At 36.6% G+C, this 123151-nt stretch overlaps 8 protein-coding genes and 1 long non-coding RNA gene across 10 annotated transcripts; 6 read left to right on the top strand and 3 right to left on the bottom strand.

Annotated features, from left to right (window-relative positions):
• The first annotated feature begins 8694 nt into the window (after positions 1 to 8694).
• On the top strand, positions 8695 to 27838 carry LOC133324476 (muskelin-like). Its single transcript, XM_061533312.1, has 11 exons — positions 8695 to 8984; positions 18000 to 18212; positions 18293 to 18497; positions 18558 to 18834; positions 24108 to 24709; positions 24784 to 24887; positions 24999 to 25098; positions 25160 to 25467; positions 27103 to 27259; positions 27327 to 27495; positions 27576 to 27838. Exons 1-11 carry the CDS (start codon positions 8695 to 8697, stop codon positions 27836 to 27838), a joined length of 2688 nt encoding a protein of 895 aa, XP_061389296.1.
• Positions 27839 to 32925: 5087 nt separating this feature from the next.
• LOC133324464 (uncharacterized) lies at positions 32926 to 34215 on the top strand. The gene has a single exon (XM_061533301.1). The coding sequence runs from the start codon at positions 32926 to 32928 to the stop codon at positions 34213 to 34215; it is 1290 nt and encodes a 429-aa protein (XP_061389285.1).
• Positions 34216 to 34290: 75 nt separating this feature from the next.
• On the top strand, positions 34291 to 37177 carry LOC133324455 (centrosome-associated protein 350-like). The gene is made up of 2 exons (XM_061533292.1): positions 34291 to 36876; positions 36947 to 37177. Exons 1-2 carry the CDS (start codon positions 34291 to 34293, stop codon positions 37175 to 37177), a joined length of 2817 nt encoding a protein of 938 aa, XP_061389276.1.
• Positions 37178 to 52249: 15072 nt separating this feature from the next.
• Positions 52250 to 76118, top strand: LOC133324525 (uncharacterized). 2 transcript variants are annotated; one of them, XR_009754125.1, is made up of 3 exons: positions 52250 to 52624; positions 66869 to 67144; positions 75963 to 76118. It is a non-coding gene; the product is annotated as an uncharacterized LOC133324525 (long non-coding RNA). The 2 variants fall into 2 exon arrangements; XR_009754124.1 differs by lacking the exon at positions 66869 to 67144 and having other exon boundaries at positions 52250 to 52917.
• A 27597-nt stretch (positions 76119 to 103715) lies between these two features.
• LOC133324442 (large ribosomal subunit protein eL38) lies at positions 103716 to 104153 on the bottom strand. Its single transcript, XM_061533287.1, has 2 exons — positions 104015 to 104153; positions 103716 to 103935 (listed from the first exon to the last, which is right to left on the bottom strand). The coding sequence occupies exon 2, from the start codon at positions 103933 to 103935 to the stop codon at positions 103723 to 103725; it is 213 nt and encodes a 70-aa protein (XP_061389271.1). The 5' UTR covers positions 104015 to 104153; the 3' UTR covers positions 103716 to 103722.
• A 3694-nt stretch (positions 104154 to 107847) lies between these two features.
• Positions 107848 to 108395, bottom strand: LOC133324515 (nuclear receptor 2C2-associated protein). Its single transcript, XM_061533353.1, has 3 exons — positions 108357 to 108395; positions 108204 to 108294; positions 107848 to 108135 (listed from the first exon to the last, which is right to left on the bottom strand). The coding sequence occupies exons 1-3, from the start codon at positions 108392 to 108394 to the stop codon at positions 107848 to 107850; spliced, it is 417 nt and encodes a 138-aa protein (XP_061389337.1). The 5' UTR covers position 108395.
• A 1725-nt stretch (positions 108396 to 110120) lies between these two features.
• Positions 110121 to 110888, top strand: LOC133324486 (AP-3 complex subunit sigma-1). Its single transcript, XM_061533323.1, has 3 exons — positions 110121 to 110223; positions 110306 to 110397; positions 110465 to 110888. The coding sequence occupies exons 1-3, from the start codon at positions 110155 to 110157 to the stop codon at positions 110877 to 110879; spliced, it is 576 nt and encodes a 191-aa protein (XP_061389307.1). The 5' UTR covers positions 110121 to 110154; the 3' UTR covers positions 110880 to 110888.
• Positions 110889 to 115504: 4616 nt separating this feature from the next.
• Positions 115505 to 118200, bottom strand: LOC133324531 (homeotic protein spalt-major-like). The gene is made up of 2 exons (XM_061533374.1): positions 118188 to 118200; positions 115505 to 117239 (listed from the first exon to the last, which is right to left on the bottom strand). The coding sequence occupies exons 1-2, from the start codon at positions 118198 to 118200 to the stop codon at positions 115513 to 115515; spliced, it is 1740 nt and encodes a 579-aa protein (XP_061389358.1). The 3' UTR covers positions 115505 to 115512.
• Positions 118201 to 118711: 511 nt separating this feature from the next.
• On the top strand, positions 118712 to 119301 carry LOC133324497 (vacuolar protein-sorting-associated protein 25). Its single transcript, XM_061533334.1, has 2 exons — positions 118712 to 118765; positions 118827 to 119301. The coding sequence occupies exons 1-2, from the start codon at positions 118716 to 118718 to the stop codon at positions 119299 to 119301; spliced, it is 525 nt and encodes a 174-aa protein (XP_061389318.1). The 5' UTR covers positions 118712 to 118715.
• The last annotated feature ends 3850 nt before the right edge of the window (positions 119302 to 123151 follow it).

Genomic DNA, 123151 nt, shown 5'->3' with positions numbered 1-123151 from the left:
GTAGTACGATCATTTCTAATCAATTTATAGCCGGGCAAAGTCCGAGAGCTTGACAAAATTTCAGGTTTGAACCATGATTCCAATATCCCAATTTTCGGTATTTTGGGGTTCTTTAGCAAGTTTTTCAACCAAATTTGGTACATTGGGTGCCAAATTTCTCAACAACAACAAAATATAAATATACGTCCACTTTTTCTCGTAACCCCCCTATAACGCTACCCCTATTTTCAGTATTTTGAGGGTTTTGATCAAATTTTTCACCGAATTGGATATAATTTAGTATTTTGAGTCTCTTAATGGGTACCAAAACTCTCTACAAAAAATTATGAGTATAGGTCCATTTTTTCGGATAGCCCCCATATAAGGGTACCCGCATTCTTAAATAATGGCCTCATATCGACAAAATCGGTCGACATTTTGGGGTTTTGCGATTTTAGGACAAATATCCATTAAAAATTGCTGAAATTTGTATTTGGTATACATTATGGTTTAAAACAACAATTGTTGGTATAGGTATGTTCCCCATATTTTCATTTCATGTAACTATCAGTATACCAATGGTGGAGGGTATCCAAAGTTTGGCCCGGCCGAACATAACGCCTTTTTCACTTGTTTTAACTCCTACTGTTGGGGCTTTATTCTTTGGACTAGGTACCAGATGATTCTTTAGAATTTCCAAGGCTCTAGAAAAATTGAAAATGCATCAGTGACTAAATATTTAGCTCCGTCTTTCGTTAGTTCATATAAAGCTTTAGGTAAGCATAATAAAACTTGTGAACACTCCAAACTATTTCAATTTTCATCTATCTCCACATAAAACATTGTTACTTAGTGTTATATATACATATATTCATATATTGTTTTAATATAAAAATACAAATTAAGATATATATATATATATATTTCCAACAAATAATACTCACAGTTGGAGCACATCTCCATAGGCAGAGAGGTTTCATTTCCCTGAAAAACACACACAAAAAAGAAAATTCAATGTAAACAATTAATAATGTACTTAAATATAAAATAATGTTATTGAAAATACCTAGTTTTATAATATATAAAATACCTGGTTAAATAAATTGGAACCAGTGACCGGATGTAGTATAGTCGGACGGGGCCGACACAACTTCCATCAAAATCTAACTTTCTGTGGTTCATGGACAATATTTCGCGATATTTGCACCCTCCTGCGATATCAACGTTTCCACGACACTCTCTCTCTCTCAGCCCATTGTGTAAAAGCAATAGGGCTGACTACAACAAAAACTAGAGGTCAACAAATATTATAAATATTCATTACAGCCCTTCTAATTACTTGTCCAGATTCCATTCACCGTGGGTTTTGTTGTGATATTCGGCTTTCATTTGTGGCCTATAAACACACAAAAAATATGTTTTCGGTCCTCTTAATCCAAATATTATTATCATCACCGAAAAGTATTGGCGTTTTCCTTGACCATACCTGAATCCACATGGAAAATTTCAAAGCGATTAGCGATATATTTTCGGCCTCAAGTGTGGTAATGTGTTACTAAATGATATATTAATGCGTAAGCACCTGTAGATATTTAAGTGTAACTCCCACATCCGAGTAGATACGACAATATTATTGGTATCAATTTAAATGGCAACCACTCCTCTTGCATATAATATCAACTTCTCGGGTCTATGTCCTTCATGGGTAAATCTATACGCTATAGAAAACAAATTTTGTACTTTTTCACACAAAAGTCGGGGTCCCTTTAAATATTGGCCGATCTTTATTAAAACAGGTATGTTTATTCCTAGGCCCGATCCCCTTCTCCATGTAAAAAATCGTAATGTTTGGGCCATAATTGCGGTCTCTTGAGCGACCAGAAAATTAGACAAAAATAAAGTTTTTGGTCCATTTCATCCCCTAAATATTAACCGATCTTTTTGTTTTTGTCTGTTAGGGCGATGATCATTGATTTCTGTAAGAGTGAGACCTAGGAAATGTCACCAGTGTAAAAATTGATTAAAAAAATATTTTTTCTTCATTTTTGTGTATAATTTAGAAAATAACTGAACACAGTAAAAAGTAATGAAAGGTGAATGAGAGAGAGACAATGATAGAAAACATTTCAATGATAGAAAACAAACAAATATAAATTAAATGCATTTTTTTTTTGCGTACTGTCTACCCGAAAAAGTAGACATTCTTAGAATAAAATTTAGCATTACATATTGGCAAAAGAAGACATAAACATACAAAGCTGAGGGGAGTCTTTATATACAAGCTGAAGGGAATCTTTGTAGACGAGCTGAAGGGAGTCTCTATAGACGAGCTGAAGAGAGTCTTTATAGATGAGCTGAAGGGAGTCTTTATAGATGAGCTGAAGGGAGTCTTTACAGACGAACTGAAAGGAGCCTTTATAGGCGAGCTGAGTATTTAAAGACATTCTGAAAGGAGTCTTTACCTAACAGACCTCGCGTAAAATTTTACGACTATTTATCAACGTCCGTCTGTTTGTTGTAATCACTTTAGCCTCTAAACGAATTGATATAGATCACCAAAATTTTGCATAGAGTTGTTTTTTGTCTGCAGGCAGGTCATGTTCGAAGATGAGCTATATCGGTCCTAGTTTAGGCAAATCTCAAATGAAAGGATACCCCCAAATTTTCATGATTTTGGGTTTCTTGAGCGCGAATTCGCTGAAATTCGGTACAATGGGTTCTTATTGGGTACCAAATGTCTCCACATTATAAATGTCATATAACATCCTCCAATGGGTGGTAGCAAAGATCTCTCAATTGGAAGATTAGACTTTGCTATGTCCTGGAACCCAACATAAATTAACTATCCGTCGTATATAATTAAGACCGGACTTGCGATCAAGAACTGCCTTTGAGTTTATATTAGTGCACGACTTCAAAGCCTTGAGGGCCGCCTGAATATCGACATATATAGTCACCGGCCACATATTATCGGCAGTAAGTGTTTTGACTATCTCGGCCGCTTTCGTAACTGCAAGGATTTCTGCTTGAAAAACGATGCAAAGATCGTTAAGTTTATATGAGTTGTAGGTTTTTAATTCCCTGCAGTAAACGCTTGCACCAGTTCCTTCATCCATTTTTGACCTGTCTTTGAAAAATGACAGACCTGGCAGAGGTAAGAAGTCACTAGTGGCAGAGGTAAGGAGTCACTAGCCCCACTAGGAAACTCTACTTTGATGTCATTGAAGTCTCCATGAGAGGGAACATAGTCACTAATGTGAGTATTTCTCCTCAAGAAATCACTACCTGGCGTTATGTTGAGGATACTAGCGTAACCATAGTTCAGCGATTTCTAGGCATCCGTTTCTCGGCCACATCTGGCAGCCTGGAATTTAATCAGAATGTCCAGTGGTTGAAGATTCCGGATCGCATTCAAGGCTCCCTGCGTTGTACCTTTCGCGCTCCGGTAGTCAGGATCGAAGCCAATCGCCGTACCGAATTAAATTTTGTCAGCAGTATCTTTTTGTTGACCCCTGCCAACATACAAGGTAACCATATGTAAGAATGGGGAGAACGGTCGTCACATACCACCAGTGTATGATTTCTCGTCTTAGTCCCCAGCTCTTTCCTATGGAGTTCTTGCAAGAGTAGAGTGCTATCAGTCATTTCTTGAACGTTCTTCAACATTCGTTTGTTCTTCAGGAAAGGATAGGGTCACTCCTCCCAAAGATGGCAAGCGGAAATTTGGAATCTTACGTTTCCTAGTAAGGCATGTGCCCAGCCCAGTTAGACACAGTTGAAAGGACAGTGTGGTAAAGGGTCTACAAAAAACTGAAGATTGGTAATCTGTAATAAATACATTGGCGAACAGAAGGGATCCGCATTACATGAAATATGGGAGCCTTGTTGAGGAGCTCAAGGGAAGGCGAGCGGAAGACAAAGAATCTTCATAGGCGAGCTAATGACAGGCAGTCTTTATAGATGTCGTTAAATCTAAAGAAGACTCTATACATATACAGCTGCGGTCAAAATAATAGCAGCGTAATGCATTGAGATATTCGTACTGAAGCGTTATGTCTTCTCTTCATATTATAGTTAAAACATTACCAATTGCTATCTATTTGGTAATTATAACAGTTTTGTATTTTTAAAATATTGCGTTAAAAGGGGTATATTCATGAAATCAGGTCGGTCAAAAAAAGTAGCAGTTGCAATGAAAACATAACATAAATTTATATTAAGTTTTTATATGAAACTTTTTATATGAATTTTATTTACCTCAAGCCGAAAAAAAGAATATAAAAAGTCATTAATCATTATGGCGGGCCAATTTGTATGGAGCCGAAAAATTGATTAAAACCAGTCCCTATGATCATTCTCTGGACTATTCTAATCAACTTTGGTGAAGAAACCATAGGTCGATGTCGATTTTCGAGTCTCCACGCTCATTGAATTGAAATATTAACAAGGATTTTTTTTTAAATTAATAGCTACAGGTATTTGATCACACAATCAGCTGCATTTTGTCATGGTTTAATGTTTCAAAAAGGACTTGAGAAAATCATTTGTTCCCAAAAAAATATGAAGTTTCGAAGATTATATACAAAAATTCTACGCAACCTTAAATATTTACAAAAAAATGAAACGACTACTTGTTTAGTTAAACAATAATAAAAAAATAAATAAAAGTAATTTCAGAAAGGGGTGTGTATGTGATTGTGACACAATTGAATACGCGATGGGCGGCTATAGGTTTTCTGTGTGCTGTTGTTGTTGTTTTTTTTTCGTTTCGTTTAGCTAGTCTGTCTCTCATTCACTACTGACTGACTGCAACGTAGAATCAAGGTGGCAGGTGGTGATGGTGGTTGCTTGTAGTTGGCTGGCTCACTGGCTGTCTGGCATTTGTTTTATTTCTATTCCTATATTTATTGGCCTTTTTCGTGTGCGTTTCACCCCCGCACCCCCTTGTGTTAAATATGTGTGGATGGCCTCATTGGGGGCAATGGGACAGAGAAGGTCTTTTATTTTGTGGTACATCATATGGTCGGTCGGTCGGTTGGTCTGGTCTCATTTCGCTATTGTCTCGTAGTTCAACACATGAATTAAATAGAAAAAAAAAAATAAAAATCGACAAAAACTGAAAATTGTATTTACCATTTTGTTTGTTGCTTAAGTATCTGCCGAATATATATTGAAAGGAATTTACGATGTGTTTTTTCTTATTCTATTTCTGCAATGAATTTCACTTTGAATTTGTGGTGTTCACACTTTCTTCCTAAAAGTAGCTCTTCTTTTTTTGTATTTTTTGCTCAGCAAAAATTTGAACAGCAGCAGCAACACCAAAAATATACTTTTTTTCTGTCGTTTCTTCTTCTTCGTTGGACTAGTGCTTCTCTTTTTTCACATATATTTCTTCTTTTATTCGCACTTGCAATTTTATTGATGATTCTCTGGTATTTTTAAATTTCAATAATTTTTCTACAATATTTCTTTGTTTTCTTTTTTTTGTGGTTTCCGTTAACTAATGAATGTTTGTATCACACTGAATTTTCTGTTGAATTGTTGTTTTATTTTTGCAAATTCCAATCAGAATAAATTTTCTCCTTATTTTGGGGATCTTTGGTGTCTTTTTACGTTCATATACACAAAATTAGGGGTATGTAGATCGACTTTAACAAATCGATAAATGTAGCGTAATCGAAAAAATCCTCTTCTCTGATGTCCCTTTTGAACATTGTTCGCACTATTGTTGTTGCTTTTGCTCACGAAGTCCTTTCATAACCAAAGCAGGAAATTTGAAATTTTTAAACGAATTGTTATCCATTTCGTGATTTCAAAGTTATGGGACTGAAATTCGACATCTGTCAGACTGAGTTATTAAACAATTTTTTCTATTCTTCGGAAAGTCGGACGTTGACGTAACTATCTAAAATTATCAACTGTCATGTACATTAGAACTTTTTGCAGGGTTAAAACGGCATATAAATTAGAACTTTTTACCGGGTTATCCTATGGTCTGTTCCCGTACTGCAAGAATGTACCCGATTTTATGATTTTCTTCGATATCATAAAAAATAGTACATTCTTGCAGTACGGGAACAGACCACAACTTTATGAGGATTTATTTGGCATATATGCAAAGGAATTGAAAATTGAAACCCTCTGGGTTAACGAAATCCGGTTAAATGTAAACGTACTATAACCCACTTTCTGAGGATTTATTTGTCATATATGCAAAGGAGTTGACAATTGAAACCTACTGGGTTAACATAATCCGCTACAATGAGCAATGAAATGGAGAGGATCTCTCTCCCGAATCTAACTGCTCGATCAAAAATCTCCAAGGAGACCTCTGAATCGAGTGGAAAGTAGTGGAATCGGCGAAGCCCACTGTCTCTGACAAGGGTGTGAAGACGACTTCTTATCCAAAGCCTAACCTAAGTCAAAAGGCTACTGAGAACATCCCGACACGAAGACCTTCAAGTGGCAATCATTGACAAATCTGATAATTATGGTAGGATTAGCTGCCTGCGCCACATGTCGACATCCAGCAAACTAGATAACGTACAAAGAGCCGTCTCGATTCTAATAATAGGAGCCATTAGGAGCACACCACAAGCAGCTCTGAACGCAATGCTGAACTTAAGGACTTTGGACCTCAGCATTAAGTGTCAGACCGCGCGTATTGCTCTAAGTCTGCATGAACAAAATCGTTGGCGAAGTTGTACCTTTGGGCATGATTATATCTTGAACTAACCAGTTATGATATATATTCGCGTTAAAATAAGCGACTATATATCACCAGTCCTTAGATTTGACGATGAAAATGTCGGTATTCCTAGTAGAGACGACTGGAACCGGAGTAACCCTCCTCTGGACGATCTGACTTTTTATACAGACGGATCCAAGATCGAAGAAGGTACTTGGGCTGGCGTCTACAGTGAAAGGCTAGATCTTGGGTTAACCTTCAAGCTGGATAGCAACTGCAGTGTTTTCCAAGCGGAAATCTTAGCGATTTGGAAGGCAGTGGAATTGATAAAAAATCTAGATGCAGAAATCGTTGAACCGGTATCTATCTTTGTGGATAGTAAAGCGCCTCTTAAAGCCATTAAATCTTGTTACATCAAATCTGATGTCGTCCTTAAGTGTAAAAGAGTTTTGCAAGAACTTACTTACATCTACCAGCTGTGTTGGGTACCAGGACACCGTGATATCATGGGTAATGAAAAAGCAGTTAGCTAGACGAGTATCTCAATCTACAGACCTAGCAATTGATGGCTCAATCAAAACACCCATATGTCATCTTTAACGGAATTTTGAGGCGTTCTTCCGACTCTGTCTACCAAAAGGACACATTCACTGTTGAACCTGAGCAAAGTTGAAATAAGAGTAATGACGGGAAACATTACTGGTCATTGCAATATCAGGGCCTTTACCAGTAGATGGGACCATGATGTTACTGATTATGTACTGTAGACTCTGCGTTTACGAGGAGGAAACGGAGACAACTGAGCATCTTCTGTATTGCTGTCCAGTCCTGGCCTGCAGACGGCACAGACTAGTGGGTGTTCACTTTCCACCGAGTCTTAGTTTCTTCTCAACAACGGAACCTGGCCTAATATACATCATCATTAGAAACCTAAAGTGTTTGGGAAAATGCAACCTTGGCAATTTTTTTCTATATCTTTTTCTTTTCGTGGATGATCACAATGGACCTGACGGTCTCAGAGTGCTGGAGCCACATTAGTGACTGCAAATCCCCAAACCTAACCTACATGTTTACTCCTAGTAAGTTTTTACACATATTTGGTCTGTTCCCGTATTACAAGAATAACATATGATATAATAATAGAAGGTAACACCAAGTGTTGTTGTACAACAAACGATACAACAACCACATGGAAATTTGTTGTTGTAAGTTATACTAGTTTCAACGTCATTTGACAGAAAAATGTAAATAAAAACATGAATGAAAATCTATCAAATGTATATTTCTATCGCTTCCAAATCTTTCCTATAATTGAGTCATAGCCACTTATATGTGTAACACATATGAAAATGAAGGGAATGACGAGTTATTTCATGAAGAAAGATTGCTTCCTCAAACTTTCCCAGCAGGCAGATTGTGTAAATTGAATAAGGGAGCACATTTATTATTGAACAATTTCAAATTTTATGTGTTCCTAATTTTCCTGTTGGGTGATTTTTAAAAAAATAATTTGTCAAATTCATGTTTTACGTATTACGTTGGAATCAAATCAGCTGGGATATGCTGTTACCTTTTATAATTGTACCATGGATATCATAAAGGAAAATTCGTTATCGTAGTAAAAAGTAGTAGATTCTTTCAGTACGGGTTATGGGGTCCCCGACAAAGATTTCAAGATGTTCCAAACGGAATGTGAAGACATTTGAACATCTACACCAAATCCAAATCTCAATGTAGGAACCTCATTAAATTTACTTTCATTTCCAAAGCTCTTTTCAGTGAATATCAACGTTGAACCGCAACGACACAGCACCACTGCTCTTTGTCACTGACATTATATTCTCTCTTGTTGGATTATTTTTTTGATATTGTGTTTTTTATATTAATTTAAACAAAAAATAAAGTGTAGAAAAGAAGAAAAGAAAATATTAAAGAGTAAATTAACTTAGCATAACATCCATCAGTAGCAAACAAAGGGCCAAACACAACGATTAGAAAAATAAATCAAAAATTCGGAAACAAACAAGATGAACGACAATAACGACAATTCTACCACTCCAACATCCTTGCGTGCTGCTGCTGCAACCGATGCCACAGATAATGCAGCAATTGGTGGTGGTGGTGTAGGCACAAGTAGTGGAGCGGCCGCCAATATGATGATCAACAGTTATGGCAAAGAACAAATGAAGATGACTGCCGCCGCAGCCAGCAGTAATGCCTTAAAGCAATCGCTGAAATTGGAAAACTTGGAAGAATTTGATAAGTTGCCATACGAAATACATCGTTACTCTTCATTTTCCACCAATTATGTGCCAGAGTAAGTCGAAAAATAAATAACTAATCAGGCAGCTTTTGAAATTTCTTGAAGCCCCGAGTGTTTTTGGGGGGTCTTGAAATATGCCAGCCAGCTAGTGTGTGCTGCTGGTATTATCAGTTTCTTTTTTGTACTCTTGTCCAATTTTGTTTTTTTTTCTTTTTGCATAATATTAGCGTTGTTGTTGTTTTTCAATTTCTTTGATGCATTCCTTTTTGATAGCTAGCTGACTGGCTGGCTACCTTGCTCCATCGATTATAAGCAAAGACCGAATTTGTTTTTGTTATGCAGCGGCATCGGCAGCATTAGCATTGATTTGTTTGTTGTTATTTTTTATTGTTGTTGCTATTATTCCCCGTTTTATTTTTCATTTTTTCTTTATTTTGCAAAGCATTTTTATACGCGTTTGTCATATCTTGGGGATTTGTAGGTTGTTAACTTTTTGTTCTTTGCTGTTGCTGATGATATTTTGCGATAAAATAACAATAATAATAAAAAAGGAAAAATACCAAAAACAAGCTAGCGCAAGATAATTTAAGAAACCAAGAAAAGACAAAAACAAAAAAGAAGAAACAACGGCACCTTTTACATTTTATATATTAATTTTTGTTTTGTCGTTGTATTTGTTAAAAAATGATTTGTTTATGAAACAAGCAACAACAAAAAAATACTATCCGTAAACTGCGCAGTTGGCGGCATTTTTATTACGGTAATCGTAACGCCGCCGCCTCCATTTGCAGCTACGCCGCTTTTAATACAATGAGATTTGTTTGTGTGTCAGTGCGCGTAAATATAGGAGGGACATTGTTTTGAATTTATTTTTTGGAATCTGTGGAATCCGTAGGTGGTTTACAAGGAAATCGAAATGTCAATTCATTAGTATAGAACAAATTGTTTATTATTTTTCTGTATTTTAAAATATAAATATTTTCTTTTTACACCCTCCACCATAGGGTGTAGCGTATATTAAATTGGTCATACCGTTTGCAACACCTCGAAATATTCAAATATTATTGTTATTATTATTTATTTATTATTCAATAAAAATTGGCAATTTTATCTACTTAAGTTTGTAAAACAACTGACTACAAACTGGATAAATCGGACCAATATTTTGTATACCTCCCATTTAATGGATCTTGAACATTTCACTCATTTGGCCTATAACATCTTTAATTTTCAACTATTCAATAAAACATTTCTCAATTTATATCTACCTAAGTAGAAGCAACTGGCAAAAAATCTGAATAGATTGGACCAAGATTTGGTATACCTCTATTCTTTTTTCTTCGAACGTTCCCACGCCTCACTTTCCCACCCTGCCGACCGAGGGGGCGACCTCCCCTTTCGTAGGGATCGCGTACACACCATAATCCGCATCATGGTGGAATGTGAGAAGGGGATAGAAAACCAGTTACAGAATCTTCTCCAACAGCCAGTTTATTATTAAGTTGCACTACTCATTTAAAAATACAATTATATTAGATTTTATAAGTTCAACATTCTTGCTAAAATCTACATTAGAGTACACAGAATTAAAATCAATACAAATTTTACTGAGTGGATCTCCCATAGAATAATTTGTGCGATGAAAATCTACATATAATAGTTGATAATATCTACTAGATCGAAAGGGAACATTTATTCTAATAGATGAAATTAGGAAATCAGAGGGTATATTACCATTTAATATTTTTAGTACCATCATAGTGTTCAACATAATACGTCTACTTTTTAATGTAGGTAACCGAATTAATTTTAACCTGCTAGTGTAAGAAGGCAACACAAAATCACTATTCCAATGTTAACCTCACAGTGCAAAAAGTAAGAATTGTTTCTGCACTGATTCGATTTTATCGGAATATATTGCATATTGAGGATCCCATACAACAGAACCATATTCTAATTAGACCTATATTAGAATATGGTTGTATTTGTATGTGTATAGTTGTTTTGTTATATAAGGATCCGAGAATTCTTTGGCCCACCGTTTTATAAAACTTAATACACCATATGCTTTATTTACCATAGAAATAACATGATTGTTAAAGTTTAACTTTGGATCCATTAAAATACCAAGACCCACGAATGTTTCAACTGTTGATAAAACCGAACCGTTAATATTGTATTGCCTCATCAATGAAAATTTTCTAGAAAAACACATATGGGAAATTACAAAATTCTTTTAAAATTCCATTAAAAATTTTTGAAAATTTTTTTTGCGAGCACATTTATGATTTTTGGTACATAGGTTAAGAAAAATATGCTGATTCAAAATCTGTTAGCGTTCACAAATTCGGATGCTGCGCACAAAAGTTATAGCGGTTTTAAATCTTGTATTTCAAATATAAATTAAATGGATTCCTATTCGTTGTAATTCGCGAATTTCTTCACAAATGCTTAAACACCATTGTTTTATTTGCATACTAGTCAAATCACACTGAAATACGGGTTAATAGTCGCGAAAAACAAATAGAAATAGAAAATAGAAAACAATAGAAACATAAAATAAATTAATTTTTAAATTAAAACAAATTTTTTTTTTTTTTGAATTTTCGATTTTTTTAGTATGGTTAAGAGGATACGGCTTTGCTTTAATCTTCTAAAATATACGACGCTTTCTTCTGCAAATTCTTTTAGATGATTGTTAAATATCGGTAGATTCATCTGATAAGAGTTTCGACGTCATTAATGGCTAAATATATTGCACTTACAATACATAAAAATGATCAATATTGAAAAGCTTGCAATTCGCGAATTAGTTGAAATCAGTTGATGCGCATGCGATTTTCGTATAAACCGAATCAATGTCTTTCAATAATTATTAATTTTTCGATGCTTAATTTAGCGGTCAAAGTGTGCCACTCGATGCACTTTACTATGCAAAAACCCTAAAAATGGCTAAAAATCACGCAACGTACATACGATTTTTATGCGCATCCGATTTCAGTAATCTTCTATGAAAATACGCAAAAGGACACCTATTTTAAAAGAATCGGTTAAGGACCGCGGATGTGCCTCCACGATCAATTTTTGATAAAATACGCAAATGGTATCCCAAATAACCCGCCAACACTACTGCTTTAACTAGCAATACCAACAACAACGTTATGTGCATTCGTCACAAAGTGACGACACATAGCAGTGTGAAATGTATTGTAATTGTCTGTAAATGCCTTGTTGACCACGAAGTCAGGCGCCAACGAAACGAACTTCTCATTGGGGTCGTATCGCTGGTAACGTAAGAACTTCGATTTGTCACAAGAGACATTTGGGTTTGAAAGGTTTTTTGTAAAGAAGCTATTAATAGCTTCTGGGGAGAATATCCCAACAAAAAACTAAGGGAACTGATGAGGATCAGTGGCGAGATCCGAAACTATAGTCTTCCCTGCCTTACCCCTCGGCGGACAATGCCATACATTCCCCACTAATAAATAGTTGTTTTTTATAAAAACAACAAACTGGGATTAAGCCTGACTATTTTGCAAAAACAAAATACAAATGGTATCCCAAATAACCCGCCAACACTACTAAAATACGCATATTATTCGCGTATCGATGTATTTTTGACCTATTTCCACACAGATTCGCGAATTTGACAATACAAGCATAAATGCATGTAAAATTAATTCGAAGAAAACCGCGATTATTTACGCGAATTTGTCAAAATACGTTTTTGCAGTTTTTCCCACATTCAAGGTATCTATATCCGCCGTTTTATTGGACGGAAGTGAACATGGATGGGCTCATTAGATCCGTCACGTAAAAAAACTAAAATCACGCGGGCTTCCACGGAATTTGAATGGAATTTCTTAATTTTAGACTCAAAAAATATGTTTTTTATAAAAATTTACGCACCAAATTTTCATCTTTGGAACCCAATTGCAAAGAAGCTACAGTGAGCACATTCATGAGATATACACTAAACGAAGCAGAATCACGAGTTCTACAACCCTATAATTAGTTTAATCTATTATCTGGATGCGCATCCTAATTATAAGAAAATTCAAAAAACCCCGAAAATCCGGCTTCAAAATGTCAGCATCCTTTTTGGGTGGATGCAGTGATTATATCGAAAAATCATACATTAGAACCATATTGACCATGGGGTATTCTGCAACTTAGTCACGGATCACATGTGCGTGCGTTGTGTAGTTTAGCCACAAATCAGGAAAGAACACAAAAAAAAACTCGTCGGCTTCAACCCATTTTCACCCATTTTTTTACATTACCACCATCACAGCTTCCACGCAACTTATTATTTATTACCAATATTTTAAGATTTTGACAAGAACACTTCATTTTATAGAAATAATTTAAATTATATGAAATATGTTCATATTTCGCGAGTTATAACCTTGCAAACCTCAGTTTCAAGGAATTTAAAAGATTTTTGTAATTTCCCATATATTTGATATATTTTGGATAGCTCATAAGGATATGAGCTTATATTTGGACAAACTGCAGATGAATAAGTAGAGGCGAAAAAATTTGCAAAACATTCTGCTATTTCAGAGTTTTTTACAAACTCCTTATTGTTGCATTTCAAAATTGTGGGTTTTGAGGAGACTTTTCTTTTTAAGTTAACAAACTCATAAAATGACTTCGGATTAGTTTTAAAATTATTTTTGATCTTGTTGAGGTAATTATTATACAATATACGGGACTCTATGGTATATTTGGACCTAGCAACAGAATAATTAGCGTAGTCTATAGATGAGCCTGACTTCTTATATTTTCGAAAAAGTTTATTTTTTAAATTTTTTATACTTGATAACTCACGCGAAATCCATGGATATCTGTCAGAATTTTTAATTCTAACAGTTGGAACACATTCAGAAATAAATTTATTTAGAGTATTATAAAATTTATCTATTATAAATTCAAAATCGGAGTGATTCTTACATTGACATGCAGTTGTCCCGTTTACAGATGAAATAAGAGAATTAAGCTTTTGAAAATTTGCTTTTTTATAGTTAAGAATATTTTAAATGAGTCACATGAACTTTCGTTAATTGTAGAATTATAGCTCATGGTTATATATAATGTTGGATGATGATTATCTTCTGGAGTACATATAGCAGGAATTCGAATTGATTCAAAAAATTGTGTAAAATTTACAAATACTAGATCAAGGATTCTATCATTACAATTTAAAATATTTTTTATTTGAAGGAGATTTCACAAAATCGATTAACAATATCAAATATATATTGGTTTACATTTGCTTCAGATGTCAACGGCGTTAAACTTTCTGAGTCTGGCAATGAGAGCCACTTTACAGATGGCATATTAAAATCACCAAGAACTAAAATTCTATCGGAATCATTCATAATATTAATAATTGAGTTTAGTGCTGTTAACTGCTGATTATAAATATCAAGATGTGATGAAGGAGGTATATATGAGCACGTAACGAATAGTTTAAATTTACCCAATTCAAGTGATATGCAGATAAATTCTATGTAAAAAAAAAACAATTTAATTTAATTAAATTAGTAGAAAATTTGGCATCAACTGCAATAAGGACGCCGCCACCTTTTTTACCAGTACGATCTTTTCTAAATATTTGATATTTTGAACACATAATTTCACTATTTAACACAGACGTTTTGAGCCAAGTCTCAGTAAACACAATAATGCTAAATTCAAAACCAATGTTATCAGTAAATAAACGAGTTAATTTAATGTTTAACCCCCTTACATTCTGATAGCAAATGGTAAATAGGTTATCTAGTTTTTTGATACTGGTTCAGATCTCTGAGGTAAATGAGCTAAATTATCTGATCTTTCTAGAAATTCTTTAACAAACGCTCTAGCAGGCCAAAAATCTTTCGATATCAAACTTGGAAATATGTCATCATGAACTAATATTTTAAATGATGATCTATTTTCAGAGTAAGCCGATCGAAGCTTGTAGCATCTTAGAAAATAATTACCATTTATTTTTGATTTGATATAGTAATTTATATCCTCAGCCGAGGTATCAGGCGCAAACCTAGACACAAAAACAATTTTCATGACAGGGGCCATTGATAACCTACAACCTCGGAAGACGCACCAGATGAAGGAACTGACAACACCTGTGTACTATGAGTAGATTTGGCGGTCTTCTCAAGACTACTGTTATCAAAAGTCATAGCGTTATGAGGTATTGTCACTTCCAATACATCCTTGCTAGCTTCCATGTTTGCATGAAATAGTTAACATTCAGCGAGATTCGATGAAAAATTAGAGTTTACTTAAAATTTGGACGATGGCAGTAATATGTGTTGCAATTTAGTTATTGGTTAAGGTTTCAGAACTAGCCCTGAATAAGTAACTATATTCCTAAATAAATAACTATTCTATATTATAAAATCGTTATATTCACTATTCACCACTATGTTTTTATTGTTATTTGTATTAATAACAAAATATTTCATATACTTTAGACACTAAATACATTACTAAAGTGGGTCACACACGTCAAACATATGCGTTCGATCGGTGTGAAGCTCCTAGCCCACACACGTCTAACGGATCCATAGAACAGCAATAGTGTTGACGGAAAAAATAACAAATATTTTTATTTAAAATAAATGTATTAAATACTTTTATTTTATTCCGGGAAAAAACATTTTTATTTCCAACACTGTAGGATATTTGTAAAAAACAAAAAAAAAAAAAAAAATTATTCCAAAACATTTTTTGCATATGTTTGACATTGTCCGCTGATCTGCACTCCACGAAATTTCACAACAAATAAGAAAATATCTACACACCAGGCCACAGACGTCAAACAAATCGGTGTGAACACCGTACGACACACGTCAAACATTGCTTGGATTCACACCGATCATTCATCAGATTTTCAGAACACATATCAGGAATAAATAAAATATTTGGTCTGTTCCCGTACTGCAAGAATCTACTAGATTTTACTAGTTTCTTCGATATCATAAAGGAAAATTCGTTATCGTAGTAAAAAGCAGTAGATTCGTGCAGTACGGGAACAGACCAATTGCCTTCCTAAATGTACGATATCGTATTACATTCATATTATAATTTCGGGCCTTTATTTTATGACTGTCCAAGGATATAACAGGGTCGGATTGTTATATAAAATACTGAATAAAATCCTTATTTGACTCGGCTCTTCCAAATATTCGGGTTGCTCCTAATTATATTGTGACACGACTTGGCAACATCTTGTGAAAGACCCCCCAATTTAATGTACTGTACTATACATATCCAATGCCATGAACAAAAACTTTTCTCTACGACCTTTTTTAAAGGTAATGCAAGTCCGTTGCCTAAATTTAGATTCTAATTTTCCTAAAGAAGGACTAAAAAATGCGTTAAATAAGTATAATCTTCAAGTTGACCAAATCTAATTCTAAAGCAACCATTTAAAGCAATATTTTATTACTAATTCCACTATATCTCCGCTTCCGATACAATGTTTTTCCAATTAATTGTAAATTTTATGTAAATTATTGTTTGATTACTATGTTCTGAATCATTCATTCTCTTTCCCATGTGGCCCTCAATAATTTCTTTAATGGTGTACATAACATATTCGATCGTTAACTTCTAACTATTTCTTGAATATGTCATATTTTTTAATAAGGTGGTCACTTAAAAACATAAATAACTTTTAGGTCCGCAAGTCCCGCAGCTAATTTTTTTAACGTTGAAGAAAACCCTTTTCACAACTCAATTAAAATAGAATTAGGAAGAAACCTTTTTTCTCTACTCCACTAATTTAATAGCGATTTTGTGTAGCCTTCTTTCACTAGCAGGTTAAAATGAATTCGATTGCCTACATTAAAAAGTAGATGTCGAGCCATATTCGCCAAAAAAAGAAAAACATAAAAAAAACGTAACCCTCAAATTTGAAATTTTACAGTAGAAGGCTTATTTTAATAAATTCAGATTTAATAAAGCTATTATTTTGAAATTTAGAACTATAGTTTCTTATAAACTATGTTTGCTTTTAACTATAGTTCTAAATTTCAAAATAATAGCTGACCTGAATGTTAAATACAAAGGGGTCGAAATACAAAATCTTTGCGTTTTAGAAATTCTTGGTGTACCTATTGATGATAAACTGTCATTTACATCTCAGTTTTCCCGCTTTTCTAGGAATACGTATTTAATTATACCCCGTTTAGATCTTCACATGGACAAGTCATTCCTTGTCCGAGTTTCTCGTTTATTCAATACACTCCCTAGTCAATATACATTTTTGAATATAACGCCTTGATTGTTTCGGTTTAAGCTGCTTTCTGCATTTTCATCGTCTAATTTTTAGCGATAGACCGATTTTAATTAAATTTCTTTTGAGTAGTCGTTACGGTAATCATATATTTAATAAAACCGACATAAGTTACAATTTATTTTAACTTAGACTTCTAAAGTCTCTTAAAATTGGTGTTTTTTGAGAAGTTCTCTCCGAAGAAGTTCATAAAAATTTCGGTATTTCGGGTATTTTGAGTTCTCATCGGATATTAAATCTCCCTTTAGGAAGTCCCCTTTAAAATACCAAAAATTGCGTGGTTCAGTAATATGGGAGCTATACCAAAACATGGAAACATGTACCTCATTTGTAGCAATGTCAGGGTAAACTTTCAAAATTCTATCTTAAATAATGTGATCTCTATTGCGATATCAGCAGACCGACATGACTAAATCGACATAGAATTTTATTCAGATCAACAAAATATGTATAATTTATGGGGTCTCCGACGTATCTTTAGAGGTTTTGCTAAGGGAATGTCAAATTTAATATACTCTTGAATTCCCAACCCCTGTATATACACTTTTATAGAATGATGATCAAATGCAAATCGTACCATTTACGGTCTCCAAACATATTTTTCGAATTATTTAATACGGAGTATAGATGCATTTTTGTTGCCCCTACAAAAAAATCATTATAGATCGATGAACCCTTGGTTGGGCCCCATTTATTTTTTTAATAGTATTATGAATTATTTTTTTCTAATTGAATATATGACTTTTGTTCTGTTTTAGAAATATACTTGTGGACTGTCCCAGTGATCAGTCGTCGCGGTGGTCGGCCCACAACAATAATCCACCACAATATTTAACATTGAAATTACGCCGACCTGCCATAGTGAAAAAGATAAAATTTGGTAAATTTGAAAAGTCGCATGTCTGCAATATCAAAAAGTTTCGAATTTATGGTGGTTTGGATGAGGAACATATGGTTCTACTATTGGAGGGGTGAGTACACAGCCAAAGCGAATAGCATGATTTAATTATTTAACCACTTCCCTACCTCGCACCATCCATTCCCTTCATAGAGGTTTACGCAACGATCACATACCCGAGACATTCAATTTACGATGTGTTGCCAAGGATGCTACAACAAGTCTGCCAATTTTATATATCAAAATTGTACCACTATTATCGTGGGGACCCACCTTTAACTATAGCATTTGGTATATTGAATTATTGGGCCAAGATGATCCCATGTACACCAGTGGTTGTTTAAAGGATTACAATAAGGTAAACATGATTAAATTTTATTTTATTTTTTTTATTCATTCAAATATTGATTCTTTGTAGTTACGTGAAGTGGAAATTATTCGTTTGTGTTTGAAACATTTTCGCCAACAAGGATATGATACAGCATTCAAGGCCTTACAGGATCAAACCCATGTCCAATTGGAACATCCATTGATAAGCGAATTACATCAATGTTTGGTGGTAAATGGCGATTTTGAAAAGGCCGAAAAGTTCATAAGCGATTGCATTGAAGAGGGCCTCATGGATGACTATTTGAATCGTCAGGATTATAAACATGCGTGGCGTTTGCAGCATGTTCAAGGATCAGCACAACCAGGTATATATTTTTTTGAAGAAGTTATATTTAATAGAATTTTTATATGAGCCAAACTAGCTAACTAAAATCCCCAACGAAACAGATATTCACACAGCGCCAAATCCTGGAAAAGCCCCAATAATATTACATGGATATATACTATCTATTCGTCGACTATAAATCCACATTCGAATTTTAACTTTCACAAGATCTGTGATTAAGGTAAGGATAAGCTATACAAGGTTGGTATGGGCAATAAATAGCTTTCAACCCTACAAATACTCGGTTCCAGTTGGCTTAATACCGGCCATGTTGCAGCACGCAGATGAACTTTGCAGGGGTTCTTTTGGACATGTCTGCTTTTATTGTATATTTCAAGTCTGTAGAAAGAGGATACGGTGACTTTCATCACGAAAGCTGGGAAGCCGAGTCATACGCTACCTAAGGACTATAGACCAATTAGCCTTTCTTCCTATCTACTAAAGATTTTAGAAAGTTTACTAGACTCTGAAATTGGGAACATTATCAACCAAAACAAAATTAATAAATCTCAGCATGCCTATATCAAAGGCAAATCAGTGAACACTGCCTTACATTAGGTGGTCGGTCATATCGAGAAGAATATGGGGACCTCCGGCTGCGTTCCTTGACTTTGAAGTACTTTAGACTTTAGAAAGTTACTAGACTCTGAAATTAGGAACATTATCAACCAAAACAAAATTAGTAAATCTCAGCATGCCTATATCAAAGGCAAATCAGTGAACACTGCCTTACATTAGGTGGTCGGTCATATCGAGAAGAATATGGGGACCACCGTAGGTTGTAGCATATGCCGACGATGTAGTCCTGCTAATCGGTGGGAAATTTCTGCCGACTATTTCTAATATCATTTAGGGTGCCTTATTAACTTTTTCTAACAGGGCACATGGCTGGCGCAAATCCCACGAAGACAGAAATGGTACTGTTCACTAGGAAACGTAAGATCCCAACCTTCCGATTGCCATCATTGGGTAGAGTCACATAAGCCCTTTCCCCTTAGAAACAAAATATCTTGATACTGTCCTTGACCACAAACTAACGTGGAAAAGGAATGTTGGGGAACGCACTAAGAAATGTCTTATAGCGCTCTACTCCTTCAAGAACTCTATAGGTAAAGCACACCACAAGCTGGATTTTCTAGTCAAATTACAAGCTGCAAGATGTGCGCTGTAGATCCAGGAAACGAATGCCAGGAAGTCACTGAACTTTGGCCATGCTACTATCCTAAACACAACGTCAGTTTGTGACCTTCTAGAGAGGCCAACATGAGTATTGTATACCGATCGGCGACGATCCTGATTACTGGAGCGCTAAGAATCACAACACAGGCAGCCTGAATACAATCCTGAATCTCCAACCACTGGTTTTTCTGGTTAAATTTCAGGCTGTGGCTCCGGGAAACGGATGCCTGGAAGTCGCTAAACCTTGGACATGGTACTATCCCAAACACAACGTCATTTTTTGACCATCTAGAGAGAAATGCTCAAAGCTGTGACTATACTCCCTCACATAACTATTTACAGACTGGTCGAAAAGTACTTGTGCAGGTTTTTACTGCAAGGAACTAGCCAACTACAACTCATATAAACTTAACGTTTGCAACGTTTTTCAGGCAGAAATCCTGGCAATCACGAAAACGGCTGAGATAGTCAAAACACTTACTGTCAATAACTTAGGACCGGTGACTATATATGTCGAAAGTCAGGCGGTCCTTAAGGCACTTAAGTCGTGTACTATTAGCACAAAAGCGGTTCGTGACTGCTAGGATGCTATACGACAGATAGTTAAATTATGTGGGGTTCCTTACTGTCAATAACTTAGGACCGGTGACTATATATGTCGAAAGTCAGGCGGCCCTTAAGGCACTTAGGTTAGGTTAGGGATGTACGGCTGTTATAACAGTCGTCCACTCGGAAACTATGTCCATTGTGATCATCCTTTATGTATAGGTATACCTATAAAGAGAAGAGGAAAAAATAGTGGAAGAGTAGAGAGAGAAATAGTGAGAAAGGAGAGGCGGAAGAGACATTATTTTAGCCAAGTCAATTTTTTGACAAAGCCTAGAATTTGGTTAGGGTCTATTTTGGAGAAGAAGACTAGATTATCAATTTCATAGCATCCAAACTGTTTATGTCTTCTGCTGATTAGCGATGGACATTTGCAGAGGATGTGCTCAATTGTTTCCACTTCTTCTTCGTCCTCACATAGACGACAGTAATCCTCTCCACTGGAGTCCCACTTAGAAGTGAGAGATCTAACTTTGCAGTGACCAGTAATGATCCCCACAACGATCTTAATCTCCCTCTTGTTGTGATCCAGCAGCGAAGACGTTCTTTTACGAGAGAATTCTGGCCAGATAGATTTAGAGATTCTGCAAGCAGGTTCCCTCAGCCGGCTCGCAATGGAACGCGCGGATTCTGCCAATGAAATAGCTAATAGGGGGTTTCACAGATCTCTCAATCAGAAGACTGGACGACTGTGACCCCCCTCGAGCAAGCTCGTCGGCTATTTCATTCCCTTCAATATCATTATGTCCTGGAACCCAGCATAGCCCAACTATCTGTCGTATATCATTCAGAGCGGTCTTACAATCATGAACTGCTTTCGAGTTTATAGTATGCGACTTCACCGCTTTCAGGGCCGCCTGACTATCTACGTAGATAGTCACCGGTCCCGTAATGTCGGTATTAAGTGCTTTTACTATCTCGGCCGCTTTCGTGATTGCAAGAATCTCTGCTTGAAAGACGCTACAATCATTGTTGAGTTTATATGAGTTCTGTATACCTAATTCCCTGCAGTAGACGCCTGCGCCAGTGCCTTCCTTCATCTTGGACCCGTCTGTGAAGATTGACAGACCTGGTAGAGGTAGGGAGCCACTAGTCCAGGATTCCCTGCTAGGAAATTCAACTTTTATGTCATTAAAGTCCCTATGAGGGGGAATATAATCACTGATATGACTATCCCCCCTAAAAAGGCCATAACCTGGCGTTATGTTTAGGATGCTGGCATGACCATAGTTCAGCGATTTCAAGGCATCTGTTTCCCGGAGTCTCAGGGCACACCTGGCCGCCTGGAATTTGATCAGAATATCCAAAGGTTGGAGATTCAAGATTGCATTCAAGGCTGCCTGTGGTGTGCTTCTTAGTGCTCCGGTGATCAGAATCGAAGCCGATCGCTGTACTAGGCTCAGTTTTGCCAGCAGCTTCTTTTTATTCACCCCCTGCCACCAGACAAGACATCCATAAGAAAGTATGGGTAAGACGATCGTCGTATACAGCCAGTGTATAATTCCGGGTCTCAATCCCCAACTCTTGCCTATGGAGTTCTTGCATGAATAGAGTGCCAGCAATCCCTTCTTGGAGCGTTCCTCGACATTCCTATTCCACAGTAACTTGCGGTCTAGGACAGTACCTAGATATTTAGCTTCATCAGAAAGGGTTAAAGTCACTCCACCAAGTGATGGCAGGCGGAAACTAGGAATTTTGTATTTCCTAGTGAAGAGCACCAGTTCGGTTTTAGTGGGGTTTACACCAAGACCTTTGGTGCAAGCCCAATTTGACAGGGTTGAAAGCGCACCCTCCAGGATGTCTGATATTGTCGTAATAAACTTACCCCCAACCAACAAGACTACATCATCGGCATAGGCTACAACCTTTATCTTGAGATGATTGAATTTCATAAGTATCTCATTTATCACCAGAAGCCACAAAAGGGGGGAAAGTACTCCTCCCTGAGGTGTATTAAAAGTCGGCTCCATAAAAAGTGCTGTGTGTGAGGATTTGAGGTCGACCATGGCATAGCCCCTTACCATGGCAAGGACTTGGCAACTAAGCCTGAAACACTTGTTGAGGCGCCCAGGTATCAACAAGGCTCCGTTCGAATACAGTCGGTACCCTGACTGCAAACCGTGGAACGCTGATAGGCACGAGGTCGCATGACACCCCAGCGTTAGGGGGGACACTTTAGGAAGGTAGTGTCCCAAACCTTTGAGATGGATATATGAGAGGGGGCGCCATTCTCGCCTCGTCGGCTCCGGGATCACTGGCACTCGGTCATTTCCTCCGAGACTCTCCCCCTGAGCCCGCTGATTGTCCGCGACTGTTTATTGGTTATTAACAGTTACCCAACGAATAGTGTTGGGCTTCCCACTATCCGCAACCTGTGGACGCGTCCGTTAGCATTCAGCTTTGCTTCCCGTAGGCGGGAAGCAAAGCTGAAAAAGCGGTTCGTGACTCAAAAGCGGTTCGTGACTGCAAGGATGCTATACGAAGATAGTTAAATTATGTTGGGTTCCAGGACAAGCAACATAGAAAGGAAATGAAATAGCCCCGATAGCCGGGGGATCACAGTCGTCCATTCTATCGATTGAGGGATCTATACAACCTCCTATTGGCTACATAATAACAGGTCACTGCAGAATGAGATCTCTCAGTTCTCACAACGGGACATTATCGGAGTGGTTTATTGCCGTTTATGTGAGGATGAGGAAGAGCTGGAAACAATTGAACATTTACTCTGTAGGTGTCCATCGCTAATTAGCAGAAGACAAACCGACAGTTTGGTAAATATGAAATTGATAATCTAGCATTCTTCTCCGGAATAGACCACAAGATGATTCTTAGCTCTATTAAAACTATGACTCTGATATATGAGGATGGTCCAGCTCAAATGGCATATAAAAGAGGATCTTCTGATAGTTCACGCTCATGTTTTCATATCTTCTCCAGTCTCAAAATTCCTCTGAAGAAAAAAAAAACAGTTTTTAGAGCTGCTTGAGAGGAGAGATATTTTCTCAATCATCCCACTCCAGAAGCAGATCTCTATGTCAACTCCTAAGAAAACCGCTAGTTTTTTTCTAAAAAAAGTTATTCATTATATAGATTGAATAGAACCTTGTATAGAACCTCTCCATAGATCTTTATTCACATAAATATCTTCCGTTCGACTTTATAGAAAATCTCTAGACCTCACAGCTGACATCCTGATGTTTCTTGCAAAGAAAATCTCTTGGAATTCTTTTCCTGGAAGGTTACTAAAATATTCTTATAAAATGTTTTTTTAGTCCATCGGCTTCCTAATAAAAATAGTTAGCCACATTTAAATTTAGAATAATACCTTTAAGATATCATTAAAAAACTTGTTAAATGGAGTAGTATTGTTTGCAATTTAATTAAAATCGGCCTTAATGGTTTCAAATTGCATTTTTTGAATAAAAAATACCATTTATACATCTTTTTTTATTTATTTCCTTTCAGGTAATCGTGGTGGCCACCAACTGGTTATGGATGTCAAAAAACGTTTAATCTATTTGTTCGGCGGTTGGGATGGCTTTCAAGATCTAAGCGATCTGTGGGTATTCGATATTAAGGATAATTGTTGGACGCAAATATTTGAACATTCCGAACAATTCAATGGACCCACACCACGTTCATGTCATAAAATGGTCTTCGATCCGGTCAGTGAGAACATCTTTATGTTGGGCCGTTATTTGGACAACTCCATTCGTACTACGGAATATATAAAAAGTGATTTCTATTTGTATGATACGCGAGCTCGGACATGGCTGCAAATTTGTGATGATACATGTCAGGTGGGTGGTCCCCAACTGATGTATGATCATCAGATGTGTATCGATGTTGAGAAGAGAACGATATATGTGTTCGGCGGTAAGGTTTTGACACCGCGCAGTGTTAATGCCTCGACAACAAGTGAACCCGAATATTCGGGATTGTTTTCCTATCACATTGCCACCAATACATGGACTCAGATATTGGTGGACTGTCATCATCCAACGGCATCACAGCCAGATGTTTTGTCCATTAAATCGCGTATCACCCATTGTATGGTGTTTCATAATGTAGGTTGGCAGATTATTTTTTTTTGGGAGAGATTTATTTTTTTAACAAGAAAGAATTATTTCTTTTGTTATAGAAAAAGCGTAAATTGTACATTTATGGTGGCCAACGTGGCAAAGAGGATATCCATGATTTTATAACCTATAAAGTTGATACCCAAACATTGGAGATTTTAAATAGGCATCCCAATTCAAATGGTCAAACAAATTCGACTGGTAATCACAATAATAATGCCAATGGCAGCAGTGTTAGCAGCAATAGCTCCAATAATGCTACAGCTGCTGGTGGCAGTAATCCCACAAATTCTTCCGATGGTAAAAATGAACCCTCACCTGGTTATACCCTAAGGGCCACAATTGATTGTGAGCGTAATGAGATTTATGTGTTTTCGGTAAGAAGTCTTATTGTTTTTATTCTCCAATTGTATTCTCTTCAAAGTTTTACTTTTACAGAGTCTTAGCAAAATCAAAGATCGCCGTGATATTCATCATGTTGATGCATCAAATTCATTTTGGGTCTATTCATTGGACACCCATCAATGGTCCCGCATCTACACCAGTCGTTATAATGCCTCATCATCGCCTGATAGTACAAATTTTGATAATAGCCGAAATAATGTTATGGAACCATGCCCACGTTATGCCCATCAATTTGTCTACGATGATATGGCTAAATTGCATTATATGTTTGGCGGTAATCCGGGACGTTCGACAACGCCTCAGCTAAGACTTGATGATTTTTGGATATTGGAATTGGAAAAGTAAGTGAAAACAAAAATGAAGGACTGAAGGTTTTCAATCAACAGACTAGAGGAATTTAACAGGGTCTTTGTATAGGAAAGCAATGGTTATTCTTTCTATTATTTTTCGCATAAAAACAGGGAGTCTTTCTTCTAACTTCCTTACATTGAAATCCGCATTAAAATATCTTCTAGAAAACTCGCTCTACAAGACGCGCTGCTGGTGTATGGATCTGAAGCATGGGTACTTGCGCAAGACAGTTCTTTGGAGTGTTTGAGAGAAAAAATCTTCGAAAAAACGTTTTTCAGGCAGAAATCTTGGCAATCACGAAGACGGCTGAGATAGTCAAAACATAGTTAAATTATGTTGGGTTCCAGGACACAGTAACATTGAAGAGGATGCGATAGTCGATGAGCATGCTCGAGGGTGTTCACAGTCGTCCACTCTACCGATTGAGGGAACTGTATAACCTCCTATTGGCTACTTTATTAGCAAAATCCGTTTGAGAGAAAAAAATCTCAGAAAGATTTAAAAACATTATCCGCGTTATCCAAATGCTCGAAAATTTTTATCTGCATTATCCAGACGATCTAAAATCTTTATCCGCATTATCCAAATTCTGCGAAATCCAGTTTATCTTAATGACCTAAAAAGTGTATCCGCGTTATACGAATACTTTACAGTGCTTATCCGAGTTATGCGTATGGTCTAACATATTTATCCGCATTATGCAAATCCTGCTAAGTCGTTAAGTCGTTATCCGATTTATCCACATGATCTAAAATGATTATCCGCATAATTGAAACACCTAAAAATGATTATCCGTATTATCCATATGATCTAAAAAAATTATCCGCGTTATACAAACACTGTAAAATCGTTATCCACTATATGCAAATGACCCAAACCATTTATCCAGTTTTTTCTGAATGACCTAAAAAAATTATCCGCATAATCCAAACACCTAAAAATGCCAATCCGTATTATTATTTATCCGATACCGTCTCGTTGGCTAGGTCATGTTGTGAGAATGGATAAAACGAGCCAACTGTTTGTTCACGCAGAAGGGGAAGGCGACGAATTCGATGGAAATATCAAGTGTAAGACAACATTTTGAAACACGATCTTTCAAATTGGTACAGCTGTGCGCAAGACCGCGTCTGGAAATCTTTTTTAAGCTCGGCTTATGGAAAAAAATGTTCTGTCACAAGCCAGCTATATAAGTATCCCGACCGTTTTTCTAATGGATGAGTTTGAACATCAACGGTTAGATTTGGCAGGATTATCCTATATTAAGGAGTCAAGGTCAAGTTGGGAATAGGGAGCCTGCTGACTTCCTTATTAAGGCAATGGGTGCCCATGAACTCCGTTGCGAGTGTAATAATCTTGTTGTTGTTATAGCAGCCCTATTGCTTTTAGACGTTGGCCGATAAATATTTGGGTCGTTTCGGATCGTAGACCCCTCTGTTGTGGAAAGGTAGTAATTTTGTAGCCGGCTTCGTTGGTCCGTCCGTATTGTAGACCTATCTGACGAACAGTGACAAACTATCCTTCTTCGGGTGGCGACATCCTCATTCGCCGTGCAACAAATATGACATATTTTAATTTACCTTCGTTTATTTAATTGAATTTCAAATCGTTGAATATTTTTTCAGACCCAAACGTGATGAAATTCTCAAACATTGCCGTTATTTGGTGCGTAAACTACACTATGAAGAAATGGCCAAGGCTGATCCATACAAAGCTATGCATTATTTGCGTAGCGAAATTGCTGAAGTTATAGATCACAGTAATCCGGAACAATTGAGAAATGTAAATATTTTTGTTTAAAGTTTAAATTAAAAACAAAAAAATTTGATTCTCCCTGTGTCTCCAACAGTTCCATAGATTGGCTTCATTACTTTTCAAATGTGACGATGACATCGAAACCGAGGAACGACGTTTAAATACACTGCCTTTGGGAGGAGCTGCTGGCACATCAACGACTGAGGATAAATCCTTAACCGAAGCCGAATGTAGTTCAGATATGGCTTCCACCACAGATGATGGTATGGAATAGAAAAATCGGTTAACAGAATAAAGCGAGGAATGTTTTATTTCATTAATTTCTTTTTCCCCATACCTATAGAAGTTTGTGCTAAATCCGATGACAATACTCATGCGCCCGATGATCTTTCCATGGAATCTTGTTCAAGTTCGACCACCTCAGGTATATCGGATGCCGCTTCCTCTTATACAGCATATCGCAAATCGGGCGGTAAACGTTCACGTCACAGTTACATACAGGAATTGCGAGCACGTCGTTCGTTCCTTTTCAATAAACTTGTTCAATTGATGCCTTCAAATATGGTACAACCAGAACGTAATCTAAGTGATTTTGTAATAATTTAGAAACGAAAAAAATAATAATACGCCACCTGCCTCCACACGCGAGCCCTCGAAAGAAAAGCAGGGATAGTTAAAACTAAAATGATTTATAATCCAATGTGTAAGTTCTCTTTTTGTTTTTGTTAGTTTAGAGAAGTGAAGCCGAAAAAAAAGACTTAAATTTGTTAATGTTTAGAATTAATACATAATTATTTTCGTTTTGTGTTTTTGCATTGAATATTTTTGTTTTGTTTCGTTTTTATTTTTTGTTTTATTCTTCAAGAATTTATATAAGGGATCCTAAAATGATTTAAAACTGTTAAGAATATATTGCCATTTATTTTATTAGATTTTACATACAATTATATATTTTTTCTTCGTCTTTGTAAAAGATTATTTCCTATTATTATATACTCATATAGTTTTTTATTGTCTTCAAGAACCCCTTATTTTTTATATTGGTATTGTGATAAATCTAAAACCATATTTTTCTTGTATTATTTACTGTTGTTTATGTGCGACTTTTATTTACGTTTTATTAAGAATTAAATTTTGTTTTTGTAATATTGTGTGTATTTGGCAGCTATTGTGAGTGAGAAAAGAAATCAAAAACAAAAACAATTATTTCTAACGAATTTTTTGTAAAACTTCTGAAAAAAAAACTTTATAAAAAAACTGATACAGAAAAATACAAACAATTATTTACTCTTAAGTAGAATTCTAACTAAATAAACTACAATAATTTTTCATACTTTAATATTAAAAAAAAGTAGAAAGTGTTTTCATTCTTTCTTCAATGAAAGGTTCGCACATTTATCGACGTATTTAGGAGGCGTAATTCATGTAGAGCTCATCATTTCGTAAAGAATTTATCAACTGGCACTCTTCCAGAAAGAACCAGGAACCTTAACTCCTTTCAGAAAGAAGTCAACAGGCTCCTTGAACCTTTCATCTTTAGAGCAGTGCTGGGCAAAACTATATCGAGATCAAGTGTGTCCGAGCGTAACTCAGAATTCACCATTTAAAATGACTGACGTATTGAGAAACAAGAGAACATATTTTAATATTTACGGTACTGTATATGGGTAAGCATGCCTGCTATTCGATAGGCTGATGTTTTGTAACAGCAGTTGTTTGTAACAGCTATTACCACTGGGGTTTTTTGTGCTCAATGTAATTCTGCTTCCAACTCCAGGTCTAAAAAAAAACGGTAGCTTATATAGGTTAAGTCCATAATGAGCTTATCTGTGCAATTGAAGAGGTGTAGCAGTCATGACCATGTGGACCCTTATCATGTGTCGAACAAATGTTATGCACCGTGTTTTTACACCAATTGAGGCGACTACACCACCCTAATCTCAGTTGTGTGGGTATTCTCCGAGGATGGTATTCAAGCAGTATTCTTGAAATATTGCCTCAACTTCATCTAAGTGAATACAATTCAACCCTGTTTGGTAGGCATTCAAAGACATTTGAGGCATTATGTCCTAGAGGCGACAAAAACGAGTTTTATCTTTCCTGGCATTAGGGTGTCTAACGTTAATGCTTCAGGTACTCCCCCTTATTCTTCCTCAAATATTGCTCGCCAGCAGAGTCGGTAGCGAACTTCGCGACTACACCGCCGTTCCTTTCAAATGAGGCGAGGACTCTCCACCTCCTCATCTGAAGGCCGTCGTTCGCTTTTTCACTAAACTTAGTGTGTTTTCCAGCCCTTTAAAATGTGGTGGGATCCACACAGAGATTACCATACCGCTTGGTATCTCTTGGACCGCTACGGCTGCCAGTCTGCTACCTTCCCAAAGACGGTCGCAGCTGTTAATTGTCTTCTTAAGGAAGTCCGCAGTCTCCTTAGTTCGACAATTAACAACCTTGACCCCTTTGTATAAGGTGGTCTGGTCAAACCGTAGGTTCCGTCGATCAAATTCGTCGGATAAGAAGAGGTCCTTCAAATAGCTGCCGACTAGCAAATGTTTATCTTCGCTGATGTTCCCGTCAAGGTCAGCTCTATCCATGATTGCTACTCGCAGATCATCCAGTACCTTCTATGGAGCAGCAGAGTCGCTAAGCCCGGGGTTACAATCGCCGCAGAGATAAGTCCAGCCGAAGCAGGCACCTGCTTTGCGCTCGCTACCTTTGGCGCATCCACAAACAACTGCCCAATTGTCACAACTTTGGATATCGGTTTCGACAATTCGGCAAGGGTGGATTGACAGAGGGTGGTTGTGTCTTATCAACCTTCTTGGAGGCCTTCTTACGCGCTCTCCGTCGGGTCTGAGATCCCTTTGATCAATCAATAGAGCTGCTGTTTTAGCTTTGAATTTATACCGAGGATGCCTACCAATTCCTAATCCCAGAGTCGTCTATGTTTGTGAGGGTGATGTCGATGACTTCGACTCTCTATTACAAACGTCGCTGTGTTACACATTCTAAGATTATATCATAGTATAAAACCAAATATGAACTCTTGTGTCATTCCTTCCCCATACTTGCCTCATGGTACAGGGATCATGTGACTCGGTCGTTTTCTTCGTCAGACACTTTTTATTTAAAATGTCGAACCTTAAGGTTCGTTGTGTTAAGGTTGTGTTGCATACTTTTTGGCGGTATTATTAAAACTATCAAATCGATATATTTTTCGATTACCCGAAAAATCGACTTGTGTCAAATGTGTCGCTTAATCGAAACTAGATTGTCCTCAGTGTCAGAGTGACCGGTCAGACCTGTGGTGTCCTTGCCAGTAGAGTTGGGCAATCTAGTTCACGTAGCGGATCGATCATTCTCGTTTCTTTTTTAAAAAGGAACTAGTTCCTTAATGTAGTTCCTTTGAACTATGTAATTACTTCATAATTAAGAGTCGAACCACGAATGAGAGAGGGAACAACGCTCGTCTGTACATGGCATTAGACTTTTCAATACAAAAAGTTGATTAATCGAAAGTCGATTTACTTATCCCTAATCATAATTTGCCTAAACCTCATTCGTAAACAACACGGTTTCCATTTAGTCTCTATCCCATATCCCACCTCATTCGTAAACTTTCGGTTATACCATTTTGAGTTCATCTTTATCGGCCATTTTGTCTTCTCCTCCCATTCGTTAGCAGGTGGAACGTTTTTCAATTTTTCAGTCGTCGTTTTTATTTTAGCTCCGTTCCAAAACCTAAAAGAATCTACTAATTTTACAAGTTTTGCAACTTTTTACTCGAAAACCGTTCCTGAACCCATAAAACTGGTAAAGCATTGAATCAAATTTAAGAGAGCACAAAACAAAATGGCTTTCTCTTTGTAAACTTTTTGTTATGTTGATTTTGAAGTATTGCCATCTAATTTTGGCATATTTCCCGAACTTTTCAAATTATTTTGTACTCTGAGACTTGAAATGTTTCCCTTTTACTAGCTTTACTATTAAACAAGTGAAAAAGCGTTAAGTTCGGCCGGGCCGAACTTTGGATACCCTCCACCACAGGTATACTGACAGGTATTTGAAATGAAAAAGTGGACCGATATTTATAATTTTAAATAGAGATATTTGGTACCCAATATGAACCCACTGTACCAAATTTCAGCGAATTCGGTTGAAAATCGCGCTTAAGAACCTCAAAATACCGAAAATTTGGGGTGCCCTTATATGGGGGCTACCAGAAAAAGTGGGCCGATATTTATAATTTTTAGTAGAGATATTTGGTACGCAATATGAACCCAATGTACAAAATTGCAGCGAATTCGGTTGAAAAGCGCGCTCAAGAACCCCAAAATACCGAAATTGGTGGGTACCCTTATATGGGGGATATCCGAAAAAATTGACCTATATTTAAATTTTTTGTGGAGAGATTTGGAGAGATTTGAAAATTATGAGGTACCGTTATATGGTGGCTACAAGAAAAAGTGGACCTATATTTATAATTGTTTGTGGATACATTTACTACAAATTCGCTTGAAAAACGCGCTCAAGAACCCCAAAATACCGAAAATTGGGGGGTACCCTTATATGGGAGCTATGCCTAAACGTGGACCGATATATCCCATCTTCGAACTTGACCTGCCTGCAGACAAAAGACAACCCTATGCAAAATTTCAGCACCCTATCTCAATTCCTTCAGAAGATAGCGCGATTACAACAGACGGACGGACATGGCTAGATCGTCTTAGAATTTTACCCTGATCAAGAATATATATACTTTATAGGGTCGGAAATAAATATTTCGATGAGTTACAAACGGAATGACAAAACTAATATACCCTCCATACTATGGTGGAGGGTATAAAAAGTACTGGAACAGACCATTTGTTGGCGAAGGTTTGCGTACGACGTCGCTTGAGTCTTGGCAGAACGACGATTAACAAGCGAATTTTATGAAGGCTGGAGTCTTGGAGGCTTTCCACTGTTCTTTTGAATCTCTCTCTCTCTTTTATTATTTTTTTTTTTTCGTTTTTCCATATATAGTTCCTTTGCTCCATATAGTTCCTTTGCTCTTTATAGTTCCTATGCTCCAAATAGTTCCTTTGCTCCATATAGTTCCTTTGCTCTTTATAGTTCCTTTGCTCCATACAGTTCCTTTGCTTCAAATAGTTCAAAAAAGGAACGGGATCAGAGAAAGGAATTATATTAATTAAAGAACTGGAACCAATTCCGTTCGTTCCTTTCTCGGAATAGTTCCAATGAACTAGTTCGTTCCGGAACTACTCTAGTCCTCCTCAGTGTCAGAGTGACCGGTCAGACCTGTGGTGTCCTTGCCAGGAAATAAAGTAGTGATGAATTATTAATAAATCATTTAATAATAGCAAAAATAAAGACTGACTATTTAATTATATTCCATACCACAAAAACAACAATTTCAAAAAAAAAAAAAAAAACTAGTTTGAAGTTTTGCCACAACAACAAACCCAAAAAGAAAAATGCTGAAGCGTTGATTTTTACACACACACAAACAAACGGATAAAAGTAGAAACAACAACATAAATCCAGGTAAAAATTTTTGTGATAAGGGTTATTTGGCGATTTAGAATCTAATTGTCTTTGTTTTTCGAATCTATCGAATCTATTCTAATAGTGAAAATTGTTTTTATTTAAACAAATATAATTTACCGAGAAGAGAAAAGAAATAAAATCCCATGAGCCTGCGCAGCATTGACGCAAAGGAATGCCAAGCTCAGCCAACAGCGGCGACGCCAATCAACATGAATGTGCATGTGCAGCATCAGCAAGAAGATTTTGCAAAGAAAAAACAAGAAAGGGAACAAGAAATACAAGCCATACAAGAAATGCTAAATAACATTACAAAATCCAAACCGCCCGAAGAAAAGAAAATGGATTTGATGATGAATGATGAAAAAACTAAGACTGAGAAGAAGGCAGCTAGGGAGGATAACATACCGATTTTGCGCCGAAGCAATACAGATCTACAAATGCAAAGATCAACCGGAACAGCAGCGGCAACAACAACAAAAACTAATTCACAAAAACCTCTTAGTGGCGGTGGTGGTGGTGGTAGGCAATCGCGCATCGATTCTGCAAGATCCCAAAATGGTAGTGGTGTTGGGGGCAACAAACCCCGTTCCAAATCTCTGCAATTGCCAGCTGGAAAAAATGAAAATAAAAATGTCTTGCATTCTCAAATACCGTCCTCTAACAATAGGAAAACCTATAACCCCGAGGAGGCCAGACGTTTTATGGAAATGCAAAAGAAAAAACGTAGATCTGAAGCGGCACTGCAGCCCTATGCCAAGGCCAACAGGGAAAAGGAAGAAATTAAAAAACGTTTAGAGGAATTAAAGAAAAATACCAGAAAATTGGTAAGCAAAAATCTGGATAAAAAGAAGCAGCTAACAAATCGAACGGATAATGGCAAGGAAATGGAAAAAATGGAAAGGACGACACCGGCGAAAATAAAAAATAATGATAAAAGCAGAGACAAGACCAATGTAAAATGTCTCTCATTGGAGTTGCAAAGACCAAAAGAGGTTTCCCAACCCACCGATCGCTCAAAAGAAGTGCCGAATCACAATAAATGTGTGGAATCAACTACCCAAAATCAACTAACTTCTGCTAGTACGTTTAAGTCCGGTTATCCCCTGGCCGAAAATCACAATCGCATTGGCCTCTTGCGGAAAACTGAAGATGAAAAAGATTATTCCTTCAGCGCCTTGCGGAGTATCAACAATGACAAAGAAAATCGAGGTCTGGAAGAGCTCACTGCCAAATTAAGTACACAAATTGAAAGTAAAGTCCAAAGGGACAAAACAATTAACAACAAAAAAGACGATACAAACCGAACACCCCTTGAACAAGATGTCGATAATGTAGCCGATTTGGAAATACCCAAGAAAATGCTGCAAACCACACCAATGAAAACCGGCGGGGATCCAATAGCAGAGGAATCGACAAGGAAAAAAGAAATTTGAAGTGCTGCAAAATCTCAAGATTTACCTTTCTTGCTGAGGCCCACAGCAGCCCAGGTTTATCCCTATAACTTTATAATGGCTGTGCGCCGTAAACTTGAGGCCATATCACAGCCCACACCAGCGGTACCGGTAAAGAGGGAAAAGGTATTAACATCAAGTCAAGCTACCTCAACGATTGATTCGACGAATCAAAACTCTGACACCGATATGAAAAGGAAACTATTCGACAACAATGGCGAAGAAAATGAAAGTAAAAAACGCAAAAGCTTAGATGCCGCCACAGAGGATACGAAAACTCAAAACCCCAACAAATCATTTGAGGGTGTGGGAAAAACCATTCTTACCATGTCATTGGAAAGTTTAAAATCACCACAACACACCTATACCATGGATTTCCCAAAGGAGACAGAGAAAAACTCCTGTCCTCTAAATAAATCATTTCACAGTTCTCAGGAAAAAGCTTTGGATTCCGAGGTGGAGTTATTGGGAAAAGCTAAATCGAAATTTAAATCATTGGAGAGTATTGTTTCCAATTATTCCAGTTCATCTTTGCCCATACCTCTTATATCCAATACTCTAACCGAGGTATCATCATTGCGTACCGAATCTAGACACACTTTTGCCTTGTCTCGTGTTAACTCCAAACAAAGCCAATTGAATACCGAGGATGAAGTAACCTCTATTTCATCGCAAATATTTAGCAGCCCCGAAAAGAAATATTCCAAACAATATCAAAGTGATTTTGAATTTATAAAACCCAGACCTGTGAGTCCTTTATCTTTGGAAAAGGTGGAGAATCTAAAGATAAAAAGTAAAACCCCATCTCACCATGGTATCTGTGAGGGTAGTGAAGAAGATAAGGAGTTACACTTTTCCCAATTACTGGATGATTTCAATCGTAGCCTGTCCCAGGTCATACAAGTCAATGAACAATTGAAGTCTACCTTGGATAAATCATCACGTATTCTAAGTCCTCGCAGCAATGTTGCTAGAAATTCCAACAAGGAATTATTGGATAGACAACAATATTCTTCAGATTTTGAAAATTCCTCAGCCACATCACCGGCTAAAGATAAATTGAAATTATCGCTGGAAAATACAAATGAACGGCTGAAAAGTCGTAAAAGGCAGTTATTTGAAATGGCCAATAAAGTCAAGCCTTTGTTAATGTCACCAGGAAAAGAGGCGGTGGCGGGGGACAGTTCTTTGCTTACAAATGAGCATAGTGGAGATTCCTTGGAAACGCCACTGCCCCAATTGGATTTAAATTTACAAATAAATTCTAGTACAATTCGTACAACATCAACAGATAATCAAATTTCTGCTGAAGAAGAAGAAGAGGTGGATGAAAGCACCCTTGAAGGTAATGATGATGCTGATGAAATAGAAAATCTTACCATGGAAAGTCGAGATTATGAAAAAAGACTTAATATGATCGAACAACTAAAAGAGAATTTAAAACAATCAATAAAAGATTCGCAAAATAATCGAACACCCAAAACTAATAAAGCAGCGGAGGAGGAGGATTCCACAATTTCGATACACAACAAAAAATCAAATATGTCTGTCTATACCTCAGAAGATGGTAGAGAAACATTACAAGAAGTTAAAGCTAAATCTGCTGCTTCAATGGAATCTAGAAAATCGGGAGAAACTAGAAATTCCGCGAAAATTAAAACAACTGAAATCGTCGACTATACCGATTGTAAAGATAAAGAAGATTTAATATTGAAATATACCAAATCTCTGCAGGAAGATAATGGCAATGAAGAAACCATAATTCTATACAAACGTAATAGTAAGGGAACGCCAAGGACACATTCCACATCTATAGAATCCGCAAATATAGTTTCGTCAAATGAAAGCTATGACTCTACGACAAGTCGTCAATCCCATGTTGAAGAGAAAACGTCTAAACAGAGTAAGAGTCAAAGTCAAAAGCGGGATTCAAGGACTGAAATATATACCCTTGGCTCAAAGAGTGACATTATGACTGGACGAAGGAGTAACAAAAGTGTTGAAAATAATTCCAGCACCTCAAAATCAAGAAATCAGCACACAAACTCCTCAATATCAGAGGATATACAAAAAATACAAGAATTATCCAGCAAAGATAATAATGAAAATCCACCACCTACACTTCCTTCTCGAACGACGAAATCAAAATCTAAAACCAAATCGCATTCAGATAATGCCACAAGCTTTATCAACTGCCACATAAATCGATCACGTGGTGACTTCCAAGAACTCAATAGTAAAGAGGCCACATTGAATGAAACGCAATTTCATTTGGCCATCCGGTCCTCGCAGACCACTCACAGTTGCACTGAATTGTCACAAAGTGCCGATGATGAAGTTACCACCACCACCTCTACAACTACGAGCAGTATAAAATCAATTATGAAAAAACAATCCAACAATAATTACTCCTCAAATCCTCCAAGTTATAATGCCGTTACCAACAATAAACAAAAATCATCCAAGGTTCTAAATCCGGGCATAGCTTTACTTTCCCCCTCAAAATCATCACGGCGCATATCGATCGGAACCGAAATTGTAAATTTCTTTCATCAGTATGAGAATGAGCGGTCAGCATTACAAGTGCAGTGCAACAATGATACAATGTCAGAGTCTTCGCTAAATTATTCCAATGTTGGATTGGTAAGTTCCCATGATTATCCATCATTAAATTTTTGCCTAATATTCGTTTGTTTGCTTTTTTCGGGTTTAGTACGATAAACTAATACAAAATGAAATGAACAAAACTCAGCATTTAACGGCCCTATTGAAAATGCGCGAGAAAGCCTTAATGGATCGCACCAAAGGTCAAATTGCATGGCTAGAGGTTCAAAAAGCCCGCTATAAGGCCAAAGGTTTATTGGGCAATATTGCGGCCATTAAAAAGAAACAACGCGGAATTTTGCTGAAAATGGAAAAAGAACGCGAAGAAATTAAAAGGTAGGTGGAAATTCTTTATCTTTTATGTTGTTTGCCAATTGGCTAAGCTAAAACAGGGAGCCTTTATAAACGTCTGCCTAATGGGAGAGGTCTAGATAAGCTAGAGTAAAATGTGATCGACGAGGTAGTCATTAAAGCAGAAGACTGTGTCTTTATAGACGAGCGTCAGGAAGTCTTGCCGATGAAAAAAAAAAAACGTAAAAGCTTAGAGGCTACGGAAGATGCGAAAACTAAAAAAACCCAACAAATCTTTTGAGGGTGTGAGAAAAACCATTCTTACCATGTCATTGAAAAGTTTGAAATCAACACAACATACCTTCCTAAATGTGACAAAGAAAAACTCTAGTTCTCTAAATAAATAGCTTCATAGTTCTCCGAAAAAAATACTTTGTATTCCGAAATGGAGTTATTGGCAGCCAAAGACAAATCAACAAAAAATATAACTCACTGGAAAGTATTGTTTCCAATTACTCCTAATCATCCTTACCCATACCTCTCATAACCAATACCCTATCCGAGGTGTGATCGTTTTTCTTTGTTTCGGGTTAATTCCAAACAAAGCCAATTGAATACTGGCAGAATGGAGTAACCTCTATTTCATCGTAGATTTTAGTAGCACCGAAAAGAAATATTCCAAACATTTGAATTTATAAAACCAAGGACGGTCAGTTTTTTTATCTTTGGTATAGGTGGAAAATCTAAAGATAAAAAGTAAAACAAAAACTAATGAAGGCCTGACCATGGTATCTGTGAAAGTGAAGAAGACAAGGAGTGTTACATTTTCCCAATTACTGGACTGGATTTCAATCGTAGCCTGTCTCAGTTGAACAATGTGGTCAGTCAATCAACAATTGAAATCGACCTTACGTATTTTAAATCCTCACAGCAATGTTTTTAGAAATTTCAAAAAGGAATCTACGGATTGGCATTCAGATTTTGATAGCTTAAGGGAGTCATTATAGGCGAGTTGAAGGGAGTCTTTATAGACGAGCTGAAGCAGGGAGTCTTTATAGACGAGCTGAATCAATAAGTCTTTATAGACGAGCTGACGTCTTGTAGACGAGCTGAGGAAATCTATATATACGAGCTGAAACAGGGAGTCTTTATAGACGAGCTGAAGTAGGGAGTCTTATAGACGAGCTGAGGGAAGTCTTTATAGACGAGCTGAGGGGAGTCTTTATAGGCGAGCTGAAGCAGGGAGTCTTTATAGACGAGCTGAAGCAGGGAGTCTTTATAGACGAGCTGAAGCAGGGAGTCTTTATAGACGAGCTGAAGCAGGGAGTCTTTATAGACGAGCTGAAGCAGGGAGTCTTTATAGACGAGCTGAAGCAGGGTGTCTTTACAGACGAGTTGAAGCAGGGAGTCAGCGGAAGCTGAGTGTCTATAAAGAAACCTTGATTCGACTATTCACTGGTTGTATAACACCGTGGTAAGGCACATCCTTTCCTATGGCTCTCTTTTTTGATTGAACTGCCTGTGACACAAGTCGACATCCACCAAACCAGATAAGGTACAAAGAGCCGCATCGATTCTAATAACAAGAGCCGCGAGGAGCACCCCACAAACAGCTCTGAACGCAATGTTGAACTTAAGGCCTCTGGGTCTCAGCATTAAGTGTCAGGCCGCGCGTAGTGCCCTTAAAGCTGCATGAGCAGCGAAGTTGTACCTATGGGCATGGTTGTATCTTGAACGAACCAGTTATGACATTGGACCAACGCGTAAAAAACTAAGCGACTATATATCACCAGCGCTGAGATTTGATGTCGTATCCTCAGTAGAGACGACTGGAACCGGACTAACCCTCCTCTGGACGGTCTGGCTTTCTAGACGGATAATTGTGGATAGTCAAGCGGCTCTTAAAGCCATCAAATCCTGTTACATCAAATATGAGGCCGTCCTCAAGTGTAGAACAGTTTTGGAAGAACTTACTTACAGATATCGGCTGCGTTGGGTACCAGGACACCGTGATATCATTGACGAATTAGCTAGACGAGGATTGTTGGATCAATCAAACCACCCATATTTCATATTTATCGGAACTTTGAGGTGTTCTTTGACGGAAGAGTCTATGAACTTTGGCACAACGAACCTAGGTGCAATGTGTCAAGATCTATTTGGCCGACTCTGTCTACCAAAAGGACACACTTCCTGTTGAACCTGAGCAAAACTGAAATAAGAGTAATGACAGGAATCATTACTGGTCACTGCCTTTACCAGTAAATGGGACCATAATGCTAATGATTACTGTAGACTCTGCGTTGACGAGGAGGAGACGGAGACAATTGAGTCGTGTCGCTGCCCGGCCATGGCCTACAGACGACACAGACTAGTGGGTGCTCACTTTCCACCGTGTCTTAGTTTCTTCTTAAAGACGGAGCCTGCTCTAATCTACAGCATCATTAGAACCCTAAAGTGATTATGAAAGTGCAACCTTGGCACGTAATATATCTTCTGTCCGATCTCTATAGCCATCGATACTATCTCATACTTACCTTCTCACACTTCATTGTAAGCTTCCCATCTCTCTCTATCCCCCTTCTCTTCTCCCCCATACATTTCTCCATATCTTTTTCGTGAATGATCACAATGGACCTGACAGTAAGACGGGTGCGAACCTTGGCTGCCACAATATTTATAAATCCAATGAACTAAAATATGCATAATATGCATAACGTTTACAAAACATAGATCAAGTTCTCCCCCATAATTTTATTAAATCGAAGAAAATTTAACAACCGATTTGTTAAACATTAAGTCTAAAACCTTAAATAAAGCGAATAATAAAATCTCTGTGTAATTGCAAAGACCTCGCAAACCATAGGCTGAGGTTATATGTGTGTCGGCTACATCGACTGACACTTTTTTACTTGTTTTTGTATATATCTAAATTATGTCAATTTTTATATATCTATCATATACGTGTATATATATGTACATATATGGAAAGTGTTGAAAGACTTGATGTTGTTTTGTTTGTTTTCTGTTTGGTGTGTCATCCATCCAACAACCAAACCAACAGTACCTCAATTTTTTCACTCTTCGTGAACATTTTGTTTTTTTTTTTGTTATTCTCAAAAAAAAAAAACATTTTTTTTATTATCCGAAAAAGTGATTATTTTTATGATTTTAATATCATCATTAAAGAAACATATCAACAATTTATGATGTCTCATGAACGATGCGCCATGGATAGATGTGTGTTGTGTATATTTATCTACTTCTTCATAGTCTTCTGAATGGGTGTGTGCGTAATTTTTCACTTTTCGATCTAGTCCGATATTCTCGGTGTTGTTATTTTTGTTATTTTTTATTAATATTATTTTCCATTATTTATGAGTTGGATTCAGTGCCAATTAAAGCAGAAAAAACACACAAATATGTACATATATAGACAGTCACACGAATGTGTGTGCTGCTTGCTGCCCCTGTGTTCATACATCAAACTGATTTCAAAAGAAAAACCCCCAAAACTAAAGAAAATAAAAAAAATGGATGGCGCCCACAAAATACAAACAGCAAAATTTTAGCATGGCAAACAACGACAAAAAGGCCATGCGACGATGACGACTAATGCTGTTGATTTGGCTATTATTTTGAAAATCTTCGCCTTCCTCGGCAGCATACACACAATTATAGAGACTAGAACAAAGGTAATGCTCGGCTGGCCTGTCTCTGTTGTCTGTGTTGTCTACTTGTCGCTAGTTCTAGGTAAGGGTCTAATGCAATTTGTATAGCCCTATGCTTGAATGATCTTTGGACTGGTGCAGTCGTGTAGCCAAGCGTATATTTAATCAAATGATGAAATGGATTTTACAGAAGATAGTGGTATTCGGTTGTATTCTTCAGTAGGGCCGTCCATAATCTGCAACCATCTAAACGATGGCAAAAAGAGATATTGTGTGATTTGCTTGATGCTGTTTTTTTTGTATTTTTTTATATGTCGTCTGGCCATAAGATAATGCCGTATGCATTTATTTTATCGTACAACCGCAACAACAACAACAAAAATTATAAATATATAAACAATTTACTCAAAGAAATTTGCGTCAAATTGCAAATTGGCGCCTTAATGATTACTTCTTCTAGACATTGGGGATGGGGATGAACACAAGAAGATGCGAGTGAGGCAGATCATCAAGAGAGAGAAAAGAATTAAATGACACAACATTCGGTATGTTGATGATGTACCGACCGCATGATGATCGCGTTGAAATGACAGAATGACAGGTTCATTCCCAATTTGGAAAATTCATGTATGGGTCATTGGGAAGCCCGCTCATACATACATGAACGAATAGAAGAAGGAGAAAATAATAAAATAGATTCAGGTTGGAAGTCAATTGATGGGGTTCTAAAAAACAACAAATAGAAAATATTGAATACATGAATAAAATAATTCTGCAGTCAGAAGGGTTGAGAAAGGGTGTTGCAGTGTCAGTCGTGCGTGGAATTCAGAGACAGGAGTCAAAGGCCCGTAGAGTTAAACAGGGAGTTACCCAACGAGGGGTGATATATCCAAGTCGTCCGCGCATGCCACAGCTATTTGCGATAAAGTCAGGAGCAGTAACAAGGTTCTCAAGTCGCCAGCCGGCAGCTTTAAGGGAGCTGATAAATAAACCTTGTTAACGACATACACAGCAATAGGCCGGTCTGTGGTAAACTATGCGGCGCCAGCGTGGTCCGCTAACGTCAGTTCAACGCAGTGGAAAAGTCTTCAATCCTGCCAGAATGCCGCCCCGTGGACTGCAAAAGGGTATCTCCTCATGACTCCAATAGACCACTCCCACGAGGAGTCGAAGATCCTTCCTGTGCGTCAACAAAACAAGATGTTATCGATGCAATACCTGCTTGGGTGTTATAGGAGTAGCCATCCATACCGTTATCTAATGGATAGGCACCCACAACCTAGGCATGTCAGTAAGGAGCTCCAAGATCTGGAGTAAGGTACAAAAGTGAGCCTCTAGATCAACAAGCCTATCAAGCAGGATTGAATCGTATTCACATGGATGCAGTTGTGGAAGCAATTCGAGAATATCGTGTGAATACCATCCTTGGAGATCACCCGCCTACGATAGCTGCAGAATAGCAGCAGCTACCTCGACAAACCAGAGTGGTCTTGGCACAACTAAGATCTGGATGGTGTAGCCGCCTCAATTCATATTGGGCACGAATTGATAGAGAGGTCGATAATTTCTGCCCGACATGTGGTAATGGACCACATGACATGCTACACCTATTCAACTGCCCAGTCAAACCCACTCACCTAACCCCATCTTCTCTTTGGACTCAACCGATATAGATCGCAGCCTTCCTGAACTTGGAATTAGAAGCAGAACCAGATTATGGAGAATAAGAAAAAATAAACAACAGTATAAGCTGCTACAACAACAACATTATGCAAGTTCAAGCCATAATATCTAAGGCATCTCTATGGTCATGCTAAAACTCTCGGCCCAATAGCTCTGCAATATATGGCAGCAATCCTATCGCAATCGGTAAACTCACTAGTAGTCCCAGCGATTTGGAAGGTAGCCAGAATTATCCCACTACCAAAACCTGAAAAACCAGCTCATCTAGGAGAATCATACCTCTCTATCTCCCTCTTATAACCTGTAGCCAAAGTTTTGGTGGCACTATTGCTACCGACCATGAATGAGTATGTTCATTTAGTTGGCCACCAGCATGGATTCCGCAAAGCACGCAGTACTACAACGGCGATAAATGATATCACTACGTATATTGCAAAGCATGAACTGTGGTCCACTCGGTTTTGCTTAGTGATATCACGAACTCCACATTGTCCAATGTTATGATGCCGTGCCCAATATATGGAGTTCAGAGTTCGGATATCTAAATACCGCAAGATTAAAATGGGCGTTCCATAGGGAGGAGTCTTATCACCATTGCTATTTAATCTTTATCTTGCAACGCTTCCTGCACCACCTCCCGATGTTAAGATTGCAGTCGACTGTACCATCATGTTGTCCAGAATCGACATAAATGACGTAAGTGCGAAAATTAACAACTATCTAACCATCATCGCAAAATTCATGCAGGAAAGGATATTAATTATATCCCCGCCTAAATCTACTGCGACGCTATTTACCTCCTGCACACGTGAACTGCAGATCGTGTTAGATATCGTAGTCGATGACCGAAGAATACCGACAATCCAACATCCCAAAATACTGTGAGTAGTTTTTGATAATCTGCTCAATTTCACTGAGCACCATACGGCGTATGTCAAAGGCAAAGTCCTCAGCAAAAATAAAGTCTTGAAAGCTTTGACAGGTACCTCCTAGGGAAAGGATAAAGAGACGCTCGCCATGACGTACAAAGCCATTAGTCGCTCTGCACTAAACTGTGCCGCGCTAATTTGGACTACATTCCTAGTAATCTAAGGATTGCTACCGAATGTGTCAAAATGTCGAGTGTAGATTATCTTAATGAGGAGACAAGGAGACTGTCAGTGTAGCAACATAATGTATTGCTTGCCAGAAAATTCCTTCAGGCCTGCCATCTGCCAAGACACCCCAACCATCACTTAGGGGCACATGATCCTCCTCCACGTTACATCCGGAAGGACTTCCGCCCAGACAACCAAGACGTCATACGATCGGACCTCAACAGATAGTCAATAACAGCTGCACACTCGAGCGGTGAATCAAGCCGTCGACGTATATAGCCTTAATAAAGTCCTTAACGAACATCTCCCAGCAATCAGTGATTCCGAAAAGTGCCTTCCCAGATCGACTAGAACAACTCTAGCTCAGCTTAAATCTGGCTTGAGCACAATCTTTAATAACTACCATTCGAGAATCCACCTATTTTCTTGCCCAGTTCAAAGGTGACTATTACCGCTCGCAATGTTCGACCCATTATATCGATGTCATCGGCGTAAGCGTGTAACATGTGTTTTTTAGTGTACAGAGTGTCATTTCTGTTCACCTTTGCCTCTCGTATGACTTTTTCCAGCAGGATGTTAAAAAGGTTGGCCGACAAACTGTCACCTTGCCTGAATCCTTGTTCGGTATTAAAGGGCCCCGAGAGGTCTTTCCCGACTTTAACTGCTGACATTGTTACAGTTAAAATTATCTTGCATAGCCGTATTAATTTTGCGGATATGTCGAAGGCAGACATGGCTATAAAGACTTTTGAGGGGATAGGGCTGTTGATTCGACTTAATAGTCGACGAATGGATTGAATGTGTCGATGTGTTTTTCGTAGGTCTTTTCTAGAATTTGGCGCAGAGTAAAGGTCTTGTCTATGGTGGATTTGCCAGATCTGAAGCCGCATTGGTATGGTCCAATAATTTCATTGACCATTGGCTTCAGTCGTTCATACAGTACGCTGGATAGCACTTTATATGCGATGAGAAGGAGACTAATTCCTCTATAGTTGTACATATCGTCTTGTCGCCTTTTTTGTGCACGGAACACAGGATGCTGAGGTTCCAATCATTGGACATGCATTCCTCTAGCCAAATTGTACTAATAGACTGGTGTATGCATGATGATCAGCATCTGACCACCGATCTAGAAAATAATTCGACTGGTAATCCATCGGCACCTGCTGCTTTATTATTCTTCAGCCGATTGATTGCTATTCTGATCTCGTCTTGGCTAGGTGGTATACCCTTTATACCGCCATCCCTTATTGGTTCTGGGGTGTCTTCTTCAGCGCCACTATTTGATACCACAAGTTTTTTCAAAATGCTCCTTCCAGATCCTCAACACGCTATCTGTATCTGTCACCTGGTTTCCATCTTTATCTCTACAGTTTCCTGGTTTCCATCTTCCTGCACCAAAGCCTTCGGTTTGCAGTTGGTAGGGAGTGGGCAATTCGTTGTGCTTCTGTATTATTATCGGGACAAGAAGTGATTTCGTCAAGCGGGTGTGTAAGTTGAGCGGAGTAGGCTTCTGTTACATTTTGTGTTTACAGATTTTCGTCGAGTTTCCGTGTTACGTTATATCGCAATTTTGCTGCTATATTAAGACGAGTGCGAACCTTGGCTTCTACAAGGCAATGGTCCGAATCGATATTCACTCCTCGGATCGATCGAACGCCTAAAACACTAGATGAATGCCATCCGTCAATCACAACATGATCAATTAGATTTCTCTTTGTTTGATCGGAAGAAATCCAGGTGAACTTGTGTATATCGAGATTGTTGAATCTGGTGCCGTGAACTACAATTTTTTTTGCTGCCGCGAAGTCAATCAACCTCATTCCGTTGTAGGATGTTTCTTCATGGAGGCTGAATTTTCCGACGATGGGGCCAAAAATACATTTTCCCTTTCGATTTTTGCATTGAAATCTCCAAACAGAATTTTAATGTCATGACCAGGGCAGCTGTCATATGCTGTTTCTAGGCGCTCGTAAAATATTTGCTCTTTGGTCTGTTCATCTTTGTCTTCCGTCGGAGCATGAGCCCAAATGAGACTTATGTTGAAGAACTTCGCTTTTATACGAATTATAGCAATTCGCTCATCTACTAGAGTGAATCTGGAGACGAGGTCCTTTATTCTCCTGTTAACCATTAATCCGCATGCAAATTCATTCCTCGTTTCATGGCAGCTATAATACAGTGCGTAATCGTCTGATTTAATTACTCCTGTCCCTTTCCATCGCATTTCCTGTAAGGCAATAATATCGGCTTTGTACTTCTTGAGTACATCCGCCAAAACGAATACTGCGCAAGTTCTGTACAACGTGCGCACATTCCATGTGCAGATTCGGGGATCGAGAACTTTCATAAGAATGAATTTTAAAAAAATATTTTTTTCCAAAAATTTCAAGCTTTGAATTTTTAAAAATTCTTTTAGAGAATTCTCTTAAGCTTGTATGTTAAAAATTTTTTTTGATGACTTTGTCAAACGTGTGTTATGCCTACCTTCGATGGAAATGTCAAGCTCTAAATTGATGCATCCGAAAAGTGAAAAGTGACACAGTAGACTTTGCAGTGGATAATTTTATATTGGGCTCCCGGAAGAAACATCTGGTGGAGTAATTGGGGAATTTCGCAAAACACATATTGAACAAAATGTGAAATAGGACACTGCCTTGCAGTACTCCCATTTTTATCTTGCGATGTTTGGATTTTTGGCTACGGAACTCAACGAAGGCTTGCCGACCATTAAGGAAGTTTGCAAACCAACGCTTGATATCACTCGGAAGGTGGAATTTGTGTTGTCGAATATAAGCTCGGAATGATCGACAGTATCAAATGCCTTGGAGAGATCTAAGATTTCCGCAAATGGTCCATTCAGGTGGTTGTCGCTGATTTGCAATCTTGGAAGTAATTTCATGCAAAGCCGTAGTTGTGCTATATTTTTCCCTGAAACCATGTTGTTGGGTAGCAAGAACAAAATGCTGTTTCAGGACAGGACTCTAAAACCCCATTAGTAGCGGATTTATTTTGTTTTAGAATTGGAGTAATCTGGTCAACTTTCCAAATATCAGGAATTACCAAATATGAAATCGATAATTCGAGGATTTTGGTCCGCCCTATCGCATCAAGTTTCTTTAACATGAACATGGAAATGATGTCTGGATCAAGGGCTTTGGATGGCTTGGAGATAACATCTCTACCTCGCTGGATGTGAATGTTAGGGGCTGCAAGCCTCGTTTAAGATTTTTCGATCCTGTTCTGCGAATATCGATGATCAATGAATTGGAGAAAGAACTGCAATACTATTTTTTTGGCATCTGAATGCTGAATGTCATTAAAAAAATTGCAGGGAGATTTTTCTTTATTTTCTTGTAAGATCCCCCTTCAAATTCCTAAAAGTACTCCAGGATGTATTGTCGGCATTCCTCTCGACAGTCCACACAACTTCGTGTAGGTCTTTGGTTTTATTCGACCAAAGAAAGAAAAAAAAACACAGCTGCTAATTATTTCCATTACAATTCGTCGTGACAACATCCGTGTGAAAGATGAACTCGACAATTTTATTTGGCTTGCCCTCTAAAAATACATAAAAACAAAAACATACTACATACATATGCACATATGTGTATATGTATGTATGTACAAAACTGACAATTCACAATTGACTGACATAAAAATAAACAGAAACAGGTGTAATGTTTAAAAATGGAAATTGTTTTTCCTTTTTTTTTATTTTGCAAAGTGATTTTCTCCGAAGACGATTGGATTGAATTTGGATGGACGATCGGTCGGTCGGATGGTGGATCGGTCAGTCAACAGATTCTGTGGCTTGTGCAACAATGTATCTGTGCTGTGGTACGATACGATGTTGTTCAACGTACCTCCTATATACATACACTTTGTTTTTGTTGTGAATCTACTCACGAAAAAGATTTATTAAAAATGACTTGTTACAAATCCCTTCATTTATGCTTTCGGTACGTTGTCTCGGGACCTGATTGCTCATCCATCAACAACTGAAATAAGTGATGTTTGCTGCCAGAGTAATAGAAATATAAAAGGAAAATGTGAATATACATACATATGTACATATGTATGTACACAACAACAAAAGAAAAACAAAACGTGCACAGTATTGTTTTATTTATACTAATTGTTGTTGTTGTTTAAAAAAAAAATTGACAAAATAAGAAAATCTCTAAATATGAACGAAAATCAAATCCCCCTAATGTTAACGACCCTCCGAAATGTATAAAGGATCTCGATCTGCGAATCTGCACTTGGAATGTGGGCACGTTGAACAGAACAGGCGCAGTTTTCACTTTGGCGGGTGTTCTTCAGAACTACAAAACCGATATTGCCTTACAGGAAATGCGATGGAAAGGGACAGGCGTAAGTAAATCAATCGCACTGCAATATAGCTGCCATGAAAGACGAGACATGAAGTTGCATGCAGATTTATGGTTAACAGGAGAATAAACGACCTCGTCTCCAGATTCACTCCAGTAGATGAACGAATTGCTATAATCCGTATAAAAGCGAAGTTCTTCTACATCAGTGTCATTTGCGCCCATGCTCCAACCGAAGACAAAGATGAACAGGCCAAAGACATATAGGGTGGGATAAAAAGACTGCAACAAAGTCAAACGCCATAATTTTTACATTTCTTTTAAATCTCTTGAAGAAATTTGTTCGAATTGGTAACGAATTATGGCCTTCAAACGGGCAATGAAACCGTCACACGTTGCCGCGAATGTTGCTCTGCGGTATTTTGGCCCATTTCCGGCGAATCGCTGGTGATCCACACTTTGGTATTTTTTAGTGCCAACCTCGCTTTCCAAAATACTCCAGACACAATAGTCCAACGGATTGGTATCCGGAGATTTTGGTGGCCATTGTGCGCTGGAAATGAAGCGAGAAACCACATTTTGTAACCAATCTTGGGTGGCGCGTGCTGAGTGCGATGGTGCTGAGGCCTGTTGGAATGTCCAAGGTCTGCGGACAAAATGTTTGCCTGCCCAAGGCTTTAATACACCATCCAGAATATTTCTATAACCATTTCTACTTCCTTGCCGTCGGGCTACGCTACCAGTATCACGGTAACGAGCGATGATACGAGACACAAAAGATTTATTCACATCTAACGATAGCCACTTGTGTTTTTTCAGCGAAATATAAAGAAATCACACTATCTGGCTTGAATTCCATCACGAATAACTTTTTTTTCTGGAAAATTCTCACCAAAATATTTTTGAAACAGGATATGACCGCTGCCCTGGCCATGGCATTAAAATTCTGCTAGGATATTTTAATGCAAAAATCGGAAGGAAATAGCCTACCGTCGGAAAATTCAGCCTCCATGAAGAAACATCCGACAACCGCATGAGGTTGGTTAACTTCGCTGCAGCAAAAACATTGTAGTTAGCAGCACCAGATTCAAGCATCTCGATGTACACAAGGTCACCTGGATTTCTCCCGATCAAATAACGAGAAATCAAATGGATCATGTTGTGATAGACGGAAGGCATTCGGCTAGTGTTTTAGACATTCGATCGATACGAGGAGCGAACATGGATTCGGACCATTACATTGTGGCAGCCAAGGTTCGCACTCGTCTTAATATAGCAGCAAGGGTGCGATCTAATGTAATACGGAAATACGACGTCGAAAAGCTACAAACACAACAGGTAGAAAAAACACACAAAGCGGGGGAAAATTATCGGGAGAAAAGGAAAGGAGAGAGAGAAACGTATTTTCAGAAAAAAATAACAAAACGTGAGCGTGAGCAAACGAGATGTACCGAACGAAGTCGGGAAAATTTACCAACGAGTAAAACACCAAACCGAAGGCTTTAGTGCTCAAAAATCCTCCTGTAGAGCTTAAAATGGAAACCTGGTGACAGATACAGATAGCGTGTTGATGATCTGATAGGAGCATTTTGCAAAGCTTCTGGTATCAAATAGTAACGGCGAATAATATACCCCGGAACCAATTAGAGATAACGGTACATATTATATACCATCTAGCTAAGATGAGGTCAGAATAGCAATTAATCGGTTGAATAATAAAGCAGCAGTTGCCGATGGCTTACCAACCGAACTATACAACGAGCCTGCACCAGCTGATTAGTACAGTTTGGCTGGAGGAATGCATGTCCAATGATTGGAACCTCAGCATACTGTGTCCCGTGCTCAAAAAAAGGAGACAAGGCGATATGGACCAACTATATATGATAGGTCTCCTTCCCATCGCATATAAAATGCTATCCAGCATACTGTGTGAACGACTGAAGACAATGGTCACTGACATTATTGAACCATACCAATGAGGCTTCAGACCTGGCAAATCCATCATAGACCAGATTTCCACACTGCGCCAGATCCTGGAAAAGACCCACGAAAAACACATCGATACATTCCACTTATTCGTTGTCGGCAGCCCTATCCGTTCAGAAGTGTTTAATGTCATGTCTGCATTCGGCATTCCTGCAAAATTAATACGGCTATGCAGGATAACTTCAACTGGCACAAGGTCAGCCGTTAAAGTCGGAAAGGATCTTTCAAAGCCCTTCAATACCGTATGAGGTTACAGACATGGTGACAGTTTGTTGTGTGATCTTTTTAACATCCTGCTGGAAAAGGTCATACGAGAGGCAAAGGTGAAAAGAAATGGCACTCTATATTCCAAACAACGCATATTACTACGCCCGATGACATCGACATAATAGGTCAAACATGCGACTGGTAACAGCCACCTTTGAACAAATTGAGAAGTAGAAGAGAGAAAACCAAAATTATGGTATCAACGCGCAAGACGTCCAGTAGACTCGGGCCAACTGCGGAACTTGAAAACTACAACTTCGAGGTAGCCAAAGATGTTATATTCCTTGCTCCGCCATAAATAAAACTAATAACATCAGTTTTGAAATTCGGAGAAGAATAGTGTTGGTCAACAGATGCTACTATGGTCTGAATAAGTAATTTAGGAATCAGGGCACTTCCTGCCAGACCAAACTCACATTCTATAAGACGCTGATAATACCAGTGCTAGAATATGGATCAGATATGAAGCAGATGAGACAGCTCTTGGAGTGTATCAACGGTGAATATTACCGTCGAATGAACCATGAGATGTACCATCTTTTCTCGGACTACGTCAGCTAGGTCAAGTTGTGAGAGTGGATGAAGATGCCCCAGCATAAAAGGCATATAAAAGCAAGCCTACTGATGGCTCACGCAGAATGGTAGCCATCACGAATTCGATGGAATGAACAAGTGGAAGAGAACATCTCGGAACATGGTCTTTCAAATTGGAAGTGCTGCACACAAATTGGAAGTGCTGCACACAAATTGGAAGTGCTGCACAAGCTCTTAGCCTAACACAGAAAGCGCGTTATAAACAGAAATAAGTTAAGTGTTTTGGAAACTTCCATCTCCGTTATGAATACATGTTAATTTTTTTCGATCTGGCAACTCCTTTGTATAGAAACAGGTGTTCAAAAAAGACGAATCCGCAATTTTTTACGCATTTCTAATTTTTCCATAGCTTAAGAACATTCCGAACTGCCCTCGTAATATTGGTATAAAATAATATTTTTATCCAAACGACTTTTTTAAATTTAAATAATTAAAAATTGTGTTCTATTCTACATTAATTTGTATAACTGTATTTACATATGTAGGAAGTATTTTTGTTCGTAATCGAAACGCATTATAGAAGGTTCTCTCTCTGATGATGATGATGTGCAATTAGCTGTGCATAAAATACCGGAAGTTTCAATGTACAATTTCTTTCTTTCTATTTGTAATAATTTGATGTCGCTAAATTATACGGTCTATGCATAGCTGTGTGTGTGTGTGTTTGCACACATACACTCACACACAAGCCACTCACAAATTTTAGTTGAAATTCAAGAAGTTATATGAAGATCGACCATAACAACTATGGCAATTTGGATTGGATTGCTATGCTGGTGGGGCTGCCACTTACGACTCTTTTCTTTATGTTTTTGGGTTTTCCTGCTGATGTTCAGCATTTTGGCAATAAAATTAATAGAAAACCACTCACTCACACACATACACAGAGTTTTAATTAATTTTTTTTTTATTTCGAAATTTGCGTATTGACGATTTTGTTGTTGTTGTTATTGTTGCTCCATTTATTTACGAACGAGAAAAAACGACATTTCCAAGATGAATCTCTATAGACAGGAGAAAAACACAAAAGCACAAAATTAAAGAAAACTTTGTGTTGTTGCTCTGAATGCTGCTGAATGGGAAACATAAGCATATGGACAAATTTTCCAGGCCTCATTTTTGAACCTCTCTCTTCTCGTCGTTGTTTTTTTAATGAATGATGGGTAATATGAATAATGGGTAATATGAAAGTAAATTAACGTAAAGTAAATAATTTATTTGTATAGTAACAACAACAACGACGCATGTTTTTGTCTTGTGTTTTTTTTTTTTCATCCAAAACAGCACATCTTCAGATTTAATTGGAAGATTGTAAAAAAATTCCATTTTGTTCTTTTAAAGACAAGATGTAGGGAAATGAAATTAAATACACGGATTTGGGTCTTTATAGAGAGAGAGTGTAGACAGAGAGGAAGTCTTTGTGGACTAGAGAAAGAGGTTTTTATAGTCGAACTGACTGAAAAATTAAGCTGAAAAGGAGGTAGTCTTTATATATACAGGGCGTGATGAAAAACCCGCAACCAACCTCAAACTGCTGACATTTCTAAGCCACTCGTTCGACAGCTGTTAAAATTATTCCAGTGACAGCTCATTATATTGTTTGCAAGCGTACAAAAGCATTTTGGTGAGAATTTTCCAGAAACAAATTATTCATGATGGAATTCAAACGCGAGATAGTGTGATTTCTTTATATTTGGCTGGAAAAACAAATGGGAGCTATCGTTGGAGCACTCTAGTATTTCAATGTGAATAAATCTTTTGTGTCTCGTACCATCGCTCGTTACCGCGATACTGGTAGCGTAAGCCCGACGTCAAGGAAGTGAACGGAAGAAAACAGCAACATCAGCAGAAATGGTTCGAAATGGTAAATACGAAACCCGTGTAGCAGTGCCCGAAAAATGGCTTGTGAGCTGAACATATCGCAATATTCCATTCGGCAAATATTTTGTAAAATGAGCTCGGGGTAAAGCCATTGAAATTCCAAATAGTGCAAGAACTTCCACCACAACAGAAAGAAAATAGACTCAAAAGATCTAAAACCTTGCTTCACTGGGCCGAAATTGGCGAACTTCCGAATTTGGTTTTCTCCGATGAGAAAACATTCGTTGTCCAGCAGTTTGTAGACAAACAAAATTATCGTGTTTACTTGCCAAAGACGTCAGCTGTGTACTTGCGGTTGGCCACCACAACTCAAGCCCCGGCCATGGTGATGGTGTGGGCCACCATAACAGTCGATGGTCGCTCCCCGCTCGTATTAATCAGAATAAATGACGAATAATATCACGAAAAGATTCTGGAGGGTGTATTAAAGACTTCGATACGCAAACATTTTGGCCGCAGACCCTGGACATTCCAACTCAGCACCATCGCACTCAGAACGCGCCACCCAAGAATGCTTACAAAATGAGGTGCCTCGCTTCATTTCCAGCGCACAATGGCCACCAAAATCTCCGGATATCAAACCGTTGGACTATTGCGTCTGGAATATTTTGGATAAAACAATATTTTGAATATAAAAATTACCAAAGTGTCGATCATCTCAAGCAAGCGCTTCGACGGGAATGGGCCAAAATACCGCAGATCAACATTCGGGCAGCGTGTGACGGTTTCATAGGCCGTTTGAAGGCCATAATTCGTGCCAAAGGTGACCAATTCGAACAAATCTAAAATTATTCTAAAATTTAATGCTATTTCCGTCATTTTTTGCTTTGATTCAATAAATTTTAAAAAATGTAAAAATTATACCCTATATATTCATAAAATGAGGTGTATTTGTGATATAGGCGAACTGGAGGATGTGGGAATCGTCATTATATCGGAACTGAAGAGAATTCTTGTTGAAGAGCTGAAGTGACTGGGTCTATTGTAGACGTACAGAAGTGGCGAGGTTTTTTTTTTCTAGAAAATTCATCCCCAGTGTCTTTACATAGACTGAAATGGAAACACCAGAGATTTTATGAACGAACAGACTAACAAAATATTTTTTCTCCCTATGCGCCAAAATTATTTAAAGGTATTCCATTGCCCATACTAAAAAAATATCTTCCAACATCCCAAAATAATCCACTGTTAAAACGCCAAATAAGAAGGATTTCTACATTATTCCACATCTAGCCTTTAAATAAAAAAAGAACAAGAACAGAAGCAGCAATGTGTTGAAAAATATTTACTTTTCAACAGTGCTTTTGTTTTTGTTATTTTTTTTTAGTTTTATTTTTCTTGTATTTTTTCTACAACTGGAATTGTTGACGGATAGTGGCGGATTTTCTTCTTCTTTTGGTTTTGCATTTGTATAAAAAAAAAAACAACAACAACATCAAAATATCAAAGGAATACCTAGAATACTGGAAAAAGTGTACGGTGGTTTCAAAATACTGCTTGAAAAAAAAAATATTATTGAAAAAATATTTTTTTAACCTTTAGTCCTGTGATAGTCGCTGAAAACATTATTTTAAAAAATCTATGCTTATTATATTTATTGAAAAAAAGCTTAAAAATACCATACCAATTTTTTAATCCACGATTGCCATAGTCGATAATCGTTGAAATAATATTTCTAAAAAAATCAACCAGAAATTCAACAATACACGCCTTTGGTAGTCCTTGAAAAAATATTTTAAAGATATTCATGCCTTTGATAGTTTTTGAAAATATTTATTTTTTAAAATATTCACCCTTTTATAGTCTTTGATTTTTGTTTTTAATATTGACGCCATTCAATGTCCTGCAAAAATATTTTTTTTTAAAAAATGCACGATTTTTAGACCTTGAAGTAATATTTTTTTTCAAATATTCACAACTTTCGTAGCCTTTGAAAATTTTTAAACTTTGAAAGACCTTGAAAAAAATTAATAATGTTTGACTTTGATAATCCTTAAAAAATATATATTTTTTAAATAGGTTTTAAAAAAATTATTAGTCAAGTCTTAGATAATCTTTGTTTTTCTTTTAACCCTTTGAGCCCCGAATTTTTTTCCGTAATCAAAGAACAATTTTCTGTTCACAGATTTAATGCATCTATCCTAGATAGGATATGGACAAAATTTGAGATTGCTACATCCTTGCATTCGGTAGATACAGTACATTCTTTCTGAAAAATGAAAGCCCAATATCAAGAAAACCAAATGAAAAATCGACGAAAAAATCATTTTAAATTATTCTCTATATTCATTTTTACAAGAATCAAAAATAGTTCTGATGGCAGAATTTGTACATTTCGAATGCGAAGCGATTTAAATAATTTGGACTGTATACACAAATTAGTACTGTACATATTTTGCCCTCTTCTCTACATTGAAAAGCTCATAACTTTACAAAAAATTTGGTCTTGACGTATGAAATACAAAGAATATATATCTACTAGCTACATATGAAATATAAGCTCTAAAACATTTTGTTGCCTGTGGGCGACATTGGGCCACAAAGGGTTAAAATTCAAGCCAGTGATTGCCAGGCAAAAAAATTAAAAAAAATACACGGCTGTGATTGTCCTTGAAATTTTTTTTAACAAATACACGCCTTCGAAAATCTCTGAATATTTTTTTTAATATTCACGTTTTTCTAGTTTTTAAAAAAATTATTAGTCTAGTCTTAGAAAATCTTCGTTTTTTTTAATATTCACGCCAGTGTAATTGTCAGGCAAAAATAAATTTTAAAAAATACACGACTTTGATTGTCCTTGAAAATTTTTTTAACCAGTACAGGCTTTTGATAATCACTGAATATTTTTTTAATACTCACGTTTTTGAAATATTTGTTTTTTTTAACATTTAAAGCCCTTGAAATTTTTTAAAAAATTAAGGACTTTGAAACAATTGTTAGAAATGCTGGATTTTGATAGCCTTTGAAAAAAATTTCGATGAAAATAATGGTTTTTCTTTAATATTTACGTCTTTTATTCCTTCAAATAATATTTTTGAACATATTCAACTTGCATATCCCATGAATAAAAATTTTTAAAAATATTCACGTCTTTGAAAGTCATTGAAAAAATATATTTTTTAAAACAATCTCCCTTTTGAGTCCTTAAAAGTTTTTTAATAATCAAGCTTCCATGATTTTTTTTAAAAATCCAAGCAATTAATTTTCCTGCAATTTTTAAAAAAAAATACACGACTTTGATAGGCTTTTTTAACACTAGATTGCCGAAGGCGGTCATTTTGGTCGCTTTTCAATTTCAAGTACAAAAACAACTGACACTTTTTTTTGAAAATTTTGTGACTTTTTGTACCACCAAATTTTAAAAAAAGTGTCATTATATGCACAGTTGTTTTTGTACTTGAAATTGAAAAGCGGTCAAAATGACCGCCTTCGGCAATCTAGTGTTAAAAACGCCATTATATGCACATATATCGATCCGCGTTCCTCCCAATTTTCGGTATTTTGGGGTTCTTGAGCTCGTTTTTCAAACGAATATGTTGAAATTTGGTACATTGAGTTCTTATTGGGTACTAAATGTCTCCTCAAAAAGTTATAAATATAGGTCCACTTTTTCTAGTAGTCCCCATATAATGGTACCTCCTAATTTTCAGTATTTTAAGGGTTTTTATCGTATTTTTTCCACCGAACTTGCTGTAATTTAGTATTTTGAGTTCTTAATATGTAACAAATCTCTCCACAAAAATTATAAATATAGGTCAATTTTTCGGATAGCCCCCATATATGGGTACCCCCAAATGTTCGGTATTTTGGAGTTCTTGAGCGCGTTTTTCAACCGAATTCGTTGACATTTGGTACATTGGGTTCTTATTTGGTGTTAAATATCAAAACTAAAAATTATAAACATCGGTCCACTTTTTCTGATAGCCCCCATATAAGGATACCCCCCAATTTTCGGTATTTTGGGGTTCTTGAGCGCATTTTTCAACTGAATTTGTCGTATATGGTAACAAATCTCCCTAACAAATATTATTAATATTTACATCATTTTAGGGGTTTTCCCCATATAACCCCCTTTTTATATTAAAATAGTTAGCTAATTTGTTCCGTGTGTTGGGGTTATCCCCATATAGCTGTTTTCCACCATCGAATGGGGGATATTCTGTAGACGACATTTTCAGTTCATACCCAGCATGGTATGGAATTCTAAAACGATTACGTCGATTTAGGCATGTGTTGTAAGGTCATCGGAGGATGTCGACATAAAAACTAGAACGTGAAGTTTGAGAATGAACTATATCGACCTGCATTGCACGGTATTGTGATTCAAAACTAAATTATTAGCTTGGAACTTGAGCTATATCGGCCCTTAATTAGGTATAACCTCTTATATAATGAAAACACCAAGTATTCGCTAATTCCTACACAATTTTGTCAATATTGGTCCCGCTTTAGTATGCCTCATATAAATTTACACTCTAAATTGGAGTATTTTCAGTATTTTATACACATGTTTCACCCTACTATGTCAACTTTTTGGGGTTTTGAGATTATAGGGAAACCCCTTTTGATATTGCTGAAATTTCTATTTAGTTTACAACAATCCATTGGTAGAATTGTCCTTATATATATGTTCCCTATATTTTCATTTGAAAAATGTTTCAGTATTTCTATGGTGGAGGGTATCCAAATTTCGGCCCGGCCGAACTTAACGCTTTTTCACTTGTTATAATTCACCCCTTCCATAATTCATAAAGAAATACAATAGTCAAGCCTCCTTGAATATTATTTTTAAATTTTGGATCTTTTGACGACCCAAATCGTATTTATCATCACTCTATTTCTTTTTGATGGAATATAATTAAAAGTTCTCACTACATGAATTGTTTAAATTAATTATTTAATTCGCTTATATTTTTTTAAAATTTTAGCCTTTTGTAAATTTCGTATGAAACTAACGAAATATCCGATTTCATCCAAACTTGACACAGTTCACTCCTTCTGGTGGTAGCCTCACCACAAAGTGTTAACATTAAAAAAAATTGTTAATACAATATCAATCGAGTTGAGTTTCGATTTAATCCAAACAATGAATATCGTAAAACTTTTACCAAGCCTAGATGTTGTCCGAAGATGGGATTAATCGGCCCATTTCTATGTAGTGTCAAAATTTTGAAAATCCAATAGCTAGTGAATGTATGCTTTCGTCCAAACTTTGCCCGCAGTTATATTTTTAAAAAACCTCCTTCTAGTACTTCCATACTTAATATGAAGGTAATGGTGTATCCGATTTTATCCGTTATTTTCACATCGTAGTATTTTTTACCAATCTCAGATCAATGTCAAAGATGAGACCTATGGCTTCACTCCTTTTGGCACCTCTCTCACAAAAGATCATCATGTTGAAAATTTTTAAATTTCATATGAAGCGAATGGAGTTTCCTCTTTGATAAAAACATGTTATAAACCGAATTGAGAATTCGGAGGGTCTAAACCTAGCAGACCTTTATGTTTAAACTAACAATAGATTTACAGGGTCAGATGAAAAAACTGCAACCAACTTTAGACTGGTGTCATTTCTAAGCCACTCGTCTGACAGCTGTTAAAATTATTCCAGTGATAGCTCATTATATTGTTTACAAGCGTTATTCGTGATGGAATTCAATCGATTTCTTTATATATGGCTGGAAAACCACATGTGGACAACGAATGTTAGAGCACTCCAGCATTTAAATGTGAAAAAATCTTTTGTGTTTCGTACCATCGCTCGTTACCGTGATACTGGTAGCGTAGCCCGACGTCAAGGCAGTGGACGGAAGAAAACTGCAACATCAGCAGAAATGGTTCGAAAATTAATGAAACGACTTGATCGGAACCCGCGTCGCAGTGGTGGTCACGCAAACATTTTGGTCGCAAACCTTGGACATTCCAACTCAGCACCATCGCACTCAGAACGCGCCACCCAAGAATGGTTACAAAATGAGGTGCCTCGCTTCATTTCCAGCGCACAATGGCCACCAAAATCTCCCGATACCAATCCGTTGGACTATTGTTTCTGGAATATTTTGGAAAGCAAGTTTGGCACTAAAAAATACCAAAGTGTCGATCACCTCAAGCAAGCGCTTCGCCCGGAATGGGCCAACATACCGCAAAGCAACATTCGAGCAGCATGTAACGGTTTCATTGGCCGTTTGAAGACCATAATTCGTGCCAAAGGTGACCAATTCGAAGAAATCTAAACTTATTCTAAAATGTTATGGTATTTCCGATATTTTTTGCTTTCATTCAATAAAATAAAAAAATGTTGAAATTATGGCGTTTGACTTTGATGCAGTTTTTTTTTAACTCACCCTGTACTAAGTGAGGGGTATACTCATGAAATGTTATATATTTGTGATATAGGCGAACTGGAGGAAGTGGGAGTCTTTGTAGCGGAACCAGGAGTGGCAAGGTTTTTTTTTGTATAGAAAATTCAGCCCAGTGACTTTACATAGACTGAAACGGAAATATTTGAGATTTTATGAACGAACTGAACGGCGGGCAGACGCAGGCAGATCAACAAAATATATTTTCTCTCTATGCGCCAAAATTTTTTAAAGGCATTTCATTGCCCATGCGAAAGAAATATCTTCTAACATCCTAAGATAAACCACTGTTAAGTCGCCAAGTAAGAAGGATTTCCACATTATTTCACATCTAGCCTTTAAATAAAAAAAAACAAGACCAGAAGCAGCAAAGTGTTGAAAAAAATATTTACTTTTCTACAGTGGCTTTGTTGTAGTTTTTTAGTTTTAGTTTTATTTCTCTTATTTTTTTGTTCTACAACTGGAGTTGTTGACGGATAGTGGCTTAGTTTTTATACCTTACACAACTATGTTGTCAGGGTATTATAGCTTTGTGCAGCCCCAAAAGTTTGTAACGCCGCGAAATATTGGTCCTAGACCCACCTTTAAGTATACCGATTGTCATATCATAGCTGATAATTGTGTATTATAATTTGTAAACACGATACAGGCCACAGTTATGGACCAATCTTCACGAAATTTTACATGTAGGATGGGTTCTGGCCAATGGAGACCCCTATTTTTGGGAAAAATCGGTTAATATTTAGGGGATGAAGTGGACCAAATACAAAATTTTTGTCCAGAGGCAGCAATAATGGCCCATCGTGAAATTTTGTATGGAGAAGGGGACCGAGCCAAAGAATAAGCATGCCTGATTTGAAAAAGATAGGTCAATATTTAGCGGGTCAAGTTGACGCTGACTTTTGTGTGAAAAATTACAATGAAAAATTTTTATTCTATAGGATATATATTTACCCCTGAAGGACATAGACCTGAGAAGTTGATATTATATCCAAGAGGAGTGGTTGACCTTTAAATTAATACCAATTATATTGTCGTATGTGCTCGGTTACACCTAAATATTTACAGGTATCTCCGTATTCGTATATTATTTAGTAACCCATTATCACTCTAGAGAGCAGAACTATAGCGCTGATCGCTTTGAAATTTTCCATAAGGTTCCAGTTATGGTCAAGGACAACGCCTATAATTTTCGGTGATGATCAGATAATAATTTTGGAATGAAGTGGACCGAAAACTTAAATTTTTGTGTTATTTTCAAGTCGATCTATAAACCACAAATGAAAGCCGAACATCACAACACAACCCACGGTGAAGGGAATCTGGACAATAGCTGTACTGAATACTCGTAATATTCGGAAAATATGTCAGTGTGAGGAAGGGGTGTTGTTTACCTATAATCGGGCAAGAGGGTGAAAATATCACGAAATATTGCCTCGGAATAAACATCCGCAGAAAATTTGAGCTCCGTGGTAGTTGTGTAGGGTATCGTATGGTCGGCCCCGTCCGGCCATTTGTATGAAAAAAATAACAACAACATCAAAATATCAAAGAAATGCCTCGAATACTGGGAAAAGTTTACGATGGTTTCAAAATTGTGCATGAATAAATATATTATTTAAAAATTGTATGGAAAAAAATATATTTTTTTGATATCTAGTCTTGTTATAGTCGTTTAAAAGAATATTTAAGAAATCAGTGCTGAAACAAAAATTGAAAAAACCATGACAATTTTTTAATGCACGATTGGGGATGGTCGTTGAAATAATATTTCTAAAAAATCAACGCTTGTCAAAAAAAAAAAATATTAAAAAAAATGCTATATATTTTTTTAATATTTTCCTGATCCACGTTTTTGACAGACCTCATTTCCACCCTTGAAAAATATATTTGAAAAAAATCCTCTGCGATGCCACTGTTCGCTGACGCTCAGCCAAATATATTGGGCCCTTTTTAATCTTTAACACTTGATTTTCAACGTAATGATGTTTATTTTACTTTCGTTTTTGCCGTACACCGAGTTGTACGGTGCGATATTCATTCCTTGTCTCCTTGCTCGCCTCCCGTTCGATCGGTCCGTCTGTCTGTCCATTAGTTACTCTGTCTGCATTTTTAGTCCGTCATTATTAATTTTGCGAAACGGAGACACGATGCCAAGCGACGCCGCCGGCTAAAAGATGCCGTTGTTGTGGCCTTTTTTCCATTTATTTGAGTTGTTGTTGTTGTTTTTTTTCGCTCTACCAAATGCCCTACAACGCTTGAATGAAAACGAATGGAAAAGAGCACACTAGGATCTGTTAGTTGGATTTGAATATTATTTCGAATATATTTCTATCTATATTTAAAGTTCTAATCAAATATTGCAAAAGTGTTATGGCATTATATTTTTGTATTTCCCAAAAAAAAAAAATAAATAAATAAATAAATAAATTTTGAAATAATTTGTTCAGGAAGTGTTCCCAAAATTCGCTTTCGCCGTTCGATTCATGTTCTGTGATTGGGCTATAAGAGGAAACTTTTTTTTTTTTAATTCTTAAGTATTGTAGAACAAACATAATTTTTGTGAATTGAAAGAAACTGAAAAATACAACACCACCAATAACAAAAACAACAACGTACAGGAAAATTTATTATTTTTAGTTGTTGTTTTTCTTTTTTTCTTTTCTTGGTTGACTTTATGAGATAATTATAAATCATTTCGTAAAACCCCCTTGAAACATAGCCGTGGTGTTGTATTGACGCCAAAGAAACATAAGTTCACCACCACATAGGCAAAAACTACAAGGAAATCAGAAAAATATGAATGATGGCTAAGGTATATCGAATTTTTAATGCCCTAATAAAAACCAATTGGAACCAAATGAAAAAAAATGGTTTTTCGATAATTTCGTTGCTCGTTTGGAAAACATGAAATAAAATGTGATCGACCTATGGTCTTCTGGAAGATATATAAGAGACTAATACTACCATAATTTTTTATTTTTTAATTAGATTTTTTATCAAGAATATTTTTAAGGGCTATTATAAGCGTGGATTTAAAATTTTCAAGGACTATTTTTTAACGTCTATCAAAATATTTTCTTTTTTAAAATCTATTAAAAGTTTTGATTTTTATAAAGATAGTTACTAGCGTAGATTTATTAAAAAAAATATTTTTTGAAGGAATGTAACAACCGTGGATTTCCACCAAAGAGTGCTTTCCTTTTCTAAATTACAGGGTGAGATAAAAGTCAAACGCCATAATTTTTACATTTTTTTAAATTTTATTGAATGAAAGCATAAAATGTCGGAAATAACATCAGATTTTAGAACAAGTTTAGATTTGTTCGAATTTGTCACCATTGGCACGAATTATTGCCTTCAAACGGCCAAGTCCAACGGATTGGTATCCGGAGACTTTGGTGACCATTGTGTGCTGGAAACGAAGCGAGGAACATCCGGTATTTTGTAACCATACTTGGGTTGCGCGTGCTGATTTTTGTTGGATTGTCGGTCTGCGGCCAAAATGTTTACGGTTTTAATACATCCTTATTCAGCCTTTAATTCTGATGCCATATTTATACGAGCGATCATCGGCTGTTATGGCGATCCACACCATCACCATGGCCGGGGCTTGAGTTGTGGTGGCCAACCGAAAGTGCACAGCTGACCTCTTTGGCAAATAAACACGATAATTTTGTTTGTCTACAAACTTCTGGACAACGAATGTTTTCTCAACGGAGAAAACCAAATTCGACAGTTCACCACTATTGGCCAAGCGAAGCAACTCTTCGGCTCTTTTGAGTCAATTTTCTTTCTGTTGCGGTGCGGTGTAAGTTCTTGCATTTTTGGAATTTATCAATATTTACCGAATGGAATATTGCAATATGTTCAGCTCACGAGCCATTTTTCGGCCACTGCGACGCGGGTTTCGATCAAGTCGCTTCTTTACCATTTCGAACCATATCTGCTGATGTTGCTGTTTTTTCCGTCCACTTACTTGACATCGGACTACGCTGGGCCAGTAACACGGTAACGAGCGATGGTACGAGACACAAAAGATTTATTCACATTTAAATGCTAGAGATCTCTTACGATAGCCACTTGTGGTTTTCCAGCCAAACATAAAGAAATCGCACTATGACGCCTGAATTCCATCACGAATAACTTTTTTTCTGGAAAATTCTCACCAAAATGCTTTTGTACGCTTGTAAACAATATAATGAACTGTCACTGGAATAATTTTAACAGCTGTCGGACGAGTGGCTTAGAAATAAAAACAGTCTGAAGTTGGTTGGAGTTTTTTCATCTCACCCTGTATAAAGTATGTAAAGTATTTGTGGCCCTCCCCTTCTGCGTGAACCATCAGTAGGCACGATTTTACGTGCCTTTTGAGCTGGTGCATCCTCATCCATGCGCACAACATGGCCTAGACACCGTAATCGCTGCAGCTTGATCCGTCTGACTATGTCGATGTCCGTGTATAGATGGCAAAGCTAGTGGTTCATTTGTAGCCAATATTCACCGTCGACGCAGATCGGCCCCTAGATCTTTCGAAGAATTTTTCTCTCAAACACTCCAAAAGCTGCATCATCTGCTTGCGCAAGTACCAGGGACGTACGCAGGGGGGCGGCCCGGGGGGCCCGGGCCCCCCCCCGAAATGAATTTTTTTCATAGTAAATTTATGTTTGCAACAGCAAATTTTTTCATTTTGTACTACCGGGCCCCCCCCCGAAATGAAATCCTGTGTACGTTGCTGGCAAGTACCCATGCTTCAGATCCATACAACAGCACGGGTAGTATCAGCGTCTTGTAGAGTGTGAGATTGTTTTGGCGAGAGGTGGCCTTGTTTTTGAGTTGTTTACTCAGAGTAGCATCTGTTAGCCAACACTATTCTTCTCCGGAATTCAAAACTGATGTTATTAGTTTTATTTATGGTGGTACCAAGGTATAAAAAATCGCTCACGACCTCGAAGCTGTAGTTTCCAAGTTCCACAGTTGTTTCGAGTCTACTGGACGTCTTGCGCTTTGGTACCATCAGCTTGTTCTTCTCGCCATGTAACATATGCTGTTTGGTGTACAGATTGTCATTTCTGTCCATATTTGTATCTCGTAGGACATTTTCCAGTCGGATGTTAAGAAGGTCACACGACAAACTGTGTCACCTTGTCTGAATCCTCGTTCGGTATTGAAGGGCTCCGAGAGGTCCTATTTTTCGTAGGTCTTTTCCTGGATTTGTCGCAGTGTGAAAATCTGGTCTATGGTGGATTTGCCATGTCTGAAGCCGCATTGGTATGGTCCAATAATGAAATTGACCCTTGGCTTCAGTCGTTCACACAACACGCTGGATATCACTCTCTATAGTTGCCATTTCGTCTTGTCTCCTTTTTTGTACACGGGGCACAGGATGCTGAGGTTCCAATCATTGCACTTGCATTCCTCTTAAATAGTTCAGCCTTCGGCACATGCTGCTTTATTATTCTTCCGCCGATTGATTTATATTCTGATCTGATCTTGGTTAGGTGTGTACACTCTATACCGTCATCTCTCATTGGTTCTGGGTATCTTTTTCACCACCACTATTTGATACCAGAAGCTTTTCAAAATGTTCTCAACACACTCTCTGTATCTGTCACCAGGTTTCCTTCTTCATCCCTACAAGAGGATGTGTCCGCACCAAAGCATTCGGTTTGGTGTTTTATTCGTTGATAAAATTTCCGGACAATTTACATACATATTTTCGTATATTTTGCAGTTGTTGTAAATTATTCAATGAAATTTTGTTTTCAAAAAATGCTCACCTTCTTTCATTCATCCTCATTGTTGGTAGAACTTTCCTTAAGTTGTCTTGTTGATCTGACTTAGCCATTTCAGCTTCATTTTGTTGTTCTCATTTACAACAATCATTAGGGTAGAACAATAATAATATTATCCCCCCATTACGAGATCATCATTATTGTGAATTTTCATTCTCATACTTTTTATCTTCATCGTTGTCGTCGTGGACGACGACGACGTCGACGATCGTAGTCATCTCAATATAAACATGTTTTGCTATGGTTCTGCTGTTCTTGTTGTTGTTGCTGTTATTCTATTACGTTTCTGTTTTTCTTCTCGTCTTGTGTATTTTTGCTAATTATACGCTATCTAACCCCATCATACCTCAGGCGACCGACCGATCGACCAGCATCAGCACAGCACCCCACCACACAACAGCTACAGAAAAATATTCATTCTTCCATTCATAAAAATCCTCACACAGAATAATCTACGATGAACAACAACGAGAGCAGCAGCAACAACAACAATGGCGTCGAGAAAAAAAGTATAATTAAGCGCCGTGGCCGTTCGTTGGAGTCTATGACGCCGTCGCTAACGTTCTAGTCGTTGTCAATTTGTAAGAATAAGAACAAGCATGATTTTCCTCTGTGAACGATGCGCGGGGAGAGAAAGAGAGAGAACAAAACATCACTACGTTAATGTTTATGTTTACATTTTGTTGGTGTTATTATAGAGACCTGTCCACCCCACTCCCCTACCTCCCTCCCATGCACCCACTACTTATTGTGTGTCTGTTTTCTTTTTTTTCAAGAAGAAGATCTCTGCGAGAATATTTTCATAAGAATACTCATTTTCATATTTTCATTTTGCTTTTCATAAACGACAGAGAGAAATATTGCCAATGAGAACAAAGATATTTTATTTATTGTGGAGAAGTGAGAGAAAATGCAGAGAGAATGCAATGTTGCCATTGTTAATTTAATTTTGATCACAACTTCGTTCAGAAAAATATAAAAACACGACCATAAATCTGACTCATCGAAAGTTCGTTATAAACCGCAATTCTTGTTGGACTCAAACCGTTATTGACAATTTGGAGTCAATTTAATAATGTCCGTCTATATCTCAAGCTCACGATTTCACCTAAACTTTGCAAACGGCAATATTTTAAATATCCGATATTGTAATATACTGAATGTTTTACTTCTCATATCCCGCCGAGAGGAAAATCTACTTTTAGATCGTAATAATTTTCAACAAATATACAAAACTAAAGCAACTAAATCGGGTACATTAATCATTTAAATAAATCATTAGGGATTATAATGCTATAATCATTACCGGAGATTTTAACTCGAACATTCTTGTTGATCCATCACTTATTAATCTCTTGATTTATTCGTAACCAATAGTGTGAATCCCTCTGACTTTTCTTATACAGTAAACGCATTATTCGATCTATTTTTTGTCAATAATTTGAAAAAAAAACGTTCTGCTGTATGACCAAATATCAGCATCCTGTTTCTCGAATCATGATTTAATATTTCTAGCTTACAAATTTGATGTTCGAAAGGAAACCCAAGTAATCCATTCTGTGACTATAGAAATTTGAATTTCGCTGAAATAGAGTACAAAATGAAAAAATTCGCTGTTGCAAACATAAATTTACTGTGAAAAAAATTTATTTCGATCAACAAGTCGAATTTCTCTCAGAAAATATACTTACACTATATAACGAAACTGTTCTTGTTATATCTCAGTGGATATCACCTAAAATAAAACTTTGGTTCAACTCGTCCATTAAAACATGTATCGGCGAAAAGGTATAGCTTACTCCAGATGGAAGCGACGTTTCAAATGCCAGAACTTTATGAAGTTTTCCGTTCGGTCAGAAGAAGAGTAAATAGCCGCATAAACACTACCAAGTCTAATTATTATCACACAAAAATTCAAAACTGCGCAAGACCCAACAATTAAATGTAATGTTATCAATGACATTGGTCTAGGAAAATGTGTGGTTCGTTACCGTGATACTGATAGCGTAGCCCAAGGTCAAGGAAGTGGACGGAAGAAAACAGCAAAATCAGCAGAAATGGTTCGAAAAGTGAAGAAGCGACTTGATCGAAACCCGCCGAAAATGGCTCGTGAGCTGAACATATCGCAACATTCCATTCGGCAAATATTGAGAAAATCTATTGAAATTCCAAAAAGTGCAACAACTTACACCGAAACAGAAATAAAATAGACTCAAAAGAGCTGAAGAGTTGTCTCGCTTGCCCGAAAGTGGTGAACTGCCGAATTTGGTTTTTCTCCGATGAGAAAACATTCCTTGTCCAGCAGTTTGTAAACAAACCAAAGGATGGTGTTTACTTGCCTAAGAGGTCAGCTGAAAATATGCACCTTCAGATGGCCACCAGAACTCAAGCGCCAGCCATGCCGAAGGTGTGGGCAAACATTTCATTCAGCAAATATTGAGAAAAGCCATTGAAATTCCAAAAAGTGCAACAACTTACACCGCAACAGAAAGAAAGTGTCGGTCACCTCAAGCAAGCGCTTCGCCGGGAATGGGTCAAAAAAACAGCAGAGCAGCATGTGACGGTTTCATTGGCCGTTTGAAGGCCATAATTTGTGCCAAAAGTGACCAGTTCGAACAAATCTAAACTTATTTTAAAATTTGATGCTATTTCCGAAATTTTTTGCTTTAATTCAAAAAAAAAAAAATGTAAAAATTATGGAGTTTGACTTTGTTGCAGTTTTTTATCTCATCCTGTATAACATTGACCCTTTTTGGATATTGGATTTACAATTATTGAAAATTTTGACCATATGTAGGGGAGGTACCAGAAGGATTGGATCAATGGGTCCCTTCTTCGAACTTAATCTAAACTAAGTAACGATAATAAGTAATGTAAAGTTTGGCTCCAATCGGACATTCCATTCGCCTGATATTGCTTTTGTAAATATTGAAAATTTTGAGCAATTTGTGGAGAAGGTATCAAAAGGACTGGACCAATAGGTCCAATTTTCAAACTTGAGCTAGATTTGGTAAAGATAATAGGTTGTGCAAAGTTTTGTTCAAATCGGACATTCCATTCGCCGGATATTTCATTTATAAATATTGAAAAATTTGACCAATTTTTGGGGGAGATGCAGAAGGAGAGGAATCTATGGGTCCCATCTTCGAACTTGATCTAGGCTTTGTAAAGGTAATAGGTTGTGCATAGTTTGGTTGAAATCGGACAGGTCGTTCGAATGATATTATAACATTATTTTTTGCACAATATTGGCCTTTTTGTGGTGGAGGTACCATTAGGAGTGGACCGTTATTCCCCACCTTCGAACTTAAACTAAGTTTGGTAGAAATATTAAGATATGCAAAATTTAATGAATCAGTTACTCCCTTCGAAAGTTATGCAGCAAACAAGCCGGCCGGCCAGCCGGACGGACGGTCATTTGTAAATCGACTCCAAATTGTCTGAAACGGATTTGTTCCAAAGAGACATGGGGTCTAAAACCAATATTTCGATGAGACACATTTTCACCGTAGCAAAGTATATATACCCTCATTAGCCATAAGGCTGAGGGTATAAAAAAATGGCAACACTGCAACTCTGTTTGTTTTGTTTTGCAGAGAACATTTTTTCGCTATAGTACAGGTTGACAAAGCCAATGAGGAGTCTTCTTTTTCTTGGAGCTCTCAAACAAATTGCCTCTGTCTCTCTCTATGTGACGTTCGTTCTCTCTATCTTTCGCTCTATCGGTTGGTGAGTGTATGAGTGCCAATCATGCACATGAATGAAATAATAATAATAAAAAGGGAGGCCATTGGGCGCCGCATAGCTTGCTTGCTGTTGGCTGGCTCACTGGCTGTTGTGTATCTTTTTAAAGTTCAGTATTTTTACAGATCGGCGGCATATAGTAGCGCGCGATTGTGCTGTGGATACGTATTAACACGTCGGGTTAAAACGGGAGCGCGCACGTTCCTTTACACACACACACATTATGGTTTTGATTACAGCAACGAATTTTGTTGTTGTTGTTTAATTTATTTATTTCTTGTTGCGTTAAATTAATTGGTGGACGCGGACGGACCTTAGTCGATAAATCTTGATGCGTTATTAATTAAGAAAAAAATATTTTTAAAAACAACTATAGAATAAAAAAAAGTGTAGCAAGAACATGAAACCCTTTTACTTGTCAACAAAATATTTACAACAATAAAGAATAATAACTGCAAAAATAAAATAAAAAAATAACAAACGAGTAAAGCAACAACATCAATATTTATTAGTGTGGTTTATTAATAAATTATTCGATTCGATTGCTTGTATAAATTATTTTGAAAAAAAAAACAAAAATTAAATATTCTTAACGCGATCTTCATCGCCGCTAGTCTTCTTCTTCAGCGGTTAACATTGGTGACAGCAGCAGCAACGGCGGCAACAACAACATCAACCACAACAACGGTAATTGATCCATGGCGTTGTACGTTGTTTTTTTTTTTAGTTGTAGTTTTGTGCGTGTAGTTAGTAACAACAACTAAATGTGAACGATCATGATTATGATGATGACGACGACGATAGTGATTAACATAATGACGGCGATGATGATAATGATGTTGGCGGCGTAGCCTGGTACTACGACTTCTACTATTAATTTGTTGTTGCTGCATTCTTCTTCATCATCTGCTTTTAACTATTGAATATTTAACCGTTCACATTCTATTCGAACGTTCTTCACATTCACTGAACAAACGAAGAAAAATGCAAAAAAAATATTGAAAAACAAAAAAAGTGGAAATAACTACAACAACTAAAAAAGAATGTGTGTTTAAGTTATAACTAAATTGCTGGAAGTTAATATTCCCAAAAAGAGTGTCTATTTGAAAGTTTAGTAATAATTAGTGAAGCAGAATTAATAACATACAAGTGTTGCCAGATATTTTAAATCGACTTCCGGTTACAATTTTTTTTTTTGCAAAATTCAATTTGATAAAAATATGAATATTTTTTAATATTAATAAAACAACAAAAATATTTGTGAAATTATCTATAACTGTCATTTAAATTTTTTCCATATTTAACAATAAAAAAAAATCTCAACAAAAAAGTAAAGAAATAAAGCAAAACAAGTAATTTAATGATTGTAAGTACATGTAACTCGGAATACTGAAGCTGTGTTTTTTCCTAATCTTTCGCTTCTAAGGCATCTTCACAGCCAAACACAGTATTTAACACTAGATTTAGGGGACACGTCAATTTAATGGAAATTAAACTTTGCTATAAAACACCCAAAATATTAAAGCAATAACTTTAAATATTTTGCATTGTAAATTAATAATTTCAACAAAAGAATTTATATGTCCACAAGCTTCCAAAAAATTTTGAAATTTTTACGTTGTATACCTATCTGTACAAAACCCGTCAAACCCCTGACTTAATAAACAATCCTTATATTTGCTTCGTTCGTACAATCATTCTTCGAATAATAAATATACGAATAAATGAAAAGGTTTTAATTGCAATACCCTCAATTCGTTGTGTCAATGCCGCTTCGATTATGTGAACTAAAGCGGACTATATGGTCTGAGTTCTATCGTATTTAACATTCAATGCAATTAATTATACCTATCGCCGAAAAACTCTAAAACGAGAGACGATCTTCCGTACGGTTTCTACAGTGTCAGTTGTAAGAACATTTTTAAAAAGACAGTGTGCAGGACCTACTGGTTGCGCAAAAAGAAAAATTATGTCGGTTGTGAAACCAGTGCTTTTGATTTGATAAATTGAAACTATTACGTTTTATAATAAACAAAGTTTGGTGTCGATGTCACGGATCAGATAGTGTAAAAGCAGGATGTTTTCGATGGATTGTTCCATTTTTTATAATATTTGAGATTTAGCAACGATAAACGCGTGGATATTGTACAAAGAGTGTTAATTTTGTAGCCAATGAATTAGCTAGAGGAAACTAGGAGAACATTCGTCACAGTTCAGACGTTTCAGATCAGTCACTTTCAGTTGCCAAGTGGGCTATTATAGTAAAAATTGAAGCTGTAATTGCTGCAATTCAATACGTATATAAAAAATTTTTTCGACAAATATGATTATCTTGCGATTATTGTATTTTTTTAAGTAAATGCGTATTTTTATCCACCCTTCAATTTGACAGATGCCTCTAGAGATAGGTATATAAGAAACGCACGTAAACCTAGTGTAAAATACCTCTGATAGACAATTTTCTTTAGGTCAAAACCTTTTGGGTATCTAGAAAAGGATATATTTTGTAAGGGTTTTATGATAGAACCTTTCCCTAAATTATCTGTTTCAGGTCTGTTTATTTACGATTTTATTGTTTTGAACCTTGGTGTCGTATACGCTTCCACAAACATTATACGCACCCATACACTTACAAACTATCTTCAATACCTATAAGCGAATAAAAATAAAACAAAAAACAAAGTGTCCTTCAGTTTTGACCATTATATACGTATTAAATTATAAGTTGTTCCTAAGTGTAGCATTTTTTATTAAATGTATAAGGTTTCGAAGTTGTAACATTTTGTAGCAAACTGAATAAATAACCTGTAACTTTTTTTGAAAATCAACTTACAGTGAAAGTTTTTTTCAGAAATAAATAGGTAATTTATTCGTTCAAAATTTATGTATGGAAAACTAATGTGAACCCTTAAGGGAACCCCACCCATTCTCGATTTTAATTTTTCAAGATTTTCAATGGGCTGGTAAATCAATACCAATGCTTGTTAAGGTTTGTAGCTTTGCACATATATATTTGAAGATTTAAAAAAGAAGAAAAATAATTTACAAAAATTTTTTGTTGTTGTTTTGTTGTTGTTTTTTGTGATCAAAGAAAAGTCCTTATTTTTGATGGCGGGCATGATAAATATTTTTGGAAAATCGCATAATTTTGACCAAACCCAAGTTAAAAAATAAGGAAGATCTTCACCGATTGGATTTATCCTAGTTCATACGATAGCTATACACTCACAGAGACACGTGTAAAAATTTGAAATCGATTGGGTTATTAGTTTTTGAGTTATCGTGCCCGCCATTCGCAAAAAAATGTTTAGAGAAAAACGCGTTTAAAGTTTGAGAAGCCCTTCAGCCGTCACTTGATGCTGACACAATAAATATGCTATATCTTCAAGAATTCTTGAGATTTTTACTTGAAATTTTGTGGGGACATTCTTGAATTAGTATAGATTGGAATTAAGTCAACAAAAATTTTGACCCCGAGAATGGGGGGGTCCCCTTAAATAAGTAAATTTAGTTAGTTATCGAAAGTTGATTACGGCAGCATAACTACCAAGCAATTTCTTTACCCATCAAATATTATTTATTTCATAAAGAATTTTGAATTTTTTGAAGGAATAAGAAACATGTGTAGGGATCTGTTTATTAATTTTATATTTGTTTGGTACTGCATTGTTATACAATCGTTATCCAGGAGAACTGATATATACAGGAAGTTCCAACATCTTTTAGGCCTTCTCTACCTAATAGATATTCTGTATTTTGTATCTAAAGTCCCTAAAACATCATTTTACATTAAGAAGCGCTGTTCTGAATGTATTCTAAATACCGAAAAGCTTTTGTAGACTTGCTTTGGTCTTTCGAAAGTAATTTACTATTAAAATGACCTTATTGAAAAAAAAAAACAGCTACTTCAGATGTTTTCTGTGGTTTCTGTTGGCCATTAATTTGATATTTGACTACTTTAAACCCATAAACCCTAATAAATTCAATCCAGCTGCAATTGATGCGCCTTCATCAGCAACGTACACAGGATTTCATTTCGGGGGGGGCCCGGCAGTACAAAATGAAAAAATTCGCTGTTGCAAACATAAATTTACTGTGAAAAAAATTCATTTAGGGGGGGGGGGGCCGGGCCCCCAGGGCCGCCCCCCTGCGTACGTCCCTGGCCTTCATATAACCTGACAAAAATTGGGGGCTCTACAAATTCACTTGGGGCTACTCGTTGCTGACTCATAGCCTTTAATATTCTTTATGAAGATTGTATTAGGGAATTTAAATTTATAGTGAACATTTTTAAATTCTTATTTGCTGTTGTTGGAAATTCTGACAGATCTGCCAACTTTGTTGAAATTCATGGAAACGTCTCTTGATTTCAGTTTTCCAAGTACGTCACCTGCGACAATGCGGTTCATAGTGCAATCACAATGACATTAAAGATGAAGACCAAACAAGACTACTGACTACCTGACAGAGATAAAAAACAACGCATTGTTGTTCGGCAAAGATATATCTATGTTTATTTTTTGTTCATATTTTATGATTATCATTTTTTGATGCAAAATTGAAGCAGGGAGTCTTTATAGACGAGCTGAAGCAGGGCGTCTTTATGGACGAGCTGAAGAGAATCTTTAGATACGAGATGAAGAAAGTCTTTACAGCCGAACTGAAGAAAGTCTTTATAAACGAGTTGGAGGGAGTCTTTTTAGACGAGCTGAAAAAGGGAGTCTTTATAGACGAGCTGAAGCGGGGAGTCTTTATGGACGAGCTGAAGCAGGGAGTCTTTATAGACGAGCTGAAGCAGGGAGTCTTTATAGACGTGCTGAAGCAGGGAGTCTTTATAGACGAGCTGAAGCAGGGAGTCTTTATAGACGAGCTGATGCGGTGAGTCTTTATAGACGAGCTGGACGGTATCTTTATAGACAACCTGGAGGGAGTCTTTATGGATCTGGAGGTTGTCTTTATATACGAGATGGAGGGAGTCTTTATAGACGACCTGGAGGGAGTCTTTATAGCCGACCTGGATGTAGTTTTATAGACGGCCTGGAAGGAGTCTTTACATACCTACTGAAGAGAATATTTATAGATGAACTGAAGGGTGTCTCTTTGGACGTCCTGGACTTATTTTTTTGAAATATCATTCTCTCAAAAAAAAAATATTTTGTTTTCGGATTGACTCCCGAAAACAACTAAAAAATTGAAATGTAAATATTAAAAAAACAACAGCATTCGTATAAATAAAAAATAAATGTTTTTTATTAGCGCTGTTGTTGTTGGTGGTGGTAAAAACAAAAGAAAAAACAACAATATTTAAAATAAAATTTTATTATTCAAGGTTGTAAGGCAGGCAGGCAGTCGGACAGGCACATTAAAAACAAAACACCAAACAAATACAGAGAAACGCTGAAAAAAAACAAGAATTTGCTGAATTGCAAAATTGAATTTACGGCGGTATATGGCAGCAGCTGAATTTTCGTGTTGTTGCTGTTGTTGTTCCTTTAGCCGGCCAACACACATTGTCCATTCGTCCCGCCGCCGCCCTTCTTTCATCACATCACACATCGATGGTGTCGATGGATGGATGGGTGTTAGAGGGACGATTCAATGAATCCACCATTGCTGGGCTGGGCTGGGCGACGACACAACTATAACGTTTAGAGGGTGGTGGTGCTGATGTTTTGGATTTGAAAATATTTTTTTTATACGAACATTTAAATAAATATAAAACGTACACATACATACACATTCACCGATCTACTACAAACATTTTTTATTATTGTTTGGAAATTTATTTTTATTTTCCACAAAAAATATAGTACAATGACGGAAAATCGATGTGTGTGTTAGTGTGTGTAACAATGACATACACGATCGCACATCTAAATTATTACTAACGGAAGAAAATATATAGATCAGGGTAGTGAAAATCCCCACCACCCCTAAAGATTTGCTAAGGTTCAGTATTAGAGGAGACCGGGGACCCCAGTACCTCGCCAACACAATTTCTGGGAAACAGAACAGAATCGTTCTGAACCGTCTACACTTGCAAACGTCAGATCTTTTTCTGAAAAAGTCATGTGCATAGGACGGTGGTGTGTGGCTGGTATGGCGATGGCGTTGATGACGGTAATAACTATCGATGGAATGTAAATAAATAAAAATTTATTCTCCATATCGTTGCACCACCACCAACTGTAAGGCGGGCGGTCGGACTGACTGACTGGTTTGACTGACTTTCCAAGCAAACAATAACATTTATACGTAATGAGCGCAATTGTTTTCAATTTTACTTATTGCTGCTGTGCTGATGGTGGAGGTGTTGGTTGGGTGGTTGGTTGGAGGCAGTATTTGAGCCATTCCATCAGAATATGAAAATAAAGCACGAACATGGAAATATGCAGTTTTCATCAGTGCAAGGTTAATATTTTGTTTAAAAAAATATATATTTATATAATTTGTTTGTGTGTTTTGAAAAAAAAGACAAAACAGTATTTCTATATGTGACCTATGACCATATAAAATAATTGTTAAAAATATATCAATGTCCACAAGACAGAAGATACTAGTCTCCCATTGATGATGGAAGTCTTTATAGACTGATGATAGGAAGTTTATTTTTAATCGGTGAGCTGAAGCAGGGAGTTTTTATGGAGTATCTGAAGGCAGGGACTCTTTATAGACGAGATGAAGCGCAGGGAGTATTTATAACCGAGCTGAGAGGAGTATTTATAGACCTGTAGAAGGAAGTCTTCATAGGCGATCTGAATGAAGTCTTTATAGACGATCTGAAGCAGGGAGTATTTAGAGACGAGCTTGGGCTGAAATGTGTATTTATAGGCGAGCTGAATGGAGGCTTTATAGATGAGTCGAAAAGAATCTCTATAGACAAGCTGAACGGAATCTTTATAGACGAGCTGAAAAGGTCTTTGTAGACTGAAGTAAGTCTTTATAGACGGGCTAAAGGGACTCTTTATAGACGCGATCTTTATATATAGACCCAGTAGCGGATCTGTGCGTATTCAGGGTGAGATGAAAAAAACTGCAACCTACTTCAGACTGTCATTTCTAAGCCATTCGTCGGACAGCTGTTAAAATTATTCCAGTGACAGATCATTCCAAAAGCCTTTTGCTGAAAATTTTCCAGAAAAAAATGTTTTTTGTGATGGAATTCAAGCGTGATATTGCGATTTCTTTATATTTGGCTGGAAAACCACATGTGACTATCGTTAGAGCACTCCAGCATTTAAATGTGAATAAAATCCAAGAAGTGCAAGTACTTACACTGCAACAGAATGAAAATACACTAAGGAGTTGCTACCCTTGGCCGAAAGTGGTGCACTGCCGAATTTGGGTTTCTCCGATGAGAAAACATTCGTTGTCCAGCAGTTTGTAAACAAACAAAATGATCGTGTTTACTTGCCAAAAGGTCAGCTGAAAATGTGCACCTTTAGTTGACCACCAGAACTCAAGCGCCGGCCATGGTGATGGTGTGGGCCGCCATAACAGCCGATGGTCGCTCTCCGCTCGTATAAATCGACCGTGGCATCAGAGTAAATGCCGAATATTATCGCGAAAATATTCTGGAGGGTTTATTAAAGCCTTGGGCACGCAAACATTTTGGCCACAGACCTTGGGCATTCCAACAGAACTCAGCACCATCGCACTCAGCGGCACCCAAGAATGGTTACAAAATGAGGTTCCACGCTTAATTTCCAGAGCACAATGTCCACCAATATCCATCTCCGGATACCAATCCGTCGTACTATTGTGTCTGGAGTATTTTGGAAAACAATACCAAAGTGTCGATCACCTAAAGCAAGCGCTTCGCCGGAAAGGGCCAAAATACCGCAGAGCAACATTCGTACAGCGTGTGACGGTTTCATTGTTATAATTCCGACATTTTTTGCTTTCATTTAATAAAATTAAATAAAAATAAAAATTATGGTGTTTGGCTTTGTTGCAGTTTTTTTTTATCTCACCCTGTATAGTATGCTCGTATCATCGATCAGGCTAATGCTCATATATTTGGCTTTTAAGGGATCTTCCATCTGAAGAAACCTCTTATAAGGGTCTTCGAAATAAAAAAAATCGTTTAAACCAGAAAAAAAATTCAGTTGGTGTTGTCGACAGATATATACCCTCAACCTATGGTTTGCGGGTGTCTCCGAAATGACACACAGATGTTTGTATCAAAGAGGTTTAGGATTTAATGTTGATCATATTAGCTTCAACAAAAATTTACAAGTCCATCGTCGGACTTGATCTAGGCTTCGTAAATATAATAGGTTGTACAAAGTTTGGTTCAAATTGGAGAGTCCGTTCGCATGATATTATGAAAGGTACCAGAAAGTGTGGACCAATCGGTCCCATCTTCGGACCAAATATAGGCTTGGTAAAAATAATAGGTTGTGTAAGATTTGGTTCAAATCTTATATCCCATTCGCCTGATATTGCATTAATAAATATTGAAAATGTTAACCCTTTGTTCGGAAAATGCCAAAAGGGGTAGATCGATATTCCCCATCTTCGAACTTAAACTAAGTCTGGTAGAAACATTACGATGTGCAAAGTTTGGATGAAATCGCTGACTTCCTTCAAAAGTTATCGTGCGCACCAGCCGGCCAGACAGACGGGCGGACATTTGTTAATCGACTCCAAATTGTCTGAAACGGATTTGGTTGGACCAAACATGAGGTCTAAAAACAATATTTCGATGAGGCACATTTTTGCCGTATCATAGGGATAAGTAAATCGACTTTCGACTAATCGATTAATCGACTTTTTGTATTGAAAAGTCTAAAAGTCGAAGTCGACTTTTAATATATGAGGAAATTGTAAAGTCGACTTTTCAAGATCGACTTTCGATTTTCTTCATAAATACTTGGTTTTTTACAACAAAGCTCAAATTGTCCAAAAATTGTACTTTCCGGAACTTTACATTATCTGTTAACAATAATTCATATAAAAAAATCAAATTTTTAGTTTTGCAAAGTCAGTAAAGTAAATTCGATTTTGAATAGTTTTGACAAAATCCAAAGTCCCTTTTTAGTCAAATGCAAAAATCACAGTGTGTAAAAGTTTCTTTTGCGTTTTTTCGATTAACGTATCCCTAGTGCATATACCGTCATTAGCCATAAGGTAGAAAAAAGTCTTGGCAAACAATTTTCTATATACGTCCACGTTTTTATAAATTCCCCACATTAAAATCTAACCGCTATATATATAGACCTAGTAGACCCACTACTTTATATGTTAAACGATTCTATAGTCCTGCTGCTTCAGACTTCTGGAAGCTTCTATCTATATAGAGTAAATTATTCTATACTCACAGATAATCGATTAGGCTATTGCTCATAACTTAGGCTTATAAGGGATGTAGAAAACCCTTATAAGGGTCTACCAAATAAAAAATCTCAAAAATATATCGCTGAAGGCTATTCTACTATGGCTATGGAACGATCGGTAGCTTAACCGACTAATGAAAATGAATTAATTTTCTCTTTCCTTTGGCGTTCTGAAAAAGTTCTCCGACAGAAAAGGAATGCCTGGCACTTGTTACGGTCAATTGACTGACATTCACATTAGTGGAGTCAGTAGTCCAAACGGACACTCACACAGACACTCATTCAGTAACATACAGAACACATGTGTTCAGATTGACGATGATGTTGTTGTTGTTCCAATATTCATTGGAATGTGAGAATGTTATAACAACAGTACCACAATCCCCCTCCTCACTCTAGCCACTCTGATCAGCCAATTGTGATCAACTGAATTCCAACGACAAGAGATTCAGATGAATTGCAATGTGAAATGTGCACCACACTTGTTTAGAAGCGGCAGCAGCAGCATCAAGTTTTCATTTTTTTAACTCTAACATTGATCTCAGCCTGTTTATGATCTCCGAACATTTGTTGTTATTGTTCCGCACACAACGACGAGATAAGAACCTCAGAAAAAAGAAAATAAATATTGAATTGTTTTCAGTCTTGTTTTCATAAAGAGGGAGAGTTCTTCCTTAAATGAAAATGTCTTTTTTAATGGTTTCTCCTCCAGCTCTGGTCATAAGTGTGCTCTGTTGGTGGTGGTGCTGTCGAACGAAGACATTAACCAGTCTTGAAACATGTTTCCATTATGGGTTTATTTCTTTTCAATAGCTAAATAAGTTGTAATTAATCGAAAGTGATTTTTAATCACTTGTAGTTGTTGTTGTTGCTTTGATATACTTATATTGACTCTATTAGTGTAGGGCCATTTTTGGCCAATGTTCGTTCAAGTGGTTGTAATGAATATGCCTTGTGGTGTCTTATTTGTTAATGAGTGAAAAGATACCAGGGGTTAAATATGGGCAAATGCACACCTATTCGGGTAAATTAGTTACCATATCGATATATAACATATGGATAATGTAAGGCGGAGGTATGGACATGATGTCACGTTAAGGAATGCAGTCGTGGATTTTGAAATAGTATAATTTTAGTAGGATAAGAAAAAATGTTGGCCAATGATTTTCGTCACCAGAAGATGCTGCTGAAGCGTTCAAAAACCATGTCTTGAAGCTGTCTTAATCAGAGTGGATAATGTCACAGAACTTCTATGAAGCCCTACAAAAACAGATCCACATGAAGTTTTTAATATTTAAAAGCCAATATTCGGCATAATTAGCCAATAGTCATCCATTTAATTTTTATTTTTGTCTTGTTTTTTAACCGATTTTTTTCAGATAAAGTCGAGGATTTTTAGGAGCTATTTTTAGGCTTATAGCCGAGGATTTTTAAAGCATTAAAATATGCGGACCAATATTCATGGATGTTTAAGCAATATTTAGACGATATATTTAAACCGGGAATATTTGTATATCAAATTTGAGGAAGCTTAAAGATTATTTTATGTCTCATAGTCGATAATTTTTAAAGAATATTTTACTGACGATAGAAGCCGTTATATGCCTTATATTGACAACAGAAGCCTTGATATATATTTTATCGACTATAGAAGTCTTTATAGGCCTTCTACCAACGATATCAGCCTTAATAGATCCTAAAAACCTCCATTGCCCTTTTATCGCTTATAAAAGCCTTTATAGGCCTTTCACCGACAATAGAACCCTTTCTAGATCTTATTTCGACAATAGAAGCCTTAATATGTATTTTATCGACGATAGAAGCCTTTGCTTCTTGTGTTTTAAACAACTAAAAAAGTGTCAGTCGGTGTTGCCGACAGATATATTACCTCAGCCTATGGTTTGCAGAGTTATTTCTTTACACAAAGGTTTTATTATTTGCTTAATATAAGGAATACATTTTTATCAAAGAGGTTTCGGATTTAATGTTGATCACTGAATTGATTCAAATCGCAATTCAAATTAAATTCTTACTTTTTTAGCTGGTTTGTGACAGAACATTTGTTCCATAAGCCGAGCTTAAAGCAGGATATTAAAAAGATCACACGACAAACTGTCACCTTGTCTGAACCCTCGTTTATTATTGAAGGGCTCCGACTTTAACTGCTGACCTTGTGCCAGTTAAAATTATCCTGCATAACCGTCATAATTTTGCAGGAATGTCGAACGCAGACATGGCTTTAAACACCTCTGAATGGATACTGCTGTCAATTGCGGCTTTATAGTCAAATATTGAAAATTTTTATCATTTATGTGGGACTTGGTCTAAGCTTGGTAAAGATAATAGGCTGTGCAAAGTTTGGCTCAAATAGGAAAGTCCGTTCACACGATATTATAAAATTAATTTCTAGCACAATTTTGACAATTTTGTGGGGGAGGTATTAGAAGGAGTGGACCGACATTTCACATCTACGAAGTTTAACTGAGTTTGGAAAAATATTAGGTTGTGAAAAGTTTGGATGAAATCGGTTACACCGTTTGAGCCTTCGATGAGGCACATTTTCGCGGTATCAAATTGTTTATACTCTCATTAGCCATATAGGTGAGGGAGGAAAAATTGATAAAGATTTACACGAAGTGGTGAGGGCTATAGAATACAAAATATATACCACTACTGTATTGATTGTGCTTGATATCTTGAAGGGGGCCCTCTCGGTTTCAAAAAATCTTTTCTTTTATTTTTATTTAATTTGAAACCATAACTTCTCATAAATGTCTCCTTAAAATTTCTAGAGAAAATCTCAACTACTCTGGAAGATATAACCGATTGTCAGCATCAAGCGACGGCTTTTTTATCAAAATTGTGGGTTTACGGATGGCGGACACGACAACTTAAAAACTAAAAATCCAATCCGCTCTAAATTTTAACATGCTATTCTGGACCTACATAGCTACCGATCTCTGTCAAGATCTTCCTTATTTTCCTGCTTGTTTTTTTTTTCGAAAAATGTGCGGTTTTCCAAAGAAATATAATTTTCCTGTGTCCTTCGCCGCCATTTTGCTATTGGAAAGTCCATAATCCTAGTTCATACTAGAGCCATATATCTACTCTTTCTAATTCCATGCAGCAGAGAGTTGTATGTGTAAACACGTATCTATTTTCGAATGTTCCTTCAGATTTTTGTCCGAAATTGTGCAGAAAATCGAAAGTTCATTTTTTTCAAGATTATTTAAATCTTTAAAAGCAAACAAAAAATATTCAAAATATTTTTATTATACTAATGAAATATATAGTTATAATCACCTATTAAAAAATTCACGATAAGATTATTTAAAAAATATGTAATAATAACTCTGAGCTCTTCAAGATCAACATATCAAAAATTATCATACCCAAATACAGCCAAAACCCGATACGATACAAATTTCAGTGTTCCAGCTCTATCGGTTCACCCAAATCCAAATTGTACCAAATATAGTACCATTTAGTACTTTTCGTACATATAACAAATTTTCAAAACTAACTACATATCGTTATCCTACACTCCGACGGTAAAGGTTATTTTATGATTCCAGCTCCATCTGTTTCACTGAATTCAAATTGTACCAAATTTAGTACAGTTTAATACTTTTTGGATACAAAAGTATACGCTTTCAAAACCACTTCTTTATATCGACCCAACTTCTCAACCTTAAATCTGGTTCGTTATTTTTTTTTTTTTAAGAATATAGAATATTGTCAGTTAAAAGCAACAACAAAAATCAAAATATTTTTATTATGCTAATGAAATATATAGTGATGATGATCAACTATTAAAAAATTCACGTTAAGATTAGTTCACAAAAAAAAAATAAAGATAACGTCGAGTTCTTCAAAATCAACATATCAAAAATTATCATATCCAAATGCAGCAAAAACCCGAAACGATACGATAAAAATAATACTTGTCAACCAAACATTTCAATTAAATTCCAATTCTCTCCTCTCTCTCTTTCTCGCCCTCCCACTACTATGCTTGGTAGTTAACAAAGGTCCAAGTGTGAATTGATATACAATGCTCGTATTTGTCTGAAATGTGAACAAACACCCACACACACACACTCGCACACGCACTTGCAAAAAGAAAGTAAGAATTTTTGTTTTATGAAATAAAATAATAATCAAAATTATAATAATAACAACATGAACACAAATGATTAGCAATCTTGTTGTACAACACCATCGTTCGCCATACTACTAGCCAGCTATATATTCCAAATGTGTTCTGAGCGAGAAAAAAACCCAAAAACAACAACGTCAACGTCAACACGACAACAACATTAACTGACTGACTGCCAACGAATGATAATGTGAATTTTAAACAGGTGTAGTACAGAATGAATATTTTTTTATAATGAAGGCAGTGTTTTCAGTGTTCGAGTTGTTGTTGCGGTATTTGGTGTTGTTGTTATTATTGTTAATTGTGTTCTGTTTTGGAGAACAATTGTGTTGAGTTATATAGCATTCTAATTATGAAAATAACCTTAGATAAATCAGACGAATCAGCTGGCATTTGACAGAACATTTGTTTCATAAGCCGTGCTTAAAAAGATTTCCAGGCGCGTCGGTCTAGAGCGCAGCTTTTCCAATTTTAAAGACCCTGTCCCGATATGTTTTCTTACACTTGATATTTCCATCGAATTCGTGGCTTTCTCCCTCTGCGTGAACCATCTGTTGTTTCGCTTTTATATGCCTTTTGTGCTGGGGTATCCTCATCCATTCTCACACCATGACCTAGCCAACGTAGTCGCTGCGGGTCGATACGCCTGATAAACTCGATGTCCGAAAATAAAAGGTACAACTCATGGTTCATTTGACAGCGATATTCAACGTCAACGTCTTGCGAAGAAATTTTCTCTCAAACAATCCAAGAGCTGTCTCATTTGCTTGCGTAAGTACCATGCTTCAGATCTACACAACAACACAGGTGATCTTGTTTTTGAATTGCTTACTTAGACCATAGTAGTATCTGTTGACCAACACTATTCTCCTCCGAATTCCAAAACTGATGTCATCAGTTTTATTTATGGCGGAATCAAAGAATATAAAAACTTTGACTACCTCGAAGCTGCAGTTCTCAAGATCCACAACTGGTCCGAGTCTACTGGACGTCTTGCGTGTTGATACCATTCTCGCCGTTTACTGCCAGATACTTTCGTACACTCCAACTCAATTTGTTCAAAGGTGACGGTAACCGCTCGAAATGTCCGACCCTGGTGTAAAGAGTGCCATTTCTGTTTACCTTTGCCTCTCGTATGACCTTTTCCAGCAGGATTTTAAAGAGGTCACACGACAAACTGTCACCTTGTTTGAATCCTCGTTCGAAATTAAAGGGCTCCGAGAGGACCTTTCCGACTTCAGCTGCTGACCTTGTGCCAGTTAAAGTTATCCTGCAAAGCCGTATGGATTTTGCAGGAGTGCCGAACGCAGACATGGCTTTAAACACCTCTGTGCGGATAGGGTTATCGAATGCGGCATTATAGTCGACGAATAGGTGGAATTGTCGAAGTGTTTTCCGTGGGTCTTTGCCAGGATTTGGGGCAGAGTGAAAATCTGTTCAATGGTGGAATTGCCAGGTCTGAAGCCTCATTGGTATGGTCCAATAATGTTATTGACCATTGGCCAATTGACCAATAATGTCATTCACACAGTATGCTGGATATCACATTATATGCGATGGAAGGGAGCCTTTTTTCTTCTATAGTTGGTACATATCGTCTTATCTTATTTTTTGTGCACGGGACACAGGATGCTGAGGTTCCAACCATTGGGTGGGCATACATTCCTCGACCCAAATTGTACTAACAGGCTGGTATATGCATGATGATCAGCGTCTGACCATCGGTCTTGAATAGTTCGTCTGGTAATCCATCGGCACCTGCTGATTTATTATTATTCAACCGATTGATTGCTATTCTGACCTCAGCTTGGCTAAGAGATGTTTTTTCTGAGGTATCTACTTCACCGCCACTATATGCTCCTTCCAGATCCTCAACACCCTGTCTGTATCACCTCACCAGGTTTCCTTCTTCATCTCTACAGGAGGATTGCCTGCATAAAAGCCTTCAGTTTGGTGTTTTACTCGTTTCTCCTCTCTCATTTTCTCCCGATAATTCTTCATCGTATTACGTGTTGCTGTTGTCTGCAGGGTTGCCCTATACGATGCGTTTTTTCACATCAATAGCATTACGACACTCCTGATCGTACCATGGGTTTCTTAATGGTGGTTTTTGTACCCAAGGTGGTTGCTTTCGCTGCAGTTTGTAGGGAGTGGGCAATTCTTTGCCTTTGTGCGTCTATACTATTATCGGAACAAGAAGTGCTTTTGTCAAGCAGTTGGATAAGTTGAGCGGAGTAGGCTTCTGCTAATTGTTGTGTTTGCAGCTTTTCGACGTCGAGTTTCCGTGTTACATTAGATCGCATCTTTGCTGCTACATTAAGACGGGTGCGTACCTTGGCCGCCAAAAGATAATGGTCCGAATCGATATTCGCTCCTCGGACCGATCGGACGTCTAAAACACTGGATGAATGACTTCCGTGTATCACAACATGATCGATTTGATTTCTCTTTGCTTGAGCAGGAGAAATCCAGGTGGCCTTGTGTATATCGAGATGCTTGAATCTGATGCTGCTAACTACCATGTTTTTTGCTGCCGCGAAGTCAATCTGGTTGTCGGGTGGGGCCAAAAATATTTTCCCTTCCAATTTTTGAGACTGATGTAGAAAAACTTCGCTTTTATGCGGATTATAGCAATTCGCTCATCTACTGGAGTGAATCTGGAGACGAGGTCTTTTATTATCCTGTTAACCATAAATCCGGTGCCAAATACACGTCTCGTTTCATGGCAGCTGTAATCATAGGATTTACTTACGCCTTTCCATCGCATTTCCTGTAAGGCAATAATATCGGCTTTGTACTTCCTGAGTACATCAGCCAAGGCGTCTGTTCAGATTCGCAGATCGTGGTCCTTTATACGTTTGCGGGGGTCGTCAACATTGAGGGGTTTGGTTTTCTTTTTCGTTGCTTTTTCATAGAAAGAGGAGTTTTTCGATTGTGGGCAACTAACCCGACGCCTCAACCCATTTTTTATAATTCTTATGGGTGAACTCGCGGCACATATCAGCTCACTATTTCAATGTATGATGAAAATAGTTACCCCAGGTGTCACCGCGGAGAGGTTAGTGTCCACAATTGAGATAAACGAGGGACCAAGATGGCTTTGCCATGTTAAAGCCAATCAGAGCCGTTGCTTGGTATCTATCTATCCCCTAGATCACCCAGTTCTCTTTCTTTATAATTAAACATAAACATTGTTGCAAAAAAAAAAACGAAATAAATTTAATATCATTGGTGTTTTACATTTCATTGCAATTTTAATGTTTTTATTTGATTCTCGCATGATAGTGGCCGAACTTAACTCGTTTTTATTTTATTTTTAAAACATTTATATATGACATCATTACTAATCGCAGAAATATGCGGTGATATTATTGTTAGATCTATAAAGTATGCTTATCATTTTTTTTTTTTTTTTGCTATGATATTTTTTATCTACAACCTATTTTCCTTGGTACTTATAAGATAAAATTCATTTTAAAAAAGAGACAAGTGAACATCACTCATTAACTGTTTTTTTTTCTTATTCTTTACAGATTACTGCAGTCAACGAGTAACAACAACAACAACACCAATGGAAAATCTTCCTTAACTTCTGCTGCTGCTAACTCCCCCGCTGTTCTAGGTATCGATGGTCAACACCAATCACCCACAAAATATAAAAAAGATATATCCCCTAGTCGAACACAATTTCCTCCCCCCAAGGTACCGCCTTTGATATCGCCAATTATCCAAAGATCAGCCACAAAAACTCTGAAAATATCACCCTCAACAAAGGCAAAAGCAGCAGCTGCAGCATCAAAAACCTCCTCTGCCGTTTTACCCCCATCCGCTGCCAACACCACATCGTCGACACCACCAATACTAAAAGCCACCTATGAATTGGAATCATCTACAGCCCTGGAAGAACTGCTAAAAAAGCGTGAAGAGGATTTACGCCGACGTCGACAACATGTGGAACATTTAATGAAATGGCATCAACGTCTGGATGAAGAAGAAGCTGAGGTCTTGCAATTGGAACGTCAACTTTTAAGTTATAATAATGTACCACCACCACCACAACAACAACAGCAGCAACAACGGATACAACAAAAACAACACTTGGTGCCTTTGGAACAACAACCACAAAGTGGTTCTGGTGGTGGAAGTAGAATCCCAAAGGAATCATCTTCACAACAAATGTTACCGCCACTGCTGCAAAACCCTGCTTCAGTTATCGATGAAGAGGAAAAGTTGACCCCAGTTATAAATTTGGAGGACATCAATCATCATCTGTATCAGAATATTGCCAAGGAAACGGAAAAGAAACGCGCCTCCAGAGCGCGTAAAATGGAAAAACGTCTCAAGGACATTGATAAGAGTCTTAAAGAATTATCGCATATATCGGCGACAAATACAACCAACAACAACACCACCACCACTACTACCGTGGCAAGTAATTCGCCCTCTGGCCCATTTGTAATGGGACAAAATTATAATGATGATATTGAAATATCATCATCAGCTGCTGCTAGCCAACAACAGTTCGATTTTGTACGCACCACAGGTTCCAAATTAAATAAATTGTGGCGTCGCTTGACTTCGCAAACGGTGGAAAAATTCGAACCCACACGTCGCTATAAATTGTGTAAAGCCGATCTGGAACAACTCTATGAAGAGGCAAAAATGGCAGTGCTCAGAGATTTTGCGGCCGATGAAGAACGCATTGCCCAAGAGTTGTTGGAGAAAAGTTCGGTGACAACAGCAAATAGCACAGCAGTTGACAGTCCACTCATCACCACACCCAATACAACAACATCACAGTCGCTTGAAAACCAAGGAAATTTACTTAGTAAAAGCAATTTTGTAGAGGTACCAGTGCTAAATTTAAATTTCAGTTCTGGCCACTCCGAAGCTGATGAAGACGACACTACCATCATCAACAGCAACAACAACAATGCAAAAGTGGTGACAATGGTGGCAATTGGGGGTGGACCAAGCGCCCAAGGCATCTACAGCCCCAGTGTGGCTGAGGAAAATTTCAAAGCTCAATTATTGAATTCGAGTACCTCATCGGAGTCATCATCATCTGGTAGACAACAAGAAATACTTTTAAAGCAGCAAACCAAACAGTCGGAACAGTTGGAAAAACAACAAGAGCAGGAACGGGAACAACAGAAACGTATCGAAAACAATGTGCAAATGTTTTTGGCCCTAACGCAACGCTTAAATTTGGTTTCATCTATGCAAACTGGAAATCATCTTCAACAACAACAAGCGGCGGGGGGTCTGCAACGTAGTCTCAGTGATACTGAAATTGCCGATATACCAAAGTTTTCTACGGCAGCTGCAACAAACAACGCTAGTCATAGAAATGTATCAGCGAATACTAGTCAAAATAACACAACAGCAGCAACAACAACAGCAATTCAGAATTGTCATCAAAAATCCAAATCATGCATTGCCGAAGTTACAACAAATTACATTCCTTATGAAACACATAAACCAAATGATAAATCAACACACACCCCAACAACCACAACAACAAAAGAAACAATAATTGCTCGGCCCACAGTTATTGCCACAATTGGTAAAGTTCCGCCATTGAGTACGGCACCATCACAAAAACTCTGTTTATCTGGCCAGGTTGATAACGATTCGGCGGAAGCTAAAGCCAAAGAGATTTCATCGAAATTAGATGAAATATCAGCTGCCGTCCATCAATTATCTCAAGCAAATGCCCTACCCTCATATCCGGCAGCCATACATTCGAAAACCATAACCATAACATCCCAGTCCCCCAATCAAGAAGCCGATCAGCAGGCAAGCCTAAATGAAGAAACAAATTTAAGTGCCAACGAAACATCATCATATTCCTTGAATTTTGCCAACATTTCCATAGACAGGCATTCCTCACCCGGATCACAATACCAACAATCTCACAATACAACACGCAGCAAATCACCCATCTCTCCCACACAAAATAATACCTCAGAATCTTTACAAAATTCCCAAAGGGCAAATACATTTGTGGTCATCTCACCGCACAATGGCTCAAAAACATTTACCAAAGATCCATCCTCCACAACAGCCTGTAGGACATTTACAAAAGAACAAACCCCTCCAGCATCACCTCAATTGTCCAATACCAGCGCAATCGTGGTAAGTCCTTTGGCCAAGGCCATTAGTGAAACAGAATATGAACCAGACTTCGAAGCAGATACAACGGATGAGACGCATATTGAGGACATTTCCCTGCCTTTGTATGAAACGACAGTGAGTGAAAATACCACAACCACGATAGAGGGTGATAGTGAATTGACGGCAGAGACCTCAAATTACAACGAAACATTATCCTCCAATAGAACTTATTGTGCCGAAAACCAAAATGCCAACAACAACACAAGTCAACATCAATCAATAATTAAAGCTGCTCCCACTATAACCGTAACAACTACTAGTCCAGAGAAAGAACTTTTACCACCACCTCCACCATTACCGCCACCACCTGCTGCAGCAGCAGCAACAACATCTTCGGTTATTAGCCTAACAAGTAGCATATCTTTAGGCGCCACTTCAACATCACAACCTGTGACCCAAGTGAATGGTGCCGCTACAAATGGTAATCAATTAATGCCGGATATAATCAATGAATTGGAATTGAGACGACATCCACTGATAATCGACAATGAGGTAAGTTATTAAAAAATATATATTTTTGTGCGATTTACTTTAAATGATGCACTAAAGTCCCTATATATCTTTTGATTTGCACGAAATTTGGCATGGCATAATGAATTGAGTCTAAAATAGTGTGTGCTAAGTTTCGTGAAAATCTATTCAGATTTAAATGGTGCACCAAAGTCCCTATATATCTTTCGTTTTGCATGAAATTTGGCTTGCGTACCGAATTGAGTTTAAAATGATGTGTGCCAAGTTTCGTAAAAATCGGTTCAGATTTAGATATAGATCCCATATATATTTTCGTCCGATTTACTGTAAATGAAGCACTAAAGTCCCTATATATCTTTTGATTTGCACAAAATTTGGCTTGCGTACCGAATTGAGTTTAAAATGATGTGTGCCAAGTTTCTAAATTGATATAGATATAGATATATATTTTTGTCCGATGTGTGCTAAGTATATATTTTTCGATTTGCACGAAATTTGGCATAGCGCACCTAATTGAGACTAGAATGATGTGTGCTAAGTTTCGTGAAAATCGGTTCAGATTTAGATATAGCTTCCATATATATTTTCCACCGATTTACTGTAAATGATGCACTAAAGACCCTATATATCTTTCAATTTGTACGAAATTTGGCATGGCATACTCAATTAAGTTTAGAATGATATTTCATGAAAATCGTTCCAGATTTAGATGTAGCTCCCCCGTCGATGATATTGATATAGCTTTTGAAAGTTTTTAAAAATGTTTTCTCTATGTTTTCTGTTTTCTCTATTTTCCAGCATTTAAAACAATACGAACATGTGGCCGTACCTTATATGTATGTAAGGGAAATTCCCAATAAACCGCCACCACCCTATGTTCCACCAGCCCATGGTAGTCCCATGACCACCATATTCCCCTCGGAAGAACGTATTAGGGATATAACCTTTAGAAGAACACATGAACTCTATTGTGAACTCTTAAAGACTGGTAAGCAATCTCAAAAACAAAAACCCTCAATAACTCTTCGTTGCAAATGAACTGATTCCTAATTTTCTTTTTGTTCGCTTTTCTTTCCTCGCTGCTACAGAATACTGCAACGAAAAAGGCGAAAAGCTACCCTCTGTCATGGAGGAACAAATCACCAATATCTATGAACGTATTATCCTAGATATTTGCCGTGAATATCTCGAAGAGCATAGTGAAATTTTACGTGAAGGTGATCCCAGCAATTTCCACAGTCAATTGGCCTTCTTTAATCCACCGAATCGTTTGCGTTGCATTCAAGATGCCATCTATAAGGAGGTACGTCACTGTCTGGCCATGGATAAGACACCACCGAAACGGACACAAGTCTATTCGGTGTATGGTCAACGGGCGAAACAGGATCACATTGGCAAGATTATCATACAGGAAATGTACGATGAGGATGATCGTTGGTGTAATTTTCATCGTGAAGAATCCGAAGTGTTGATATTAATTGTTGAGGAAATGATTAATAAAAGCGTACGGGATATTGCCAAAGAGGTAATGATGGAGGAAGGTATACCCTTAGATGAAGAAGAAGAAGAACTGGATGGTAATGGCGTTGAAATTGAAGAAATCGATGATACAACAACAGCAGCACATGAAATCCAAGAAAATCTAGAAAATACACGTGAAAAAGAGGAACAGCGGCAGCAACAAAGAGTAAAAGGGAACGGCGGCGGTACATTATCCTCAGTTGAAGAAAGTATAAAAGACACCAGCCAATCAAATACAAAATCACTAGAGGATATTGAAAAAACATCTTCCTCCTCGGCCACAAATTCTAATCAACAACAACAACAACCTCTTGGCAATGGTATTTTAAATGATACCACCAATACCACATTTAAAGTAACATCATCAGCATAGTGATTAGTTCTTCTATTAATCACTTTATGTAACCAGCCCTTCTCTTTGTATATAGTCTCCTCCTCTAGAGTATTGAAGTAATTTTTAAAAACTATTTTATTTTCTTTACTTTTCTGTATAGCAAAATATTTCATTTTATGAAATGCATGCTTGCTATTTTTTTAATATAGAAAATACATATGGGGTCTAAATGGATGGGATTTATTGAATTTTTTTGTATTTGGTTATACCATAGATTCTTAACATTTCAAAATCAAATTAAGTTAATTTAACAAAAAAAAAAAAAAACTGAGAAATACAAGAACAAAAATTAAGCAAAAAAATAAACAGTACACAATCTTTGTCATTTATGTAAAATTCTGATTTTTTATTCGCAATTTTATATTCTGTTCTCGATATGCCATATATTACAACTTTTTCATAATTCATGATTTCCCCAGAATGGAATTTAACTCCACAAAAAGTGCATGTTCAGACAGAATTGTGTAGGGTTGGTTCCTCATTTTCTAAGCCCTTAAAAATTTACCTTTTTAAATCTAAGTCAGATTGCACAGCAATAAAGATTGGCCAACCTTCGCCTTCTGGATGGTCTGATATTTGGTCTATGGCTTTGACAAAGCAATCGATATAATTTTCTATCATTTAAAAATTATCCTAAAATACACAAAATCATGGCCCAAATATCAGGTCACCCAGAAGGCGAATTCTGATAAAATATACAACCCTGCCCTTTAATAATTCAGTACATCATCAACAACAAGTTAATAAATTCAATCTCCTTTTAGACCCTAATATAACTCTCAAAATATTTTTCTTCTATTTTTTGTCTTTTGAAAATTATTTGCCATTTTTTATATATTAGAATTACAAATTATTTTATATTCTATATACTAATATTACTTTAAAAAAATGTACTTAAATTACCTGTTTTTTATAATTACATTTTCCCTCTTATTCATTCATATATATACAAATATGTTTATATGTACTTATACGTATACGAATCAATCACAAACACATAGAGAGAGAGACAAAACACAACAAATTATTATTATTTCTATTTTTTCATAGACTAAGATAGTTATAATTTAATCAATAATTTACCCTGTACCTTCATCCCTACCACACACACAGTCCATTTGTCAATACAAACCTATTTTTGCGTACAAAATCTTTTGAGTAAGTCTATATTTTTTGTCTCGTCCCTTTTTTTGATTTTTTATAAATTTAGTTTAGTAGCCGCCATTCAATATATAAGTTGTCTTCTAGTGTTTATATTATACAGCTATATTAAATAAGATTCTCATTGTATTTTTGAACAAACAAAAACAAAATAGAAACAAAAACAAATCTTAAGTTGTCTTAATTTTAATAAATGATTTACATACCTATACATAGCATATAAAACGAGAATGAATAAATGAAGTACAATGTTAAATGAAATCAATTGTTTTATTGCAAAATTTGTTTTATTTAAACAACGTAAAGAGAGATAAGGCTGGATTTTAGGAAATTCGGACTTGAAGTATACGAATGTGGATCACTGTTTATAGATAAAATAGAGAACTCGATATTAGCTGGGTCGAAACATATGCAACTCTGACGAATTGAAAATCTTTCTTAATTATATGTATCAAAGTTTATATTTTTTGCAAAGTTTTAGTATTCTTCAGTGTTAAGTGGTAAGTTGAATAAAAAAAGTATAATATACAACTAAATAGAAATTATAAGGGATAAATTCGGGTTGGTGCTAATAAAACGCATTTTGGGCAATTAGAAAAACTCATTGTTGGCGATTGCATGATTGGAATATTATTAAGAGATATGTCTGAAGAATATATTGTCCCCAGAAGTTCAATATCATATATAGTGAAGAAGTTGAGGTGTTGCAAATCTCCTACTACGCGCGCCTTCCCGGGTGCCAGATGGGAAGGAGGTTTCTACGATGTAAAGAGTGAAGCTGACCTAGGTCAAACTAGGCCGGATCTTTTCTCTGCACTTCGTGGAAACCTTTGGGATGTTCGGATCCCCCGTGGACCAAAATGGATCGGGGTAGTGCCTTCAAATGAATTAACTAAGATGGTAAAAAAACATGAGAAATAAAGTTACAGTGCAGGGAGTTAAGAACCCAATACCAGCGGGAAATCTATCGAGACCCCAGAAACGGACAACGATTCAAAGGTCGGAACTGCCCGAGAAGAAGCATTCGATGCGAAGCACTATAAACGTGCCGTATCATACCTCCGCAAATGCGAATTTGCTTTCGGATAGGGAGGTTCATCTCATCAAGGGTAAGATGAAATTCGTAAAGAAGTTCGAAAGAACTTACCCGCACGCTCTTCATCGTGAGCTCCAGATGGACAGGATCTCCCTTCCGAAACAGACAGCTCGGTAGAGTAGAGTTGGCGAAGCCCACAGTCTCTGACAAATGTGTGAAGCTGACTTCTGTACCGAAGCCCAACCCGAGTCAAAAGGCAATGAAAAAAGCTGTCGAGCACACCCCGACACAAACTGTGATCGACGTGTAGAGGGCTCTGGTTCAAAGCCCGATTCAATGCCAATTGACAAAGGTGAAGCGGTTGGTGTTAAGTTCCACATCCTTCACCCAAGAACACGATGACATCGCGTCGGACTGACCCATCGACCACGTATGCGGCTGTCGTTGAGCAGCAAACTGGGGAGAAGAAACCTAGTACAGAGAAGGCATTAACCTCCTCTGGAAAAGCGAACTCCAAAGTTCATGGTCAAAGGCAGAAAAAACCATACGACAGACTGGCACGGTAGCTGCTGACGAAGATCTTCAAGTGACAATAATCGACAAATCTGATCCTTATGGTAAGATTAGTGATAGTCACTGGTTGCTCTTTGAAGAAAGCCTTCGGTCGGCTATCGTCTGTGGATCGGACCAAGACGATCGTCAGTTTAGCAGCGCCTTCATGCAGAGAGGTGCTAAATTAATAAACTGCTTGAACAGGTAATTGAGAGATTTCCTTTTGAGAACTGTTGACGGCTTTGGCGCACTCTGGGAAGAATGCCAGCCTCACTACCTCGAGTTGGACTGTTGTTAGTCTTATGGATCAGGGAACTCAGTGAGCTCAGGAAAGTGACCAGACGACTGTCCAACAGAGCGCATAAATAAAAACTCTACATTGACTGGAACTCCTATAAAGCAAGTTTCAACAAATACAAGAGTGAGATTAAGCGTCCCAAGAAAAAGTCTTCGACAAATTTCTGTAAGTCGATAGAAGGACGAGTATCAAGAAACTCCGGTTTTGAGACTCTTAACCTCCTAGCAGAAACCCATTTCCAGGTTGCAAAGATTTGGATACCATCAACATTGTATTTGATGACACTCAACCTCTTGCGACTATAGATTTGGATCTTATTGGCAAGGTGGTTAGCAGAAATAAGATACGCTGGGCAGTAACACATTCAAGCCAAATAAATCACCAGGACCAGATGGTATAACACCGGCGATGCTTCAATTTGCCTCGCCAAGTGTCTATCTGATCCTTGAGAAGATCTATATGTCGTGCTTGACTCTCTCGTGCGTTCTGCATTGCATGAGGTGGTCAGTTATATTGAGAGGAATGTTTAAAGCTCGAACTTTACGTTGGCCGCCTTTCTAGATATAGAAGGAGCTTTCAATAACGTTAATCTTGAGTCCATTGCTTGTCCATTGGTTGCTCTCACCGTTGCTATGGCTATTGGTAATCAACAATATTCTGATTGAACTGGACGGAAAGTTATCAAAGTCGTAGCCTATGCGGACGACGTGGTGATATTGATTTCCGAAAATTTCAGTCAACAATCTCGGAGCTTATGCAAAGAGCCTTATCGACGCCAGAAACAAAATACCTTGCCACAATCCTGAACTATCAATTACGATGGAATAGGAACGCCGAGGAAGGGGCGAAGAGAGTGCAGATTACACTCTATGCATGCAAAAACTCCATTGGGAAGAGCTGGGGACTAAAACCATCGGCTATACACAGGTTGTATAACACGGTGGTAAGGCCCACCCTTTCCTATGGTTCTCTTGTTTGGTGGGACTGCTTGCGCAACAAGACGACATCAACTCTTAAAGCCATCAAATCCTGTAATATCAAATCTGGGGTCGTCCTCGAGTGTAGATCAGTTTTGGAAACATTCACTTACAGCTAACGGCTGTGCTGGGTACCATGACACCGTGACATCTTGGGCAATAAAAGAGGAGACGAACTAGTTAGACGAGGATCTCTGCTCACAGATCTAGCAATTGATGACTCAATCAAACCACACATATGTCATCTTTACAGGGACATTGAGGCGTTCTTCGACGAAAGAGCCTATGAACTTTGACACAACAAATCTAGGTGCAACGTGTCAAGATCCATTTGGCCGACTCTGTCTCCCAAACCTAAAGTGGTTAGGAAAGAGCAACCTTTGCACGTAATAGGAACGTCGAAAAAATATATGTTTTTTTTTAATAAACCCACTGAATATGATTTTCTGTCCACTTTCTTTAGCCATCAAAACTATTCTCACCTTCCTCCTAATAATAATAGCTTTCATTCTTTCCTTCCTTTTATTTCATCGAATATTGCAGTAGAGATAACTTCATTCCGATTGGCGAAAAATTCTAAAAATTTAAGATTCTTTACTAGAATATAGGTTTAACTAAAAGCGCAAACAGCAATCAAATAAACGAATTAAAATATTTTATAACATAAAAAATAATCCCGCATACAACAATTTCATCGCATTCATTTTCCTTGCAGAAAAAAATAAAATATCACACATCTGGTAACACTGAAATCAAATTATCTGTCATGCTAGACAAAAGTAAAGAGAGGCAAACATATGACATGCTATACATAAAAACCAAAAAAAATAGAAGCCATATTTCAACTAGCAGCTGTGGCATTTTCTTTATTCTGTAGACCCATAATAGAAAAAATATATAAAATATTGCACAGGAATTTATAAATATCGTTGAAATTAGAAGAATTATTATTGTTGAATTGATATTGAGAAAACAAAATTGTTTGAGGAAAAAACCCTGAAATGAAAATAGAGCGTCAAATAACAAATAAACAAACAACAACACCACAACAACAAAATGCTGTTGTATCTGCCACCAGCCACCGAGGAGGAGCTGGAAGTGTCGTTTGGTCAAGGGAAAAGATAAATCAATTGATCGATTTGTATAAAAAGAATGAATGCCTGTGGAATCATTGGCATGAAGCCTACAAGAGTAAGGAGAAACGTAATCGGGCAATTGAAGATATTTGTGCGTCTCTGAACATCAGCAAGTTTGATTTTGGTAAGAAAATACACAATCTGCGAAATCAATTCAATACGGAAATGAAGAAATTAGAACAACGCATGGAAGAGGCGGGAGCCGATGGCGATGATGGAAGTGCGGCGAGTATACGCTGCAAATGGAGTCATTTTGAGTCGTTGATGTTTTTGCGTAATGTCATCGAACCACGACCGGGAGGATATCAGAGCAGTAGTAACTATCCCACACCAAAGGTAGGTGAAATGTAACAAAAAAACATAATTAAAAACAAATTTAAACATAATTTGTAATTTTTAAATTTTTGTAGAAAATGCGTTTACGATTTGATTACAACAGTGCAGAGGAGGATGTAAATGTCACTGTGCTACCACCACCACAAGCCAATAATGGTCATAGTAGTACCACCACTGTCAATCAATGTGGCAGTGATGATAATATGTCACATCTACACTATGAAGATAATCAGGGAGAGACATCAAATGAGGATTTTCAAAATTTTGAAAATGAATTAAACGATGATGGTAATGGCGGCAGTGGTGGTCAGACGACAATTGTCTCAGAAGAAACAATAGATCAAAAATATCTACCATCCCTGCCACAACCACAACAGCTGCACAAACATCACTATGTATCAACACCCCGTTCCTTTGCACAGCAGCAACAACAACAAAAATCCCATACGCAACATCACACTCATCAACTCAGTTCTTCGGATAATAACACTGCTACACATAACACTAATGATATTATAAATCTGAATCATGCAAGTACTTCAATAATTGAATTAAATTCGAATAGCTTATCGACTGCATCATCATCGCCATCAACAATAGCAAATAAAAATCCAGTTACTACATCGTCTTCATTTAATCCCAGCCAAACTACCACAACAACAGTAACCACATCGGCTGCAACGCCGGTACGCGATCAATGGGATGCCTTTGGCGAATTAGTTGCTACAGAATTTCGTAATTTAAATTCGGATATATCACGCAAAAAGCTAAAACGTAAAATTATGCAAGCCATGTTGGAAATTGGCGAGGAGGATGATGATCGCATATAGACTTCTAAATTATATTTTTAGCTACATACATACAGTGAGTGTAATAAGTATTTTGCCTCAATACAAATTTGACAAAATTCCAATATATACGTATAAAGCCAGCATACTAAAGACGTAAAATGAATTATGTGTGATGGAATATGTTTGTGGACATATTTAGATCGTATTTCTGCAAGAATCATGGCGATAGGCCTATTGGTCTCGAAGATATCGGCCGAAATCTATAACAACCCAAAAATGATTATCACAAAAAAGTATTTTGCTTTTTATTATTATTTTAGAAAAAAATTGTTACATAAAACACGTTTGTTCTTTTTATAGTTACAATTGCGGTTAATCACATACTATAAGCGATTTGTCGACGATTCCAATACATCACGGCATTTGTTCGTGGGTATTTTCTCACATTTACATTCAATACATTATCCATTAGTATTTCATTTAATATTTGGTATTTTCTCGTCCTAATCTTAAGATAAGAGTATTAAACATAGTCATTGCGGCTTCAAAACATCCCAAATATGTTTAGAATAATAAAAAAGAGGTTTTAGAAAATATAACGCGAGGATAGAACCTTAAAAACTATTAAAACCAAAATCCGACAAGGAAATTATTAAAAAAAATCGCGAAACCCAATTTTTCTGACTTCGAAATTTGTATGGTCCAGTAATATTGATCTAGGAACCAATATATACAATGGAAATACCAATAAGGGGGACAGATTCAAAGATATGAACAGTTTTAAAGCAATAGTAATAAAAAACATTGCATGAAGTTGGGAGAAAGCATCATTATTCGTTAAATCCTATTGTCTTTTGAAAAACTGTGGTTGCTGGTGGCGAATGCGCATTCTATAATTTATCTCCGATTAACACCATCAGTTGCGAATAAAATGCAGTAGGGAATAAACGGGTAGATCAATTTATTTTCGAAATATGATGTATTTCTATTGCCAGAAAACCGTCCATATCTTTGAATCTGACCTCCTTATTGCTATTTTCATAGTATATTTTGGTTCCTAGATCAGTAATAATGAACCATAAAGATTTCGAAGTTAGAAAAATGGGATTTCGCCATATTTTTTTAAATAAATTGGTTGCCGGATTTTGGTTTTAATAGTTTTTAAGGTCCTGTCCTCGCGATATATTTTGTAAAACCTCCTTTTTATTATTTTTAACATATTTGGGATGTTCTGAAGCCGCAACGACGCGATATTTAATACTATGATGTTGAGATTAGGACGAGAAATTACCAAATATTAAATGAAATATTGCTGGAGAATGTATTGAACGTAAATGTGAGAAAATACTCGCGAAAAAATGCCACGGTTTATTGGAATCGTTGCCAAATCACTTATAGTATGCCGTTACCCGCAATGGTAACTATAAGAAGACCAAACGTGTTCTATGTAACAATTTTTTCTAAAATAATAATAAAAAGCAAAATACTTTTTTGTGATAATCATTTTTGGGTTGTTATAGATTTCGGCCGATATCTTCGAGACCAATAGGCCTATCGCCATGATTCTTGCAGAAATACGATCTAAATATGTCCACAAACATATTCCATCACACATAATTCATTTTACGTCTTTAGTATGCTGGCTTTAGACGTATATATTGGATTTTTTTCAAATTTTTATTGAGGCAAAATACTTATTACACTCACTGTATGTATATAAATGACATTTGTTAATAAAAATAATTAATAACAAAAGTGCATGGAGATAATGAAAATCGATAGAACTGCAACAGGTATAATCTGGGTTTGTTTTCTGAATAAGAGGAAATTTATCGCCAATAAAATTAAAAACCGAAGTACTATGACAGTCAGTTAGAATTAGAAATTAGAATTATTAGAAAATATTATTTGTTTGACTTAAAATGCATGACAATAAAAGTTGATCTGAATGTGCATCTTTCTCGACCTTACTTAATTTATTTATTTTAAAATTTATTTATCTTAAAGGTCATTAATATGTATCTGCTAACAAAAAATACATAGCCTGAGATAAATTACATGCTAAACATAAATAAATATTATTAACAAATTTTGCTTTCATAAAAATAGAATGAAGCCATAAAAATAAATACACTGGTGGCAAAAACTAAAGCAACTAAAATTGCAAGTGTTGGCTTTTCAATTTAAAATCGGATACTTTATTCACTTAAAAAAAAAAACACAAAAACATTATTGCAAAATTCATTATGAAATAAATATTAGTCTTGATTTAGATTAGGCGAGTTTACTTGCGGCAATTCTTGTCGTTCTATTTTGAACTTGCTTCATGCGTCTATACAAGGCAATTCGGTTTCCAATATATTTTTCTATTTGTTGTTTTTTCACATTTAAATATATATAAAATGTCAACAAATACGAAATACACAAAACGAATTGCCAGAAATTGTCTCAATTTTTGCTTGGACAAAACTAAGCAACTCTACAGTAACATTTTATTTATTTTTACCATTATAATTACTATGTTTTGTTTTCTACACCTATTTCGATTCCTATCAACATTCAATTAAAATTGAATTTATATCATCTTTGTGAAGCACATTTCGACGCCTCCGAACCATAGTATGCTAAGTCGATCAGGGGGGTTACTCTGTATTGCGATGCGTGAGAAAAATTGTAACGCATCGCGTAATTGGTATTCTCTAATTCGTTTTCGTATCACCTTTCGCATCTACTTTACGCAAATGTGGCATCACCGCACTCTGTAATACGAAACGCATGTCAAACTCGTTCGTTAAGCGCAAATATCTTGCGTTAACAAAATAGCAAACGCAAAGGAAGCGAAACATATAAGTAAGCCCAATTAAAGGTTTTATTTATATATAAATTGTAAATTATTTTAAGTAAAAGGCAAAAAAGTCACAGTGGCAGACTCAGCAACGTCAGTTCCTAACTTCAGTAGATTTTATGGGGCAACACAGTGATTTGGCAAAGGGACAGTTGCAGAGTTCAAATTCGAAACAACGCGCCAACAATTTGTGGAAAAACTGTCTGATGGCATCAGTTCAAATTGACCTCCTGTAAAAGATGTCGATGGTTGGAAAAAGTAATTTATTATATTTTTATATAATATGTGAAACTATGTGTGCATATTTACAGGTTGGTGTTGATAACCACCTTGTCCAAGCAATTTCAAAGCAGCGGCCTCTTTTATTGGAGTTGGAATTGTTGCGGATCTATTTGGAAAGACGAGCGTTTAATAAATACATAAACAAATCTTTATTGAGACGAACATTTTGTATAAATCTATAAAAATTAAATATTTGAAAACGTTTGTCACATAATTCGAACTTCTATTTTAATACCCGTGGTCACTTAGGGAGATTATATTTGATCGATCTCATAAAATTCTTTTTTTGTTTTTAATTCGTTCATATTTTTGTTTCAAAAAATACTCGTACCACACAAAAAATATGTTTTTATTTAAAATTTTTTGACGTTTCCTTTTGTCATTCTTCGTTGTTGTTTACTTTGTGGCGACAGTGTTGCCCTATTTTCGATTTAGTTTGCGAATGCGTTTGCGCGAGCGTTACAGAGTACCAAATTGTACTTTTAACGCATTTAGCTTTCGCATCGCACTTGCTTTTCCAACGCAATACAGAGTAACCCCCCAGATTTTTCTGAAATTTTTTCCAGAGGTAGGTATTTTTACCCTAAGTATGGGAATATATTTCTTTCTTGGGGGACGTACCCGGTTATTTGACCCGGAAGTTCGGGTACGGGTACCCGGTTCTACGGATCCGATTAATACAAAATGGGTATCATTTTAAAGGTTATAAAAATACCTTACCTTAATGAGTGGTAATATGATAGGGTTATCTCAAACCGTTTTGGAGATACAGCCAAACTGGATTTTGGACCCCTATTTTTTTGAAAAACTCCCTAAAAGTCGAACTTGGATCCATTATAGTCCCTCTCCAAACCTGACTCAAATGATCGACCCTTTCCAAAATGGTGTGATATGTGCCTGTATCTGCTGTGGATCAAAAGATATGGGCCTTAGAACCCTACAAAAACAAGAAAATTCTGTCGCGTAGCCGGTGTTGGTACCTGTCCATAGGAGAAAGTCTTAAATCCCCGGCCGAAGGCCGGCTACCCAGAAAACTATTCCCATTTAAAAAAATGGTATATATATATATATATATACGTATTAAAACTAAAAGCATATTTATTAAAAATAAAAATATATTCTCAAATTTCTAATTATATTTCCGTTTCCCCGGACTCCACCAAAAAAATTTTCCTCTCTTCCTCAGCTTTTGGATTTGTGGGGTCATACAACTTCCCCGCGTATTTTAAGAATTGTAGGAACCTATCCTTTTTGCACATGTTGCACCAACTTATAAAAATAAACTTCTGAAGATAGCCGTTAAAAATAATTTTTTGCGCCTGTACTCAGGTAAGGACGCCTTCAAGTGACGCCACAGGCTTTCTATTGTACTTGTGTGTTGACCTGTTACAGGGTCAACAAAGTTGGCGGAATGGTTCACTTTAAAGTGGGTGAAACCCTCGTCCGTCAGTGTGTCAGACGCCTAAAATAAAAAAAAATAATTAAATTTATATCTTATATAGAATTTATAATAAATGCTTACCCTCCAGAAATAAATAATGATTGTCCCAGGACGAATATACCTTATTTTGAGGGGTAGAAGGGTCTCCCGCGACCGATCTTCAACAGGGACTATAAAACATTTATTAGATCCCTGCTCTACCCCTTCAAACACCCACTGTCCTTCAACCCAATGCCCTCGGTTATATTTCCTCCTTCCGATCTTCGATTCGTCAATTTCCACTATTTTACCTGGTCCTCCTAAAATTATGCGATCTTGAATGAGATGTACACGACAACTTCTCTACAAAAATTGTTCCAATCGGTTCCCGATTGCAATCCACTTATATTTGTTTCCTGCATTATGTAGGACACAGGTAAATTGAGGCACCACATATAAGAGATTGTCAAAATCTGCAAGACTGATAGGTGGGAACCATCAAAAAAGTTCCTTTCCGAATGTGGCTCACCCTGCACGTCCCGACTCTTTTGTGGCCCTTACCGCCAAACCCAGCCATCCACTGTTGTTGAACTTTTTGCCATTCTTAAAGAATGGCTCCTGTCACATTTTAATTTCCCCTCTTTGGGGATAATGTCCCACTCAATTATTTTGTTTAACGCATTTTCGGGTACCGGACCCGAAAAATCGCGGTTAAATAAGTCGTACAAATCAAACGCATTCATATTGCTTGTTTCTTCTTAATTCTTTGTTTACATCGCCTTTCTTATAACGGTATATATATTTATACTTTATGCTTATACATATTAAACTTAAAGGATGCAAATATATTTACACTAGAAGGCTGTTGTACAACAAATAGAACGATTAGAACTTTTTTCGTTGAACTTATTACTCATATCTTTGCATTTGCATATAGACATTCATGTTAATACTAAACATGAATTTTACATAGTCGGTTTGCAGGGTTCTAAGACCAATATCTTTTGATCCACAATAGATACAGCCACATGCCGTACCATTTTGGAAAGAGCAAATTGTGAGTCAGGATTTGAGAGGGACCATAATAGAACAAAGTTCGACTTTTAGGGAGATTTTCAAAAAAATAGGGGTCCAAAATCCAAATCTCCAAAACGGTTTGAGATAACCCCATCATATCACCACTCATTGGAAAGGTATTTTTAAAACCTTTAAAATGATTTGCATTAATCGGATCCGTAAAACCGGGTACGCCCCCCAAGAAAAAAAAAAACATTCCCATATTTATGGTCAAAATACTTACCTCTGGAAAAAAATTTCAAAAAAATCGGGTCGTTTTTACTAAACTAGAGTTGTTCCATACTTTATAGGTTCGGAAATGATTGCTTCGATGACTTACAAACGGGAAAACAAAATGAATATACACCCCATACCATGGTGGAGGGTATAAAAAATATGTCATGAAAACATATATTTTACCTTCACTTTACAGATATTTCTCATTATGTTAAACATTTAAAGCCACGTTCGATGGACCTGTCATTGGAAACCCTATTAAACCTAATTTCATTACATAAAAATATCGTTTACACAGCCCACATGAGCCAACATGAGAGTCTACTCCAAAAATTATGATAATCGAAATTCAAAATTATTTGAAAACATTTAGCATGCTAGAAAAAAACCATGTGATAATTTTGTCTCGTTTTGTTAATAACGTCAGATTCCGACAAATTTGATTTATAGCATTGGAATCTATTATTGCAAATTTAATGGTTTAAATATTTACAACACAACATAAAATTGATACACTTCCAATCACAAGATCCGAAACACATCTCAAAGCAACATGGTACAAATACCGGCTGGCACTCTTGTTATTGTTGCAACTGTCACTTCCATTACAATGTAAACAAATACACAACACGTTGCACCCAAAATTAAACAAAAAAACACAATCACTGTAATTTCTTTTTTTAAATTATTACAACATTGTTGTTGTATTCTTTAATGAAGAATGTATATTTTTTACAAAAAAAATATCTGCTTTACTAAGGTGCTATTTGTTGTTGTTGACATTTTTATGATGGTTATAAATCTGCATTTTAAAAACAAATGCAGTTCCCAGGTTGAAATACAAACTAATTAAAATACACCTTAGTTATCCAAACACTCTCCGCTCCAACGGGCAAACATCGTCTGTCTGTCCGTCTTCACATTCCATACAAAGCAACAACTATAGAATAATTTTGCAAAGCTGGCGCTGGGAGGTCAGTCAGTCAAGCAAATTTACTTGACTTCCTTAACTTGCAAACCTGGGGGAAGGGATTGCTTGATTTTCTCGGCCTTCTCTTTGTCTTGGACGACCAAGGTGTACAAGAAACGGGAGCAACGGATCTTGAATTTGGTGTTGCTGGGGTTCTTCTTTATTTTGACGGCACGAGCATCGGCACGACGGGCCTTGTTCAGGAAATCCTTAACTTCTTTGATTTCGCGGGGCATCTGTAAAATATCGAGGTGAAGAGCAGCATGTTAGTCATGTAGCGACATTTTGGTCGGTATTCCATTCAAAAAAACTTACATTGCAAAATTATTTTTGTAAAAAATACGAGAAAACCAACCAATATTGATGTTTTCCACGTTTCGAAAGAAAGAGAAAAGGAAACACGAAGTTGGTTGTAGTTAATTTTTATGGCATTGCCATAACAAAAAAATTATAATTTCGAAAATAAGCGATTAGTGGCGTCGTGAAGAAGTAACGTATCACCATCAACACATAATGGTAAAAATGCATATATTTTTGTAAAGATAGATTTTTGTTATATAATATATTTTATATATGTATGTTAACCTAATACTATTGCGTTTTGTAGGAAAGTGAGATGTAAGGAACAAGTTGATAAAGGAAGGTAAGTTAAATTTAGTTATATTTATTTAAGTTTAATATATAATGTATCTCAGGCTTTGTATATTTGTCAGCAGATACGTATTAATGGCCTTTAGGCTTTGTATCATAAATAAATTTGAAATAAAAAATAAATTAAAAAAGCCAACTATGTAATAGCTGGCTATGCAGTAGTCTTAAAAAGTTCTTAATTTGTATTAATATTTACCCCTGACAGACGAGAGTTTCTGCATTTATGAAACAATTTTTTGTTTCAAAACTATTGTTTGTCTGTGTGGAAGGAAGAAGAAGGCATTTGTTTTCAATATTTTTTGGTATTGCGTCTTTATGAAATTGATACATTGCAGAAAGGAAGAAAATCAGCTATAACGATAGTAAAACAGCTCCCAATTTGAATAATTGTTGAATTTTCCTTTATTTATAAATTTGATTTTCATAAACGTAAACAAGTTTGACAACAATGTCTTGATTTAGATTTTTACTTGAATAAGAGAGGGGCAAGGGGAATTGTTGAATTTTCCTTTTATTTATAAATTTGATTAAAATTTTTTTTTTTTTTTGAAACTGATAAACAAGTTCAAAAGAGAACAAGTTTGACAACAATCAATTTATTTTCTTCAGCATTGCCATTTGAAATTGCTTAACTCAGTATAAATTCAGTTTGATTTTGTAATATTTTACCAAAAACGCGAAAAATTAATGGAATTTGATGTTTTTTTTTTCAAAATCCTATTAGGAATATGATTTACATTACATATTGATTTATTTACAAATCACACATTTCATCTTACCAATGTTGTAAAATTCATCTTTAAACAAATGGATTTTAGAACTTTTTTTCAATATTTTTCAAAACATAACATACAGTCACACATTTTGTAAGCGATTCATGGTACAATTATAAAAGGTAACAGCAAATCCCAGCTGATTTGATTCCAACGTAATACTAGTGTCAATATGAATTTGACAAATTATGTTTTTAAAATTGTTCTTTATTAAATGTGCTTCTGTATTCAATTTACTCAGTCTGCCTGCTGGGAAAGTTTGAGGAAGCAAATCACTATTCCCAGCATTTTCATATGTGTTACACATATATATGGCAATGGCGCAATTATAGGAAAGATGTGGAATAGATAGAAATATAAATTTGATAGATTTTCATTCATGTTTTTCAATTTTTATTTTGAGGATTCGAAAATATTTCATTTTCAAAATAAAAATAATTTGATGATAATTTGTTTGTTTGTTTACATTTTTCCGTCAAATGAGTTGACCGTTTTACCTTCTATTATTTATTTTATTTATTCGATTCCTTTGCAATTTAAGCCAATTTACAATTCATGAGGCCAATTTAAAGTTATTTACAAAGATTCCACCTTATTTCATAGCTACTCAGTATAGAATTATGTATGCCAATTACCTTATATATATAAAAAAAATAAAAAATATTTTAATTTGTACTAGACTCAAATATGATAATATATTAAATCATTACTACTAAATTAAGTCGCTACTTATACATAACAATCATTGTTTATTTATACAAATTTATTTAAAAAAATTTATTATACCATGTAAGCGATTTTGGCAAATATAAAAAAACATAGTCTGTTCCAGTACTTTTTTAATAGGAAAGCTAGTAAAAAGGAAACATTTCAAAATTGCTCTCAGAGTACAAAATAATTTTAAAAGTTCGGGAACGCAAATCTAGTAAATATGGCAAAATTAGTTGGCAATACTTCAAAATCAGCATAACAGCCAATCAGAAGTTGGTATTCCTGTTTAATGGTGCAATTCATGGCACAATGAATAGATTGTCCATTTAGCGCAGCTGATGTCTTGATTAACTGTCAAAGTGGGTAATTTCTACTTGAATTCGATGTGAAATGTTGCCAACCATGTGAAATATTATAAGAAAAAAATTGACAAAAACAAAGGTTTTTCTTTTGATACATCAACTTATTATTGCATCATGATACAAGAGAGAAAATGCACCTCTACCTTATAGGCAATAATGTCAGAATAAATGAAAACAAATTTGACATATTTTTAACATTTTACCAAAAACTTGAAAAATGAATGGAATGTCAGGTTTTCTTTTCAAAATCGAGTTGGGGATATGATTTACATGTTGTTTCATTCACAAATCATACATTCCTTCTTAGAAATGTTGCAAAATTCATCTTCAAACAAACCGATTTTCGAATATATTTTCCAAAACAGTTCACACAAAGTCACACATTTTGTATATGACTTTGGCATAAGAAGCCACAGTATGACAAAATTGTAATTTATAAGTTGCTATGGCCTACCTTGAATAATTGTACCATGATTTACATTTCCTAAGCTCCAACGTTTCCTTTTGTCATTCTTCGCTTTGTTGTTGCCCCACGTTTTTATAATAGCAGTGATTACTATTGTTTCACAGGCTTCCTGCAATTTGCTAAACATTTAATTTGAATTGCAAATTCCGTAGTCTCTAAGTTAAGTTTGATTAAACATCAGTTTTGGAAATATCGTTCTACTCATTATAATACACATTTATAGTTAAATTATTGATATATCGTATATGAAATGAGTGCTTTTGTATCGCAGATTATTATTTCAAACGCGATAATCCAACACAAATAGTCTAAATCTTATAAAATAATGTACACTTTATTGTAAAAAAAAAACAATATTTACATATTTCAAGAAAAAATTAACAAAATTACTTAAATATTCTTAAATTATAGACAATAATACGACCAAAAAAGTCTGTACTTGAACTAAATACAAATTTTACTCTCTTCACATTGCTTTGAGGTTCTTTAAGTTGAAAGCTTTGTACCGCATTAATATCCTCGGCATAGAATGGTTGTTCATATGCTACTCCATTATTATATTTTTAACATTTTACCAAAAACTTGAAAAATGAATGGAATGTCAGGTTTTCTTTTCAAAATCGAGTTGGGGATATGACTTACATGTTGTTTCATTCACAGATCATAAATTTCGTCTTAAAAATGTTGCAAAATTCATCTTCAAACAAACCGATTTTCGAATATATTTTCCAAAACAGTTCACACAAAGTCACACATTTTGTATGTGACTTTGGCATAAGAAGCCACAGTATGACAAAATTGTAATTTATAAGTTGCTATGGTCTACCTTGAATAATTGTACCATGATTTACATTTCCTAATTCCAAACGTTTTTATAATAGCAGTGATTACTATTGTTTCACAGGCTTCCTGCAATTTGCTAAACATGTAATTTGAATTGCAATTTCCGTAGTCTCTAAGTTAAGTTTGATTAAACATCAGTTTTGGAAATATCGTTCTACTCATTATAATACACATTAATAGTTAAATTATTGATATATCGTATATGAAATGAGTTCTTTTGTATCGCAGACTTTTATTTCAAATGCGATAATCCAACACAAATAGTCTAAAACTTATAAAATAATGTACACTTTATTGTAAAAAAAAACAATATTTACATATTTCAAGAAAAAATTAACAAAATTACTTAAATATTCTTAAATTATAGACAATAATACGACCGAAAAAGTCTGTACTTGAACTAAATACAAATTTTACTCTCTTCACATTGCTTTGAGGTTCTTTAAGTTCAAAGCTTTGTACCGCATTAATATCCTCGGCATAGAATGGTTGTTCATATGCTACTCCATTATCCGCACCGTGAATCTCTACCTTAGCATCTTTTGCAGCAAAACCACCTTGAAATTGAAATGCAAACGATGATATTGTTTGCAACTCCTCAAATTCTATGTGTATATATTGGGGGGTACCCTATAAATAATGGTATAATGAATTAATTAATAGTATATATAATTAAACATAAATAAAGTAAACTCAACTTCATTTGAACTCCATGCTGTATCATCTTGTTCGTCGTACAGATATTGTTTGCCGTGTTGTTTTGTGTCTTTATTTAAAACTGAGCTGACACTAAAACAAAAAAACAATTACATTTTGAATATAAACAATAATCGGAAATTAGAATAACATACCTGCATTTAAACTTTTGTGTAGTCAATATGTTTTCCATGATGGTTGTGGTTAATCCGCAGCTCTTCCATGAACTTAATCACTAAAATGAACCTATGTGGACAAGCATCGACATGCCGGTCAATCAGCTGTTGTTTGCGGGGTTTTACACTGTTGGTGATTGGGATTGGTGTTGTGAGTTTTTCTCTCTCTCTCTCATTGGAAAATTGATAGTAATTAGAGTTGCGCTATTTTTAATTTTGTAACAAGCGTACTTTTTGTTCACAAAAGGTACGAATTGACATAAACGTACCAAAACAGGCAAAAGGAAACGAGATAGACACATGGTTCCTTTTTAGAATATGCATAGAATCACTTTCTGAGTTGATTTAGTTCTAGAATGATGAGTGTAAAATTTCCTGAAAATCGGTTCAGATTAAGATATAGCTTCTATATCTGACCAAATGAAAAATTTAATATCGGTTGCAGAATGGCATGTTTATGGATCCAATTTCATTTTACTGATCCTCTAAAAATGCTACGTCTGTTAGGATTCATCTGTTGAATATACCCAAAGTGGTGAAGGGTATCATATAGTCGTCCCTGTCCGACTACTTTCCTTACTGGTTTAATTTTTCGTTGAGTGACGCGCACATTTTTGACGTCTGTGCCCTAATGTGCGGAGAGAGAAAAACGCAAAAAAGTAGACGAACAACATCCAGTAAAAAGATTGTATTGACACAGCTGATTAAAACAACAAACAAGTTGGCATAAACAAAAAAGCAGCATTTTATTAAAAAAATAAAAAAATGGAAAGTTTATGTTGTTTAAAATACTTGCATTTTCTTCATCTTGGGTTTTATGATACAAAATCAAAATAAAATTCACAAATCAACTAACTAGCCTGAGGACAATTTTGTTGCTTGTTTACAAAACAGCTGATGGTGCAAAAGCTGATGGTACAAAAAAAAATTCTTTCCTTGTAAAAATTTGCAAATACTCAGTAACGCAACTGCCAAATCTGCTCACTCAATTCACTCTCTTTTAATTTTTGGGTAAACCAACAACATTTTGTAATAATTTGTACAAATTATTGAGTAAACCTATTTTTTTATGAATGAGTAACCGAACCTAATATAAGTTAACAGCAAGTGTTTTACAAACAATGATACAACAACCACATGGAAATTTGTTGTTTTATATAATACTAGTGTGAACGTCATTTAATCAAAAATGTAAACACAGAATAGATATTATAAAAAAAATATTTATTTAAAAAAAAAAACAAATATATTGGATACCTCAAATATGAAAATGCTGGAAATTGCGAGTTATTCCATTAAGAAAGATTTGCTTTTTCAAATTTCCCAGCAGGCAGATTGCGTTCATTGAATAAAGAAAGATTTCGAATTGTGTGTACCCAATTTTTCTGTTGGCTAATTTTTTAAAACATAATTTGTCATACTTATATGGACACGAATATTACGTTGTAGTGGCTTCTTCTGCCACTTTTTTTATCATTTTAATTTACAAATCTAGTCGATTAGGCAGGCGTATCTAAACGCACTTTAACCGTTTAAACATATGCAAATATCAGCTGTTGATTGTTGACGTCGGCCATATGCTTCTCACTTCATTCGTAAACAATAATTTTGCTTTGAGTTCCATTTTTATTACCTTTTTTCTCTCCACCTCTTCGTAGCAGGCGGAACGTTTTTAATTTCGGTCGGTTCTTAATACGAGGCACTCTATATGCTTTCTTATTTTTCACAATATTTTGTGAAAATTTGTTTTGTTGATTAGTTTAAAGAACAATTAATAATGATAAAAGCTATTTTAGTTTTTAATAATCATGGCAAACCGCGCCTCTCAAAATTCTATCAATACTTTGTAAGTGGGATTCATTGATTTATACACTAACAAAAAATTGGTCAAATTTTTGGTTTTGGAAAATTTTTGTCTGTGTTTACAGAATGAGGATATGCAGCAGCAAATCATAAAGGAAACATTCCAATTGGTATCCAAGCGAGATGATAATGTGTGCAATTTTTTGGAAGGTGGCAGGTGTGTATACAATTATATTTTCTGTTTGGGGATGCATTAACTAATTTTATGTGTTTGGCCATTTCAGCCTGATTGGTGGCTCAGATTATAAGCTAATCTATCGCCATTATGCCACGCTGTATTTTGTTTTCTGCGTCGATTCGTCAGAAAGTGAACTGGGAATTTTGGATCTCATTCAGGTGTTTGTAGAAACACTGGACAAATGTTTTGAAAATGTCTGCGAATTGGACTTGATCTTCCACGCTGATGCCGTACATCATATCCTTGCCGAATTGGTTATGGGCGGTATGGTTTTGCAGACAAATATGTCGGATATAATGGCCCGAATCGAAGAACAAAATAAATTGGTGAAGCAAGAAGCTGGTATATCAGCGGCGCCCGCCCGTGCCGTTAGTGCCGTGAAGAGTATGAACATTCCACAGCAAATCAAGGATATTAAACTGCCCGATTTGCCTCAAGCCATTAAAGACTTAAAATTCTGACCAGGGCAAGCCACAAACATCAATAACAGTTCCACATTTGTTGATAGTTTTGTTTTGCAACGTCTCACATCGCCAACATCCAACATTAATCCGACAACAGCACTAAGTTCTCTGGCCGCCTATGCTATGAATCCCAACCACAACAACAATGGTAACAACAGCTGTACAAATAATAATAATTCTTTAAAGTTTGCCAATAAGAATCTTTATACATCTTCAGTAACACAATTTCTCAATCAATCGATCTATGAACCCATTGAAGATGATGACTTTATTAGTTCATTTCCATCGACCGATGCAATTGCTTCGGCCTTCAACTATGACTACTATCAATCACAATCGTCAATGGACCCAGAAAATTGTAATGCCTTTGAGTCGAACAATCGCGGCCATGGGGCAGCCAAAAATTTGGCCGATGTAGCTGAGGCACACGAACAAAGTTTGAAATTGTTTCGTGAATCGTTTGATTTGTCTGCCACCACCACAGCGCCTATAGAACACAACAAAATCGATGTTGAGAATCGTCAAGATTCGAAATCGAAGAAACACCACAAAAAAACAAAAAAGGCCAAATAAACGTTACAACAAGACGGTTTTGTTCTTTAGTTAGTTTTGCATGTATGTAAATATAAAGATTTCTTTTGTTTGTTTGTTTTGGAATTTCTTCAGTCTGTCGGAGCAAATGTGAGTACAGGCATTATCAGCACATAGTATATAATCTCTGCTTATAAAAAATATAAAAAAACATGAACGTCCTTTCTTAAATATATATACTAATTATAACTCCTATTATTAATTCCCATTCTTGAACTGTGTATATTTTTATTCAATAATAAAATTAAGTTTATTATGTTAATGTGTGTTAGGTGTTTCATTCGTTTTTTTTAATATTCAAATTTTAAATTTTATTCAAAAAATAATTTGAGGATAGTAAGGTCGCCCTCAATTCCCCTACTACAGTCCTCAACTTGTCGTTATCCACTCCTATTATTCATGAAAATAGGTGGCGTGCCGATTTGGATAATGGGGTCTGGTTCCATTAATGATGATGACGAAGAATCTCTGCAAAGGAATTAGATATGATCAGAGCAAATTACACCTAGATCGGTCCATAATTGTCGTTTGCCTTTTGATTACAATTTATTATGGACACACAGACCTAGACCAATATTTCGCACTGTTGCAAACTACTGAGGTCACATAAATATAGTTCATAAATCGAGGAATCCCTGACTGGTACACATCTTCAGTCGAAGACGGCCATAGTACCCACAATCAGTAAGCCCAATTTAAAACCATCTCCAATCGAAAGACGGTCACTTTATTTTGGCTTATTAACCTCAACAATCAGCATTCGTACTTGACCGACTATGTCCTCTAAAATCTATTTTTTATACCCCTCACCACACTGTGGAACAGACAAAAGGAAACGAGATAGACACATTATTCCATAGAATCACTTTCTGACTCGATTTATGCATGTCTGTCCGTCCGACTGACTGTCCACGTTAAATTGAATACAAAGTATTTATGATCTGAATTGAATGAAAATTGGTACAGCTCATTTTTTTGGCCCAAGGACGAACCTAATTGAAATTGGGAAAAAACGGTTCAGATTTAGATATAGCTCCCATATATATTTTCGTCAGATATTATGCAAATCCCCCACAAAATTTGGCATAGCATATTGAATTAAGTCTACAATTATGTGTGTTATGTTTCGTGAATATCAGTTCAGATTTAAATATATATTCCATCTATATTTTCGTCCGATTTACTGTAAATGGAGCACGCACCAAAGTCCCTTTATATCTTTCGATTTGCACGAAATGTGGAATAGCGTACTGAATTAAGTCTAGAATGATGTGTGTTAAGTTTCGTGAAAATCGGTTCAGATTTAGATATAGCTCCCATATATATTTTCGTTCGATTTCATGTTAATGGTACAAAAAAATCTCTATTATCATTCGATTTGCACGAAATTTGGCATAGGGTACGGAATTAAGTCTAGAATGATGTGTGCTAAGTTTCGTGAAAATCGGTTCACATTTAGATATTGCTCCCAAATATATTTTCTTCCGATTTTATGTAAATGGTGCATCAAAGTCCCTATATATCTTTCGATTTGCACGAAATTTGGCATATGGTACTGTATTAAGTTTCGTGAAAATCGGTTCAGATTTAGATATAGATCCCATATATATTTTCATCCGATTCTATGTAAATGGTGCGCGGAAGTCCCTATATATCTTTCGATTTACACGACATTTTCTACAGCGTACTGTATCGAGTCTAGAATGATGTGTGCTCAGCATCGTGAAGATTGGTTCAGTTTTAGATATAGCTCCCGTATATATTTTCGTCCGATTTTCTGTACATGGTGCACCAAAGTCCCTTTATATATTTCGATTTGAACGAAATTTAACATAGTGTACTGAGTCGAGTCAAGAAATATGGGTGCCAAGTTTCGTGAAAATCAGTTCTGATTTAGATATAGCTCCCACATATATTTTCGTCCGATTTATGTGAATGGTTCCACCAAGACCCTTATATATGATTCGATTTGCACAAAATTTGTCATAGTTTACCGGATTAAGTCTAAAAATATGTGTGCTAAGTTTCGTGAAATTGTGGACTAAAGACCCAAAGTTCGTTCGATTAACACACAATTTTGTACAATGTATCAGCAAAAATCTTCTATTAGTCGAAATCATTTTTGATTTTCCCTCCACCAACTTGAAAAGTTTTACCATTTTTCCAAGTACGGAAACGTTAGATAATTTCAAAATTTTTCTTTGGAAATTAAAAGAATTTTCTTCTTAACATTCCCCCTTACCACCACCTTGTCATATCTAAAAATAAGAAATTTTTTAAAACCATTTCCAACCACTGAACCATGCCTTATACTTTTAATAAAAAAAAACATTATTCTTTGCTTTGCTTGCTTGCCATCAGCAACACAAAGAAGGCAAACAAGACTAAAGCGGAAAAAATTCAAACCAACCACTCCCCATTTAGATGAAAAATAATAATAAAAAACAGCAACAACAACATCGTTCAACGCCCTAAAAAAATCCAAGAACACACAATGAACCACTCAACGGAACAGAAAAGGTATAGAGGTAGGTGTGGCAAGCAGCGCTGCCGGCCAGAATTCAAACGAAAAACACAAAAAAAAAAAAATAAACCCACCATTCTTCGCTAAATAAAACACATTTAGCAGGAATGTCTGCCTGAGTATATATGTGTGTGTGTTTGTGTGCGAGAGTGTGTTTACTGCTCGATGCAAAGACCCTTTACTGTGGTGGCACAGCTACCATCACCTACCTTACCGTAGATTGTGCACCACATCGAACTCAAAAACCCAATATAATTTGGATTTGTATTTTAATCTACCATGGTATGATGACATGTGAAATGTGTATGTGTGTGCGTAAAACCAGGCCATCACAGCGAACATTCCGGCAGACACGCCAAATGTCCGTTTTACAAATTACAACAACAAGGCGGTGAATATGTTCACTGGGAAGAGGAATATTAAAAAAGGGGCGTAACATGACAAACGGTGGCTACAGACGTTTCGTGAAGTGCTTGGCTAGCATGGCTATGGTATATGGTAGCGAACAAGTTTCTGTAGCTAAAATTTATATAAACAAGAATTATGTATATACAAAAGTTATTTGACTATTATTAATATTTGACGGCAGCAACCACTCCCACTTTCTAGAAGCGTTTCCACGACAGAGGGGTCTACGATCCGAAACGACCCGAGTCTTACTCGGCCAACGTCTGTCACCTCAGCCCATTGTGTAAAAGCAATAGGGCTGCTACAACAACAACAACTTTCTAGAAGAGAAACGAAAACTTCTACACATATAGAAGAATTTCAAAAATCAAAATATGAAGACGTCCTTCAGCTCGTATATAACGTCTCCCTTAGCTCGAATATAAAGGATCGCTTGAGCTCATCTACAACAACTCCTTTCGTCTCGTATACAAACACTCACTTCATCTTGTCCATAAAGTCTCCCTTTAGCTTGTCTATAAACACTCTTCAGCTCGTCTATATAGACGGGAATCTATAAAGAAACCTTTCAGCATCTCAATGGAGACCCCATTCAACACATCTGAAAACTAAAACCTCTATATATTAACCTAAACTATTTTTAATGGAATAACATACATATTTTGTTTTAAACATATATATGCGTATAATAACATAATATTTATTATTGCATTTTAAAATAATACTCTATGAATGCTAATTCACAAACTTAAATAAATATTTCTTATATTAAAAAAAGAAAAATACTAACAATAATTTAAACTAAATAAATATGCAAAAATAATAGTAAACTAAAAAATAGATATTGGAATTTTGCAAAAACCACCTGTACCTGTATAAACATCTACATATATGTATGTATATTATCCAGAATATTGCAATTTCCATTTCCATTTTTTACAAAATTTTGTTTAAAGTCTTAACTTGACTCACTTCTCTCCCACCCTTAATTTCTAAAGAAGAAACAAAAAAACAATACTTTTTCTTTTTGTACAAACATTATCGAGTTATTGGCCTTCTTTTTCTTGTCATCGACTTCTTTTTGTCTTTTTGTTGTTCTTGTTCTAATCATCTTATCCTTGTGTGACCGTTCATGTGTTTCTTTAAATGATCACTACGCATAAAACGTTTTTCACATTCATTGCAGGCATAGGGCTTTTCACCGGTGTGAACGCGTATATGACGCTTAAGTTCATCGGGTCGTTTAAATTTTCTGGGGCATTGTTGACAGGCGTGTCGTCTCTCATTATCATTCAGTGTTGAATACTCCCGCCTTTTGACGGGTTTATCTTTAGGAAAGGATGGGCGTGATTGTGCGGGAATTTTGATGGGTTTGAATGTAGTTGTAGTTTTCGTTCGTGACATTGGCGGCATGGGTGGCAAATTGGCTTCTGGCATAATTGCATTGTCGTCGGGTTCATCATCGTTATATATCATCTCTTCTTTGACTTTTATATCCTGATATGGTGCGACGAGCACATCAAATGTAGGTGTTATGTGCACAGGATGCGGCTGCGGATGAGGAGGGGGTGGTAGGTAGTTATCCATAGATCTCGGATGATGCAGCATATCAGTACTTTTACATTTTTCAGGCAAATTTGTTTGTACATTTGCTGGCATACAATATTCGTGTGTTTGATTCTCAAAATTCCCTTCAAATTCCATTTTTTCTTCTTTAACCACCACCATATCAATGCGTGGTGTTATGCAAATATTCTCAGGACTTTTATTTAACATTGATCGAATATGTATATCGGGATCTAACTCTTCGGTCTTAATAGCAACCATTTGCCTATCGATTTGAGGCGTTATGCAAATGGTTTCGGGACTTTTATTTAACATTGATCGAATATGTATTTCGGGATCTAATTGTTCGGTCTTAACAGCAACTTGTCTATTTACCTGAATATCACGAGCATTTGCATCAGGGTTATTATACAAAACACCATTATTGAAGGGTGGCGGTGGTGGTGGTGGTTGTAGTGATTTCCTATCTGCTTGTGGCGGGGGCCTAGTAAGTTGTTTTCTTAGCAATTGGGGCGGTGAATATGATTCAACTTTAGGCATTTTAGGTGGTGATGCTGTCGTTGGTTGCATAGTGGATCCCGAACCATCACCTGCCATCATGCCCAATATTTGTTTGGTATGTGTTGCCAAATGTTTTGTCAGGTGATCACTTCGTGCGAACTTCTTGTGACATGTAGCACATTCGAATGGTTTCTCTCCAGTATGCGTTCGTATATGACGATTTAGTTCATCGGAACGTGTAAATCCTTTGCCACATTCTTTGCACACAAAAGGCTTCAGACCGGTGTGCCAGGTTAAATGTGAACGCAGATGTGAACTTTTACCATAACTTTTGGTACAATTCTCATAGGGACATTCGTAGCGTTTTTTGGGATTCGCAGGATTTGGTGATGGCATTAGTTTTGCAGTGGGCGTCAATCGTATCATCGGAGACATGCCACCAGTTGGCCTGACATAAGGCGACCACATCGACTTCATATCGTCATTCATGTTGGTCTTTTCGTAGAAATCATTTATGTCAATGGGTGGCTCATTTTTTATTTGTATATCTCTGTGAAAAGTCTTGGCGGCATCATAAGCTGTGGGACCGCTACACCTATTTGCGTTTGAATTGTTGTTACTACGGTCTCCGTAATTACCACCACTCCCATATTCAAAGTTGTTTTCATCATCATCATTCAACACACCCTGTTCTACTTTAATCGAGACGCTGGGTATTGTTGGAGTGGGTGTGGGCGTGTCACTTAAGGCAGCCATTTCAATATCAACTGCAAGAAGAAAAGCAAAGGCAATAAATTAAATTTCTATATTTACACGAAAACACAGCAAAAGCAACGCCACCTCAACCCATATCGCTGGACACTTACTTCATTTATACTACGGGGCTTGGATTAATGACTATTCGAAAAAAATATATATTTTTACGCCTTCGTTTTTATATTTTTAAGTGGGCGTTCCTCCTAGCTCTGTGAACAGCAACCAAGCAAGCAAAGCAGTAAACACCACAGTGGCAGCACACAAAAACAAAACTATTCTTTTTTTTTTGGTAATTTTCCTTGGAAGTTTCGTTTAGAATCCACACAAAAAAATATTTAACTTTCAATTGTTTTCCTTTTAATTCCAAAAATATTTTGTTATTATGGGGTTTTCCTCTTTTTATTTGTTATTATTATAATGCTACTGATTAAATTTGTTTTCTTCATACCTATGGAAAAGCGTTTGCAAAAATATATGACGATTCCAGCGTCACGCACGAAAACACCATACTACGCTATACAATCCTACTTTTGTGCCAAAAAGTACTAAAAGTTGCAACTGTTCTCATTAAATTAAATCAGATTTCTCTACTTTTCATTTTATTGGAGTTAACCGATATCATGGTACAATTATTCAAGGTAGGCCATAGCAACCAATAAATTCCAATTTTTTCATACTGTGGCTTGTAATACCAAAGCCATTTACAAAATATGTGACTGTGTGTGTAATGTTTTGAAAAATATAACAAAATATATTCGAAAATCTATTTGTTTGGAGATGAATTTTACAACATTCCCCAACTCGATTTTGATGAGAAAACCTGACATTCCATTTTTCGCGTTATGGTAAAAAGTTGAAAATATGTCAAATGAACAAAACGACTTGTTGCATTTGTTTTCATTTTTTAAATTATTGTCGATAAGGTAGAGGTGTATTTACTCCTTTTTGACAAAACATACCTTGTATAATCATTTACCTTGTATTTTCATTTAAGAAATGATTTGAAATGATCTCATTTGAAATGATCTAAAATCCACATCAGTAATAGCGCATTTACATCTATTAGCCTCGTTAAGAAATTTGCGATTTCCACTCCATTTGAAACTTAAATTCCACTTATTTGTAAGGACACATTTGCACCAAATGTTTTTTTTATGATAAATCATTATTTAAATCTTATTTCAGTTATAATTTTCTTTGTATATATCAAATAAAAGAATAAAAGTCCGCTAACATTTTCGGCGTACATAACTAGCAGCCTTTGTTACCATGGGTAATCATATGGCAGTGAATATCGTGACTGGCAATCATTTTACAGTGAAAAACATTAACTCTAGTTCACTTGCTCATTTCAAAGAATCAGTCAATTGAACGGCCCCATTCACGAGCTACACAACACTAACAACAAATGAAGTAAACAGCTGACAACCTAATCATTATCATCGTATCATAAGTCATAGAAGTCGCCACAGACAACAAAACCGAGGATGACGGATTTCCAGTGGCCTTGGGAGTATACCTTTCCGCCCTTTTTCACGTAAGTAATTATCTACTTCCTTTTATAGTTTTCATATTATTATCTATATACTGTCCTTCAGATTACAGCCACACGAAGAAACACGACAACAGCAGCTAAATGTTTGGTCCGATTTATTTCTCAAATATCTGAAACATTTGAATAAATTCACAGTCAACATTAACGAAGGATCATTTCCATTGTATTACAATGAATCTCTTAATCGACGTCTATCACCATCGATGATTTTACAAATTCTCGAGAAATTGCAACGGACCGGACATGCCCAACCGTTGGACAAGAAACGTCAGGAATGGCAAGTGTATTGGCATACGCTTGAAGAATATGGTAATATGATTTACGAATGGATTCAGGAGACGGGGCAAACACGGAGTGTATGCACACTGTACGAAATAGCCAATGGCGAATCGACGGAGGGTAAAGATTTTCATGGAATTGACGAAAGTGTATTGGTAAATGTTTTACGATTGTTGGAAGACAAGGGCAGATGTGAACTAATCGAAATGGATGGCAGTTATGGTGTGAAGTTTTTTTAATCTACGTTCCATGTAAGGGTTGATGCATTTTTGCCATAGGAGCCAGGGAGAAAGTATGTTTAATGATCCTCTATGTTAACACACACACATGTCCATTGCCTTGTTAATATTTGCTAGAGAAAAAAAACTAATAAATATAGTTAAACTTGTAAGTTTTTACTAAACAAGAAAAACATTATTGTAAATTGTCATCTAAATTTTTGTTGATCAGTACGAAGTTAGTTAATAATAGTATTGGGCTGTTTTTCTTTTTATGGAGTTCGATATATTTACGAGATGTATGAAGTAATTGATCATATTGTTACGTTCTTGGATTTTAGTTAATCCCGTGTAGACGTTGTTTTATTTCCCGATACAATTCGTACCAAATAAAACGCGGGTTCTTTCTGATTACGATTATTACAATGAGTTTATTGACACACTCTACTTTGCACTTTACTTTACACGACGGTTTCAATTCGCGATCTGATTCACAACTGACTCACTGCCTTTCCATTCCCTCTATTTATATGAGCCCTGCCTGTCGCTACAGAAGTTTCTAGACGATCTGGTAACACCTAGATCACGAACAATCTACCAATGCAACAAACACATTGAGTAACAATAACAACAAACTTACTGAGTGAACAATAACAACAACAAACTTGAGTAAACAAACTTACAATAACAACAACACATATACAGGCGAGGGAATAACAAAGAAAGAGGAATAACAACAACACATATACAGGCGAGGGAATAACAAAGAAAGAGGAATGACGTTTAACAAGAATTGTACGACAATAACAAAATAGAAAATGAAAGAGGAAATGGAAGGATGTAGAAAAATCTATACAGTGGTTGTTGTTGTGAAGTTATTCAAATAAACTGCGTAGTAGAAATTTACGTTACAATTCAAATTCTTAAATTAACGGAATTCATCTAAATTAACTTAAATCTAAAGTTATATTCGTAACATTGCCCCCCGCTTAAGCCTGTTCGTCCCGAATAGGCACAGTTCCCGTTCCGTAGGGGGTCAGCCGCTCCAAATGTACAACTTTCATCTTCGACCTGGGACTGTCGCTCCTCTGGATGCGATAAACGACGTCATTTATTTTCGTGACAATCTTGTAGGGTCCTTCCCAGTGCGTTTGCAATTTGGGGCATAGTCCTTTCTTTCGTTGTGGGTTGAACAATAGTACCAGTTGCCCTTCTTGAAACCCATCGGTATTTGCCGCTCGATCGTACCTTGCCTTCATGCGGTTGCTAACCATTTTTATTCGATGTCGGACTGCATCGTGGACTTTACTAAAAGAGTTTTGGCTGTCTTCATCTTGGTTCACATCGTCGTTTGGGGTAGCACCGAATATCAAATCGCCAGGTAGCTTTAATTCATTTCCGAACAGAACTTTGGCTGGGGTCCGGGATGTGGAATCATGAATGGCCGATCTATAAGCCAATAAAAACTTTGGAATATGCTCATCCCAGTCTCGTTGGCCACTGTCCACCACTTTCCGTAGATGTTCTTCAAGGGTGCGATTGAATCTTTCCACCATGCCATCTGATTGTGGATGTAGGGGCGTCGTTCTGGTTTTCTTAATTCCGTAGGAGTCACACATTTCCTTGAAGATCGCTGATTCAAAATTCCTACCTTGATCGGAATGAACCTCAGATGGAACACCATAGCGACAAATCCAATTTTTGCTGAACACATCCACAATTGTCCTGGCTTCTTGATTTGGGATAGCATAAACCTCCGGCCATTTACTGAAGTAATCCATGACCACTAAGACATACCGGTTCCCAGAGTCGCTTGTGGGGAACGGTCCAGCTACATCCATTGCGATTCTTTCAAAAGGGGCTCCTGAATTATACTGCTGCATGTAGCCTCGACTCTTCCGTGTTGGACCTTTAGCTTTTATGCACCTTTCACAATTGGCGATCCAGTCGGCAATGGATTTTTGACAGCCGACCCAGTAGAATCTCTGCTTTACCTTTTCAGCGGTCTTTGCTATGCCAAGATGTCCTCCACTTGGCCCATCGTGAAACTCCGACAAGACATCTCTTATTTTGGAGTCTGGGACGACGATCAAGTTCCGGTGAGATTTACCGTCCTCACTTTCCCATTTGCGATATAGGCAACCATCTTTTATAAGTAGACTGTCCCACTGGGCCCAATAGGATTTTAAAAGAGGGCTTTCGGAGGTAATTTCTTTCCGACTAGGTCGCTTGCCCGTTTCTATGGCCGAAATTATTTTGCCCAGAATGGGATCTCTTCGTTGTTCCGTCGACCAATCTTCACCCGACTCAAACTGCAATCGTCGGACATCAACGATATTCTCTTTGCACTCGGCCTTTGAGCAGTGCCTGTATTCTACCTTGCATGGCCGACGAGACAGGGCATCAGCATTACCGTGTTTTCCGCCTTCTCTGTGCTCGATTCTGTTTAACGGTGACTCATTGGTGGACTGTTGAGCCATTCTTCTACCATCTTTCGTTGGAGGTGGTGACGATGACCTGGATCGTTTGCGCTTAGCTCTGCATTCGCGCGCAATATGACCTGCTTTATCGCAGTTGTAGCATCTAACCCTGGGCTTAGTCATCCCTACTAACTTTGTTTCTTCTATTACCCGCCTCATGGCGTCCTTGATCAAGTTAACGAGATATTTGTGTTCGCAACATTCGGTCTCCAGTTGGCTAATCTTGTGGGTCTGGGGCTTAACAATCATTCTTGCCGTCTCTTGGGCAAGGGCAAACGACACAGTTTCGGCAAACGACGCTTTTGGTGACGCATATGTTGCACATTTAATCTCAGGGTCACGTATGCCATTCACAAAGGTTTCGATTTTCATACGGTCCAGCAATGGGTGATTCTCTCCTGGATACGCCATTAGCACCAAACGTTCCACCTCAGCTGCAAAGTCTTGTAACGTCTCGTTTGCCCTCTGCACTCTTCCCCTTAGTTCCATAAGGTAGATGTTTTGTTTATGTTCGCCACCGTACTTACGTTCCAGTGCAGCAATAACATCTTCATAGTTGTTCCTAGAAGCGACAGGAATACTCTGTATAACATCAGCAGCACTGCCCTTCAATGCCAGAAGTAGTGCAACCGCTTTGTCGCTGTCGTTCCACGAATTTCTAGAAGCCACTGTCTCGAACTGTAACTTGAAAACATTGAATGACGTAGAGCCGTCGAATACAGGAGGTTTGATTTTTAGTGTGTTATCAGGAACTCGCACCGGACCACCTTTAATTTCCAGTTCCGACATTTTCTTCTCCAGATTCGTAAACCTGTGGTCGTGGGCCAGAAATTTCTCATCCACAGACAGAATCTTCTCGTCAACCGACTGCACTTTCTTATCCAACTCTTTAATTTGGACCTCCACGGTTTCCACTCTCCTTCCAATAACTTCTGTAATGTTCTCGAGTTTCTCGTTCATTATTCTCGAATTTTCATCTAACTTTCTCTAACTTTCTGGAATTCTCTTCGAACATACGTCTCGTGTTTTCTTCTAACTTTCTGGAATTCTCTTCGAACATTCGTCTCGTGTTTCTGGAATTCTCTTCGAACATTTTAGCCAGCATTTCTCTGAAATCGTCACCCCTGGCAGCTACTGACGAGACTTCCCCACCGTTGGATTCGCCCATTTCCGATAAATCCACTTCATCCTTACTGTCAAACTCATATGTATCGATGTTCATACCACGGCGCTCGAACTCATCCAACAGACGTTTTTGTAGTTCAGCCTTGTTGCCAGTAGAGGACAATTCCAATTTATTCAGCTCCTTCTTCAAGTCTTCCACTCGTAGATCCTTAAACTTCATCGTAGTATTATCGTAATCTCACTTCCGACACCAATTGTTACGTTCT

Source organism: Musca vetustissima, unplaced genomic scaffold (genome assembly GCF_032173495.1).
Source record: "Musca vetustissima isolate MV318-11 ecotype Yass unplaced genomic scaffold, APGP_CSIRO_Mvet_v1 utg39278, whole genome shotgun sequence".
Classification (NCBI taxonomy): Eukaryota; Metazoa; Arthropoda; class Insecta; order Diptera; family Muscidae; genus Musca; species Musca vetustissima.
The sequence above is the reverse complement of the archived record's forward strand: the minus strand, read 5'-3'. Positions and strand labels throughout refer to the sequence as shown.

What these genes read in the sequence shown, in the direction of transcription:
- LOC133324476 (XM_061533312.1), top strand. Translation starts at nt 8,695, where the DNA reads ATGAACGACAATAACGACAATTCTACCACTCCAACATCCTTGCGTGCT. An exon ending in ATGGTTCTACTATTGGAGGG is followed by an intron (nt 18,213 to 18,292) that starts GTGAGTACACAG and finishes TTCCCTTCATAG; the next exon opens with AGGTTTACGCAACGATCACA. An exon ending in ACATTGGAGATTTTAAATAG is followed by an intron (nt 24,888 to 24,998) that starts GCATCCCAATTC and finishes TGCTGGTGGCAG; the next exon opens with TAATCCCACAAATTCTTCCG.
- LOC133324464 (XM_061533301.1), top strand. Translation starts at nt 32,926, where the DNA reads ATGAGCCTGCGCAGCATTGACGCAAAGGAATGCCAAGCTCAGCCAACA.
- LOC133324455 (XM_061533292.1), top strand. Translation starts at nt 34,291, where the DNA reads ATGGCTGTGCGCCGTAAACTTGAGGCCATATCACAGCCCACACCAGCG. An exon ending in ATTATTCCAATGTTGGATTG is followed by an intron (nt 36,877 to 36,946) that starts GTAAGTTCCCAT and finishes TTTCGGGTTTAG; the next exon opens with TACGATAAACTAATACAAAA.
- LOC133324442 (XM_061533287.1), bottom strand. Translation starts at nt 103,935, where the DNA reads ATGCCCCGCGAAATCAAAGAAGTTAAGGATTTCCTGAACAAGGCCCGT.
- LOC133324515 (XM_061533353.1), bottom strand. Translation starts at nt 108,394, where the DNA reads ATGGAAAACATATTGACTACACAAAAGTTTAAATGCAG. An exon ending in ACACAAAAGTTTAAATGCAG is followed by an intron (nt 108,295 to 108,356) that starts GTATGTTATTCT and finishes TTTTTGTTTTAG; the next exon opens with TGTCAGCTCAGTTTTAAATA. An exon ending in CAGCATGGAGTTCAAATGAA is followed by an intron (nt 108,136 to 108,203) that starts GTTGAGTTTACT and finishes CATTATTTATAG; the next exon opens with GGTACCCCCCAATATATACA.
- LOC133324486 (XM_061533323.1), top strand. Translation starts at nt 110,155, where the DNA reads ATGATAAAAGCTATTTTAGTTTTTAATAATCATGGCAAACCGCGCCTC. An exon ending in CAAAATTCTATCAATACTTT is followed by an intron (nt 110,224 to 110,305) that starts GTAAGTGGGATT and finishes CTGTGTTTACAG; the next exon opens with AATGAGGATATGCAGCAGCA. An exon ending in AATTTTTTGGAAGGTGGCAG is followed by an intron (nt 110,398 to 110,464) that starts GTGTGTATACAA and finishes TGGCCATTTCAG; the next exon opens with CCTGATTGGTGGCTCAGATT.
- LOC133324497 (XM_061533334.1), top strand. Translation starts at nt 118,716, where the DNA reads ATGACGGATTTCCAGTGGCCTTGGGAGTATACCTTTCCGCCCTTTTTC. An exon ending in ACCTTTCCGCCCTTTTTCAC is followed by an intron (nt 118,766 to 118,826) that starts GTAAGTAATTAT and finishes ACTGTCCTTCAG; the next exon opens with ATTACAGCCACACGAAGAAA.